This window comes from Humulus lupulus, chromosome 8 (genome assembly GCF_963169125.1).
Source record: "Humulus lupulus chromosome 8, drHumLupu1.1, whole genome shotgun sequence".
Lineage (NCBI taxonomy): Eukaryota > Viridiplantae > Streptophyta > Magnoliopsida > Rosales > Cannabaceae > Humulus > Humulus lupulus.
In genome coordinates, this window is record NC_084800.1 from 59,826,090 (window position 1) to 59,970,268 (window position 144,179).

General features: G+C 36.1%; 7 protein-coding genes, 2 non-coding genes and 2 pseudogenes across 9 annotated transcripts in view; 5 read left to right on the forward strand and 6 right to left on the reverse strand.

The window, feature by feature from the left end:
• Positions 1-537, forward strand: part of LOC133795472 (beta-galactosidase 11-like) — a 2,691-nt gene extending 2,154 nt beyond the window's left edge. The window contains exon 9 of the mRNA XM_062232923.1: positions 298-537. Within this exon, the coding sequence (XP_062088907.1) occupies positions 298-351 (54 nt within the window). The 3' untranslated portion in view covers positions 352-537. The remainder of the gene's footprint in view (positions 1-297) is intronic.
• A 29,729-nt stretch (positions 538-30,266) lies between these two features.
• Positions 30,267-31,385, reverse strand: LOC133795473 (uncharacterized). Its single transcript, XM_062232924.1, has 2 exons — positions 30,840-31,385; positions 30,267-30,710 (listed from the first exon to the last, which is right to left on the reverse strand). Exons 1-2 carry the CDS (start codon positions 31,383-31,385, stop codon positions 30,267-30,269), a joined length of 990 nt encoding a protein of 329 aa, XP_062088908.1.
• A 1,374-nt stretch (positions 31,386-32,759) lies between these two features.
• On the forward strand, positions 32,760-38,092 carry LOC133797427 (L-gulonolactone oxidase 2-like). Its single transcript, XM_062235321.1, has 4 exons — positions 32,760-33,537; positions 36,399-36,657; positions 36,760-36,861; positions 36,992-38,092. The coding sequence occupies exons 1-4, from the start codon at positions 32,845-32,847 to the stop codon at positions 37,789-37,791; spliced, it is 1,854 nt and encodes a 617-aa protein (XP_062091305.1). The 5' UTR covers positions 32,760-32,844; the 3' UTR covers positions 37,792-38,092.
• Positions 38,093-49,825: 11,733 nt separating this feature from the next.
• Positions 49,826-51,251, forward strand: LOC133795474 (probable galacturonosyltransferase 6; annotated as a pseudogene).
• A 2,837-nt stretch (positions 51,252-54,088) lies between these two features.
• Positions 54,089-54,193, forward strand: LOC133799175 (small nucleolar RNA Z266). The gene has a single exon (XR_009876370.1). It is a non-coding gene; the product is annotated as a small nucleolar RNA Z266 (small nucleolar RNA).
• Positions 54,194-54,372: 179 nt separating this feature from the next.
• Positions 54,373-54,469, forward strand: LOC133799176 (small nucleolar RNA Z266; annotated as a pseudogene).
• Positions 54,470-67,425: 12,956 nt separating this feature from the next.
• On the reverse strand, positions 67,426-74,537 carry LOC133795475 (uncharacterized). The gene is made up of 3 exons (XM_062232925.1): positions 74,101-74,537; positions 72,618-74,046; positions 67,426-67,833 (listed from the first exon to the last, which is right to left on the reverse strand). The coding sequence occupies exons 1-3, from the start codon at positions 74,535-74,537 to the stop codon at positions 67,426-67,428; spliced, it is 2,274 nt and encodes a 757-aa protein (XP_062088909.1).
• A 6,920-nt stretch (positions 74,538-81,457) lies between these two features.
• LOC133795478 (uncharacterized) lies at positions 81,458-81,820 on the reverse strand. The gene has a single exon (XM_062232926.1). The coding sequence runs from the start codon at positions 81,818-81,820 to the stop codon at positions 81,458-81,460; it is 363 nt and encodes a 120-aa protein (XP_062088910.1).
• Positions 81,821-91,062: 9,242 nt separating this feature from the next.
• Positions 91,063-91,169, reverse strand: LOC133798864 (small nucleolar RNA R71). The gene has a single exon (XR_009876081.1). It is a non-coding gene; the product is annotated as a small nucleolar RNA R71 (small nucleolar RNA).
• A 603-nt stretch (positions 91,170-91,772) lies between these two features.
• On the reverse strand, positions 91,773-96,269 carry LOC133793827 (L-gulonolactone oxidase 2-like). The gene is made up of 4 exons (XM_062231089.1): positions 95,575-96,269; positions 93,207-93,465; positions 93,005-93,106; positions 91,773-92,876 (listed from the first exon to the last, which is right to left on the reverse strand). Exons 1-4 carry the CDS (start codon positions 96,244-96,246, stop codon positions 92,098-92,100), a joined length of 1,812 nt encoding a protein of 603 aa, XP_062087073.1. The 5' UTR covers positions 96,247-96,269; the 3' UTR covers positions 91,773-92,097.
• A 39,537-nt stretch (positions 96,270-135,806) lies between these two features.
• Positions 135,807-137,036, reverse strand: LOC133795479 (protein FAR1-RELATED SEQUENCE 5-like). Its single transcript, XM_062232928.1, has one exon. The coding sequence runs from the start codon at positions 137,034-137,036 to the stop codon at positions 135,807-135,809; it is 1,230 nt and encodes a 409-aa protein (XP_062088912.1).
• Between the last annotated feature and the right edge of the window lie 7,143 nt (positions 137,037-144,179).

Sequence of the window (144,179 nt, forward strand, 5' to 3'; positions counted from 1 at the left end):
AGCTCCTTCCCACTTGAACAATAACATCATAATAAATAATAAGTCTGCATTAAAGTTTTAACGAAATTAGAGATTAAGAGGTGGATTATGATTAAAAGGGTCTCTTAAAAGATGCTTAATTAGATGCTTAATTTAGTCATAACTATTTGATTTGAATGCAATTTGCGTAGCTTAATTATGCATTTCAACTTTGATTTGATTGTTAAAAGCCAAATGATGATGATGATGTGTGTCTACTTATTTATAAGTTTGAATTATAATATATTTATAATTAAATAACTTTTTTATAATGTGCAGGTCTATATTGAGACGCATTTCTTTGGCGTAATACTAGACAACATTGACGGTTGAAGTTTTTAGAATAAAAAATATATTTCACTAACATTGTATACATTTCTTGTTTAATATTTGGTGATAATATAATTTGATTGTTGTATAAACTGTCATGTAATATGATTTTGTAAGCCGGGTAGACTAAATACTGAAATGATATTTTTGAGTAATTAATAAATTATTTTGTTGTATTTTCTTTTGAAATTTTAGAAATCTAACATATATAATACATTTTGGACACTCAAAGGGATATATATTTTTAAATCAAAATGAAAATTGTAGCTGCATTATTAAAAAAAAAAATTACTTTTAAGGGCATACAAAGCGAGTCCTAAAAAATTACTTAAAGCACTTAATTAGATTTTTTAGGACTCGCAATGCGAGTCCTAAAAACTTAATTAAAGGTACTCAACCAGATTTTTTAGGACTCGCAACGCGAGTCCTAAAAATATTCTTTTAGGACTCGCAATGCGAGTCCTAAAAACTTAATTAAAGGCACTCAACCAGATTTTTTAGGACTCGCACCAGATTTTTTAGGACTCGCATTGCGAGTCCTAAAAATGTTCTTTTAGGACTCGCAATGCGAGTCCTAAAAACTTAATTAAAGGCACTTAACCAGATTTTTTAGGACTCGCACCAGATTTTTTAGGACTCGCTTCTTTTAGGACTCGCAATGCGAGTCCTAAAAACTTAAATAAAGGCACTTAACCAGATTTTTTAGGACTCGCATTGCAAGTCCTAAAAAACCTTAGTTTTTAAGGCTCTCAAATAGAGGACTCGCGATCCGCGAGTCCTAAAAAAATTTTTAGGACTCGCAATGCTAGTCCTAAAAATCCTTTTTTGTAGTAGTGTAGAGGGTGACATCTTGTAGTATTAGACATCTTAAGATATCAAATATCACCACTTGTTACACTAAATCATATATCATTTATAAAATAAAACTTAATTATTCACAAGTGTGTGCCTTTGTGTTATGGAATTGCTGCCACGTTTTTTCTTTTTCTTTTTCTTTTTGATTAATTCTCCCTCTCTTACTTTTTATTTCACCATGGGATCCCATTGTGTCTTTTTATCGTTGTCTCTTTTCTGTCGATTTTGTACACTTTCTTCCAAAATTCTTATGTGTATCTAAGGTATTTTTCTATATTCAAGTTTAAAAAATATTTGCTAAAAACGTTATTTTTAACCATAGAATAACATGTTTTGTTCACGTAAGAAGACACAATAATTAAAAATAAAAAATAATGCAAAGATGTTTCCATGATTTGAAATTCAGGGTTGATGATGAAATTCACTCCATATTTTTCTTATTACAAATAAGCAATAATATTGTAACTCGTGCGTATATGCAAGATATTTGGTGATTCATTAGGAAAACTAAAAATTCTTTTGGCTGTGCCTTCAATATTTGAGGTAGCTTGTTAAAAGGTGAAAAAAGAAATTTTTTGTTTAGGGATAATATGTTTGGTGGGACACTACAAATAAAGGTAACCTTTAGTGACAATTTTTTTAGTCACAATATATATTTTGTATGACTAAATGTCACTTTTAGTAACAACAAAAAATTACTTGTGACTAAAAAGTCATACTTAATCACAAGTTGTCACTAATGTAGTTTTAGTCACAACCTATTATTTTTAGTGATAAAGTTTGTTGTAACTAAAAATACATTTAGTGACAACAAATTGTGATTTTTGTGACTAATACTTTTAGCCATGGAATTTTTAGTGATGACATATGTATAATAATTTTTCCTTAGTCACAAATTTTTTGTTTTTAGTCACAAAATTTGTTGTGACTAAAACTAAGATTTTTTGTAGTGGGACCTGGTACTTACACTTTTGACCATTACGATACTCGATAATGATGGGAGATAAAAAAAAAAATATATATATATATATTTATATATATATATATATTTGCCGTCCTAGTAATTTCCATTTTTTTAATTGGCTAGCAGTTTCCATTTACTCTCGTTTTTGTGGAGGTAAACTATAGAGGAAAAGATATATCAAATTCAATTAATCTCATCACATAAAGTGTATCACTTAAAAGATTTCCATTTGTCGCAGTAGTACTATTTTTGTCCCCTTTTATCTATAATATATATTCTCCATAATTAGTCTAAGATTATTTATTTCACAATTAAAAAATGTGTGTGATTACTAATTCTAAATTGAATGTCTCAATAACACACTTTGTTAGTACGACTCCCCATTTTTATAAGAATATAGTGGGTGAAAAGTTCATAATTTGATCTAAAGTTATAGTTAAATATTAATAACACTCGTAGGATTCTAATTCAAAACTAATTAATTTGATATGGATACTCTTATACTTCCTTTCAAGATATATGGTGATTATTTTTTAGTAGGAACTAATTTTGAATTGGATCTCTAGTGGTTTTTTTAGATTTATTATTGTTTTTGACCGAATAATCATTTAAGCTATCAGGATTTGATACCACATTAAGATATATGTGATTACCTCAAAACTAATTGACAATAAATGAAATAGTTCATAGCAACTCTCAATTTCAATATATTCTAATTGAAAATGTGATCAGAATTAACAAAATAATAAAATTATCGTTAGTTAAAACGTATATCAAATATAAAAATTGAAAATACAATTTCTAGGTTTGGAAGTAATAAGACTTTGACCAGAGTATTTTAATTTTTAACTAATTTGTTTTTTACTAAATTTTAATTTAACTATAAATTTTGCAACGAAAATAAATATTCTTGTATTTTAAAAGAAGTCAAGTCATGGTAGATTTATTACTAGATTGTCTAATCTAGAAACCAAAAAAAAAACGTGTTAATAAAGATTTTTGTTGTCATCCCTACAAATATTTAATTAATATTTAACACAAGTTCATAAAATATATTGCAGTTTTAAGGCTACAAAAATAGAATTTTAATCCAATCAAATACTTATTCTACTATATAATATGAGCAGTACTATACAAATATATGTACACACGCCTAATAAAAACAAAAAAATCCAATCACGTACACCAACCGCAGGCGCAGCCTCTTCATATAAATCCTATCTCATGCTTAAGTTGACCAAGAGTGACCTTAATAAAACTCTAAATCTTATCGACTCTTATGAATCTTATTCAATTAAACTGACTTTTATTATTTTTACTCTTATTGTTTTCGTGTGTTATTTTTCTTCCTCTCTCTTTCAATTCATGGTTTCGCTGGATACGTATGAAAGCTGAATATTTTTTTTATTTTCAGTCTCACATGGGTGCGTAGAGCTTCGATTGAGTCATATACAGATCATTGGTATATAAAATATGCTAAAAAAAATTAAATATTTCTAAACTCTTGTTTGTAATATATAATAAAATGCAGTTGAGGTCGCGAACTTAGTGATGGGATTCGTATTCCTTAAATTGTAGGGTCATGAAAACTGTGTTTACCATTAATTAAACTACAAAATTTAGAATTATTATCAACTACAGATCATTATGAATAATGCTCCTAATTATAATTAATATAAATGCTAGTGGTAATATATAATGGAGTGGAAACTCTGCTATCTGTAGGCAGAGTAGAGAGTCATAAGACCAACATGGAGGGCCATTTTCTCTTTATGATTAATTTATATATATATATATGGAAGACTTCTCAATGGTTACTACCCATAGATGAGTACTAACAATTACGATGATGTGGTAACATAGTGACTTGGTATAACAAGTCACCAACAAGTAAATATTTTTTTTCTATATTAATTTCGAATTTAGTTATTTTTTTGCCATAATTAATGGTGTTTTCAACCAATGAGAAACACTAGCTATATTTTGAAATTGACATACATTTAAAAAATGAAAAAAATTTACAATATTATATTTTCATAATAAATACACATTTTTCATCAGGTAATCATTCCAAAAATTTGAAAAAATCAAAATTTATTTTTAGAAATATTAATTAACAACTATAAATATGGACCATTCATCTTAATTCAATGGTTAATATTAAAGTAACCATCCATGAGTAGTAACCATTAAGAGTGCACCCATATATATATATTATGTTGATTAGAATCTAATGTATTAAGAAAATATCAAGATTTAATTTTGAAAAATTTATACAATAATTCTTTTTCTATGTGATTTTAGACCTAATTTTGTTGAGAAATTTAATCATACATGAAATTACTTTTTTAAGATTAACAAGTAAATTTAACAAACAATTTAATTAATGCGGAATAGTTAAACAATTGTTTGAATAGACAGATATTCTGATGTATCAGGACAAATTGCTGATGGATCAGAATATACGAACAAAAAGTAAATAAACTAAAAGTAACGTGATACAAGAATTTTTACGTGGTTCGGAAAACCTAGTCCACGGGGCCACGCCCAGAGATAAAATCAATTAGTAAACTCTCAAGAATACAATAAGCAATTGACTTATACAATATCTTTGTTTGTTTGATGAGTGTTCGCTTCCTCCCGAAGTGAGTCTTATGGAAATCTTCTCCCGAAGATTGTGTGTCACGTTCACAAGCTTTATGATATGTTTAAGAATAAATAATACAAAGCAAAACAAACAAACAAAGAGATAGTTGAACAAAGACTACTATTTATATAAAAGATATCTTAAAAGCATGAAACATTAGAAGGGAGAAGAGATGAAGTTGGCTGCTGCTTAGGTCTGATATTTATAGAATTTAGAAATACATTAGCCAGCCAATCTCATTAATGGTCTAAATCGAGAAGTTACTCAAAATAACTTCTCATTTTATTAACTGCGGGATTTTTCCAGATATGACAGACAAACATTTTGTAGCATCAGGAAATGGACGAACCTGGTCTTAAAACCCAGTCAGATTCATTTTCAAAAGTTCCTTCCTTGGGCACAATGCTTCATTAAGTTTCATCTTTTTAAACCAAATAAAATCAAGAAAAATATGCAGAGAATAATTCTATAATACACATACTACAAGGTTGTCATAAATAAGTAAGAAAACTTGACTATATTTTAAATGCACTTAATAAAGAATTTATTCTTACCAAAAAGAGACATAATTCACTTACTTACCCAATATATATTTCAAAAATACCAATTAAATAATAAAATATATTTATTAAAAATGTTAGTCAAAATAGGATTTTACAATCTTCCCCTTTGGAAACTTTTTAGAAAAAATATATTTTATCTATAAGAGTTCAAAAACTTGTAGTAAACACTTTGTTAGAAAGAAAGAATTAAGTTCCTAAGAACTCCTCTTGCAGGCAAACATACTAACAAAGATAAAAAATGTCAACTTTTTGGAAAAAGTTTAATAAGACATATCACACAACTCCCCCTGAAAATAGGGTCCAGAGTTGTACACAAAACAATTAAAAATACCACTACTCCCCATTTTTGTCTATCAAGGAGCCAAAATAACGAAAAACAAAAACAAAAGACAAGAGACCTTATTCTTTGGACACAAAAAGGTTTAACATGATAGAAAATTAAGCAAGAAATGAAACTAAAAACCCTTGGATATGTCAGACAACTGAACAATGATTGCCTATTGGGTGGCCTCTATGGTTCCAATGCGATTATTAACCAGTACAAGATCAGTTTTGACAGCGAGAATGTTTGATGTCTTAGGAATAACACCAGATGGAGCAAAGGAACTGGAAGCACCGACATAGGGCTGGGGAGAATCGACGATCTCTGTTCGAGCCATTGATTCCTGCACACTGGAAGCACAAGAAAGAAAAACAACAAAGAAGAACCAAGAAGAAATAACCAAAAAAAAAATTATAGAAAGAAAAATCGCTGGTTCATTTAATATATAAACACACTTTTTATATATAAGAGATTTAAAAAAAATCATAAATAATATTTTAGTTTAATTATTCATTTAATATGTTTATGTCATTCTTTTATATATAATATTATTTATTTATTTAAAATTTATATCACAATGATACAAATTTAATAAAGAAATTAATAAATTTTATAAATAAAACTAAACAAACGTGCATTGCATGTTGCTTATATCTAATATATATATATATATATATATATAATATGATAACCTTTTTAAACCTAAATGATATTTTTTTTAAATAAAATTTAAGATTATGTATTATATATTATTATTATAATGATAGTTTATAATATTTAAATTTATATTACTATAAGTATTAAATATCTAGTCTTGCATTAAATATTATTATAATAATAATATTTTATAACATTTAAATGTATATTAATATAATTATTAAATGTCTAGTTTTGTACTATATATTATTATAATAATGATATTTTATAATATTTGAATTTATGTTAATAAATATTTATTTTTAGTAAGTTTTAAATGTATATTCCATTAAATATTTAGAATATTATGTTAAATTTAACAAAACAAACCGTTAAAACCAAGAATTTCCATTATTTTCACACTTTTTAATTAGAAGAGATATATTTTTGAGTAATTAGCGGCAAAAACTCATCATCTTTACATTCTTATACACTTAACCCACAATACTTTTTTTTTTGCCAGTGAAACCTCCCAATCTATTGTTCCGTTAGCAAATCTAAGGTGTCGTCCATTCTATTCTGTTAACTGTCACAGTGGACAATCTACGTGTACACAATGGTACATGTGGCACGTTTCTATTGGTCCACGATATTTATTTGTTTATTTATTTAAATATTATAAAAAATATTTAAAAATAATGACAAAACTAAAAATGATTTAAAATTATAAAATTAAAAGCTATTTTTAATTTTGTTTTCTTTCTTTTTTTTCTAGCTTTTTTCTTTTTCTTCTTCTGTCAAGATTTCTCTCTGACCAAGAATACATACCCATGCCAAAAAATAAAATCATAATTTTTAACCCAATTTGGACTTGATGACGTGGCATCTAAGAAAGAGACATGTGGCATTACACTACATTAAATGCAGAGAGTTGGTCGTGAAGGAGTAGTTGTTTAAGAGGGTTACATAAAAATATAAAAGCTTATTTAGCAAAGTTCAAGTAACTTGCTCGGTACTGGATCAGGCTAGTACCATCCCATGAAGTTGCTTGGAGTGCAAGACTTGCTCGATGAGCAGGTCACTTTTACCCGAAGATCTGAATGTCATGAGATACCAACAAATATCTCAAGATATTTATGTAACTGATATTTAAATTGTATTATTTTCATGTTATTTAAATTTGTAATTGAATTTACTGATCCAACACCTACACGTGTAGGGCCTAGATTTGTTTGTAAGGGCACATAGCCCACTGAGATTCTCTATAAATAGGGAGTTCATTCAATCATTAACCCTAAGTGAAAATTACGCTAGAGATTTCTTTTGTGCGCACTTTACATACAAAACCCTTTGAATTGTATTATAATCTTAACTTAAAAAACTCAGATGAACCTTGTTTCTTCTTGATCTTGAGTTTGACTCCTATTTGATTAATAAAAGTCCAAGTGGACGTAGGTTATTACCAACACTTGGGGCCAAACCACTATAAAATTATTTGTGTCGTTTACGTGATTTCAGTTTGTTTAATTCTTATTTCATCATATAAATTGACTTAGTGTCGTTGACCAAAATGTAGGTCAACATTTTGGTGCTTTCATTGAGAGTTGAAATCCAAGATCCTATTTTACTAGATCCATCTGAAGCAATGGCTATCACTACTGGCCCTCAATTCTGACAACCAAGGAATGAGAGACCTACTAGCCAGAATTGAGACCAGCCACCTCACTATGTTGGACACAACTGTGGTCATTATTGTAGAAGAAAAAGAAGAAGAAATGACCAAGTGGCCAATAGTAGTTATCAAACAACTTATAGATATGGTTATGATGATGATGATGATGATGATGATGATGATGATGATGAAGGAAATATTCGATGATACCAACCCCGTGATCATCAACATGATGAAAATCCAAGAGGACAGCTTGTTCCGCCAAGGCCACCTAGGCCTCAAGATATCCCATCTAGGGAGAATGTACAACCTGCAGGAACGTTCGTCCCGCCAAGGTAGCAAGAGCCAGCGAACTATCCTGCGAGACCACCTCCTGGTCCTCCTCGAGTAAACACTCAAAACGCTAGGGGGTGACCAAGAGGGGGAAGTGTCTTTAATAGGCTGGGAAATAAAGAGCCTGCTCTCCGCGATGTACTCAGTCAACTTACAGAAGGCAACGCGTCCAATGTTGTTGGATTCGTTGCCCCGGTAATCCCGCATGCACTACAAGCATGGGTTGCTGCAATCCCAGTTGCAGCACCAGCTGCTGTGCCACTAGTTTCTCGTGTAATCCAGGCACACTTGGATGGTCTTACTCAAATGGTATGAGACCTGCTAGCCCCATAGCTCACTGACATCGACCTGGAAAGAAGGAAAAGATATATTTTCTCTGAACGAATCAATGCTCTGATAGTACCCCCAAGTTCAAGATGCCAACTTGGAAGATGTATATTAGAAGGGAAGATCCTACCTTACATGTTAACAATTTTGAGATAGAAAAGGACCTCCAAGGGGTTAGAGACAACGTCCGTTGTAGGATCTTTTCAGCTACTCTAGCAGATTCTGCTCAACAATGGTTCTTCAAACTGGAGCCAGGAACCATTACATCCTAGGGTAAATTTGTGAGGCTCTTTTACTCACAACTCTCTGCTACTCGTATCCCACTTGTTGAACTCAACGACCTTGTCGACATTAAGCAAGGGCAATGAGCCTCTGAAGGACTATGTACAGAGGTTCATGCAAGATGTTGCTTGATCGAAAACAGTCAGCGATGATGGAAAACTGATGGCCATCATGGCTGGAATCCAAGTAAAGGGTCCCTTATGGACTGACCTAAGGAGAAACATTGTCTACTCAACAGGGGAGTTCTTAGATAGAGCGGGCGAGTTTATCAAACTAGAGAAGGCCATTAGAAGATAAGTGTAACGTCCCAATTTCCCTAATAAGACTTAGTGCCTTAATTAAGGGGCCAAGAGGGCAATAATTGATTCAATTGTGTTATTATGTGATGATATGCATGATTATATGAATTATGCGAGTTATATTATAATATGATTATATTGGCATGTTTAGGTGTATTGAGCATGCATGCATGCAGGCCTGTTTCTTATTAGAATGACATTTTTGTAATTTTGGCCCGTTGAGGGCATATTTTTATAGATATGTGTGCATATTGATTGAGACCACATTATTATGTGGATATATTTGAGTTATTCAACACGAGGTGAACCTAGGGAGCACGCTAGCGATTTAGTCATAACGGGGTCAAATACCTTACTCGGGATGAGCCTAGGGGTATTCTAGTAATTTAGTACATTAATGGGATTTATCGGTTAATGGAAAATTATTTAGAGATTATTCGAGGACATTAGAGGTAACGGGAATTATGAGGTGTTAATTATGATTGGCGAGAAAAGTGGAAAAAGATGGATTTGCCCTTAGGGGCATTTGATGAGTAAGGATTTAGCAAAGGGTGGCTTGGTCTTTTACCAAGCATGAGTGACTTAGTCACTTGGAACTTCTTAGAACAAAGGAAAACACCTCACACACACACACACACACTCTCTCTCTCTCTCTCTCTCAGTTCTCACTTTCTCTCTAAGCAAGATTGGGATTTTGAGATTTTGGAGTAGAATTCTTGAGCTTATGGCTTGGAAGCTTGGAGTTGGTGCTAGGAATTTGTTAACCAGTAGCTTAGGGTCATTCTTATCAGTTGAGTTAATGTCTTTCACCTTTTAAATTATGAGTTTTTGACGTTTTAGAGTGGGCTTGAGTTCTATAACTCAAGGGTTGAATTATGGGTTGATGATTGAATTTTGATGTGTTTTTAAGATTGTTTACTGTTTGTCTAAGATGTTGAGTCCAATTATGGGGTTAGTTTGGGTTCATTATTGTTTTGGGGCAGATTTTGGGAGACGTACCATTTCTGAAAATCGTAGTTTTTCTCAGTTTGCAAGGTCACGCTGTGGCCCTCGTGAAGGGAGCATGGGAGTGCCTCAAACCGCCTTGGCACCGCGACACTATGCAGGTTGCGCCACAGCACGTGTCTAGTGAAATTGAGAGCTGGGCTCTCTAACTTGTGGAGAACTGCGACGCTTAGTGAGAGGCGTCGCGACTCAAATGGGGAATATTGGCCAAGTTAGGTTTCGGGTGGCGGGAACCCGAACCTATGGGCTCGGGAAGGATTCTACTACCCAATTTAGTAGAATTCGAGGTCCCGGAGACTAGGACTCGGTCCGGAAGTCTTTATTTATTCGATATTGATGGATATCTTTTATTATGGTTGTGACTAGGGTACCACTAGGGCTCAAGACAGGATCGTGCTCGGGGGTCATTGTTAATTTACTTGTGCTTGGACCAGAGGTAAGAAAACTGCACCCAATACATGAAATATGTGATTAGGGCTTGGCTCGGTTGTTAAGTATAGATTAATTAGGGCTCGAACCCCAGTGAATGAGCATGATTATGATTGTGCTTGGGATTGCTTGATTAAGCATTCTTGAATACTCTGTATTTGAATAACAGTTAAATTATGTATGCTTGTTTGCATTATCTGATTGAAAAGCATTGACTTATAAGTCAAGGACGGCAGTAGCACGCTGAGCGCTGGTCAAAAGCATTGACTTATAAGTCAAGGGTGGCAATAGCCGCTGAGCACTGGTAGATATGGTTAGGGTTAATTAGGAGAGTGATATACACTTGTCCGACCCAATGGTCGTTGGAAAATTAAAGTGTCAGTACGTTGGGCCAGCTCTAAGGCTGGTTATACAGAGGATAGGGTAGTGGGCCTTGGGTGACTCTATAGTCCCATATCCTAGGGCAATGGACCCCTATATGACTTATTAGTCATTTATTTAGGGCAACGGCCCCGAGGTGACTCTATGGTCACGTATCTAGGGCGACGGGCTCCGGTGTGACACTGTAGTCACTTATCTGAATAGAATGCATGCATGAGTAGGGTTATTATTTCTAGGCATGCTTATTATGATTCTACGATATGTTATTAACTGCTTATGAGTATGTTTAAGTTTTCTTGTTAGGTCTTGGCTCAAGGGTACTATGTGATGCAGGTAAGGGTAAAGGAAAGCTGGACCAACCATGAGTTGGAGAGCTTCGGTGGTGACGTGTACATATGCGGCTGCTCGACCACCATGGTCGGGGGTTTCTCAGAGGAACTAGGGTCAAACCCTATTTTTCCGCTTAGGTCAGATGGTTGTAACTTTTGAACTATAATTAGCCTTTTATACGTTATTTTGGGATCTCGTGTACGAACGTAAACATTTTAATGAAATGGTTATTCCTTTTGACCAAAAATGTTAACCCTAAACTGTTAATCACATTTAGTTACACGATTATGGCCAAAAGACTCGTTTAGAGAGTCTAACACTATTTAAAACCATAGTGTAACGGTCTTGCCTATCAAGGGCTTTACAAGCATATCAAGCCAATCAGGCAGGCACAAGTACTGCTGCTCTAGTCAAGAATAATGGAGCTCCAAACTAGAACTGGAACCGGACAACCAATGGTAATGGTAATGGAAACAAAAATAACCAAAGAGGTGGAAAATGAAATAACAACTCAAACAGCTGCAATAACAACGATAGTAAAAGGGCCAAAACCAATTATAAGCCACGAGAATACAATCCTTGTTTTACCATCTACTCTACGCTCTCGGGGCCATGAGCAGAAGTTTTTCAAGCTACATAAGCTGAGGTACCTTATAGGAAGCCTAATCCCATAAGGAAAGATATAAGAAAGAGAGACGTGAACAAGTTCTGTCGTTTCCATAACAACTACAGACATGCCACCAACGAGTGTAACCAGCTTAAGGACGAAATCAAATTTCTCATCCACCAAAACCATCAGGCCATGAGAAGATATGTTCAACATCCTATTGATCAAAACCAATTTCTTGCTCCCAATATGGATGCACCAGCTCAACCATTACAGCCACCTTGAGTATTTGGTCGACTAGACATGATATGCGAAGGACCACACCTAGTAGGCGAAAGTAGAAAATCCTTAAAACGCTATGCTCAGAAACATCGCCACGAACCAGTAAATGAAGTGCTGGTAGTCGAGGAGCGTACTCCCAAAACCTCTCGCTATGAATAAAAGCTAATAACATTCACTGAGGATGACACTGCACACGTTAGATTCACACATAATGATCCTTTGGTAATTGAGGCCTAGATTGCTAACATGATTGTAACACGGACGATGATAGATCATGGTTCCTCAGTAAACATCATTTTCAAAACAACTCTTGAAAGGATGAAGTTAAATGTTCAGGACCTAGAACCTTGCACGCAAACTTTGTATGGTTTTACTGGAGAAGGGATGATTCCAGCACAAACAATCAAGTTAGCAGTAACAGTGGGAACTGCACCTGTGAACATCATAGTTGAACCTTCAAATTGTATTCTTTTCTCAACTTAAGAAATTCAATTGAACCTTGTTTCTTCTTAATCTTGAGTTTGAGACCTCTTTGATTAATAAAAGTGCAAGTGCACGTAAGTTATTACCAACCCTTGGGGCCGAACCACTATAAAATTATTTGCATCGTTTACGTGTTTTCAATTTTTTTTTAATTCTTATTCCATCGTATAAATTGACTCAGTGTCTTTGACCAAAACACTGGTCAACAATAACCATGCTTAGAGAGAGAGGGTCAGATCTTGGTAAGGTGCAAGTGGAATGACGTCGGCACTAGAATGGCTGGGTGCGTGACTAACACAGAGGGGCTGGGTTCATGACTGACAGCGAGTGGCTAATTGCAACTGGGATGGGTCTCTGGCGAGGGACTGGGTTTGTTGACTGATCTACAGAAAAAAGAAGAAAAAAAAAAGAAGAAAGGAAGAAGTCAAAGCAAAAAAAAAAAAGAATAAGAAGAAGAGAGTATCGGGGAGAGAGTGGAGAGAGAAAGCAAAAAAAAAAGGAGAAGTGTTGGGCCCAAAATATTCGGCCCAAAGTCCTTTCCTCATTTACCGAACATTAAAAACAGATCATTTTGATCTGCAAAAGCTCCAAAGGCAGAAGCCACGGGTTAGAGGCCCAAGCCGCCTTTGACCTCTGAACGCATAATTTAAAATCAGCGTGTTTTGGAGGGAAATTCGGTTATCTTTTCTCCACCAATCTAGGGTTTACTTGAACTAATTAACCACTTTACATATTTTGTCCTATAAATACGAGATTCATAGAAAAAACAAAATTATCAAACTTTTTACTGACTTAAGCATCAGAGTGTCTTTCTTGCAGGTAACCCCGACGAGTCAAAGGCAAACTTCATCACCAGAATAGTGACAAAGCATCATCCACCGTTGGAATATACTTCCAGATATAGAAAGACAAATTATTGATTCCCAATTGGCGCCGTCTGTGGGAACTGACAAACATTTCAGCCTTAGCCACATTGTCGAATCAAGAAATCAAGAACCTTCTTTTCTGCAACTAAGATCCTCTCTAACCTTGGAGCCATGCCGCCAAAAGGCAACAGAGTGTCGGGTCCAGTCGCACAGGTCGTCCCTCTAGCGAACGTGAGCGACCAGATCGATAGGATGTGTCGCGTGCTGGAAGCTAGCCAGCAGAGATCCGACGAAGCAATCAAAACGTTGACCGAAGCTCAGGCTAGGCTCGAAGCTGAGATCGTTGAGCTGCGCAGATCTAATGACGCCACACGCAGCACCCAGGCCAACAGCAATCTCAACTCTCGTAGACTCGACGTTCCAATCAACCTCATCAATTCCCCTAAAAAAACACGAACCTCGGTAGCGAAGGATCCAAGGGTGTCCCACCGCCCTCCCCAACCCATCCTCGTCTTGGGGCCGAAGAGCGACAAGCCCTGCTCTGTGACACACATGTGCGGACAGAAACAGAGCCCATCCGGTCAGCTCAGCCACCCGCCAAAGTTAGGCCCCAACGAATCACACAACGAGCCACGCATGACTCACCCTCTGAGGACCGTGCTCCCTCGATCTGGTTCTTAGACAGTTGGAAAGAAGAGATGATGAAAGAAATGATGCAGAAGTTCTCAGACGGGCAATCCATTTACACAACCGAGCATATGGATCTAGTGTCAAGAACCACTGAGAAGTCTCCTTTCTCAGAGTGGATTCAGAATGAGCCTAAGCCCAGAGACTTCGCCATCCCTTCCCTACCTGCGTTTAACGGAAAGGGAGATCCGTTAAACCACCTGTTCTAATTTCAACAGAAAATGGCGCTAGAGGCTAACAACGAAGCCATTCAATGCAAGGTCTTCTCAACAACCTTCTCCGGGCCAGCTTTGTTGTGGTCTCGACAGTTAAAGCCTGGATCCGTCAATAGTTTTAATGACCTCCGACGAAATTTTCTACAACAATATAGCGCGAACCGTGAGGCACCAAGAACAATGGCTGACCTCTATCGGATAGAGCAAGGGAAAAATGAACATCTGAAAGCATATTTACAGCGTTTCATTGACCTTGTGCATCAAATCCATGACGTCGACCCGATTACCACAACCAATCTCTTCGTCAAAAGCTTTCAGGTGGGATCTCTCTTACATGAAAATCTCACCATGACACCACCTTATGAAATGACAGAGGTTCAGACCCGAGCCGAGGGCATCTTCAGGGTCTTGGAATTTCGAGAGCGTGCATAGAAGAAATCTGCACTTATCTCCGCTCCACCTGCAAATAACCCTCCGCCACCTGCTAGAGATGACGAAAGGAAGCGGAATTGGACAGATCACGCAAAGGAAGGGAAGAGGCCAAGACAGGACCAACAGCACCACGATACCCTTCCTTCGAATACACTGTCCCGCAAGAAGTCATTTACGAAGAAAATAAAGAAAGACCTATCTGGCGTGAGCCGTATAAGATCACCACTCCTCCCGACAGGAGGTATAAAAATAGATACTACCTCTTCCATAAAGATCACGATCATACGATTGCTGAATGCCATAACCTGAACAATCAGATCCTAGCCCTCATGAGGAGTGGGAGGCTTACCCAATACATTAAGGAGACAGGCAGACCCGGCACCTCGCGGCATAATCCTGCTTCTGCCCCAGTACCGCAAGCTTCAAACCCCGTGCGCACAGCCTCTGCAAGCCCACAAGAGTCACTTAAGCAAGTCCCCATGATACATAGGATCGTAGAGCTCACTGAAAACCAAGAACATGCCACCAAAGTCCATAAGAGGATGGAAGAGCGGGTGATGCGATACGGATCGTTAGGCCACACGGTCAATCTTGTCACTTCAGAAGACAGAAGTTATCTAGCCTCTGCAATCGCCTTTACCAATGATGACTTGCAAGGAGTGCACCTACCCCATGAGGATCCTCTCGTCATTTCGCTACAGGTTGACCATTGCCAATTGGGTAGAGTTCTAGTCGACGGGGGCAGTGGGGTTGACATCCTCTTCTGGGAAGCCTTCCAGAAGATGGGGCTAGAGGAGAATCAGATCCGACCCTCTATGTAATGCCCCGAATTCTCCGATGTATTTAACGGTGTGATAGTAGGCCGGGAGGGCCATACTTGCTTAATTATGTTATTAATTGATAAGATGCATGTATATGTGGATTATATTATGATATGATGTGAAATGCATGCATGTGAGTCCATATTTCTAATTACAAGGGTGTGATGGTAATTTGGCCCGTTGAGGGTAAATTATTTATTTGTACGCATGTTGATGATATATTTTGAGACCACATTATGATGTGGGTTTGTTCGAGCCATTCGGCATGAGACGATCATGGAATGTAAATTAGCGGTCTGGTCATAACAGGTTTGAGTTCGAGGCTCGGGGTGAGTCTCGGGGTGTTTTAATGATTAGAACGTTGCTGGGAGTAAAAAGGGTAACAGGATATGAATTATTGGTGTTTGGGAATTTTGAGAATAGCGGGAATTTGGGAGCGTTAATTATGATTAACGAAATAGGTGAAAGATGACGATTTTACCCTTGGGGAGACTTTAGAAGCTCTAAATGACCTAGGGGCATTAAGGTCATTTTGCTTGGGTTATATATGTTTTAAGTAGCTGTAGAAGGTTATAGAACAAAAACAGAGCAGCTTCTTCTCCTTCCCGTACATCATTTCCTCCCTATTTTCTTTTGAGGTTTTTGGTCCCAAATTGAAGTAGCAAGCTAGGAAATCAAAGCTTGTAGGTTGTGGATTTAGTTCTTCTTCTAAAGAGGATTCAAAACCAGTTGGAGGTAAGGAATTGTCCATAAATTTCAGATGTTACTCTGTTTTCTTATAATTTTTAGCTCTAGATTTTGATGTGGAAAGTTGGAATCAAGGGGAGTTCTTGTGTATGTTTGATTGGGTTTTGGTGAGGAGGTGATGTAGGTGAGGTTTAGGGGTTGAATTGGATGTTTTGGTAAGGTTTGGGATTGGTTTGGGAGGTTGGTTTCAAGAGGAATCGCAAGGAAGGAAATTCAGTGCAGCTGCTGGTCTGAAGCTGGCGCCCCAGCGCCAGTCCTAGCGCCCCAGTGCTATTCAGGGCAGAGAGCAGCCCTCTCTGTTTCTGGGGCAGCGCCTCAGCGCTGGTGGGTAGCGCCTAGGCGCTAGGTCAGTTTCAGGGAAAGTTATTTTTTAAGGCTCGGGATGATTTCTAAGGTTCGGGGGTTAGTTCCTTTGCCTCTTTTGAGTAGTTTGAGAGTCTCGAGAGTGGGGGATTGGTCCCGAGAATGTGGTTTAGATTGTGAACCATTCATTGATGTACTTTATTAATGGTTTTTAATAGGTTATGATTAGGTAACCGCTAAGGAATCTAAAGGTTGATCGTTCTCAGGGGTCGTTCTTTTATTCATTCTAGCTTGAACCAGAGGTAAGAAAACTGCACCCCAAGTGTGACATGCATGGATATTCATGAGGCATGTTGGTTGTGTAAATGTGGACATGGATTGAATATAAAATGCTTAGCATATTTTGCTCACTTGTGCATGGTACTGACTCATTAGTCAGATTTGGCAAAGGTGCTAGTATCAACTGTGAAGCTGTGACTTATTAGTCAGGTTCGGCAGTGGTACTGGGCACTGGTCACATTGCGCTGACTCATTAGTCAGGACGGCCTTAGCGTGTATCACGCAAGCCAACAGAGATTAGATCTAATCGACGACTAGCATTGAATGACTCAAAGAGCATTAGTGCTAGACCGACCTCGAGGGTCGATGAATGAAATAAGCGCTTGAAGGCTAGTGGCTTACCTAGCAGCCACTCTTCCATTTGAATTAGTGACTTGCTTGTCAGTCACTCAGTATGGTTTATTAGAACCTCATGTGATGTTCACTCATTCCTTTGAAAGCTTTATGTGCAGTGTGATTATAATGATAATCATTTGATAATGTTTATGTATAGTGTTATGTTTTCTTGCTGGGCTTTGGCTCATGGGTGCTATGTGGTGCAGGTAAAGGAAAAGAAAAGCTCACCTAGCCTTGAGTGGAGAGCTTAGGTGGTGATGTGTACATATGCGGCCGCTTGACCACCATGGCCAAAGAGTTCTCAGAGGAACTAGGGGGTTTACCCTTTTTTTGCCGCTTAGGTCGGCGGGATTGTAAATTTAAAACAGTAATGACCATTTTGTACCGAGAACTACTTGTAAATGTTTTGATTAGCTCTGCAGAGTAGTTTGTAATAAAAATATCCACTTCCTTTTTATTGGTTTTATACCTTAACCTATTAATTACACTTAGAGCACGTTTTTGACCAAAGGACTCGGGTAGCGAGTCAAATTTCGGGTCCACCGTTCACCGTAACTGTTCTGGGGTAACCAGGGCGTTACACTCTACTACCCCCATCTTGGGATTTAACAGCTAGAGAGTATACCCGAAAGGCATCATGCGATTAAACGTGGTGGCCGCGGAGCGAACCCTGCCAGTAGATTTCATCATTATAGATTCGATCACAAGCTACAACGCCATCATGGGGAGAAATTGGACCCACAGGATGCAAGGGGTCGTTTCGACTCTGCTTCAAGTGATGCGATGCCTCTCGACCAACGGGAGCTACACCATCAACATCAAGGGATGCCAGAAGTAGGCCAAAAAGTGTTTCCTTACCTTGAAAGAAATAAACAATTCTGGCACTTCCTCCCATAACAACAGTCCTGACAAATAGCAATTACAGCACTACCTACCAGCATGCCTCAAAGGAATCGATCTAGGAGAAGACCAAGAAAAATCCCAAGTCACGCTCGATGACCTAGAGAAAATATGTCTCGACGACACTGACCCATCTAAAATAGTGCTGGTAAGTACCAAGCTCTCTCAAAATGAAAAACAGACCCTAGTCCAATTTCTCAAAACCAGAATGGGAACTTTCGCCTGGTCTCCACACGACATACCCGGAATAGACTCCTCTATCATGAGTCACAGCCTTAATATATCAAACAGCTTCCCACCTGTCAAGTAGAAGCAGAGGAGGTTCGCCCCCGAAGTAAACCAGGTCATCCAAGAGGAGGTGCAACAGCTTCTGAGCACAGGGCCAATCGAGGAATGCCTATATCCCAGTTGGCTTGCCAACCCTGTCGTGGTCCCGAAGAAGAACGGAAAAAAGCGAGTATGCATAGATTACACCAACCTAAATAAAGCATGTCCAAAGGATAGCTATCCTCTACCAAAAATTGATCAGATGATAGACGCCACAACAGGGTATGAAAGAATGAGCTCCTCAACGCCTACTCTGGATACAATCAGATCCCAATGAAGTCAGAAGATCGGATTCACACAACTTTCATAACCGAAGGTGGATTATATTGCTACAAAGTTATGCCCAAGAATGCAGGCGTAACATACCAAAGGCTGATGCACAAATTGTTTTCCTCATTGCTTGGAAGAAACATGGAGGTCTATATTGACGAGACGGTCATCAAGTCTAAACAAAGCTCTTCACACATAAGTGATTTGACCGAGTGCTTCGACATTCTTGACAATTACAAAATGAAACTGAACCCCTCTAAATGCGCCTTTGGGGTATCCTCTGGACAATTCTTAGGGTACGTGGTCAGTCAGAGGAGGATCGATGCCAACCCAACACAGATTGCGTCCCTCTCAGAAGTCAAAGAACCCAGAACCATCTGAGACATACAGGCTCTGACGAGCAAAGTCGTAGCATTAAGCCGGTTCATATCGCGCATGTCCGACCGTTGCCAGCCCTTCTTGCAATGCATAAAGAAATCCGCCAACACCACCTGGGGAGCAGAACAAAGTAGAGCATTGGAAGATTTGAAAGCTTATTTGAGTTCCCCTCCTATATTGAGCTCCCCCATCGCCAACGAAGATCTATTCTTGTATCTGTCTGTCTCACACTTTGCTGTGAGTTCCGTTCTCTTCCGGGAAGAGGCTAGCCGTCAGACGCCAGTGTTTTATTGCAGCAAGATGCTTTTGGATGCTGAAAATCGCTATAGTATGATGAAAAAACTGGCACTCGCACTCATCACAACAAAGAAGAAGCTACGACAATATTTTTAAAGTCACACCATCATTGTATATACGGACTATCCACTGAAACAAGTATTGAGTAAACCCGATCTCTCTGGAAGGTTATCTAAATGGGAAATTGAGCTAGGGACATATGATATACAATTCTCGCCATGAAAAGAAAAAAAAAAGACAAGTACTTGCTGACTTCCTGGTCGAAATTCAATCCTTCACCCCAGACACCCTGCCTGAATTGTTAGAATCGGAAGATGAATGGGTGTGGACGATGCATACGGATGGGGCATCCAATTCACAAGGAGCCGGTATTGGCGTCGTGCTAAAGGCTCCCTCAGGCCTCAAAATTGAGGAAGACATTCATTTAGAACAGTCCATGACGAATAATGAAGCGGAATATGAGGCTCTGATCTATGGTTTAGAACTAGCACGAGTAATGGGCATTAAATGTCTGAATGTCAGAGGAGATTTACAGCTTATGATAGAACAAGTGGCTAGGAATTTTGATACCGAAGCACCCCATCTGGCTAGCCTACTACAGAAGGCAACTGACTTGCGATCACATTTTCAATAGTTCGAATTCGTCCAAGTACTGAGGGAACGAAATCAGAAGGCTGACACCCTTGCCAAATTAGCCTCTGCAGGAGACTGTACACGCCAATCCTCCATATCTATAAGTCGATCAATCAAAGCTATGGAAGTCTGCTCAACCTCATCAGAACCTGAGTGCTGGATGGACCCAATCATTCGATACTTGTCCACCTCTGAACTCCCCCTTCATCCAAAAGACGCAAAGCTTCTGCACCTTTGAGCACAACGTTATTCCATAATCCATGGAACGATATACCACAAGTCCTTCAAAGGCCCCTACCTATGGTGTTTGCGTCCATCAGAAGCTAAAAACTACTGGAAGAGATACACGAGGGGGCATGCGGGAATCACACAGGGGGTTGGAGTCTGGCACACAAGGCACTTACAGCGGGGTATTACTGGGCGTACATGGTGACAGAAGCACGTGACTATGCCAAAATATGTGACAAGTGCCAACGATTTGCACCCACTATCCATCAACCTGCTCAAACTTTACACTCAATCGTTGCACCTTGGCATTTCGCAAAATGGGGTATGGACGTGGTAGGTGAACTACCTAAGGCTGCCAGAGGAAGACGGTATGCTCTGGTAGCCACTGATTACTTCACTAAGTGGGTTGTGGCAGAAGCATATGTCACGATCAGCAAAACAGACACTATGACCTTCATATGGAAGCACATCATCTGTCAATTTGGGATACCATGGGAGATAGTCATTGACAATGGAATCTCGTTCCAAAATGCCAAAGTACAAGAATTATGTGACACATACAAGATCAAGTTGAGTTTTGCCTCTGTCACTTACCCATAAGGCAATGGTCAAGCAGAAGCTTCCAATAAAGTCATTTTTGCCAACATTAAGAAGAACCTGGAAGATAAAAAAGGAGCATGGGCAGAGGAACTACCGAAGGTGTTATGGGCATATAGGACAACAAAAAGGTCCTCTACGGGTGAATCTCCCTATGCCATGGTATATGGAACAGAAGCTATCATCCCGACAGAAGTGGGCCTGCCTACACTTCGAACAGAGATCGCCTCTGATCAAACCACAAACAACATTCAACTAATGCACAACCTAGACCTTCTAGAAGAAGTACGTATGCTAGCACAATTACGACGAGAAAATTATCAAAAGGCTGCAAAACGCTACTACAACAAAAGAGTCCACTCGCGCACATTTCAGAAAGGTGATTGGGTTTTGCGCAAGGTCACCGGCAACAAAAAGAAGCTAGAACCAAATTGGGAAGGGCCTTTTGAAATCTTAGAAGTATTAGGAAGAGGGTCTTACACCCTTAAGAATGTATGTAGTGGGAATATCGTACCCCGTACTTGGAATTCAATGTCTTTGAAACAATAGTATTGTTAATAGTTGTACTATACGATTCAAAAGTAATACAACAACTTTCCCTTTTTTCACATTATTTTAAATTTATCTTGTACATTCAATTTTTTGACATTACTTTCCATAAGGATTCCTCACTATGACATCACACTATGCAAGACATGTGATAACTGGCACTTTACTCGAAAGGTGCTACCAAATATATCCCCACCTACCCTTATTAAAAACAACATTATTCACGTGCACTTAAAACTACCTACCACTCTGATTATAAATAAGTAACTATCTGAGTGCTTGAAGTGATCAGTTTCCCATAACAATACACCATAATCCTTTGGTCTCAATATAGAAATCCCCCACGCCTAGAACAAAAAATAATGCATGGTGAGACGCAGCGTCTCGCCCCACAGGCTGGCACAAGGCAGAACCTCAATGGATCGAGGCAGCAAGGCCAATACACACAATTTGCGTACACAATCTTGCTACCTCTGCCATTCCAATCGATATTGTGCAGCATTCTAATCTGACTTGACTAAGCTTACAGGGAGCTAAGGCCAGCCATTTCGCAATCTAATCTTCCCTGACTATGCCGATTTGGGCACCCAACCATGGTGCACTACCTACCCTGACCTCTTACTCGAATAAGAGGAGCTCCCCCTGCAATTTACTCTGCCCTGACTACCATAGCAGAATCATTAGCTGCCACACTTTGGATCCATCACCAGTATACATTAACTGGTTTAGCAATCTAAGGCTGGGAGGAAATTTTCCCGTAGTCACACCCATATCCTACACAACGGGTGCCTCTGTCAGAATACATGACTACCCTAGTAAGCCTTCACACATACTACACGGTATGGGTGCATTGGAAAGACATCTACCTCATGGCCTTAACCTCTTTGTCTCTGCCCCTACGTCCAAACTCAGCATTTTGTTCCTTGCATCCAACCTGAACCACATTAACCCCTCTAGCAAATGGTGGAGCATCAACCATGCTCTTTCATACATCCTAAAGGCCGAACCCACTCCGATCAGACATCAACACGACTCTCCAAGCGTAAGAAAGTTTACCACTTAACAATAACGACGGCTTCGCAAAAGTACGAAACTCTTAGCACTACAACCTAATTCGACAGATGTTAAGCACGGGCACGCATACTTACTCAATTCTATTTGAATTGGATCCACAGTTTGGATAAATAAGATTAGAGACTCAATTCTTTTTTAATACATAAAAATGATGAAAGATTTGTAGTTCACACAATCAGAAGGCCACGTAAAATAAAAAATAACAATATTAGTCTCTTGTTCCATAATTGATCAGAAGTTGTTATTTATAAATTATGTTACATTAATGACAATATTAGTCTCTTGTTCCATAATTGATTTGTCTGCTATATACAAATATTCTTTTGGCCATGTTTAGTCCTATTCAATACGACGCATGTACTCTGCCATCGCACTCTCTAGCTTCAGATGGCCTAACCCATAGCGTTCACTCGATATGTAGTACGGAATGCCGCTTCTGATTGCTTCTGATTAGTTCCTCCATCGCCCACGTTGAGTAAAGCCACTGTGGGTTATCGAAGATTTGCCTCAAAAAAGGCACCTTCATCCACTCACGATGCTCACCTGCAACAACAATATCGTCAGCCCCAACCGATCACTATAACACTAAAGCGAATCACTTACACAACACTTCACTGGGCATTCTCTCCCACCATCTGTAAGGTTTTTCACTGTATCTCACACGCAATGGCCTAAAGGGTCTATGAAGCTTCTGATCCGAATAAACCATCTGACTCTCACCTGTCGTAATGCCTTTAATTAAGTACCCAACGGAGAATAACACATCCAATAACACACCAGACAACCAACATGAAACAAAACTCAACTTGTATTGATAATTTGTGCTATTACATATACAATTGTCTACATAATAACGGCCAGAAAGACCAAAGAATGAATATAATGGAATCAATACAAAACAAAACATAAAAAAAAAATACTAAGAAAAAGAGAGAGTTTGTCATTCATTCTACGGCACCTCTTTCATCATCTGGCATGGCTTCTGCAAATGGAACGGGTTTTGTCGCCTTCTGATCAGAAGCCTCAACGACATCACCTTCTTCTGCAGCTTTCCCATTGGCATTATAAATTGACCCCAGCGCGTCGCCTCTCAACTTCAGCTTCTCCAGATGATGCACCGGATAGGAGATCTGCATTATACTCTCCTATTTTCACATCGACGCTTTTACAATACATCTCGAGTTTTGCCCATTTCTCCTCCGGGGTCTGCTTCTTATTGCGCAGCGCCAAATCAAGGTACTTCGCAGTATCTACCTCAGCCATCCTCACAAATTTACGTTCAGTGATCTCACGATCTCGGATGCGTTGTCTCGTGGCTTCGATCGCCGCCTCTTCTTCCCTCTGCAAGAGTAAAGACATTATGTAATCAACACAAGTGTCGTATAGACCCACTATCTTCCCAATACATTAATAACTACAGACATAACACATACCTCAGCCATCTCCCCCAACTGCTTCTTGGCTTTGGTGACCGACTCTTCTTTTTCCTTCAGCTTCTTCCCTAACTGAAGTTCCATCTCCAGCTTCTGCTTCTTGGCATCTGCTATGCTCAACTCCAGCTCCTCTGATTTTTGTTGCAGTTCTTTCTTTTCTTTCTCTAAAATCTCTTTATCTGTCTGCAACGACACTATATCCTCATCAAGGTTGTTTATCATGCTGTCGAGCTTCTCCATGCGGGCTTCATGCTGCGTGCAGACTTGGCTTCTCTCCATCCACTTATCGGTCATTGCCACCAGATCAGCTTTCAATTTATCTCGCTCTACCTCGAGTCCGACAGTGCCTACTAGCTTCTCCTCTGTGGTGGCCACCTTCTTTTTCGCCTCTTCTAGCTCTGTTTCTAACCTCTTGATGGCTTCCACAAGCACATCTCAATTCACTTCGGCCATCATCCTCCCCGCCCGCTCCTCTTCCAACTTCACCGCCTGCTCCGCCAGTTTAGAGCTATTCTGTACAGCCGCCACATACTCTCGCCTTGCAGCAGAAGCACATACATAACTCTGTGACACATCAATTACACACATCAAAAATCACATTACGCACATATCACAAGATACTCGCTCTATCCTGTAATAATAAAAGGTCCCAGCTTTTAACAAACTTACCATCCAAATGTGGTCCGATACTTGTTGCAGCAAGTCACCTTGCCCACTCAACGATCCAACGACTTCCATAGGAAGATGGGGTCTGCTTATGTGTAGCATCTCCTCCACCACCTCCGTAGATGCAGAAGGACCACATTCCGACAAGACCCCCACTCTGTCATTTGCTTCTCCCCCTGCTAATGTAGCAGCAGAAGCAATGTGGGCAGCTGGCTTCCCACCTTCTGCTAACGTTGACACCATAACACTATTAGATGTCAGTGCAATTGTTCCTCCAGGAAAAAATGTCTTGGAAGGACATACAAGTAAACTATCGTCTTCACCTAAGTCGCTTGGAAGGTACACCGGCGTCTGCACAGCAGAAGACGTTAGCTGCTCCAGGAAAGCACTGGGAGACTCAAAAGTACTTGTACCCTTCGGAGATACGATGACAACCTATCCTGGATGGGACTCAGAAGCTACAAGTGGTGATGCAGATACAGCAACATTAAGAGTGCACACCCGCTACTTCGGCAACCCCCGATTCTTGACATACAGGGAGAGCCTCAGAAGTAACGGTCGTGCTTGAATCAACCGGCTGGGGAGGAGTGTTCACAGACTTAAAACCCCCTCCGAAGGCGTCCTCTAGAAGCCGGTTCTTGCGAGAAGCAGAAGAAGGGCGTCTCCCTTCTAAGCCATGCTTACGACCGGCATCAGAACCCCCAGCCAAAGCAGAAGCAGAGGGTAACGCCTCTGACGACTTCATACAAACGCCAGGAGACTTTGTCTCGACTGGTAGGCCACCTTGTAGACCATCTCCAGTCGTCGCTTCTAATGATTTAGCTGGAGTAGGAGATACAACTGCAGCATGAGCCGCTCCTTCTGAACCTGCCTTCAAGGAAAGCCCAATTACATGCGAGGTAGAAGACGCTCCAGGTAAAGATCCCGCGGGGGCAGACCCTAGAGGCTTCTTGCACAACGTTAGAGCCTGGCCTTCTAGTAACTTCCCAGAGTAAGCTTGGGGATTGCAAGGGGAGATCCCTGAGCAGCAGAAACAGAACCCTTTGGGATCCGAGGCTTGGAAGAAATACACTTCCCATCATCCGAGTCTTCACCAGAGGATTCCTCGCGCTCCTTTCTTTTCCCTAAGGCGTCTGTAGGCAGAGGCACCTGTTGAAGAGGCTGAATTTGGAGAGCACCAGAAGGCGTGGAGGATCGCCCTTGAATACAGGAAGATCTGCGTGACAGAGCTGACTTATCAGGGGATGATTCTGCAGCAGAAGCGGGACCAGAGCCCTCTTTCTTTTTAATTTCTGGGACCCCTTGGCATTTGGCACATTCGGCGTAGGTCTCAGAACATGCTCTTTCACACTCGGTCTTTGACAGTGACAAAGTTGAAGAAGCAGGAGGAGACTTCTTCAAAAAAGTCCCCAGCTGCTTCGCACATGTCGCTGTAATTTTTCCGAGGGTCATGTCACATTTCTGCGATCTGACCTGCATGGCACCAGGATCGACTCGATCCATAAAGCAAAGCCAAGTCATAATTTGCATACAGTAGGGGTTCAACACGCCCCTAATACTAATGGCATTCTCCTTAGACTCGTGCAGAAGCCTCTTCTCTGTCAACATGCTCTACTGTTCGGGACTCATGTTAACGTGAGGCCAAGAAAAATCTAATACAAAAGAGTAAAACAATAATACGCAGAGTCAGATTAAGAGGCGATCATCCAGCTATGGTTAACTCACATTAAAAGCAATAAGGAACAAAATGAAAATGTAATTCGCCTTTTATGAACACCCTGGCCAAGGGAAAAATTTCTTGAGGCAGAAATTCAGGGTACCATGATCCTCCAACAGCAAAAAAGTATTTATCCCAATTTCGATGGGAGCTGTCAAAATCAGTAAAAATTGTCCAATCCTTTTTGGGAGAAAGATAGAAGGTTTTCCAGGGTTTTTCCTCTATCGCCTTGTTTTTCGACTTGGTAAAGCATGCATAAATGTCATCTGACTGAATGTCGACATTCCTGAGACTCCCTATCATCTGAGCATCGACTATGGATTGAATAGCATTTGGAAGAAATTAAGAAATGTGAGCTCCGGAGTTCGAAATTATTTGTACCAGCAGAACAGGAAGAGGGAAATGAAGCCATTCGATGTGCCTCAGACTCATAATAATTTCGGAAGGCTTGACTACATCCTTGAATCGCCATTCCCGGAGTTCAGCATCCGAAAGCATCCGCACCGTGACATTGTCAGGAATATCGAACGATTTGCGTATGCGTTCGTACGCATTCTTGTATCCTTCACGATCCAAAGGTTCGGGAGATGAGCGTGAAGACATGATCGAGAAGGTTGGGATGATCGTTGTAAGATTTAAGAAATGGATATCTTTAGGGGTTTTTTTTTTTCCTCAGAGCTTCTTTCTGAAAGGTTTATAATAAATTTTGAAATTTTGAATGAGAATTATTTTGAGATAGAACTATTTAAATGAGACGCAAAATTCTGAGTCAAGTGTTTCACTCGGTAATTGTGTTTGCATTAAATTTTAAGCGTAGCTTATCAGGAGATCAAATGATCGTGTACCTACGAATCGCCTCGATCTGTGGAGAATGACGGCTTTAGGCGAATTTTTTTGGCATTTAAGAGTTGGCCCAAGATTCGAGTTGATTAGCATGCCTCGTCCGTTTGAAGCTTGGGCCAGGGGGCATTTGTTGGGCCCAAAATATTCGGCCCAAAGTCCTTTCCTCATTTACCGAACATTCAAAATGGATCGTTTTGATTTGTAGAAGCTGCGAAGGCAGAAGCCACGGGTCAGAGGCCCAGGCCGCCTCTGACCTCTGAACGCATAATTTAAAATCAGCGTGTTTTGGAGGGAAATTCGGTTATCTTTTCTCCTCTAATCCAGGGTTTGCTTGAACTAACTAACCACTTTACATATTTTGTCCTATAAATACGATATTCATAGAAAAAACAAAGGTATCGAACTTTTTACTGACTTAAGCATCGGAGTGTCTTTATTGCAGGTAACCCCAACGAGTCAAACACAAACTTCATCACCGGAATAGTGACAAAGCATCATCCACCATTGGAATATACTTCTAGATATAGAAAGACAAATTGTTGCTTCAACAAGAAGAGAGTATCGGGGAGAGAGAGGACAGAGAAAGCAAAATAAGAAGAAGAAGAAGAAGAAGGAAGAGGAGGATAAGAGAGTATCGGGGAGAGAGAGGAAAGAAGAAGAAGAAGAAGAGAGAATCAGGGAGAGAGAGGAGAGAGAGTGAAATTTGACTTTTTTTTTTTTGGTAAATAAGATCATTGTATTGCTCAAAACCAACTCATGTACAAACTCCAATTCATGTACAAACTACCATGTATGTTATATGTCTATATATTCCCAATCTACAATTCCCCAATATATCTCCCCACTAAATCTATCTTTTATACATCAGTACCCTTGTATTTCTCATTATCTACTTTGACAAATTTCCTGAAACCAATCTTTATCTAAGGACATTGTTTTGCTTGAAATTAAAGGGTATATCCTCAATCTTATATCCCTTTGTATTGCTTGGACTGTATGAGCTATGGACCAAACCTTTTGTGACCACAGAATGTCATTTCTCACTCTCCAAATATGATAGATCAAAGAAGCAATAACTGCTATCAAAGTGCTTTTCCGAAATCTGCTCCATCTCCTAGTTTTCCCAATCCATTGCAGCAGGCATCCATATTCCTCTATTTTAACTTTCCAACCCAGCCATTCTTTCACCTGAACTAGGCATTGTCTACTATATTTGCATTGAAAAAATAGGTGATGAACATCTTCACTATAATCTCCACAGAGTAAGCATGATGGATCAATGGATGAATCATACTTTTGAATGAACATTCTGGTGCGCAGTCTCTGCATCATAGCTAACCAGAAGACAAATCTGTGTTTTGGTACAGAAAACCTCTCCCAAACATACTTTGCCCAATGTACTTTGAGAGGAGAATCGAACAACAAATCATGACTTACTTTGATACTGAACTTCAGTTCTGCAAAAGATGCCTTATCAATTTTAGCTTTAAACATATCCTTAACAGCCACCATTTTCCTCCAATACCAGCTGCTAGCCAAGGGAGCTTTGTAATCCCACCAATCCATTTGCTTCAAATAGATGTTATGTATCCATTTAACCCATAGGTTATCTTTTTTTGAAGCAATTGCCCATATGTATTTCCCTATAGCTGCAATATTCAAATCCACAACTCCCTTAAACCCTAGCCCTCCACCTGTTTTAGCATTGCATATATTATGCCAAGCCACAAGTCCAGGCCCTGCATTGTCACTCATTCCTCTCCAAAGGAATGCTCTACAAATGGCATCAATGTCCTTCAATACTTTCTTCGACAATATCAGAATTTGGGCCCAATAAGAATGTATAGACATGAGAACTGAATTAATTAGAGTTACTCTGCCCATATAAGATAGATTTCGTGAACTCCATTGCCTAATTCGATGAACCATTTTCTCTAAAATAAGGCCACATTCCACTGATGAAATTCTCTTAGAGCATATTGGAATACCAAGATATTTGAATGGTATCTGGCTCCTAGCAAATCCTGAAGCTACTATGATTCGATTAACCTCTGACTCTGCCATACCACTACTGTATAATGCAGATTTGCTTTGATTTGGAACTAGGCCAGAAGTCCCCGAAAATAGTTTGAGCCCTCTTAGCATCCATAGAATCGAAACAAAATCTCCATGGCAAAACAATAATAGGTCATCCGCAAAGCATAAATGGTTCAATCTCAAAGATTTGCACTTAGCATGATATTTATAATCTGAGATAGATCCTACTTTAATCATGATGCGGGAGAGGTACTCCATACCTAATACAAACAGTAATGGAGACATTGGATCTCCTTGCCTTATTCCTCTTTTTGCTGCAAAAAAACCACATAAAGAACCATTGATCATTAAGGAAAATTTGGGTGTTCAAATACATATCATGATAAGGTTGATAAGCTTCTTTGGAAACTTGAAAGCAACAAGCATTTCCTCTATGAAATCCCACTCTATTGTATCATATGCCTTTTGCAGATCAACGTTAAGCAAACAACTTGGCTTACTGACTTTCCTTCCATAGTGTTGCACAAGGTCTTGACAGATCATGATGTTGTGGCCTATGTACCTCCCATGAACAAATCCTCCTTGGTTTTCTGCAATCAAATCTGGTAATACCCTTCTCAACCTTACACATATCATTTTCGAGGAAATTTTATACAGCACATTACAACAGGAAATTGGTCTGAAATCACTCACTTTGGCAGGGCATTTGGTTTTTGGAATGAGGGTAATGGTTGTAGCATTAATTTCTTTAAGTAATTTCCCTGTGGTTAGGAAATCTAGAACAACTGCACACACCTCTGGACCTACTAATTCCCAGTTATCTTGATAAAAAAAAAACTACAATATCCATCAGGACCAGGAGCCTTTAGACCTGAAATGGAGAATAATGCCTCTTTAACTTCCTGTGCAGTAAACGGAATAGACAGCAACCTAGAGTGTTCCTCAGAAATTCCAGGACCTAAATCAACAATGGCCTGTGAAACCTTCCTTCTACTTGGCATTTTAGTTCCCAATAAATTCTTATAATAATCTAGAAAAGCTCTCTGTACCCCATCTGCTGTATCCACCCAGTTGCCTTGCTCAGATTGTATAGAGTAGATGCGATTTTGAAGCCTTCTAACTTTCAACGAAGCATGGAAAATAGCAGTGTTTTCATCCCCATTCATCACCCAAGTAGCTTTGGCTTTCTGTGCTAAGAATAGCATATATGCTATGTTTAACCGAGTATACTCTTCCCTAGCCAATGTCTCCTATTGAATTAAAGACTCATTGAGAGGATCTTGATGCAGGCTTTGTTGTATTTCTAGCATGTGGAGCTTAGCATGTACTTCAGCCTTGTGAATATCATGGTAACCTTCTCTATTTATATCTTTGAATACCTGTTTAAGTCTTTTTAACTTCAGGACAACTTTATACATTTCAGTACCCGAAACTGGTTGTTTCCAGAGGTTGCACAGCTTAATTGCATATGAAGGAGCCTCCTTCCACATTCTAAAATACCTGAATGGTTGTTTCCCAATTTCCACATCCAGATAGAATGAAATAAGAATGGGACTATGATCAAAGATACCTTCAGGGAGAAAAACATCTTCAAAATTTGTGTATTGATCAGTCCATTTGATGTTAACCATAGCCCTATCAATTTTAGAGTATACACGATCCTCAGGCCTTTGTTTGTTTGTCCATGTATAAAAACACCCAGAAAACTTCAAATCTTCCATTTGACAGTGAATCATGCAATCTCTGAGGCTCAATGAAGGTTTTAGAGTAGTCTTCTTTCCAGTTCTCTCATTCTGATAGTCCCCCAAGATAATCCAAGCCTCATTTATCTTCATAGCTAATGCCTGAATATCCAACCACAATTGCTCCCTCAATTTTACATCATTAAATCCATATACAAAGGTAATGAAAAAACTTCCTGTCATGTGAGTGGCTCGAGCAGAACAGTGAAATTTGACTTTTCTTTTTTAATTTTTTAAGTTTTTAGTTATTTTTTTAATTAAAAATAATTAATAAAGTATGATGTTGACTTTTTTAGTTTTTAGTTTAAATTTTTTAATAAAGTATGATGTAGACGAATAAGAGATCACCACATGTGTTCACAATAGTAGATAACGGAAAAAATAAACGGAGACCGAACAGTAGACTGCTGGAGGTTTCGCCGGTGAAAAAAAATAGAGGCTAACTATAAAAAATGTTAAGATAATGAGGTTTTGTTGTCAATTATTTTTTTTTTTGGTTAAACTATGTAAGTATATATAAAATCATATATGTATCATTTTGAGGCACAAATTAGGGTATATATTTATAGAAGTGTCAATTGTCGAATATATTTCGTCGGCCGTATTTTTAACCTTGCCTGATCTCCAATATAAATGTTGATGTCATCAGTCCAAATTTAAAATGAAAAGTGATTCAATATTATATTTGGTATAATATTTTACATATGTTTTAATGCATAAATATTATATTAATATTATTTGGAATTAAAATTATAAAAGTAAATTCTATTCAATAAATATTATTACAATTAACTAAAAAAAACTAAAATGAATTTGATTGGCCAAATTTGATGAGCATTATTCTTTATTAAAGGTGAAAATTGTTTGTGTCAAATTTGACACATTTTTATTATACTATATTTTGTGTAAAATTTAGTACAATTTTGAGCATATACTAAATTTAATTAACATAACTTATAGCATTGTAATAGAATATTTTTTTCCTACTATATTAAAATATAGCATTGTCACATGGAGATGCTCTTACGAAAATAAATAAAGAGGAAAAATTAATGGCATTCACGTTTTAATGTAAAAATATATATTTATAACCCTTAGACCTAAATATTATATTTTGACACCCTCCCAATAAATAACAAGAAGTTGTTGATTAACTAGTTAGAGATACTAAGACTCTATTTTCTTAGTATTATCTTTTAATTTTTATCTGTCTTTAGATAATGAGCTTACTTTAATTAGAAGAAATTATATTTGATGAGATCAATGTAACAATACTTTTATGTATGAAATTGTTGTTTGTAAAAAAAAAATGTAAGTGTTATTTTTAAAAAACAAGTGTTGCTTTGATAGTGTCAGAGCCACTGTGCGCGTGTTTTTTTTATTCCCAATGACATTAATTTTTCATAAATGAAGCAAACAATCATTATAATTAATCAACTTTTCAAATAGTTAGAAAGAATTTTGTAATAACCGAGGACGACTTAGTCTGTCGATTACGTACATGCACATAGTGAAACATATTTGTACTATTTTATTTATTTCAAAGACCAGGTCATATAAGCACAGCTCCAACTATTAGTATAAATAAGTAATATAGGTACCAATCGATATCTACACCAATCAAACAAGCCATTGCAAAACCATGTCTTTATTCAGCTCTACAATGTCTTCGTTAGGGAAACAAATACTTAGATTAAACTGTCTATTCTTAGTGCTCACGGTAGCTTACTGCACCCCTCCAGAAGAACCCATTACGTGTACCAAAGGCAACTCAAACTGCACCATCACCAACTCCTATGGAATCTTTCCTGACCGCAGTATCTGCCGAGCAGGCGGCGCCGCCTACCCTGCGACGGAGGCAGAGCTCATTGCAGCCGTTGCTGACGCAACCAGAAAAGGATTGAAAATGAAGGCGACCACCCAGTTCTCTCACAGCATTCCCAAGTTGGTTTGTCCCGGCGGAGAAGATGGGCTTCTCATAAGCACCGAGCGCCTGAACAAGGTGCTGAAAATCGACGCTGCAACGATGACGATGACGGTTCAAAGTGGAGTGACGCTTAGGGATCTCATTAGTGAGGCTGCAGAGGCCAAACTGGCCTTGCCTTACACGCCCTACTGGTGGGGTTTGACCGTTGGAGGCATGTTGGGCACCGGCGCACATGGCAGCACACTGTGGGGCAAGGGAAGCTCGGTTCATGACTATGTTATTGGGCTTACAATCGTCAGTCCCGGCACGGACGTTGATGGATTTGTCAAAGTCCGGAGGCTCAAGGAAGGTGATGAAGAACTCAACGCAGCCAAGGTCTCACTTGGAGTTCTTGGGGTTATCTCACAGGTAATTTGCTTTCTATTATTTTTTTAACCAAATAATAACGAGAATATATTTAAGTCTATAAAACAAAAGCTAATTTCTGGATATGTTTTATATCGTTGTGTTTAATAAACATAAATATAATAAGTTTTAGAAAAATTCTTGGTTTTAGCTGTTTTTTTTTATTTTTTAATGTTAAATTTAACAAAATATTCCTATATTTAACAGAATATTCTTATATTTAACAATAGTTTGTAAATATCACTTAAATTTAAATAAAATTAAAAAAATTTAAAATTAAAATAGGATATTTGTTAGATATTTTACAATGATAATTATTTAAAAATAATAAATAATTAAACAAATTAAAATATGATATTTTCGAGATATTTTAGAATGATAATTATTTAAAAATAATAAATAATTATACAAATTAAAATATGATATTTTTTTAGATATTTTACAATGATAATTATTTAAAAATAATAAAATCATACGTTTTATAACTTAAATAAAATTTAATTAAACTTAAACTCGCTTATTAGAATAATATTATATTAAACATATAATATAATCTTATGTCAATTAGCAACAAATTATTTTTTAAAAAAAAATAGCAAGAAACTTAAATTTAAAATCTACGTATCATATTTAATATTACATTAAACTATAATATATAATCTCTTGTTGTCACTCTCAAATTAAAAAATTAGAACAAACATAAATTCGAAAAAAAATTATTAACACAAAATACTTATTTGAATTTTATATGATATTAATATAAATTTAATAAAAATAATTAATAAATTTCATAAATAAACGAGCATACATGTATATAGTTGTATATAAACCGAATGACTTTTATACAATCAATATAGGGATTACTTAATTGTCTAATAAATTAAAAATACGGAACTGTCGACAAATGGTTTTAGAAATTGTTTTACTATTTTACCATGATTCTTATTGTATATTTGCTTTCTTTAATCTATTCCAAACTTCTTTTTTAATTCTAAATTTGTGTATATTGAATATTTATTTCAGCCTATTCCACTGTTATATAATTAATATTATATTTAACATTAAAACAATCAAAAGATTCTTAAAACTTCGCTTTTTGAACGATTTCTTAAATATAGGTGGTTGCTATTTTATATTCTATTTTCTAATATTATCTATTTCTCGGTATAAAATTTCATTAGTAAACAAATTTTACAAAATTATTCCCACCTTTATATATTTATAATTCATTTTATTTCCTAAAAAACATGATTTAAAAATAATTAAATCTTACATTAGTGGAATCAAAATTATTAGTACAATAACAATCTCTCCCATATTCACACTTTGTACTTCTTATATATTTTATAGTATTAAAATATATAACTTTGATTTATTAAGATTAATTATATTTTAGCATATGCGCCAGAACTTAAGTTTGGTGCTTAGTTATTTGACAGTTTTCCTCTATTTTGTTTTTTTGTTTGTTTTTTTTTAATTGTTTTTATATCAATTTGGAATTCGTTCAACTAATAAGATAAAAGCTTATACGAGAAACTATTGATCATTTGAATAATAATTTACAAATGTAATTGATAGATTTTAGGTGGGAATTAAGGAATATTACAAATTATCGAAACTTGCATTTCAAGTTAATTAAATTATCTCAAAGTACGACAAATTGCAGACTTGGATCCAACCAAATGCAAGATGAAACAAAAAAATATATATACAAAGTGACATAATGATGATTGAAACATTTTTCTTTTTAAATAAATAAAGAAATTTCAAATAATTGACAAAATTTTCAAAACCGTTTTCTTGTTCATATGTTTTTGTTTATAGGATTGGGTAAATTATTCAACCGATTCGGTGGAAAAAAAAAACAATTGTGACAAAACAATAAGATGCGTGTGAGTAATCCTTTTTTTTTTTTTTTTTTAAATGAAGACAATTAGAATTATTTGTTAAGATCAGTACAAAAAGTCCAAAAAGAAGAAAAATGAACTCTGAAATTTTTTTTTTTTGTCCAAGCAGACTTTTTAGACCTTTGTAGAAAAATTAAAGGGGAAACATATATACAAGATATAAAAGAAAAGAATAAATATTACATTAACATCTTACCATTAATATCTCTCAAGTCTCATCCGAATAGTTAATAATACTATGTAGATACATAATTAATTAGGAATATTTAATAAGTTAGTTTAACTAAAATTTTTAAAGAAAATTTTCACGTACTCTTCAAATAAACTCAACCAAAATGGTTCTAAAATTATTAAAATTTATCATAATGTTGTTTGAAATCTTTCGTTAAATTAATGAGGGGTGCAATTAACTATATAAAACCTTAAAAACAAGATATACACATATATATTAAGTGACCTTTTTTTATTGTTATTATTTGCTTGAACAACAGTTCAATATAATAAGTGATCTTAAAATGTTATTTAATGAAACTTTATCAAATAGTTTAACTTTATATTAGATTAAAAAAAATGCTAAAAATACAAAATTTAAAAAAAAATTATAAAAATACGGAGGGACATAATCATAAATACGCACAGAGCTTTTTTTTTTGTCAACAAAGTTTACAAATTTGTAACTATATAACTAAAGTTTATAAGTTTGTAATTATATGTTACAATTTTGTAAACAATATTTACATCATAAATAAATAGAAAATTGTAACATCACTATTACTGTGTAAAAGTGTTATCCTTATTTTTGTACTTCTAGATAAAAAAAAGAATAATAAGAAAATACTAAATCCATAAAAAAAAAATAAGTGGGAAAAGAAAACCTCATTCTACTTTGACCGTACGTATGATAAAACAATTGTTAACAATTTTATCCAATTATAAACTGATTATATTTTGTTATAGGTGACGTTTAAACTAGAGCCTCTGTTCAAAAGATCCATTACTTACGTGACCAAGGACGACTCCAATTTGGGAGATGAAGTGATAAGTTTTGGTAGGAAGCACGAGTTTGCGGATATAACATGGTATCCGAGTCAGGAAAAAGCAGTTTACAGGCTCGATAACCGAGTTTCTAACAACAGTATTTCTGCCAAAGGTTTATACGATTTCATTCCATTCCGTTCTTCCCCATCTGTAGTTCTTGCACTTGACCGAGTCACAGGTAATTATTAATAATGAATAGTTAGTGATCATACGATTAAAACAAACGCATGTCGTTTTTCATTTATTAATTAATTGATCGATCATATGCATTATGTAACAGAGGAGAATCAAGAATCATTACATGATGCTGATGGGAAATGCATTAGTGCGAAGCTTGTCACTGCATTTCTTACCTCAACTGCTTATGGTTTAACAAACAATGGTGAGTGGGAAGTGATATTATTACTTAATTGTAATGTTTGAGAATATATATATATATATATGATCTCAATGAAATTATTAGTGGTAACAATTTTTTTGTGATTAATTAATAATTATTCAAAAATATATAGGTATTCTCTTTACTGGATACCCAGTGATTGGATCTCAACATAAAGTCCAATCATCAGGATCATGTTTAGATAGTCCTCAAGATGCAAGTATCACAGCCTGTGCATGGGACCCCAACATTAAGGGTGAGTTCTTCCACCAAACCACATTTAGTGTAGCCTTGTCCTCGGCCAACAGCTTCATTAAAGATGTTCAAAGCCTTGTCAAGTTAAAACCGAAGGCCTTGTGTGGCGTAGAACGCTACAATGGAATTCTCATGCGTTATGTCACTGCCTCGAGTGCTTATTTGGGTAAGGAAGGGGATGCGATAGACTTTGATATCACTTACTACCGAAGTAAAGATCCAATGACTCCCAGACTTTACGAAGACATATTGGAAGAGATTGAGCAATTGGCTATGTTTAAGTATGGAGCCTTGCCCCATTGGGGGAAGAATAGGAACGTGGCTTTTGAAGGAGTTTTAAACAAGTATAAGAATGGTCAAAAGTTTTTGAAGGTTAAAAATGCTTATGACCCTTTAGGGTTATTCTCGAGTGAGTGGACTGACCAAGTTTTGGGACTTAAGGATGGGATAAGTATAGTGAAGGAGGGTTGTGCATTGGAAGGGTTGTGTACGTGTACAGAGGATGCTCATTGTGCCCCTAGCGAAGATTATTATTGTCGACCAGGAAAAGTTTATAGCGATGCAAGGGTTTGCACTCGTTTGAAATCCAAGGATGATAATTTATTGAAAAAGATCGTAGACGCAGTCACTGACAAAATTCATGATGAGCTTACTGAAGAAATTCATGATGAGCTTTGATCTTGTTTGGAGCTCTCTTCATCTGCTTTAGAGTTCCATTCATTAAGTAAACCAAAATTATCGTTAAAAACAGAAAACAATCATTTCTACATGCATCTGAAATGATTTTCATTATATTGCCCGTTACTTTTCTGTATTTATTAATTATCTCTTTCGTGATTTTTTATTGTTATTGTTTTTATGGTCTGGGATCTCCCACCAAATAATTCTATTAAGTTTTATTTTTTTGTTTCTGTCATTGTAAATGTAATTTAATTGTGGGTTACTTATAAATTTGAAACTTTCACAGTGATTTAAGTGATTTTTATATTCATTTTCTTCTCTTGTTTTCTGTTATTTCTCACAAGGAAAAAAAAACTGGCTAAGGGTTATTATTAGTATCCAGCACCACAAAAAAGTAATATATTTGTGTAATTTAATATTAAATTTTATTTATTTAAATTTAATAAATATGATGAGTATGCTAATTAATGTAACCTCCTCTAAACACAAAATATGCAAGTAGTTTTGACTTTTGAGTATGTATTGGATAAAAATGTGAGTGTGTCGGAAGGGGGTTCAATCCCCAATGCATATGTAAAATAAAAAATAATTATTAAAACTCATTAATTAGTCACACATGATATTTTGCGAGTCATAGTCGCCTTCTAGTTATATATTGAAAACTGGTCATAGAAAAATTTTGGGAACCAAAATTATATTTAGTCACAAATTAATATTATTTTCTATGATTAAAATTTAGTCAATATAATTAATTTGAAGGGCCAATAAATTGGTAAACGAGCAAACAGTTTTTCTTTTTTCAACCACTAAAAACCATCAACTTCAATGACTAAAATTAATTAGTCACCGAACAATAATATTTTGTTGATTAAATAATTAATTGGTTCGTGCCAACGAATGCTATATCCTTCTATATCTGGAGGTTCCTATCAACGAATGTTAATCTTCCAGTCCTTCTTTGATGGTGGTGGTCGTTTTGACAATTGTAGCTTCGTTGGGGGTTCCTGCAAGAAAGACATTATAATGCCTAAGTTATATTTTTTTTTATCCCTTTATTTGAATAAGAATCCATTATTTATAGAACATAAATGGTAAGGTGGTTAGTTGGTTAAACTGAACCCCTGATTGGTGGGGGAAATTATATTTCCCCCCAAGATGAGATGGTTTCAATCAAATACGCAGAGGTCAGAGGCGCAGACCGCCTCTGACCCGTAGCTTATGTCTTCGGAGCCTCTGTAGATAAAAACGATCCGTTTTGATCATACTAAAAATGAGGAAATGTCTTTGGACCGAATATCTTGGGCCCAACAGATGTCCCCCGGCCCAAGCTTCAAACGGATGAGGCACGCTTATTCACTCGAACCTTGGGCCGACTCTTCAATGCCAAGGATTTCACCTAAAGTCGTCATTCCTCGTAAATCGAGGCGGTCCGCAGGTACACGATCACATAAACCCTTGACACTTCCCACTTAGAATTCAATGCAAGCACGATTACCGAGTGAAGCACTCGATTAAGGCATTTCATTTCCCATTTTATTGGTTCAGTTCAAATAATCTTTATTTCAAACTTCCCAAGCTTTATTCTAGCCTTTCAGAGAAGAACTCGGAGAGAAGAAACCCTAAGATTGATCATCATTCTATTCACACAGCAAACCTCCCAATTCTTCTAATCATGTCTTCACGTTCATCTCCCGAACCTATGGATTGTGAAAGATACAAAGCTGCGTACGAACGCATATGCAAGTTGTTTGACATTCCAGATAATGTCACGGTTCGGATGCTCTCGGATGCTGAACTATGGGAATGGCAATTCAAGGATGTGGTCAAGCCCAACGATATTGTTATGAACCTAAGACACATTGAGTGGCTTCGTTTCCCTCTCCCTGCTTTATTGGTGCAAATAATTTCAAACTCCAGAGCTCACATTTCTCAATTTCTTCCGAACGCTATCCAATCCATAGTTGGTGCTCAGATGATAGGAACTCTTAGGAATGTCGACATTCAATCGGACGATATCTACGCATGCTTTACTAAGTCGACTAACAAATCAATAGAAGGTAAACCCTGGAAGACTTTCTATCTTTCCCCCAAAAAGGACCGAACAATCTTCACTGATTTTGACAGCTCCCACAGAAATTGGGATAAATACTTCTTCACAATTGGAGGAGCGTGGTATCTTGAATTTCTGCCTTAGGAAAATTTTCCCTTGGCCAGGGTGTTCATAAAAGGTGAGTCATGTCTTTATTTTGTTCTTTCTTGCCTTTCGTGGGAGTATACTATGTCTGGATGATTGTCCGCCAATCTAACCCTATGCGTCATTGTTTTATTTTATGTACCAGATTTCGCATGGCCTTAGATCAGTATGAGTCCCGAGCGACAGAGCCTGCTGGTAGAGAAGGGGCTCCTTCACGAGTCCAAGGAAAACGCTATTAGCATCAGAGGTGTGATGAACCCCTACTGCATACAAATCATGACCGGCTCTGCTTCATGGACCAAACCGATCTTGGCGCCATGCGAGTCAGGTCACAAAAGGGCGACATGTCCTTAGGAAAAATCACGGCTACATGTGCGAGGCAGTTGGGAGTATTTTTGAAGAAATCTCCCCCTGCTTCTTCAACTCTGTTGAAGACTGAGTACGAAAGGGCGTGCTCTGAGACCTTTGTTGCGTGTGCCAAGCGCCAAGGGATCCCTGAAAATTAGAAGAGAGATGGCTCTGGTTTAACCCCTGCTGCAGAATCGTCTCCTGATAAATCTGCTTTGGCATGCAGGTCTTCTCATATACACGAACGATCCTCTATGCCTTCTGACGCTCTGCAGAACCAACCTCTCCAACAGGTGCCTCTGCCAAAGGATGCCCTGGGGAAGAGAAAGTCACGAGAGGAGTCTTCTGATGAAGACTCGGACGATGGGAAATGCATTTCGTCCAAGCTTCAGATCCCGAGGGGGTCTGCTTCTGCCGCTAGAGGCTCTCCTCTAACAATCCCTAGGCTTACTCCAGGGAAGTTACCAACTGGGCAAGCTCTGTCGTTGTGCAAGAAGCCTCGGGGGTCTGCCCCCGTTGGCTCTTTACCTACATCATCCTCTTCTTCACCTGCACTTAGATCCTCCTTGGAGGCAGGTTCACAAGGCGTTGCGCATGTTGCGGCACTGTCTCCTACATCGGCCAAACCGTCAGAGGCGGCGACTGTAACTAGTGTGCAAGGCGATTTGCCAGTTGAGGCGAGATCCCCTAGCGCTTGTGCAAGATCATTAGAGGCAATACCCTCTGCCTCTGCCTTGGTTGGGGGCTCTGATGTTGGTCACAGGCAAGGTCAGAGGGGAGACGCCCTTCTTCTTCCTCCCGTAAGAACCGTCTTTTGGAGGATGGTTTCAGGGGTGGTTTTGAATCTATGAACAGTCCTTCTCAGCTAGTTGACGCAGGCCAAGTCATTACTCCTGAGACTCTCTCCGTATGTTAAAAATCGGGGACTACCGAGGTCGCATGTGATCATATTCACTACAAGAAAAATCAGTTTTAGAGACGACATTATTAGGGGCGACAAATTGTGAGTCGCCCCTAATATTTTGAAAAAGTATTAGGGGCGATAGGCCCCAATATCAGGGGCAACATGTCGCCCCTGATAATCAGATTTTTTGGGAATTTTGGGTGGTATGCGAAAATAAGTGAAAACTATTAGGGGCGACACGTCGCCTCTAATATTGAACATGTCTCCCCTGATATTGGGTATTAGGGGCGACATGCGCCAATATCAGGGGCGACATGTCGCCCCTGATAATTACATATTTGGGAAAATTTCGACGGTATGTGAAAATAATTACAAACTATTAGGGGCGACATGTCGCCCCTAATATTGGGTACTAGGGGCGACTGACCCTAATACCAGGGGTGACATGTCGCCCCTGATAATCAGATATTGGGGGGAAATTTTGGCGGCATGTGAAATAATTAAAAATTATTAGGAGCGACGTGTCGCCCCTAATATTGGGGCCCGTCGCCCCTAATACTTTTATATACTAAAACTCTCTCTTCTCCCTCTCAGTCCCCTCTCTTCTCCCATTTCACTCTCTTTCTTCTCCCTCTCTCTCCCATTTCCCTCCCTTTCTTCTCCCTCTCATCCTCTCTCTCAAATCTTTTTTTTTTCTCTCCCTCTCTCTCTATCCCCATTTCACTCTTCTTCTCCATCTCCCTCACCATTTCTTCTTCTTCATCTCCCTCACCATTTCTTCTTCTCCTCCACCGACGACCACGCCACCCGCCGCCGCGACGACCCTGCGCCTCCACCACCACGCCACCACGCGTCCACCACGCCGCCGCCGATCTAGGGCCACCACCACCACCACGTGACACCGATCAGAGGTAAGTATATATATACGTATATATTTAGTTTATATATACATATATATTTTAGTTTATATATAGTTTTTATTATTTATATATATGTATAATACAATATGATTAGATATATATTAGTTTTTTTCTTATTTGTATATTTTTAATAACTATTATATATATATATATATTTGTGTTGGTGTGTAGAAATTGAAGGAGAAAAATAGAACATTGAAGGAGAATAGGAAAATTGCATCAAGGTATGTTTTTTATTTGATTATGTTATTTTAATTAGTTTAATTAAGTTGATTAAAAATATATTTATATTTGAAATGTTTGAAATATTAGAATTATTAATGTTAATATGTGTTTAGGTTTAAGTAATATTAGTGTTATTAATATTTATTTAGAAAAAAATAAATTGTGAATGTTTATTAATATGTGTTTAGAAAAATGTATTGTGAATGTGTGTAGAAAATAATATGTGTTTACTGTTTTTAATATATTTGTAGAAAAATACATTGTGAATATGTGTAGAAAAATGTATAATATATTGTCAATGTTCTGAGAATTTTCTGAATGTCAATTGCAGGCTTTTAAATTTTTGGGATAGCTTAAAATATAGTTGTTATGCTGCTGAAATTTTGGTAGAGTTACGGGAATTAAATAATACAAAAAACTTTGAATAATTTGAATTAACAAAAAAATATAATTTAATTTAATATTACCATGTTTAATATTTTTAAAATAAATTAAATTTTTTTTATAAGTAATGTAATTTAGTATTAAAAAATTTAATAATTTTAAAAATTAGATAAATAATTTAATTGAATATTAACAAATTTAATAATTACAAAATAAATTATGTCTTTTAATAAATAATTTTAAGAAATTAAAAAAATTATAATTTCATTTAATATTAACAAATTTATTAATTTAAAAATAAATTAAAATTTAGATAAATAATTTAAAAATAAAACAAAAATTTATATAAATAATATTAACAAATTTAATTATTTAAAAATAAATTAAATTTCTAGATAAATAATTTTAAAATAAATTTGATAGTTAAAAAAATAACTAATTATGAAATAATTACCTATAATTAATTTTAATTATATTGAATTAAAATAGAAATTAATAATAAAATAAGACCTTGTAAAACATCATATATATGATATGATAGTTATTATCACATATTGATAATTGTTATTATTTCTAATAACAAAAAGTCATAGACATGCATCTAGTGGATGCCTTGGGGATAGTAATCCGAATCAATGTATTCATCTAATATTCTCATTTTTTCAAAATGTTTCTTCAAACATTTTGAAAAAATGAGGAGTAGTAGATGTCTGCTTACTATCTCCGAGGGATCCTCTACGTCGGGATAGGGTAAGGGAATAATAAATAATTAAATAATAAATAAACAAATTTAATAATTTATACGCAAATTAAAAAATTAGAGGAATAATTTAAAAATAAATCATTAATTAATTGAGATGAAAAAATAAGTTTGATAATTAAAAAAAAACTAATCAATTAATTTTTTTATGGTATCATAAGATTTTATAAGACATCATAAAACAACTAGTGTTAAAAAATATTTCATTTTTTGTTGCTTTTCTTTGGTGATCAAATTTTATCACCAAAGATAGGATAGAAATTTTATATATTATCACCTAGTGATAATGTTTTCTTAATTATTTTTAATCACGAATAGCCTTAGACCTGTTCGGAGAGGCTGAGTCAGTAAGAACTCTTAAATATGCTTCTCCGAATTATCCAGGACGCTATGTGACCGCATGGATAGTTTGTTAGTTATTTACAAGTTCGAAATTTATTGCGCGCTCCGTAAAGAATAGGGCAAAATCGAAAGAAATAGAAGTATTCTACAACGCATGATACAAAATCAATGGCAGCCATCCGTTACGAAAAAGTATGTGAAAGTTAAAATATTATCAAAATTATGTTCTTTTAAATTATATGTTCTCTAACATTTGGGTTATATTTTTTAGGCGAACCCGGACCTTATTGAGTCATGGAAGGAATATCACATATGGTACCTGTAGGAAAAACTCATTGCAGGATCTTTATTTATTTTCATGCAATTTACATATTATCAAACAAACATGCAAATTCCTAGAACATGCTCCTATGAAATTGATACAAATACAAAGTAAAGTAAAAACTTACATTACGCAGCGGAACTGGAACAACTCCATCCTTCAATCTCTCTAACCCTTGATTCCTTTCTGTAGTAGAGTATTATCAAGAGATTGAACAAGATCAGCAACACAGTCTTCCTCACCAAGCCTTTGATCAACCTAGAACTAGTGTGGGCTGGTTCTCAACACATGAGAGAGAGATCTAGAAAAGAAGAAGATATTGTGGCTAAGAAAGGATTAGAGTGTCTAGGTTTTCACTTACCCAAATCAACTGAGACTGACTTGCGTCTCAAAACCCTAGATATCATATTCCTTATATAGGCAACTTAATGGGATTTATTTAAATTTAAATTAATTAAAAATAATAAACAAAAATAAAAGCCTTGGGCTGCCATAAATGGACTTGGGCCCAATCTCTTTGTTTTGAATTTAAATCCCAACTGGGCCTAAATTCAAAACCTTTTATTTATTTATTTTTAATTAATTAATTAAATCCTTATTCAAATTAACTAATTATAATTTGAAACTTGATTTAATATTATTTATTTATATTGATACCAATTTATCAATATTAATAAATTTACCCAAAGATTCTCTTTTATTATCTAAATCTCATATCTCTGTAAATTTTCCAAAATTGACCTAGTCAACTTTTAAAAATCCTAATTGATAATTAAATCAATTAATTGAGACATTCTAGATGATTTACTCAAAGGTGATGCGGGGACCATGGATCCATGAAATCAAGCTCCAACAAGTTACCGTGAATTTATTTACGAATAATTTCACTACCTTATTAATTCCCCGTGACTCCACTATAGACTCGGAATTGAACTCTTAAATTCATAGAACGTATTTTCAAAATCATAAATACGTTATCCATTGTTATAACCATTACAATCAGTCAATCCTCTATCGATGACTTACTAACGAGCTGGGTGCAAATTACCGTTTTACCCCTCATCAGTATTTTATCCTTAACTCCCACTAAGTTCCTTATAAATGATATTTCCGTGAACTTAATCACAGAAATGAGATCTCAATCATTTAACCTTTTGAACAAAGCAATTAAGGAAATCATCTTTTCACTTCTCATACAGAAGTTATAGATTTCGTATCTATGTATAATACTCCCACTCAATTACACTAATAAATCTCCAAGATGTAAGTATGGGCTAGACCGTAGGGTAAGCTGGTAACGAACAAGTCAAAAGATTTAAATAATATAATTAGTAGAATATTATCACTCAGAATTAAGATCGACTTAATATATGGTCAACGTTGTGACATTGATTAGATTTGATAACAACGATACTTATTTATCAATCAATAATCAATATCGGTCCTAGTCTGATGTAACTAAATACATCCGATCTTATCTACTTGGTCGATGCCTTGGACAAGACATCACACCCTGAATGTGTAAGTAGATCATATCGTAGATTGCCTAATCAGTGAAAATCCAATGCACTGATCTAATCTTAGGACTCGTTCTTTTGAACATATAATTACAACTATAATCCATTGTGACCTAGTCACTATAATTGTAACTATCCATATGTTCAGGATTTTATAAATGCTTGTATTATTTCAATAATCATGTAATAAAACAAGCAAGCAACACAGTTGTCAAATTAAATGATTTTTACTACTTTTATTGAAAATATGAAATCGTGCTACATGTCCGACATGGTTTTATAAGGGCATAAAACCCAACAGTACCTCCATACATGTACGGAGCAACACCTTGTCCGTGGCTGATTCCATTGTCATCGCAACAATCGTATCCCTACATGTATGGAGCTGGATCGTCCACATCACCTCCCCAATATCCTTGGCCGATGCCGCCACCGCAGCAACTACAACAACCACAACCGCAACAAGAAGACAATAGGGAGGACGAGGCAGCTGATTTAAAAACTAGGTTTATTTTATTATTAATTATTGTTAAATTATATCAACAATATGAGTATTTGTTATCTTAATGTATTAAGAATATGGATAATTTTTATCTTAATAAACTAATTTGAATATTTAATATAATATTTTTATTTTTAATATATTTATTTTCAATTATTTAAATTTTAATTAATAATTTAGATTAATAATTAATTAAAATTTTATTTAATTATTTAATTTTATTATTTTTTATAAATAAAATAGTTTTAGGGGCGACAGTGTCGCCCCTAATAATCAAGTATTAGGGGATACTATTGGAATATCAGGGGCGACACATCGACAAAAGCTTTGGAAAATAGTCAAATATCAGGGGCGACATTCCAACTTTTAGGGGCGACATGTCGCCCCTGATATTTGAATATTAGGGGCGACTATTGGTATATCAGGGGCGACATATCAACAAAAATGATGGAAAATATTCAAACTTTTGGGGCGACATTCCAACTTAGTCGCCCCTGATATTTGAATATTAGGGGCGACCCATTGAGTCGTCCCTAATGTACCCCATTAGGCGCATTTTATCAAGGGCGACACATCAGGGGTGACATGTCGCCCCTAATACATATCAGGGGCGACTTTTAGGGTTATTAGGGGCGACATGCGTTGCCCCTAAAACCCATTTTTGTTGTAGTGATTTTAAGTGTTGACATTCATGTAACATCAACTGTGGCTTCTAATTCTCATTTAGGAGAGGTCATCATCGTATCCCCGAAGGGTACAAGTAATTTTGAGTCTCCCAGTGCTTTTCTGGAGCAACTAATGTCCTCTGCAATGTAGACGCCAGTGTATCTGTCAAGTGACTTGGGCGAAGACGTTTGAGATGGGTTACTTGTACACCCTTCCATGCCATATCTTCTTGCAGTGGGAACAACCACATTGACATCTGATAGTATTATGGTGTCAACGCTAGTAGGAGGTGGGGAACCGGTTGCCCCTGTTGCTTCTGTTGCTGCACTAGCAGGAAGAGAAGCAAGCGAGAGAGCGGGAGACATGCCCGAATATGTACCTTCTGCGTCAACAGAGGTGATGGAGGAGATGTTCCGCATAAGTAGACCTCATCTTCCAGCGGAAGCTATCGGGTCATTGAGTGGGCAAGGTGACTTGCTGCAATATATGGATGGTAAGTTCGCTGAAAAACGAGCATGGTTTTCAAATATGTACTAGAGTGAGTATCGTGTGGTGTGTGTCTTATTTGATGGGTGATAAGTGTAGTTAATGTTTTGCAGAGCTCGTATGTGCTTCTGCTGCTAGAAGGGAGTATGCAGCGGCTGTTCAGAACATCACGAAGGTGGCGGAGCAGGCGGTCATGCTGGAAGAAGAGCAGGCAGGGAGAAGAATGGCCGAAGCAAACCAAAATGTGCTTGTGGAGGCCATCAAGAAGTTAGAAACGCAACTAGCAGAGGCAAGAGAAGGTTGTAGCCATAGAGGAGAAGCTAGTAAGTTCTATTGGACTTGAGGTGGAACGTAACAAAATGATAGCGGATCTATTGGCGATGACCAATAAATGGATGGAGAAGATCCAATTCTGTGTACAGCACGAAGCCCGAATGGAGAAACTTGACAGCATGATAAATGATTTGCAGGAAGATGTAGTATCTTTGCAAACAGATAAAGAGATTTTGGAGAAAGAAAAGAAAGAGCTACATCAGAAATTGGAGGTGCTAGAAATGGGCGTCGCAGATGTGCGGAAGCAGAAGCTGGAGGTGGAACTCTAGTTAGAAAAGAAGTTGAAGGAGAAAGAGGAGGTTGTCATGAAAACCGAGAGACAATTAAGGGAAATGGCTGAGGTATGCGTTTTTTCTGTATTCATTGGTATAATGGCAATATGGTTGAGTAATATGTTGCATGTTTTGATGAAGAGATGGATTTATTTTGCAGGAGGCAAAAGAGGCGGTAGTGGAAGCCACGAGGCAGCGCATTCGAGATTGTGAGATTACTGAACGGAAGTTCGTGAGGATTGCCGAGGTGGACACTGCAAAATACCTGGATCTGGCACTCCGTAATAAGAAGCAGGCCCCAGAGGAGAAATGGGCTAAATTGGAGATGTACTGCAAAAGCATCGACGTGAAAGTGGGAGAATATAATGTCGATAAATATTTGAATGAGCTCGGGGATCTGCAAATCATCTACCCAGCACATCATCTTGAAAACCTGAAGCTTAAAGTCGACGCTTTGGGCTCAGTTTACAATGCCAGTGGGGAACTGGTGGAAGAAGGTGATGTGGTAGAGACTTCTGAACAGATTGTGATAAAGCCTGCTCTAGTTGCAGAGGCCAGACCAGCTGGCGAAAGAGGTGCCATAGAATGATCGACACATTTTTTTGGTGCTTGTATATGCATTCTTTATCTTCTTTGTTTGTTAATTCTTGGACGATTGTAGATGTAATTGTTCAAATTATCAATACAACTTGTAGAAATTCGTTCACGTTAGTTATCCAGTTGCTAGTGGATGTGTTCTTCTCTGTACTATATTAATTTAAGATATTGCAGCAGGTGAGAGTCAGTTGACGTATTCTGATAAGAGGCTTCATAGACCCTTTAGGCCATTGCACTACACCAAAAAAAGGCATAGGATAACACTAAAATCTAACAGAATTAAAAAAATATTATGCTTGGTAAAAAAATCCACCATAAAAGCGAGTGACTCAAAATTTTAGACGCCAACATTAATTTGTCACGTTTCTCTCCCAGTTTCTCTTTTATCTATTTAAAACTTTTTATATTAAAAAATATTAATAAAGTAAAAATCCCTAAATCTCTTTTTCTTCCTATACGTGCCTCTCTCCTCTCAGCCGCCCCCTTCACCTTTCTCTCAAATCATCTCTTCTCAAGCTCCATGCCTCCCCTATCTTCCTCTCTCACTTCCATGGGAGACCACGACTACACTCATGGCGGCGTGCGGTGGCTCACAACGATGATGTGCGGTGGTTTCCATGGAAGCCGAAGAAGATTGACAGATGGAAATAGCTCGGTGGTTAGTGCTCTGCCCACTGTTCTTGAGAATCCAAGCCCACCCAAATCATCCATCAATGAGGTACGAGATGATTTTTTTTTTTAGAAAAAAAAATTGGGTTTTTATTCAATTTGGATGATGGTTTCTAGGAAATTTCTGAAATGGGTTTGATGGATTTCAACAGTTGATTGAATCATTAATATTAGTGGTTTCTCTAACCACTCCCATTCGAACAGCGCTAACTAAGTAGAGGAGACGAGCCAGAGTTCAGAGCAACGTCTCCTAATGTGACCCACTCACTCTCTCTCTTCCGATCTCCTCTCTCCCAAGTTATCCGGTAAGCCATGAATTTTGGATAATTATACATATATATGTGTGTGTGAAGAGAATGTGTTGACTACTTTGAGCAATTCCATTTTCTACTTTTGCTCAAAATGTTTACCGTATTGCGATGATTCAATTTTTGTCAGATCATAGCTAAGATCTCTGCTACTACTACTATGGTTGTTCCTGTGGAAGAAGCCATTGCGGCGCTATCTACATTCTCACTTGAGGTATTTCCTGTGAACACACTTTTTTTCATTTCTATTCTTGCGGAAAATGATTAATTTTTTTTTTATATATGTATGTATGTACGGGACATAATTTTCTGCCAATCTTTTTCCATGATTATCACTCCTCCATTGGTTGGTGCCAGAGAAGAAAAATATATTCATTTTACCATTTGAGCATCTAGGTTACAGTATTGCTTATCGGTATAAAATGACATTGCTTGCAAGGGCAATTTAACTCTCATTTGCGTAAAATAATTGAAGAAAGGACCAAAGAGATGAGAGATTTGCTACATAATAAGGAAGCTCACCATAATCGCAATGTGCACACTCAGTTAAAGAAAGTTACGGATGAGAAGATAAAAGAGATGAAAGATCAACTAATAAGAGCTAAAGCATACTTAAATTTTGCACCGCCAGGTAGTAATTTCCATTTAGTAAAGGAGTTGAGACTACGAATTAAAGAGGTGGAACGAGCACTTGGTGAGCGTACAAAGGATTCAGAGTTGTCCAGGAGGTATATAATTTTGTTTTATTTTTTAATTGTTTTCTATAATAGTGAGTTCCAGAGATTCATTTCCATCTAAAACCCGTGATATTGCCGTGCTTTGCAGAAAATGAGACACATGGAAACTTCATTGACTAAAGCCAGTGCGGTGTACCCTGATTGCTCTGCCATGGCTTCTAAGTTCTGTGCTATGGCTCACACAACCGAAGAGCAAGTTCGATCGCAAAAGAAGCAAGCAGAATATCTTGTCCATATTGCTGCACGAACTACCTCGAAAGGGCTCTATTGTCTTGCTATGCGCCTTACTGCCGAATGCTTTGCTTTGGATCCAGAAGAGAGGCAGCTTCCCAAGCAACAGAGGCTAAAATTTTTGCATGATTAGAACCTTCATCATTATGTTGTCTTCTCTGATAATATTATGGCATGTGCAGTGGTTGTTAGCTCCACTATTTCTGCAGCGGCGGTAATTTGAATTCCTACTATTCTTCTATGTTTCCTTTCCCAATAATGCATATTTTAAGCAATGGTAAAAAAATGTTGCGGCGGCTTCTTGGCTTTTATTTCATTCTACACTTGTAACTATTGATTCTGGATTCCATGATATTGTTGGTATGAAATAGATATATCAGACCTTGATCGTTGTTTCTTGTCATAAAATTGTGTAGGAACCAAAGATAATTGTTTTCCATGTGGTGACTGATTCACTCAATTTCCCTGAAATCTCAATGTGGTTCATATTGAGCCCTCCAGGCAAAGCCACAATCTAAATCCAGAGCATAGACAATTTTGGGTGGTTGTTCACCAAGTATAATAATTCAATATTGAAGTAAGAGTCCAGTGATTCCAGATTTACTTTTCAACTTAACCACCTTCGTTTTTATCTGCGCGAGATCTTCCCTGCACTGAATAAGGTAGTACTATTTGACCATGTTGTGGTGGTGCTAAGAGACCTAGCTAGGTTGTGGCATCTTGACATGTAGGGACAATGATGATTCATAGCAGAAAAAATTTACAGCCTATTTTTCTTGCCTTAGGAACTTCACTTGTTCACTTTATTCTTTTTATTATAATGATTCTTCATGTTACTTTGTATTTTATATCTTTATTTATTAGATACTGTTTGCTAAAAGGTCTCACTATCAATCAATACCTCATTTCCACCACAAAACAGATATTAAGACTTCCATTCTTACTCATTCTATGGCTCTATTTCCTAATATGCTGCTTGTGTCTCTCAACACCAATATTTCTCATCCAGGGATTGTAGAAAAAATGCCTCTAAGAATTTCATTCACTGTATATATATATGTACATATATGTTCATGTTTATGTGTGCTTGTAATTTCTAATTTTATTAGGTTTCTGCTTGTGTAGCACCTCATTACACTGAAACTTTGCTTGATGGGACTAAGTTCAATTCCAGCCATTATAGAGGATTCCTTTCAAGTTTAAGTTTGGCCAAGGTATTAATTATCAACTAGTGTTTGTGGTATTGTATTTTTTTTTCTTCTTTTAACTTATAAGTATAAAATTGTATTATGTAAACTACTTTATATAATACCGAAAAAGTATTATTATAAAGTATACTATACTTTATAAAGATAGGTTAAACATTCAAGTATTCCATGACAATCTGATTCGTTTTGTTTATGAATGTCCTAAAATTTTGCCTAAAATATAGCTGCGTATTTGAATATTTGTTGAAAGGGATAATGCTGCTTATTTGATACAATGAAAGACCACATTCTGAATCTCTTTGTAAGCTCTTAACAAGCTTTTCTTAAGCTATTTTTGCAGCTGATGTTACTGATTAAGGTTCACTAATTGATTATCATATCTTGTATCAAGAAATACTGCAATAAACTTGAATTCTACCATTATGTAGTTATGTGTAATAAGGATTTAAGTTTGATTTCTCTAGTTTGTTAAGTTTTACCATTAGTTATGTGTAATATGGTTCAAATGGGCAGGTTTAATTGTTGTATATCTTTTGCTCTTTTCAATCAACTTACTATCAAATTATGCTCTGTGTTTATAGAGTGATAGTAGAAAGACTATATTTTTTTGTTACTTTTAAAAGTTGTTATATTAATGAATAATTGTTAACTTATTATACTCTGCATATGTCTTTATTTATAGAGTGATAGTAGAAAGACTATCATTTTTTTTTACTTTCGTTCATATATTTTTTCTTTGTTTTAAATAAGACTACATGCTAACATTTTCTTGTGCAATAGTGACAGCTTATATGGTCTTCACCATTATCACAAAAATTAAGTTGCCTATTTTATATGGTCTCTTTTGCTATTTTTGTGCCCTCTTGAGAAAATTAGTTCTTGCTTAATTAATTGCTTTTACAGTATACCATAACACAAAAAGTGACCCAATATATATAATTAAAGGATGTTAACGTGATGCCAATTTATTGTACTTAAATTCTGGATATAATTTTTATGTAATAATAAAGAAGAAGAAAAAACACACTCACACACACACATCACCAGTTTGTGAAGCTTTTCTTAAGATTTTTGGTCTTATTGTGAGAATAATATATATTTTTGTACGTAATTTTTTTTTTATACATATATAGAAGAGCTCAACAAATTTGATACACCAGTTTGTTCAGCTTCTCTTACATCTAGATTCTAATTAGTGTAGAGCTCAACAAACGTGGCAGTGGCGATGGTGTATTGGAGAATGGCGTGGTCGATTTGACGAGTCAGGTACACCTGATGGAGAAGGAAGATGCGGAGAAGTCCGAGAGAGAGAAGAAGGAGTTCGAGGAGAGGGAGAAGGCTTGGCTCAAGGCCAAGGAGATGAAAAGGAAGAAGATGGAAGGAGAAAAATAGGAACAACGAAAGAAGGCATTGGACGAAGAGTCTCGGAAACAGCAGGTACTTTCTTCTTTTCTTTACTTTCTTGGAGTATTTTGGTTTTAACGGCTGTTTAGTTGCTAGAAAAGAATGAAAAACTAACCAAATTAATATAATTTTGTGTTTTCAATGTTTACAATTCTGTGTTTTCACTGTTTCTCTTACTCTCTGATTGTTCACTGTTTCACTGTTTACAATTTTGGAGATGTGTTATTAAATATTAGACTGGAAAGAAAAGTCAACAAGCACAAGTATTGTTAAAAAATTGAAGAAAAAAAAGATGTTGCTTAAATACCAACATGTTCTTGAGATAATGATATAATAGCTTGAAACATTATGGAGTAGATGGTTATTTGAACTATAAGTTATTGTCATTTTTTAATGCCTTTGGATTTTTTTTTAATGTTTGTAGTAATATCCTAATTAAAAAAAATACCTTTATGCATAAATCATGCTTCCTATATTTGAATTGTTATGAATATACTATGTAAAAAATTATTGAAGACTAATCAAAAGATTGTATCAAGTTTTTTGGTCATTGAAAGTAGCTATATATATATTTACTGCAAGTCAGGTTTTAATTGTTTTTGCTTCAGCCACTAATGATGTATGTACTTAGCATTCTTAGTATTTTTTAATATTGTGTGAAGAGTTCTTCTCCTTAGTATTTTGTGATTGTGTATTACTGTTGATTGTGTCATAATATATATATATATATTTATATGTGGTTTATGCTTTCTTGGTTGCTAATAATTAAATGATTATTTTTTGTATGTCGCAGTAATACACTAGCTTATTTTCTAGTGTGTACTTTCTAAGTTTTGGCTAATGGGATTTTAGGTCTTTATAGTTGCTCTGGTGGAAAGCCTTTTATTTTGAAATGCTAACATTTTCCTACCTATATTTTAGATTTTTTTTCAAGTGATTTATTAATTTCGATTTGCTGTGTTTGGAATTGGCAAGAATGATGATTCAATTAGATGTGTGAAAAGGAGAACAAAAACTCCTTTCATGAACTCAAAACATTTGAGGCATATGAATTGTCTGACTTGTTTACAACAACACCTATATTAAGTTTCTGGTCTTAGTTGGTCACAAACACTTCCCTGGCATAGCATGTATGTGTTTGTTTGTTTGTTTTTTTTTTTTTTTGAATTCTTTCCATTTTATTTAAGTTACTTCTGGAGCCCTTGTTACTCTGGTCCAGTTTTGTATTGGTTTTGGTAATTTTGTAATGGATTGGGCAAGAATGACGAATCAATTAGATGCGTGAAAGGAGAACTCTTTATTGAACTCAACTTTGAGGCATTTGAATTGTCTGACACATGCCTGTCACAACCATCCTCACCATATAAATGTCTATACATTAGAGCTATAGGGAGTATCTCAAGCATCTTTAGCATAATCTTGAGATCAAGTTGTTATATCAACTTGGATAGAAATGGTCTTACTCTTAATTAATATTAAGCCAAAATATTGAAGAAAAAAAATGTAACAAATTTTATTGACTTAATGGATAATTTGTTTATACTTCTAGTTTAATTATTTCATTTTGAAAACTCTAGCTAGCAATTTAGTCTGCCAATTTATTTATCCTTAATGGAGTACTGATTTTTTTAATGTATCAGTCATTTTTTCTCTTTAAAAGTTGTGTACCACATTGTGTCATTTTTTATAATGATATAGATTAATAGTTCATATGATCTTGACTAATTATCTTATCTTACAACATTATTATTACAGGGGTTGACAAAGATTCCAGGTTTACGTTTAGGTAAAGCCAAGATCAGCTTATTTAAGATCTGGAGATGTTGCTTGAGGCACATTTTATGCAGCTGGATGGAACACGAAACAAGATATTGTCTGTGAGTGCTATTTCTAATCCTAGGAATTTAAACATGATATTTCTGCCAAGTTTTATTTAAAGTACATGGAAGTGTAACAGTAAGTTTCATGTAAGCTGTAATTCTGCAAGCATTTAGCATTTTGTGCTTTATTTTACATGAAATTTTGATTCTTTGTCTACTTCTGGGATGACATGACTATGAGAATTTTAAATCTGTGGGAAGTACAAGTTGGAGCTAACTAAACCCTTAGGTGAATCAACAAATTCAAGGTTTTGATTCTCATTTTAGTTGTTCTGTAACTTTTTTCTGAACTCAAGGGGTTGTCAAATTTAAATTTATTTTTGTTTCTTCTCTTTTGGACTAAGTGGAAGATTTGCATTCACCATATAAGTCTCTGCCCCCATGGTTTTAAAGAAAGCCAGCAATTTCAAATGGCATGTTGTCAAGTTCTGTTAACAATTTTGTAGAAATTTGCTGTATGGATGATAACTGAGTTTTGATTCTCATTTTAGCTGCTTGGCTCGTAAGTTAACTTTGTTACCATCTCTTATTGTGTTTATTTAATCTGTAAAATTCATCAATACCCACTTTAATTCATAAATCTCTCTAGCAGAAAGTATCTATATACCATTGCATATTTCTCTAGGGCTGGATGGAAGATAAGATATTAGACTTAAATGTGCTTAGGATCCGTGTTTTAAGAAAACCTTCGCAAAGCAAGTGATTTTTTTGTATTGGACCCTTTCTTCATTTGACTGGTGTTGCTATTTCTTTGTCCTGTTTTGATTTCTGATGCACTTGTCACCTATGCGATATCACCACACTTGCACAGAAGAATTGGACTCCACTCGTGGGATCCACCTGTTTCATTGTCCCTCTTTGTTTTTATTTATTTTTGGAATGATTTATTGGTATTTAGTTGAGTTTGATTGATGCCTTATGTACAATCATTGATAGGAAATGTGCCTGTTTGCTATTGTTTTCAAAATTGTGTACCTATTATGGCTCAGTCTACCTATTATGTACTCTCATACTTATTTCTGGTAAAAGAATAGTTGCGGACATTGTTTTTGATTGGAAATTAACAAGTAGCAATGCTTTTAAGTATTTTCCAATATCTTTGAGGGGATTGGCCAATGTTAATTTTTATGTTACCTTCTTACTCTATATCATATCAAGTGTATGGTTGCGTAGTACTTGTTTTTTCTAATACTAAGAGTCTAAGACCTCTACTTTTTGTCTTCAGTACACTCTTGCAATAGATATTTGGAGCATAGGATGTATTTGCTGAAATGCTTACAGGAAAACCACTGTTTGATTGGGAAAATGTGATACACCAATTGGATCTCATGACTGATTTTCTTGGCACACCATCCTCCCCAGCCGAATCCACTGGAAGGGTTCGTTTTTATTCTTTCTATCCATGCTAGTCACTCATTCGTAGCAAAGATAATCAAGATTCATGAGATACAATATTTAAGTAGCTTTTCCCTGAATTCTCTTGCTGTAAACACTATATTCATCATGCTTAAATACTTGATTTTTAGCTTTTGCGTTTCCTTTTATGGCTTGTTTCTTATATTTAATATTCTCAAATTTTGTGCTTGAGTTGGGCTAGTGGCCCAAGATAATTTGGGCCAAGTGTCCACCATAAATTTGGACCAACAATTTGTTTTAGTTTTCACAAGGCCTTGATTGTAGATATATATATATATATATATGAGCCTCTCAAGCCTTCTCGAAATTATCATTTTTATTAGTATTTGTAGTTTTGCCACTAAAACAATATTTGATCTGTTTATGTTCAATTTTTAGTAAAATTAATAAATAAATATAAAATTTTAACTGGAATTGGTTACATTGGAGCCCTAGAAGCTCTCAAGATATTTATTATATTCTTAGTTTTGTAAATTGTTACAAGCTCCATTGATAAGATCTAGATAATATATTGTGTGCTTGTGCTTGATTATTTGTATTTCTGAACACTGCCGACCTAGTGCTTTTCACACTCAAATTTTTCTATAAATGTTTACATTATTAAGTCTTCCAGAGTATCCAATGGAGTTCTATTCCAAGATAAGAACTCATATGGTTCTTTCCTATCATTATCTTCTAGTACTTTTATACTAACATATGCTCTCCCGTGTCAGGTTGGATTTGTTGATGTGTTTGTAATGAGGCATAGAGGCCAGGTTGGAGGGGACAGAAGTCAGTTATAGCATATAGTGAATGTAATTGCTCTAAATATGGTAGGTCCTTACTTTTGGATGAGAAAATTTTAAATCTCTGTTTACTGTCAAAACTTGAAAGCTGAGAGCCTGTTCTGCCATATTGAATCTTCTCCATTGATCTGACCTGCATCTGAATGGTTCATTTAACATAATTTGTCTATATATTATTTATTTCTCACTTTTTCTCCAGCTTGCTTAATGACCATAAGAATATACTTCACAGGTTATTGGCCGAGGGAGCTTTTAGAGTTTCATTTGGGGTCTGAGACTGTAATGCCTGTACAGTACAAAGTCACCATTAGTAAGTATAGCACATACTTTAATCTTAGCACTAGACCTTATATATATATATAATTTAGTTAAATCAGTTAGTTTAGTTAAGTTATTGAGAGTAATTTTGAGTTTAGTATTGGACCTTATATGCCTAAATTAGTTGAAACAGATAGTTTATTTAAGTATAGAACTATATCTTACTTTTCTTGATTCTTCTTTGTGGCATGTATATATTGGTGCCACTTGTATTCTGTATTCATTCAATTCAATACAATTTCATTTTCTTTCATAATATTGTATCAGAGAATTAAACTATTCTAGCTTCAGGACTGTGGAACTTATTCGCCTCTTATCATCCCTATCTGAAGGAACTTGGCCAGTAGAATATGTGTAAGTTTCTTTATTTCTTTGCATTGGGTTGAGGATTCTACAGTAATTTCTGTACGTTTGTAAACACTACACTGTACTATATCAGCGTAATTGACTGCAAATATGTATCACTGTTTTGTAATTACTTGTTAGTGCCCAAATAACTTAAGGTCTAGAGTTTAGTACCTGTTTGAACTCCATATTCTATTACACCTCTCCTTTAAATGAGATATGAGATTCGATGGATCTACCCTAGAAATAATAGTATCATTCTAAATGCTTTTGTAACTCAAATCTCCCAAACTTTTAACAGGTTGTCTCAGTAATTAAGCACCTGAACCAGAGATGTCTTTAGGGTGAAATTGAGGCCCCTTTAACCTGAAAATGTTAGTGTTTGTTTACTGTAATATGTATCTATTCATTGTGTGATAGCAGTATTTTGAATTTTGAAGTATGTTCACCTGGTATTGCTTGCTTAGGTCTTATATTGTATACAGTTTTATTATTTGATTCATATTATTTAATTTTTTGAAGCATATACCTTACCTTTTATCTGCTATTGCAGGAGAAAAATGTCTCTTTCTCCATCAATTGGAGGAGAAAAGTATACTTAATTTTGAAGGCTTTGTGTTGGGCAGCTGTAGAATATTTTGTGCTGAAGGTAATAACTTTTCAATATGTTGAATATTTAAGACTACTTGAATACTTAAAGAACATTTTGTTGTTGATGACAGTGTTGAATGTTTAAACTAATTTGTGGATTGTTAATACAATGTTGAATGTTTTTACTTTTTGTTATTTGAAAATCAAGTTCATTTGATGATGCTAGTATATATTAGAAAGCTAATTTTAATTATATATAAAAAATTAAAATATAATAGAATAAATTAGTGTTATATAAATAAATATATAATGAGAATTTAAACTTATCTAAATATTAAAATAATATGAAAATTGTGTTATAATATCTATTACAATAACACTTTTTATGTAAAGAATTTTGTTATGCAAACTTCATTAAATAACACAAATAATGTGTTATACTAAAGTGTAGTATAACACAAAAAATGTGTTATACTAAAGTGTAGTATAACACAAATTTATAAGTATTGAAATGTGTTATATAATCGATTATAAATAATATAATGAAACACTTATCTATTTATTAAAATAACACAGATTGTGTGTTATCGTTGACATTATAATAACACATCTGTATAACAATGATAAAGTGTTATGTAAAGTACCCTGACCTACGATAACATAGTCGGTCTTAACACATCAGAAAGTGTTAAGGTATGTTTTGATAACACATTTTTGGTGTTATTAAAAGCATTTTTTCTTGTAGTGTTGCGTGCGAGATACAGTAAGAGCCTGTACAAATGGTGGGAGAGTGTTATCCGAAAAATTAGCATTGATGACGTGGCAAGTGATCCCTGGACACGTGGCTGACGCCTGGAAACGTTCTGCTAGAGTATCGACCAGAAGACGCATTAGAATCAGTAAGCAGCCTAGTCTTACCTGCGACCAGTCTGGTCGATAGTTCCGCATACAAAGCAACATTTATGGGAATATCTTTGTAAATCCCGAATTTATCTCACACAATCTCCTGAGTATCCGACGATTCAGGAAAGAATATCTGTAACAATCCTTTGTAATCCCCCTTGAGCCTATAAATAGCAAGAGATAGCTCAAGGAATGGACTTTTGGCTTTGGAATTATTTGAGACTATAGTAATTCTCCTAGTAATATTGTATTGTTCTTAGAGGTGGGTGAAACTCATTGAACCCTTGTTCTTTGATCACTCCTTTGATTCTATATCAATAATAGTCTAAGTGGACGTAGGTTATTACCAGATCCTGGGGCCGAACCACTATAAAATATCGTGTTGTTATTCATTTTTGTCATTGCGTTCTTCTCATCATATTCATTCATATCAAGCATATTCTGACTCCGTGTCAGTTGGCCGAATCTTGGGTCAACATTCGGGTGCTTTCATTGAGAGCTTGACATATCATTGCTGAAGGAACCGATGGCGAAAGCTACAAAGAAAACTGGTCAGGCAGCCACCGCCGCACTGTCAAACCCGCCACCTCCTCCTCCTCCTGCAAGCATGGCGGAAGATGAGCCACATCTGGACTTTGAGGAGGAAGAGATGGATGATGCAACGCTGAAGAGTTCCTTGGGCGCGTTGCAAGAGGAGCTGGCTAATCTGAGAGCCAGCCAGGAGACTGCTGCTGGAGTTGTGGCACGGCAGAATGAAGCCATGGTAGCCCTTGAGGCGGCCTTGCAGCTGGCAAGGAATCGGCCCGCACCTCCTTCGCAACCTGACCAACCTGGCAATGGGCCACCCCAGAGGGGTCCTAATCCAAGCCCACCAATCCAGCCTTCAAGTCCGCAAAGGCCCGAGAAGCCTCAAGCGCCCCATGACGACGCCCCGCTGGACCCTGAGGCGCAGCCACCATCCCAGGCTGGTCGCGACGATCCCCCACAACAAAGGCAGAATAGGGCCGAGCATCAGCCTCGTAGTCCTAGACGCCGTAGGGGTGATGAGCCAAACCTACCGAACAGAGGTCAGTATCCCCCTGGTAACAGGAGGGACTCAGAGTTAGGCTCTGCGGCCCGAGGTCCCCCACGGCACGATGGTGCACGGGGACACCACGACCAGCGCAGGCCACCCTCTAACACTTGGAACGTTTCAGCCAGGAATGGAAATCGAGGGAACAGTCGATCCCACCACAGCCAGTCGAGGTTCAGAGATGGCCATGGATATAATGAGGCTGACTCAGGTAAAGGGGACGCTGGCCGAAGGAATGAAGAAAGAGGTAAAGGCAAGAGCCAGGTACCTCAAGATGACCAACCCAATAGATGGGATGCCGGGGGGCAGCCCAAACAAAATAATGTCTTCAACCGGCTCGGGGGTAGCGAGCAGCGGAGAAGAGACGAGGATTTGCGTGACGTACTTAACGATCACCGCGAGCGACATGGTGAGAACGTCCCCTTAGCAACAGAGGCCACAGCGATTCTTGCCGCTGTACAGGCCCAGATAGACGCTCTCAACCAGGCAGTGCAACAGCTGGTCGGGGGAAGGACATCTTACATCGACCACGATAGGAGGAAAGGCACTCCTTTCGTATAGAGGATAGCTAATGCCGAAACCCCAAGCAAGTTCAAAATGCCTACACTCCCAAACTTTGACGGGTATGGAGACCCAGTCTCTCATGTCAACAAGTTTGAAATTCAAATGGACATTCAGAAAGTGTCTGAAGACGCTCGGTGCAGGATCTTCCCTGCAACACTTTTTGAAGCTGCGCAGGAATGGTTTTTTAAGTTCCCTCCCGCGAGCATAGTTTCCTGGGAAATGTTCGTAAGGGAGTTTTACGGACAATTCTATGCAGGTCGTGTGCATCCAACCGAAGCAAACCAGCTTGTTGAAATTTGCCAGCAGGATGGGGAGTCAGTAAAGGATTACATCCAGCGCTTTATGTGAGCAGCGGCTGGGGCAAAAATGGTGGGGGATGAAGGCAAAATTATGGCCATTACCGCAGGGGTTAAACGTTGTTCTCCCCTCTGGAAAAGTCTCCGAAAGGAAGGAGTAAGAACTACCCAGGAATTTTTAGACCGAGCTGATCGCTACATCAAGCTCGAAGAAGCCATTGCTGATGATGGAAAGCCCTCAAGCAAGGGTAAGAAGGTTGCCGAACCTGCCAAAGCCACCAATGGTTCCAAACCTAATGGCAACGGCAAAGGCAACGGGAACGGAAATGGCAATGGCAAGAATGGTGGAAAATGGCCGTATAACGAGCCTTCCACCTCCGATAACAAACGGGCCAAGGGTAATCATTATGAACCACGGTTCACTAACTACACTGCCCTCGTTGAGTCTCGAGGGGAGGTTTATCAGGCCACAAGCTCTAGTGTGCCTTACAAAAAACCTGGCCCCATTCGGAAGGACATTTCGAAGAGAGACACTACCAAGTTCTGTCGTTATCATAACTACTACGGACATGAAACCAATGAATGCAACCAGTTAAAAGACGAAATCGAGTTCCTTATTAGACAAGGGCACTTGAGAAGATACGTACGGGCCTCGGGAAATTCCCAATGAGAAGCTCCGGGTGGCAACGAGCAAGCGTCCACGTGCCAACGCGTGCCACCCTTACAGCCTGCCCCCGTGGCTGGAACATTCTTAACCATCTGTGGAGGCCCGCACCTCGCGGGAAATAGCGGAAAGGCCAAAGAACGATATGCTCGGACTCTACACCACGACCAGGACATCGAGATGATGACTGTGGAGGACCGTGCACCAAAGAAGGCTCGGTCAGAAGAGGGTGAAATAACCTTCTCTGATGTAGATGCCCAACACGTCAGGTTCCCACATTCCGATCCGCTGGTCGTGGACATCCAGATGGCCAATATGATGGTAAAGAGGGTACTGGTCGATACAGGAAGTTCAGTGAATATCCTGTATAAATCTACACTCGAACACATGAAATTGTCCGTTAAGGACTTGGAGCCCTGCAACCAAACGATATACGACTTCTCTGGAGAAGGACTCGCTCCCGCCGGATTGATCAAACTCCCAGTAACGACGGGTACAGCGCCTGTGACAAGGACATTACTCACCACCTTTGTAGTGGTCGATTGTCCCTCGGCGTACAATGTCGTTATTGGAAGGCCCATAATGGTTGATCTACGGGCCGTCATCTCTATGTGGCACTTGGCCATGAAGTTCCCAACAGACGCGGGGGTAGGACGCGTGTTGGGAAACCAGAGGGAAGCCAGGGAGTGCTACAACGCCTCAATCACAAAGGCGAAGAGTGGGACGTCGAAGAGCACTACCTTAGATAGGTTGCAGATGGCAGTTGATACACAAGCCCAATTCGGTGATGAAGACACCAAATAGGGTGTTTCCCAAAGTGATGATAGAGATTTAGATCCTCGCTTTGGGGATTTTGAAGAAAATGTTGGACCCGTCGAGGACCTGGAGGAGGTCCAACTCAACGAAAAAGACCCGACCAGAGTCGTGAAGGTTGGGAGAAACCTAGAGCTTAATACGAAGAACGCACTGGTGGAATTTTTGCGAAAGAACCAGGAGGTTTTCGCCTGGTCCCACAAAGACATGACTGGGATAGATTCTGCAGTAATCAGCCATGTCCTGAATATAGACAAGACCTTTCCACCTGTGCAACAAAAGAGAAGGCTGCTCGATAAAGATAGATCAAGAGCCTTAAAGAGAAGAAGTCGAAAGACTAAAGGAGAATGGGTTCATCAGGGTGGCATTTTATCCATCGTGGGTCTCCAATCCAGTGCTGGTTCCTAAGCCTAACGGCAAATGGCGGACCTGCGTAGATTTTACAGACCTCAATAAAGCCTGCCCAAAGGACTGCTTCCCACTCCCGAGGATCGACCAGCTGGTCGATGCGACTGCAGGGCACGAGATCCTCTCATTCATGGATGCATATTCAGGCTACAACCAGATTAGCATGCATCCCCCTGACGAAGATCACACCAGCTTTCGGACCGATACGGGCTTGTACTGTTACAAAGTAATGCCCTTCAGACTGAAAAACGCAGGTGCGACTTACCAACGGCTAGTCAACCACATGTTTAAGGAGCAAATCGGTGTAAACATGGAAGTATATGTGGATGACATGTTGGTAAAGTCTAAGAAAGCAGAAGGGCATGTGAGGGATTTACAAGAGTGCTTTAGTGTGTTAAACAAGTACCAAATGAAGTTCAATCCCCTCAAATGTTCCTTTGGAGTTGGATTAGGGAAGTTTTTAGGGTTTATTGTAAATTCAAGTGGAATCGAGGCCAACCCCGACAAGATAAAAGCCCTGATCGACATGAAGTCACCGGAAATGATCAAAGATGTACAAATTTTAACCGGAAGGATCGCAGCCCTAAGTAGATTCATTTCAAAATCCACAGACAAGTGTGTCCCTTTTCTCAATCTACTTAGGGGAAATAAGAAATTTGAATGGACGGGAGACTGCGAGCAAGCATTCCAGGCCTTGAAAGCCCATATGGCACAGCCTCCCATCTTATCAAAGCCAATTGAAGGAGAAACTTTGTTTATTTATCTGGCGATTACTGAAGCTGCTGCTAGCGCGGTATTAGTGCGAGAGGAGGAAGGCGTACAAAAAGCAGTCTACTATGTCAGCAAGAGACTGATTGGGGCAGAATTAAGATATCCACCAATCGAGAGGTTAGCATATTGCTTGATCCTGGCCTCTAAGAAGTTACGCCCCTACTTTCAACCCCATCCTATTACAGTTCTAACTGACCAGCCCCTTCGGCAAGTCCTCCAGAAACCGGAAGCGGCTGGGCGATTATTGAAATGGGCAGTCGAACTAGGACAGTTCGATATAACCTATTCACCGCGAGCAACAGTCAAGGGACAAGTCTTGGCCGACCTTATTGCGGAGTTCATCGAACTACCAGACAGCGAGCAGTGCGAACAGCCTGAAGCGCCCGAGCCTCAGGGCAAAGCTCCTTCTTGGAAGCTATTCACAGATGGTTCATCCAACGAATCCCACGCTGGAGCGGGAGTGATATTGATAACGCCGGAAGGGCATCGATTTCACTGCGCCATCAGGTTCGACTTCACTGCATCAAATAATGAAGTGGAGTACGAAGCACTCCTCGCTGGATTGAGAATGGCGAAGGATATGAGCATAAAGACGCTTGATATCTATAGTGATTCACAACTGGTGGTGAATCAGATCCTAGGAGAATATCAAGCGCGAGGCTTGAGGATGGTGGCCTACTTAAATAAAACAAAAGATCTGCTAGCCTAGTTCACGAAGTACACCCTCCAACAAATCCCGCGAGATCAAAATTCAAACGCAGATGCCTTAGCCAAACTCGCGAGTGCAAAGGATGCCGACACTTTGAACATTGTGCCAGTAGAAAGACTAAGTATGCCGAGCATACAAGCAACAGAATCCATTATGGAGATTCGAATGGAGGGTACGTGGATGGCGCCTTTCTTGGAGTATCTGACAAATGGTACGCTGCCAACAGATAGGAACAAAGCCAGAACTCTACAAAGGCGAGCTGCTAGATACATACTGGTCGACGGTGTTATGTACCGAAGAGGATATTCCTTGCCATTACTCAGATGCGTTACACCAGAAAAGGCTAAGGAACTCATGAAAGAGGTGCATGAAGGCTTCTGTGGGGATCACGCTGGGGGGCAGAGTTTGGCAAAAAAGATTCTAAGGCAAGGTTACTTCTGGCCAACTATGAACGAGGATTCGATGGAGTTTGTATGAAGGTGCGATAAATGTCAAAGGTTCTCCAAGATTCCACGAGTGGCTCCAAACGAATTGAAACAGATGCAAAGTCCGTGGCCTTTTGCAGTTTGGGGGATAGATTTGATTGGATCCCTACCTACAGGGAAAGGCGGAGTAAAGTATGCAGTCATGGCGGTCGATTACTTCACCAAATGGGCCGAAGCTGAACCGCTCGCTACCATCACGACCAAGAAAGTCCTTGACTTCGTTATCAAGAACATCGTCTGTCGATATGGTCTGCCCAGAAAGATAGTTTCAGACAATGGGACCCAATTTGACAGCGACTTATTCACCGATTTCTGCGAAAGACATGGAGTCATTAAAAGCTTTTCTTCAGTTGCCCACCCCCAGGCGAATGAGCAGGTCGAAGCCATGAATAAAACTCTTAAGGACACCTTGAAGAAAAGACTTGAGGAAGCTAAGGGAGCGTGGCCAGAGCAATTGCCTGAAGTCCTCTAGTCGTATAGAACGTCTCACCGAACTGCGACAGGACATACCCCATTTTCCTTAGCCTATGGATATGAGGCGATGTTGCTTGTCGAGTTAGATCCCCCCTCACAACGACGTCTAACATACGACCAGGATCAGAACAGCCAACTGCTGATGGAATCCCTCGCTCAACTGACGAAATACGAGAGAAGGCCCAACTCTGAGTTGCTGCATACCAACAAAAAGTCGCCCGGTACTTTAAATCCAAAGTTAAAGAAAGAAAATTCAACGTCGGAGGCTTGGTGCTACGACGAGTTTTCTTAAATACCCGCGACCCTAATGTTGGAGTGCTCGGACCTAATTGGGAAGGATCTTACCATGTTGAAGAAGTCCTTCATCCGGGCACCTACAAACTTGCACGCTTAAACGGAGATCTCGTTCCACGCTATTGGAATGGAGAACACCTGCGCAAGTATTATCAGTAAACAGTCCTTTTTAAAGGACTGGCTTGTATTAATTTTTCTTTTTACAAGTTTAGCAAAGAGGGTTAGCCACAATATATGGCTAATCGCTCGTATATGTAAGATTCTACTTCAGAATCACTCGTAAAGACATGTTTAGTCCATTTTTAATACGAGATTATAAGGGACTGTGCGCAGCCAGTCATTCTTGCCAACTTTTGTGAATTTATATTTGCAAGTATTTGTTCATTACGTGTGTTGTTTTGCTGTATTACAAGTATTATTTTTGCACGCGAGCAGGAATGTTCGAACAGGTCATGGTCAAGGCAAGTGACCAAGGACCTAAAGCTCCTCGATCACTTGGGGGGCATATAAGGCACATCGATAGCAAAGCATACCATGAGGTATGTAAACACATGAACAAAATGAGTGAAAGCATGCTAAGGTACTTAAAGTATTTTTCAAAATTTATATTTTGTTAAATCATGCCAAAGTACTATGCTAAGTTCGGTCATACGAACAAATGTTATAATAAATGAAAATATTATAGCATCGTGCAATCTTTTACACTGCAAGCATCACTGCTTGGATGTAATTGTTCAAGTAAAATAAAAAAGATTTACTGCCCGTGCAGCAAAGTTTAAAACGAAAATATTGTCTTTACATCATGACTCGTGGGTCGTGTAATCAAAAGGAAAGAAAAAATAAATGAAAAAGTTCAAGAGGCATTTGGAGCCGGAGGGTCCTTGGTAGCATTCTGGGTGACAGCATCCTCAGCAGCACTTTCTTCTTCATCACCAGCCAGGCTTGGGGAGGCAGGAATCCTTGCTCTAGCCTCCTCCTCAGCCAATTGGGCAGCGCAGCGAGCCAGCTCAGCAGCCCTGATCTCCTCTGAAAGATAACTGAAGTCGGCTCCCTGATTGTGTTTCCAGAAGTTATAGAAACATCGGAGCGTCGTCTTCTTGTACCTTTCCATATTTTTGGAGTTGTCAAGCTCCAACTGCTTTACTTTTCCCTCGAGAGTGGCGATGGCCTCGTCCTTGGGTTTGAGCACCTCTTCCAATCTTCTGATTTCGCGAAGGTGGGTGCGGCTGGCATCCTGATAATCCCGCCTCGACTTTATTGTGGATTCCTTCACAGCTTCAGCCTCCGACAACTTTGTAACAGCAGCATCCCTCTGTTGGACCATCGCCTCCAACTCCTTGGCGTGCCGGGCCTCTGCGGCCGAAAGCTCCTCGGCTGCCTTCACTTGGTATCCCTCAATGGCCTTTGCCTTAGCCTGCTCGATGGAAGCCTGGGCACGGGTACGAGCAGTAGTAGTAGACAGCAAGGCCTGTGAATAAAGAAAAAAGTTAAAGCCTATTGCGAAGAATAAAGGACTAAGGCTTGAGAAACAAGGAAGTACTTACGCTAGAAATTTCATTCAGGGTCCTGTTTAGGATCAGGTCGACCGTCATACTTTCTGCCATGACCATTGCATCCTTGACACGGTCGTTTTTCCCGATGTGCGCAATGCGGTCCTTTGCTGCTCGAACGGTACGACTCGAGAGTTTAGCCCCAAGGGTCTTCTCCCGCCTATCTTGCTCCCTGCTGGGCGCAGCCGGAGGAGGGATCTTTGGGGTGGGAGGAGTCTCTTTCTCGACTGGGGCCAGAGGATGAATAGAAGTTTTCCCAGCTGGCACATCCCTGGGAGGGTCCTTTGTTCGACCTTTCTTGGCCGGTCTCTGGCTTGTTTCGCCAGTCTGCCTCCGCGACGACTTCCTTCGGAGCTGAGGAACTTCTTCTTCCTCCTCAGCATTGTATATATCAAAGACGTTGGGAGTAGCCATATCTGCACACAAGAAAAAGCATGCATAAGAATAAAGATAAAGGCAGATGAAAATTCGTTATGCAACAGAAAAGAAGGTCACAAAGTGAATACCCGAGCTACAACTACTGGTCGCTATACTATTGACTCTATTAGTCATACACTCACTATCTGGCATGAAGAAGTCTGGCCCTAATTTTGGAGTATATGTAAAGTTGCCCTCCCCGTCAAACAAATGACAGGGAATTGGAAAACTATTCAAAAGCAAAATAGTTTTACCGTTCTCATCAGAAGACTCCCCCAAGTCCACAACTGGCTCTTTGGCCTTTTGTTTCCCCTTGCCTTGGGGAGCAGAAGGCCTTTCTGCAGAAGGATTGCCCGTGGGCTCCCAGATAGTAACCCCCGTTGGCCTCCTCCGAGGAGGGGACGCAGGAGGTTGCTGCTCGGGAACCCCCTCGGCAGTGGCATCGTCTACCACGGACCCTCTTGTTTCATGGCGAGGAGCCAGGAGGCCGGACAGCCTCAAGTTTTCATCGGTCACCAGGGACTTGACGCTTTTTTCTGCGTCTGTCATCCTGGCCAGTCTGTTTGACCTCGACACCATGTCTGGTGTTGGAGTCGGACATAACCATGGGCCTGAAAGACAAAGTGTAATTTGAGGAAAATGAAAGGAAACTCTTTGATTAAAAGTATCGACCAGTCAAAGACAAGCAATTACCTCCTCGGGCGAAGGCCAGGTTGTTGCTGGTTATGTCCAGTGTAAGGAAGTACTTCTTACTGTACTGCCCCACATTTGATATATGCGTGGTGTCACTCAGGAATGTCCGGTTGGTCTCCTGGTGGCAGAAGTGAAAGAAACCCGTTCCATATTGTTGCGGGTTGGATTTAAGGTCAAAAAGATAGTTGACCTCATGAGGGGTAGGTTCTGGCCATTTCTTGAGTTTGTACAGGATATAGAGTGCGGCCAGCATTCTATATCCGTTTGGAGTAATTTGGAAGGGAGCAACACCGAAATAATTGGCCACCCCCTCATAAAAAGGATGAAGAGGGAGGTAAGCTCCCGCCTCTAAGTGATACCGAGACCAGGCACTGAATATGCCCCCAGGGAGGTTAGCCCTTTGGTCTGCGGCAGGGATCATAATGGAAACCCCTGTAAGAGGGTATTTCCTGAAGTAATTAGCAACCATCCGCATGGTCATTGAGCTGGTCGGAGCGATATACCTCTCGACATCAGGCAGATTCTGATGGCGAGGGCGGGTCCTAGTTTGGATATTAGGGTTAGGGATAGGATTTTCTTGACCACTGGTCGAGGGAGCCCTAGCCTGCGGATCAGGCTGGGCAGGAGGTTTGGACTGTTTTCAGACTCAGGTCTTTTCTTGCCTACTGATTTTGAACGGGCCATTTGAGGAGAAGGACGGGGTCTAGTAGAGGATCGTGAGAAGGGAATCTCGTGAACTCGGTCGGCTGGTTGTTCTTCACCCTCGAGCAGCTGGGCGAGAAGGTCGTCGTCAATGGGCCGCTCACCTCCCCACAAATTTGGCATCAATGTCTGCAAACAGAAGAATGGGGAGGTGAGGATAGAGAATTTTTAAAAGCTTTTTAGAATAACGCTGGACGAGTATAAAAATCCAAGCTTTTATACAACAGCACTCTAACAAAAAGCTAAAGTGTTCCATATGAACAGTTTGAAAGACGGATTAAAGGGTGAAAGTAAAAAGATTTTCAAGAAAGCTCTTTCAACTCCCCTTAGGGCGGGAAAAACCTGTTTTCCAACTAGCCTAAAGGTCGAATTTTACTTCGATCTTACGTCCTAATAGTATGATCCTGACTAATCAAACTGACTCGTAACCTTTTTTGCCTACGAAACATTCTACTCACAAGCATCTCAAACCAGAAGTAGATGAACTTAAACAGTCAACATACAGAAGCATGCACCACGGATACTTAAAGCATAAGAATTCAAAAAATTACCAAGAAATTGATCGTGGAGATGGAAAAGGGGCCTTCAGAGATCAAGGAACTCTCGGTCTGAGTCCTTGGAAGTACAGAAGAAACGGTCTCTTGGGACGATTAAAGCTCTGGTTTTTAGGGTTTCTTGTGAAGACAATGGCGTGCGTAAAAAGAAGAGGAAAAATTTCGAAGGTATTATATAAGTTTGTCTGTGGCATTAAAAAGGTGTAATCATCAGTTTCCCTTTTTCAAAGTATGGGGAAGCGGAATGGCCGTCGAAATATTTCTGGGGAACCGAAAAGATGTGATTAGACAGAAGTAGGTTACTGTTTCCAAGAACGCACGAAGGGTTCTGACACGCAAGGCGGGGTTACCGAAGAGTCGTTCGCTCAAAAGTTTATTTATTGCTCGTGATAAATAAACTTGGGGGGCAAATGTTATCCAAAAAATTAGCATTGATGACGTGGCAAGTGATCCTTGGACACGTGGCTGACGCCTGGAAACGTTCTGCTAGAGTATCGACCAGAAGACGCATTAGAAGCAGTAAGCAGCCTAGTCTTACCTGCGACTAGTCTGGTCGATAGTTCCGCATACAAAGCAACATTTATGGGAAGATCTTTGTAAATCCCGAATTTATCTTACACAATCTCATGAGTATCCGACGATTCAGGAAAGAATATCTGTAACAATCCTTTGTAATCCCCCTTGAGCCTATAAATAGCAAGAGATAGCTCAAGGAAGGGACTTTTGGCTTTGAAATTATTTGAGACTATAGTAATTCTCCTAGTAATATTGTATTGTTCTTCAGAGGTGGGTGAAACTCATTGAACCCTTGTTCTTTGATCACTCCTTTGATTCTATATCAATAATAGTCTAAGTGGACGTAGGTTATTACCAGATCCTGGGGCCGAACCACTATAAAATATCGTGTTGTTATTCATTTTTGTCATTGTGTTCTTCTCATCATATTCATTCATATCAAGCATATTCTGACTCCGTGTCAGTTGGCCAAATCTTGGGTCAACAGAGAGAATGCCCAGTTAAGTGTTGTGTGAGCGATTTAGCTTAGTGTTGAGGTGATTGGTTTGTGCTGATGATATTTCTATTGCAGGTGAACATTGTGAGTGGGTAAACGTTCCGTTTTTTAGGCAGATCTTTGATAAGCCACAGTGGTTATACTCAACGTGGGCGTTGGATAAGTTAGTAAGAAGTGGAATTCCGTATTACATATCGTGTGAGCGTTATGGATTAGGCCATCCGAAGCTAGAGAGTGCGATCGCAGAGTATACGCGTCGTATTGAATGGGATTAGATACTCCCAAGATGTATGTTTCGTAAATTATGTTAGGTGCCTCCCAAAGGGGTATATAGTAAATAAAATATTTTGTACATAACTAGGAATCATTATGAATACAACATAGTTTGTAAATATCAGCTTCTAATTAATCGCTTTTATTGACTATCTGTGGGCTTCTAACTATATGATCTACAAAGTTTACATTGTTTTCGTGCGTTTACGGTTAAGAGAGTCGAGTGTGTAGGTAGTCCCCTGCTTAACATCTGTTTGACCGGATCACATTGACGAGAGTTTCGTACTTTGTAAAGCATACTTTGTTGTTTTGCGTTGAACCTGCTTGCGTTGAGAGAGTCGTGTTGGTATCTTATTAGAACTAAATTGACCCTTGGGTGCATGAAAAAACAAGGTTGATGCTTTACCATTTGCCAGAGGGGGCGATGAGGTTCAGCTCAGCTGCAGAACGCAGCATGCGAGGCAGGGCGTCGAGGCAGAGCTGAGAAAGGTAGAACCCTGGATCAGACATCTTTCCAGTGCACCCATACAGAGGTGTATGTGGCAAGGCTTGCTTGGGTAGTCTTTCGATCCAACAGAGGCATCCGTTGTCAGGACGCGGGTGCGACTGCGGGAAAAGTTCCTCCCAGCCTTGGATTGCTAAACCAGTTAGTGCACACTGGGGGTGAACCTGAGGTGGGTGTTTGTTGGTTTTGTTGCGGTAGTCAGGGCAGATTAAACTGCACGGCGGAGCCCCTCGTAACAACGTAAGAGGGCAGGCTAGTTGGTGAAGTGTACCCTGGATGGACAGCCAAATCTGCATAGTCAGGCCAAATTAGACTGCGAAATGGCTGGCCTTAGCTCCTCATTAGCTTAGTCAAGTTAGATTAGAATGCCTATAGGTGAAACCTAAAATTTTGTGGGAAGGATAGCGAGTTTAATGGCAACACGCCTGTGTATGTACCTTGCGTGTGTGAAGTGAGCTTTTGCATCTTACCATGCACTACCTTTCGTATGCTAATAAACATTCTTTTTGTTATAAGGGACCCTTAAGTTTAGAAAATGGCTACATTGGGATTTAAGATTCTTGTTGTGTCTTGGCTGAATGTTTAAACGGATGAAAAAATGATAACAAAAAATGTCCTGTTGGTCACTATTTATAGCAGGAGTGGTAGGTGGTTTTAAGTGCATGTGAATAATGTTGTTTCTCATATGGGTAGGTAAGGATATATTAAAATATGTGCTTGGTAGTATCTCTCAGTGCGGAGTGAGTAAACTGATAGTTTCCACATGTGTGTCCTCTTTATGTTATGATAGTAAGGATTCCGTATGCAAAATTGTGTCAACAAAAGCTGAGTATGTAAAATATACTAAAATAATGTAAAAAGGAAAGTTGTTGTATTACTTTTGAACTATATAGTAAAACTATTAACAATAATATTGTTTCAAAGACATTGAATTCCAAGTACGAGGGACAATTTTCCCACTACGTACATTTTTAAGAGTATAAGACCCTCACCCTAGTACTTCTATGATTTCAAAGGGTCCTTCCCAGTTTGGCTCTAGCTTCTTTGGGTTTCCAGTGACTTTACGCAAAACCCAGTCTCCCTTCTTAAATGTGTGTGAGTGCACTCTTTTATTGTAGTAGCGTTCTGCAGCCTTTTGGTAATTTTTGTGTCTTATTTGTGCTATTGTTCGCAACTCTTCCAGGAGGTCGAGGTTGTGTGTCAACTGTATGTTGTTTGTGGTCAGATCAGAAGCTAGCTCTGTTCGAAGCGTAGGTAGGCCCACCTTTGTTGGGATGATAGCCTCTGTTCCATACACCATGGCATAGGGAGATTCGCCCGTAGAGGACCTTTTTGTTGTCCTGTATGCCCATAACACCTTTGGTGACTCTTCTACCCACGCGCCTTTTTTATCTTCCAAGTTTTTCTTGATGTTGGCAAAAATGACCTTGTTGGAAGCTTCTGCTTGACCGTTGCCTTGTGGGTAGGTAACAGAAGCAAAACTCAATTTTATCTTGTATGTGTCGCACAGCTCCTGTACTATGGCGTTTTGGAACGGGGTTCCATTGTCAATGACTATCTCCCATGGTATTCCAAATTGACAGATGATGTGTTTCCACACGAAGCTCGCGGTGTCTGTTTTGCTGACTGTGACGTATGCCTCTGCTACGACCCATTTAGTGAAGTAATCGGTGGCTAGCAAAGCGTACCATTTTCCTCCAGCAGCTCTGGGCAGTTCCCCTACCACGTCCATCCCCCACTTTGCAAAAGGCCAAGGTGTAATGATGGAGTGTAAAGCTTGAGCGGGCTTATGGATGGTGGGTGCAAATCGCTGGCACTTGTCACACTTTCTTGCGTAGTCACGTGCTTCTGTCATCATGTATCCTGCTGTGAGTGCTTTGTGTGCCAAACTTCGGCCCCTAGTGTGGTTTCTGCATGCTCCTTCATGGATCTCCTCTAATAGTTTTTTAGCTTCTGATGGACACAAACATCGAAGATATGGGCCATTAAAGGACTTGCGGTACAACTTTCCATGGATGATGGAGTAGCGTTGAGCTCGAAGACGCAGAAGCTTGCCGTCTTTTGCATGGGTTTGTAGCTCAGATTTAGACAAATAACGAATGATTGGATCCATCCAACACTTAGGTTCTAATGAGGTTGAGAAAATTTCCAAAGCTTTTGGTGATTGGCTTGTGTATATGGTGGAGTGCCGTGAACGCTCCCCTACAAAGGCTAATTTGGTGAGGGCTTTGGCCTTCTGATTTTGGTCCCTCGGTACTCGTACGAGTTCAAACTGATGGAATTGTGACTGTAATTCATTTACCTTTTGCAATAGGCTAGTCAGGTGGGGTGCCTTGGTGTCGAAATTACCGACCACTTGTTCTATCATGAGCTTTGAATCCCCTCTGACCTTCAATCGTCTAATTCCCATGTCTCGTGCCAGTTCTAAGCTGTAAATCAGAGCCTCATACTCAGCCTCATTATTCGTGGAAATTTTTTTTTACCTGATGGCTTCCTCAATTTTTAGCCCAGAGGGTGCTTCCAATACGATGCCAATCCCAGCTCCTTGAGAATTGGAGGCTCCGTCCGTATGCATTGGCCATACCCAGTCAGTTTCTGATTCCAGCAGTTCAGGTAATGTATCTGGGGTAAAAGATTGTATCTCGACTTGGAAGTCTGCAAGTACTTGGCCCTTTTTTGCTTTTCGTGGCGAGAAACGTATATCATACGTCCCGAGTTCAATTGCCCACTTGGATAATCTACCGGAGAGATCGGGTTTGTTCAACACTTGCTTCAGTGGGTAGTCCGTATATACAATGATGGCATGGCTTTCAAAATACTGTCGTAGCTTCTTCTTTGCTGTAATGAGTGTGAGTGCCAATTTTTCCATCATGCTGTAGCGGGTTTCAGTGTCTAGTAGCATCATACTGCAGTAGAACATTGGCTTCTGTCAGCTCGCGTCTTCTCGAAAGAACACAGAACTCACAACAAAGTGTGAGACAGACAGGTACAGGAACAGGTCTTCGTTGGGGATGGGAGAACTCAGTATAGGAGGAGAGCTCAGATAGGCTTTCAGCTCTTCGAGCGCTTTATTTTGTTCTGTCCCCCAGGTGGTGTTGTGTAATGACCCAACTATTTCTAAGACCTTGGACCATTAGATCTACCACTATTATTTTGGGAAAGATACATAAGAAATAATATAACTAACTTTATTAAATCTTGAAATATTGTATCAAATACATAATAATAGAAAATATGGCATGGGTACCCATTGTTTAAAACATAAAACATAATTTTAAACTAAAGAAAATTGTTTACAAAATTAAATGCGGAAAAAACATGATTTAAAAGACTAAAAAAAATACTATAGAGTGAGATTATAGAGTGATAAATACTTGGGTTGGGGTTATAAGCTTTGCCATTCTAAGCTTAGAATGACAAAGCTTATAACCCCAACCCAAGTGTTTTGTAATGACCCAACTACTCTAGACTTTTGGACCATTAACGAAACTACACATACTAATCCTTAATAAAACTTACATTGTGAAAATACCATAACTTTATTAGGAACTTGTAAAATAAGAGTTACTTACATAAAATATCAAGTAAGATATGGGATCCCATTGTTTAAAAAAACAAAACATAATTTAAAATAAAAAGGAGTTACATAGCAAGTGCGGAAAAATACATGTAAAACCATAAAAAACAATACTACATCCTCAAAAATCGAACTCTCGACTCCTTGCATCCATTCATCACCGATACACAATCCCCAAGCATCCACGAACCTTACCACCACTATAGCTATTTTCCTGCACATATAAACAAAAAGGAATGAGCCTAATGCCCAGCAAGGAAAATCTACCACATAGTTCATATACATAAGTTTCGTAAGAAACATAAAAACATAACATAACATACATTACACTTATATCATACACATACTATAATGGCCATTATTACTTGGGGTCCCATAGACTAAACAAGTTATATGCCCATTAGATTAGTGGGGTCCTACTAGCTAAGCAGGTCATATGCCCATAATCTATTTGGGGCTTGTTAGTCATATGGGTCATATGCCCAAGCCTACAAACATACATATCATAACACTTATCATAACATAAGAAACATAAGATAACATATAAAACATATAACATATGAATTTCTATCCTATTTTCCTTACCAAAATACCGGGATAAGAGGACAGAGGTGGGACTTTGGAACACTCCTAAGAACCATTTGAAAAAGAGTGAGTATAGAGAAGAAGAGAATTGAAAGGAATGGAAGGACTAAACCATTGAGAAAATACTTACCAAAAACCTTTTTGCTCAAGAACTTAGATTTCCTAACCAAAATAAAGATTAAGGTTAGAGGCTGAGTAGAAGACTATGAGAACTTAAAATAAAATAATACCAATGAACTAAGGTGTAGAAATACCTTGAAGACTTGTAGACCAATCTAAACCTTAATCTGAAATACTATGAAACCTTACTTCCCCAAGTGTTTGATAAGCTTATGACGATCAAGCTTATGATTTCCCCACCCAAGTGTTTACACTCTCACACTCACCTAGCAACTTGCAGCCTTCTGATCTTAGAGTAAAAGGTGAATAATGGTTGGGTACTAGGTCCTATTTATAGAGTTTAGGAATTAAAGGATCTTGATTTAACTTGAATAAAAATAATGGCTTTTTAGGTGAAAATAATTTGAATAATCGTTCAGCAGAGGCTGAAGACTCGTTCAAAAAGTTGCTGGACTTATCAAGAGGTTGAATGGCTGAATGGAAAACGATTTCAAAACTTTTCAAATTATGCTGAGAGGGGCGATATATCGCCCCCTGTAGGCGATATATCGCCTGGGCCAGTATGCCCGAGGCAGTCGTGCATCGTTTCATGTTTTCCGTATCTACGTGCTGCGATATATCGCCCCCTATAGTTGCGATATATCGGCATTCGCTGATTATTTAAACACGAAATTACACATGTTTAGCTTAATTCGAATTGAGTAAACAGCCTTGACTAAGCCCTCAAACGCATTCAAAGCTGCTGACTGACCTTAGAGCATTCAAACTTTACCCTTATTAAATTTAATCCTCAAAATACTTAATCCTTAATCACCAATACATAACATGTGCTTAAAATCCTATTGGTTCTTATCTAAACCTTATAGTATAATAAATATTATCCTTAATATCAGTCATATTAATCAAACCTTAGGTTAAAATTAATATTCTTAAACTATAGGTTAAACTTAGAAAATCTACAAGTTCTACTATGAGTATCCAAATAAATCCCGGTCTGAACCAAAAATCCACAGTCATAAAGATAATACTATAAATACTATAATACTACTATCTAACTAGCTAAGTAAAGTTCTTGGACTCTACATTTTTATAACCCCAACCCAAGTGTTTATCACTCTATAGTCTCACTCTATAGTATTTTTTTTTAGTCTTTTAAATCTTGTTTTTTCCGCATTTAGTTTTGTAAACAATTTTCTTTAGTTTAAAATTATGTTTTATGTTTTAAACAATGGGTACCCATGCCATATTTTCTATTATTATGTATTTGATACAATATTTCAAGATTTAATAAAGTTAGTTATATTATTTCTTATGTATCTTTCCCAAAATAGTAGTGCTAGATTTAATGGTCTAAGGTCTTAGAAATAGTTGGGTCATTACACACGTATCCTAGGAACTGTCCAGAGGACACCCCAAAGGCACACTTAGTTAGATTTAGTTTCATTTTATAAGTGTCGAGGATGTCGAAGCATTCGGTTAAATCGTCCACATGTGAAGAACTTTGTCGAAATTTGATGACCATGTCATTGATATATACTTCCATGTTTCTCCCAAGCAATGAGGAAAACAGTTTGTGCATCAGCCTCTGATATGTTGCTCCTGCATTCTTTAGTCCGAAGGGCATAACTTTGTAACAGTACAAGCTGCATTCTGTTATGAAAGCTGTATGGATCCGATCTTCTGCCTTCATTGGGATCTTATTGTATCCTGAGTAGGCATCGAGGAAGCTCATTCTTTCAAAACCTGTCATGGTGTCTATCATCTGATCAATCTTCGGGAGAGGGTAGCTATCCTTAGGACATGCTTTGTTAAGGTTGGTGTAGTTTCACACTCTCTTTTTCCCGTTTTTCTTTGGGACCACTACAGGGTTGGCTAGCCAACTAGGATACAGGCATTCTTCGATTGCTCCTATGCTCAGAAGCCGTTGTACCTCTTCTTGGATGGCCTGGTTGATTTCAGGAGCAAACCTCCTCTGCCTCTGCTTGACGGGTGGGAAGCTGTTCGATATGTTGAGGCTGTGATTCATGACGGAGGGGTCTATTCCTGGTATATCATGTGGAGACTAGGCGAAGGTTCCAATTCTGGTTTTGAGGAATTGGATTAGGGTCTGCTTTTCTTTTTCAGGAAGTTTGGTACTTACCAGCACTATTTTGGATGGGTTAATTGGTTAAACAAATATGTTTAACTTATTAATAATCTTCTAATTAGATCTAATTCCAATTACAACCTATCAATTACATTTTGGGTTGAGATGTTATGAGCCTATCATGAGATGTTATTTTGGGTTTCACAAAAATGTCACCCAAACCAACTTGATATTCGTTATTGAGGTTTCAGAATCGTTAGTCAATTACACCATAATGCTACAAATTAGTAAATTTAATAATTTAATTGCTATGAAATATTTTTCAAGGATGACAAGTAATTCAGGAGGTATTCATGTTAAAATTCTTAATTTTATATTAAATTTAAAAATTAATCCAAATAAAGTGTATCTTCTGTGGTGTTATAGACACTTACACACTAATATAAATATGGAGCCCAAATAAGAATTTAATTATACAACCTATTTTTATTAATATGTGGTAACAATGATATCAACCAAAGATGGGTTACATTTTTAGTTGATTTGATTTGAAAAATAGGTTTTGATTTTTGGTCCTAAAGAATTTGAAACATAAACTTTGGAAGACATACGTTATTCCACGTGACATAATAGAACATTTTGTCTTTTGGGGTTGGTTGATTTCAGGTTTCAAATGGAACAAAAATTAGAGAATGGGCAATGAAAACCTTGTCTGTGACTCTGTCTGTACGAAGGGCAAGTTATCTTCTACTTCTGTTTACCCTCAGCATGTGCAAATGCAAAGATACTCATACGTTAGTGTACTCTAAAATATAACTAAAAAATTTATGATTACAATAGAAAGTATATAAAAACAATAATAATAAAATTGGTATACAAGTTTTTATTATACTATTTTCTATAAAAGTATATATTTTGTCACCCAACAACACAGAATTGTCACTCATATATTAATAATGAATCTGAAAGGTCAGAGAAAGAGAAACCACGTTTTGAAGTGCACTAACATGAAAGAAGATGGGAAAGTTTACAAAAATAAGTAAGATTAAAAAAAATATACTAAAAATACAGAAATATGGAAAATATTACAAAGTTTTTATTTTTTAATTTTAAAAAAAAAATTGCAAATTTGTAACCATATATTACAATTTTATATGCAATATTTACAGACTAAATAAAAAATTGTAACAAGCAGTAATATAGCTTACAACTATTATCCATATTTTTATAATTTTTGTAAAATTTCATATTTTTAAAATTTATAGTGCTGTGTCTAATTTTTCCAAGAAGACAAATTATGTCCACTAGACAATTTTTATTTCATTTGTAGTTTTAGCAAACCTTTTGCTTACAAGAAGATTTGGTCATCCTTAATACACAACAATACTACAATTTATAATGTTGGATTTCCAAATAAACTTGGCTCTAGGAATAGGTAAGACAGGCTTGTGCCTAGGGTCTCCGAGTTAAAAATCAAGTTTAGTGTTTTTTAAAATACCAATATTTTCTATACAAAAAAGGTTCCCAAATTTGAAAAATATCATTTTTATATATTAATTTATAAAAATATAACATTTTGCATCGACCCCTGTATGTTACAGGGTCGGCCTTGTTTCCAACCTAATTTCCCTAAACTAATGAAGTAACTTCTTGTTATGTTGTAATTACATCTATGTAAATTAAAATAAAAAGCAACAAATAAATAAATATTGTATATTTTTGTTTCTTAATAGAGTTGACCAATCCTTTAACCATCCCTCCAAAATTAATGGGATCTTTTCCATTGTTAATTAAGCTTTTTGTTCAACTAACTTCACATAACATCCTTGTTTGATCTTTCAAGTACGAGCTTGTCGCACATGCTTCCCCACCTGTTTGGAACAAAAAAAATATTATAGCCTACTAATGGGTCTTGTATGACGTGTTAAATTTAATTATTTATTTTAATCACTTATACGAACTACTTCAGTATATTGGTAAATAAATATCAAACTCATTATGATTCTAATTATCATTCAAAATAAGAAATAAACATAAATTAACTAGAGGATTTGGTTTTAAATATTAATAACATAAAAAAATAACAACTAAAAGAGTAACGATTCAAGAACTAAGGAAACTGCGATTTTAAAGAAATAGTCAAGAGTTACTTTACACTTCGACAATCAATCTATCAACAAAGATAAATAATATTCTCTTATTCACAATTAAACTATTAACCTTGCAGATAACACACTTAAGCAGTCAATTAACATAGTTTCTATATTATAATTAATTAAATTTAAGCGCTCTGTTGACCCTCGATTTGGCCAACGACACGGAGTCAAATATATGACAAAAGATAAAACGACAATTAAGAATGTAATCTAATGGAAAAGAAGAAAACACCAAGGACTTATAGTGGTTCGGCCCCAAAGAATGGTAATGACCTACGTCCACTTAGTGCTCTTATTTATAATGAATCTCAAAGCCGTGATCAAAGAACTAGGGTTCTTGAGTTTCACAAACCTTGAGGGAATTACAATAAGATGATGACTAATCACACTATAGCTCTCTTTCTCTCAATACTCAGGAGAAAGATTCAGAGATAAAAAAAAAAAAAAAAGTCCCTTCCTTGAGCTATTTCATGCATATTTATAGGCTCAAGGAGGGTTACATGGGCCAATGGGCCTTAACTTTACTTACTAATCGCGTATCAAGGTAATGAAGAGGAAATATTCAATGCAATTATTATAGGATTACAATCTTAGAAGGAAATAAATCAAATTATAAGACCAGCTTGGTCATATCTAATAGTTAAGCCCGACGAAGCGATGTGCCTCTGGTCAATAGTCGAACAGCACTTCTGCCGCGTGTGAGAAATCCTTGCCACGTCATTAGCAGTCGTTTTTCGAGTAAACACGCTCTTAACTAATCCTTTTTACCAAGCAATAAACTCATTAAGCATGCGATCTATTTAACCTAGAAAAAATATTACACTCTATGGAAACATGTTATTCTAGGCAATAAATTCATTAAGCATGCAATTCATTTAACATAGTTCTATTTTTCATCACAATCAAGATACCCGTCACAATACCCTATTTGCAATTTATCAATCTACTTAGAATCTTAAACTATTAGGTGAATAACAATCCTAAGATGATAGTAGAATAATGCAAAATCCTATTTAGCGACCGACTAAGATTTTACAAGATCCATGACATTCAAGTAGAAAAATAGAAGCAAATTAATATAAGGGAATAGAAAGAATAAGATTTATCAATGCATTCAAGATCTCATGTCTAGGTTTTTGAAATAAATCTCAACTACAAAGAAAACTATTCCATAATCACATTCATATTCATAAACTATTCCATAAGCATCATCTATACAGATTTCCTCTAGATCATCAAGGGTGGTCTGTGGCTTTTCGCGATCTTCCTCTAGATCTATGCCTTTTGAGACATGCTGGTAAGTCACGCTATGATTGCTATTTGTTGGGATTGTCTTCAGGAGGGGAGGTGCCAGAATCATTTTTTTCTTTCAGGGTAAGGAAGCATTTCTTGGCTTGCTTCTGGCATCCTTTTATGTCGATGGTATACCGTCCATTGGGTGAGTGGCACCGCACAACTTGATGCAAAGTTGAGACCACTCCCTGCATTCGGTGGATCCAATTTCTTCCCATGATGGCATTGTAGCTTGTGATGGAGTCCACGATGAGGAAGTCCACATGAAAGGTGCGTTCTGCGGCTACCACGGTTAATCGAACAACGCCCTTCGGGTATACCCTCTGGCTGTTAAATCCCAAAATTGGTGCAGCAGAGGTCCTGATCTGATTTTCTTCGAGTCCCATCTTCTGGAAGGCTTCCCAGAAAAGAATGTCAACCCCACTGGTCCCATCGACTAAAACTCTTCCCAGTTGGCAATGGTCGACCTGTGGGAACAAATTGCCATCGCTCCGGAGGATCAAGAGAAGACAACATTCACCTGGCCATATGGTACCTTTGCTTTTCGAAGGATGCCTTTTGGTCTTTGTAATGCACTAGCCACTTTTCAAAGGTGCATGATGGCTATTTTCTCCGACATGGTAGAAAAAAGTATCAAATTTTTTATGGATGACTTCTCGGTGTTTGGGTCTGATTTTGATGAATGCTTGGATCACCTAGAAGCAGTTCTTAAACGTTGTGAAGAATTGAATTTGGTACTTAATTGGGAGAAGTGCCACTTTATGGTGAGAGAAGGGATTGTCTTGGGACACAAAATTTCTAGTAAAGGCATTGAAGTGGATCGGGCCAAGATTTCTACTATAGAGAATTTGCCACACCTCCAATTTCAGTTAAAGGAGTGAGGAGTTTCTTGGGCCATGCGGGGTTTTATCGGAGATTTATCAAAGATTTTTCCAAGGTCTCGAAGCCGTTGTCCACCTTGCTAATGAATGGGGTCCTATTTGATTTTAATGAAGAATGTTTGACTGCTTTCAAGACTCTCAAGGAGAAGCTCATTTCAACGCCTATAGTGTGTGCACCTAATTGGGACCTTCCATTTGAGCTTATGTGCGATGCTAGTGATTATGCGGTTGGAGCAGTTCTTGGGCAGCGAGTGGACAAGGTATTTCGAACCATATACTATGCTAGTCAAACTTTAAATGATCCTCAACTTAATTATGTAACAACAGAAAAAGAACTTCTAGCTATAGTTTATGCTTTCGATAAGTTCCGTCCGTATTTAATTGGCAATAAGGTGATTGTGTACACGGACCACTCCACTATTAAATATTTAATGACAAAGAAAGATGCTAAGCCCCGTCTCATTCGGTGGGTTTTATTACTCCAAGAATTCAATATGGAAATCCGAGATAAAAAGGGTACCGAGAATCTTGTGGCAGATCATTTGTCTAGGCTGGAAGTTGAGGAAGATCAAATTACCAAGAAAGTGCAAATCAAAGATTATTTTCCAGATGAGAAATTGTTTGGGGTGAGTGACAATACCAAAGTGTTGCGATAATTTTATTACACGCAAGTGCACGTATCATACAAGTAGTAACTCACACAGGTGAGGTCGAACCCAAGGGAATTGTAGCTAAGTACTAACCAAATTGGATTTATATTTCTATTTGGCAACAATAAAATTTGGTTTTAAAATAATAATGCAGAAAACAAAGCAAGCAAAACAACAATTAAAAATGGATTTAACAATGGATGTGAAATTAGGAATATGATTTCAATTGCTTTGATTACCCAATTTTTAATAGTAGTCAGCTATTCTTCTTCCTCCTAAGTGATGACAGATTATAAAATCACCTAAACTCTTTTCAGATCATAAAGGTACTAAATTGCATGTCAACTACTGCATCTCTGAGATAGTACAACAAACAATTCGCATTAAGCAATAATCTAAAAGTCACACAAACTATGCAAATACTTTCGTTTCACATCAAAACCTATGTTTATTCATTTAGAGCATTCCTAATATTCACTTTTCAGATTTCATATTAGGATCATGAATCATGCTTAAGGTGATCAATCTCAAACATGTATTGAGCACAAAAATGAACAAATCACATAAACAAGGAAGAAGGAACAATCAAATAGCATTAATCCATGGAATAATCTCAGTCAATATCCATCAAATCCCTAAATAGGAGTTTAGCTCATAATCTCAATATTCATATCCATAATCAAACTAAACATAAACAATAACATAGAAAATTAAAGAAAAAGAGAATGAAACTAGATGGGGAATTGTCACAGATCGCCCACGCTTGCTCCAAACTTCTTCTTCTTCTTTTCTTCACTTCCCTTTGTCTCTAGCCACTAATTCACGTTTTTCTCTACTCCAAATCGCATCAAAACTCGTTACCCTAAATTAGCCCCTGTGAATGGACCAAAATTCCCTTCATTTAAAAACTGCCGAATTTCAATTTCCAGCAACCTAGCGCGGTCGCGCTCTATAGTAGCGAGGTCGCTCTACTCTCTCAGAAAAGGCATTTTTGACAGCTTTATGAATTTTTGTGCTTTTTGGCATCTTTTTCATTCTAAATCATCCCAATCCTTCAAAACCTGAAAATAAACAAAAACAACACAAACACAAGCGTACAATAGAACAAAACAACCCTAAACCTCTAAAATACTTCCTAAGTAGACACACTAAAACATGTCTAAACTCGCTCCATGGTATGTAGATTATGTGAATTTCCTAGTGGCAAAGGTTGTGCCTCCTGAGATGTCCAGAGCATAGTTAAATTTTTTTTACTCTGAAATCAAACATTATTATTGGGAGGAGCCCATCCTCTATAAACATTGTGTTGACCAAATAATTCGTCATTGTGTACCGGAAGACGAAATGATCTCGATTCTCACCCACTGTTACACTCTTCATTGTGGGGGTCATTTTGGTGCTACCAAGTTAGCAGCAAAGGTATTGCAATGTGGTTTCTTTTGGCCTACTTTATTTAAAGATGCAAATACTTTTGTTAAGTCTTGTGATAGATGTCAACGCACCAGTAACATATTACAAAGAGATGAGATGCCGCTAAATGTTATTCTTGAAGTTGAGTTGTTTGATGTGTGGGGGATTGATTTCATGGGTCCCTTTCCATCCTCCTATAATAACAAGTATATACTACTCGATGTGGACTATGTGTCTAAATGGGTGGAAGCAGCGGCAACTTCTACGAATGATGGTAAAGTAGTTCTAAATTTTCTGCACAAGAATATTTTTAATCGGTTTGGAACTCCTCAAGCTATCTTAAGCGATGAAGGGAGTCATTTTTGTAATAAATGGTTTGATGCTTTGCTTGCTCGGTATGGAGTACAACATAGAAATTCTTTGCCTTATCATCCACAGTCTAATGGGCAAGTGGAAATTTCTAATAGGGAGGTCAAGAGCATTCTTGAAAAACACAGTTAATAGCTCAAGGAAGGATTGGTCTAAAAAGCTTGATGATGCTTTATGGGCTTATAGAAAGACATTTAAGACTCCCATTGGCATGTCTCCTTATCGGTTGGTTTTTGGTAAGGCTTGCCATTTACCGGTGGAATTAGAACATCGAGCATACTGGGCAATGCGAAGGTTGAATATGGATTGGAATGCAGCTGGGAGAAATAGGCTAATGCAATTGAATGAACTTGATGAGTTTTGGAATGAAGCCTATGAGAATGCTAAGATTTACAAGGAACGCACTAAGAGATGGCATGATAAGAACTTGTCTCGAAAAGAATTTCAACCCGGTCAGCAGGTATTATTGTTCAATTCACGGTTGAAACTTTTTCCAGGAAAATTGAAATCAAGATGGTCGGGTCCGTACACAGTAGTAACAGTGTTTCCTTATGGGTCGTTGGAGTTAAAAAATTGAAATAATGAAACATTCAAGGTGAACGATCAACGAGTGAAACCATATTTGGGTGGTCCTATTGATCAAGCCAAGTCCATTATTTTGTTGAAGCCTCTCCGAAGAGGAGTTCAGCGTCCGGCTAAATGACGTTAACGACAGCGCCATTGGGAGGCATCCCAAGTTCTTTAAGTTTTTAAGCGATTTTAGTTTAGATAATTTTTATTTTATTTATTAGTTTTTGGTTTGTTTTATTTTATTATTTTATTGTAAACATTATGAATTTGTCATCGTGAAATACGTGAAGAAAAAAAAGAAGAAGAATAAAAATTGATGAAAGTGTGGTTTATAGAGCAATCCTGCGACCGCAGGAAGAGCGTGTTGCGGCCGCAAGACCAGAGATCAGGGAAAAATGGGCGCAATTTCGCTACCGCAGGAACCACTTTATGCGGCTGCAGGATCCCGTATGTTAAAATATATATATAATAATATATATATATATTAGCATCAGATTTTATCTCTCTTCATTTTCATTTTCTCATTCTCCTATTCTTTTCATCCCCAAATCTCCTTCTCTCCTTCTTTCATTCTTTCAAAAAAATTTCAAGAGGCCATATCACTCCAAGATTTTGTAAGTATAACTCTCTTCTACTCATTTTCAACTCTCTCTCCATTATCACCTACCATTGTAAGTCTCCTTCCTCTTTCTCCTTTTAATTTCTACATTGTGTTCTTAAGAAATTTTTCATGCTAATCTCTTGAATTCGAAATTTGTGTGTAGTGTTTGATAAATATATGTTATTTCTGGATTTTGAAGATATTATTGAAATAATTGTATTGCATGTTGGTGGATTTGCATTTGTATTGAGATTTCTTGATTTTGCAATTGAGAAATTTTGACCTAATTTTGGGTCAGAATTTTTCTTTGTGATTTTGTGAAATTGAATTGACATTGGTGAAATTGAGAACTATAGTTGCTTATTTTTACGTTCAATTTCATTGGGTCTTCAATTTATTTGGAGAATTTTGCCATTGTCTTATTATAAGGTGTAAATTTGGGGCTTTTGCAATTTGACGGAATTGATCATTGTTCTTGTGCTTGTTTTAATTGGGGAATCTTATAAATAGAACATTGTTATCACTTTTGCAATTTGTGCCCTTGAGTAAATTGTTGGTGGAGTGTACATTTTTTAGTAGTTTTTGTTCTTGTGTCATAATGTCCACAAGTAGAAAACGGACTAAAACTGGAAAAGCGAAAAAACACCAACCACCTCCCCCACCCATAGAGAATGAGGACGACCTAAATTTTGAGGATGTGCCTAGGTTTGTCAACCCAACAGCCAATTCTAGGTACATTCAAGATGAGGAGCATAGCCTTATTAGAGAGAGAAGGTTTGCTACCAATTGGAAAGATGAGTTTATTGTCCCTGAAAAGTATACATCAGTGATTAGAGCCCATAAGTGGGAGGTTTTCTGTGCTCCTCCAATTACTACTATTATCCCTGTAGTTAGAGAATTTTATGCTAATGCTTTTCACCATGATTATACCTGGGAATTAACTGTTAGGGGCAAAACTGTGAAATTTCACAGAAGTGATATCAATAAACTTTTCAAATTGCCTACCTTAGAAAATGATGAATATAGGGACTTACAGGACCAACTTTGTGAGGAGAGTACTTGGGACACTATCTTGCAAGCTTTAACCTCGCCAGGCACTGAATGGACCTTCAATGGCACTCATCGAGTGGGGTTTCCCTTCAATTTGTTGACGAGGGAGAAAAGAGTGTGGTTGTATTTTATTTGTTCAAATCTGACACCCATCGAAGGCTTTACCATTGTCACCCCTAGTAAAGCGGTATTGCTGTATGCTGTCTTACACAAGAAATCTATAGATGTTGGCAATATTATTGCTGCTAATTTGAATGAGTGTTGTGTCACTTGTTATGTGGGGCTTTATTTTCCTAGCCTCATCACTAGTTTGTGTTTGCAAGTAGGGGTCCCCATTAATGACTTAGAGGAGAAATTGCCCCCTCTAGATTTTGATTTGGTCAAGATTAACAAGGTGAAAACTATTTCAGCTGTTCCTAGTGCAGGTACCTCAAGTCAGTCTGCTCGTCCACCGCCAAGAACTCAGAATGTAAATCAAAGGCTGGACACTTTGGTGTCACAGTTCCAGCAGCACCACTTGTGGAGTGTCAATGTGGCGCATAACCAATATCCCTACAACCAAGCTTTCGCCACTCATTTTGGAATTGACACAAGTGGATTTCCACCATATCCACAACCACCCAATTTTGCGTATCCTCCACCTGAGGGGGATGATGAGGCAGGTCCTTCATCGTGAGTCGAGTCAGGTGAATTTCCTTTCCTTAGCTTTTATTTAAACATTGGGGACAATGTTTTTGGTAAGTTTGGGAAAGGGGAATTTTCTTTTAGTTATTTGTGTTAAGTTAGTTGAGTCAAGTGGCTGTTTCGTTTGATGTTTTGTGTTTTGTTAAATTGTGTTTTGTGTTAGGGTATCTAGAGAGTCTGTTCAATCAAGATAACAATGATTAGTCGATGAGAATACGTGAATGACTTGTAATATAATTCGAGAAAAATATATTTGATTGTAAAAAAAAAAAAAAAAATCTGTATGCTTGGTTTGACCACTTCTTTGGATTACTTTAATTCATTGTAAAAATGAATATTTAATCATGATTGGTAAATTTTTATATTTAAATATATTTACACTTGTTGAATTTTGAATGTGGAAAGAATGTATGAATAATTCTAGAACTTGCTTGCTTACTATTTGAGGCGAATTCATAGACAATGCTTGTTTAGGAAAATGATTTAGGCGATTTTTTTTGGAACGTTTGAGCCTTTCAAGCCATCCTTGATTAATTTATCCTTAGTTACCCTTTTTCGAGCCTAAAAGTTTAACTTTTTATTGTTAACCACTTATGTTGAGCCTAATTGAACACTTCATTATAAATTTTTCATTCCCTTGATCTATACCATAAGCATATATAAACATATAAATGGGGATTGATTGGTAATGGGTGTTATTGTTTGAGTTAGTTGTGACAATAGAAAAATTAAAGGAAAGATTGAGAGGAAAATTCAGAAAAAAAAAAGAAAAAAAAAGATTGAAAATAAAATACACTTCTTATGTTTGTTCATATTGAAAAACATAAGTTTGGGGAAGTGTAGTTGAAAAAAAAAAAGAAGATACAATTAGTGTGAATTCTTCTCAATCTTGGAAAATAAAGGGAAATTTAGGGTTGTTTGGATTACAATGTGGATATCAGGTTTGGGTTGATTGGATTATGTGCTTATGGTATATATGAGCCTAAATGACTATCTTATCTACCGTTACCTAAGCCTCTTAATACAAGCTTTAAAAGACCTTTTGATTCTTGAACAGGCATTGATTTATATTAGTGGAGAATAATAAGTTAGCAAGCATATGGAAATTTGGGATTTGATGGATTGATGGTGAGAGTTCAGCATGTGTAAATTATTTTAAATATGGTTTATTTACTATTCATGATTGAGTAGACAAAAATGATCAATGGGTTAAGGTAAGTTGAAGAAGTGGTTGGATTGAAAATCTGGATTACTTGTCAGTTATTTTTCGAAAATTATATATGCTTGTCATTCATTAATTTTGAGGCTTTAAAAAAAATTGTGGTTATCTTGATTCATTTGTTTAGTGTTTGTATCTGTTTGTTTAGTTTTTCTTAAGTTTTATTTTCTTTGCTCGAGGGTGAGCAACGGTTAAGTTTGGGGAAGTTTGATAAATGAGTTTTAGACTCATTTATCTGTGTGTATTTTAGGAAAAATATCAGGTGTTTGTTTTGTTTTGTTCTATTTTACATTTGTTTTTGTATGTTTTCAGGAGTCGAAGGACTTAGGTAACTTAGGTGTGGAAACATGGTGGAAAAATCGACAAAATTAATGACAAAAATTGGTGGAAAAAGTGTTTCGGAGCACTTCCTGCGACCGCAGGAAGTGTGTCTTGCGGCCGCAACTTCAGAGAGTTTCTGCATTTCTAGAGCATTCCTACGACCGCAGGAATGGCATCCTGCGACCACAACTTCAGAGAGTTTCTGCATTTCTAGAGCATTCCTACGACCGCAGGAATGGCATCCTGCGACCGCAGGATATGTCTACAAAAGAGAAAAACACAGATTTTAATTAAGGGTGTTTTAGTCATTTCATGTTTAACAAAACACTAATTAGGTTTAAATGACGATAAATGAGAGGGAAGGAGGCACTTTTTGATATTTGGACTGGGAGAGAAGGCTAAGGGTGCTTTGGATGAAGATTGGATTGATAATCTAGAGCTCTTTTCTTTTCTTTTTCTTTTAGTTTATGTTAATTTCATGTTTATGGATTTCTTAATGATAAACATGAACTAAATTCTATTTAGGGTTTTTAATTGAATCTCTTGAATCTTTATTATGAATTAATGCAAGTTTTTAATTTATTCTTCATTTAAGATCTATTCAATTTGTGTTAATTATGTATGTGATTGATTGTGCACCTTTTACATGCTATTTATGAATTCAAATCAAAATTTGAAAAGTGAGATTTGGATATGCTAAAATTGAATAGACATAGATTTCAATTTAGAATGAGAGTACCAAATTGGTCTATGTTATTTAGGGCTGAGTTCATTGCTTCCTATTGTTTAGATTTCTCATAGAAATATAGAGAATTTGCATTAGGTCGAGTTTTATATTTCTTAATCTGAATATTTAATACTTTTGCATGTCTTTCATCTTAATGAGAAGAATTATCTCTGTGATTGCATTAATGAATAATAACGTGGATAGTAGAGGAGATTAGAATCCCTAATTTCGTATCTATATTTTAATCAAGTTTGCTGCAAGATTATTGTTCTTTGTTGTTTTTCAATTAATTCTGTTATTTATTTATTTTAGATTTAAAAATTCCAATTTTTGATTACCAAATAGAAAATAAAATAAACTATTCGTACTTGATATCAGTCTCCGTGGGAACGATATCGGTCTTACCGAAATAAACTACAAAAGCGATTACGTATACTTATGTAGCCTTAATTTCCGCAACAAGTTTTTGGCGCCGTTGGCAGGGACTGAAAAATTATCAATATTAAAATAGTTAATTTTATTTCTAATTTGGCTTCTTTTACATAATTTCTGATTTGTTTGGTTGCGGTTGTTCATTATCTCAGGTATTTTCCTTATATGCGCAGTAGAAGGGGAGTTGACAGTCCAATTCCACTTAATCTTGAGATCGAGAAAGAGTGCAAGCGAAACAGAAAAAACAAGAGGGCTGAAAGTTCCACTGTTGTTACAGCAGATATTAATAACAACAGTGTGGAAAACATGAGCGGGGGAGCACCACAAAATTATAATCCTGTCCGTCAAAGAGCTCTACGAGACTATGTACTCCCTACTGTCACAGGGGTACACTCATGCATCCGTCCTCCAGCAGTAGAGGCAAATAATTTTGAGATCAAGCCTGCTATATTGCAGACGGTCCAAACTGGTGTTCAATTTAGTGGCCTCCCCACTGAAGACCCCAATATGCACATAGCCAATTTCCGGGAGTTGTGTGCTACTTTCAAGATGAATGGGGTGAGTGATGATGCCATTAGATTGCGTTTGTTCCCATTCTCACTACGGGAGCGAGCGAAAAGTTGGCTGAATTCACTTGAGGCCAATACTATCACCACTTGGGATGCTCTAGCTTAGAAGTTTTTAGCAAAGTTCTTTCCACTTGCTAAGGCTGCTAAACTGAGAGGGGAGATCAATAACTTCTCTCAATTTGAGGGAGAATCCTTGTATGATGCTTGGGAGAGGTTCAAGGACTTAATCAGAAAATGTCCCCACTACGGTATTGAGAAGTGGATGTTGGTCCACAACTTTTACAATGGTTTGTGCGATACCACTCGCACAATCATTGATGCAGCAGTGGGAGGAGCGTTTATGAGCAAAAGTGCTAATGAAGCTTATGAACTCTTAGAGGAAATGGCCACTAATAATTACCAATGGCCAAGTGAACGAGTAGGCAGTAATAACAAGGTTGCAGGGGTTCACGAATTAGATGCAATCACAACCTTAACTGCTCAAGTTATGTCTCTAACTAAGCAATTGCAACAAAATACCATGTCTGCTCAGGTTGTGCAAGCCCAAGTAATGTGTGAATTGTGTGAGGGGTCTCATCCTTTTGACCAATGCCAAGCTATTTTAGATCCTAACAATGTCCCATTAGATCAAGCTCAAGTTAAGGCAGTGGGTAGTTTTCAGAGGCCCTACTGCCTGAACTTGAGCTTGATCTAAATAGAAAATAAAATAAACTATTCTTACTTGATAATCAGTCTTCGTGGGAACGATATCAGTCTTACCGAAATAAAATACAAAAACGAGTACGTATACTTGCGTAGCCTTAATTTTTGCAATAGTGGGAGATCCACACCATAGGAAAAGTACAAACAGTAGCATATATCATGAAAGTGATAATACAACAGAAAGTTTACTGCCAATAAGATCAAGCACCATATATACCATCCAAATGTAAATATGGTGATTTTCTGTTTTGACAATAATCTTATTTTATTAAACTATTATTGGTGCCCAACACTACAAGTAGGTGACATACCGTTATTGGTGCAATCCAATATCAGCTCCCACTTATTTGAATTTAATAAAGATTATGGGGTATTGCTAACCATGATGCGATACCTCATGTGGTGTTGGGCAACCAAATAGCAACACTCTTTATTAGGGACTAGAGCGAGCACATGATCAGATACTCCAACAACATGATCAAGCTAGTTGCACCGAAAGTTTCTCGTCAACATCTTCGGTGGCAATCTCTTTCAATAAATTACCATTCGAATTCAAACGAGTACAAACTCTTGCATCGCTATAAACTTTTCCTGGTCGACAATAATAATCTTCGCTAGGGGCACAATGAGCATCCTCTGTACACCTACACAACCCTTCCAATGCACAACCCTCCTTCACTATACTTATCCCATCCTTAAGTCCCAAAACTTGGTCAGTCCACTCACTCGAGAATAACCCTAATGGGTCATAAGCATTTTTAACCTTCAAAAACTTTTGACCATTCTTATACTTGTTTAAAACTCCTTCAAAAGCTACGTTCCTATTCTTCCCCCAATGGGGCAAGGCTCCATACTTAAACATAGCCAATTGCTCAATCTCTTCAAATATGTCTTCGTAAAGTCTGGGAGTCAATGGATCTTTACTTCGGTAGTAAGTGATTTCAAAGTCTATTGCATCCCCTTCCTTACCCAAATAAGCACTTGAGGCAGTGACATAACGCATGAGAATTCCATTGTAGCGTTCTACACCACACAAGGCCTTTGGTTTTAACTTGACAAGGCTTTGAACATCTTTAATGAAGCTGTTGGCCGAGGACAAGGCTACACTAAATGTGGTTTGGTGGAAGAACTCACCCTTAATGTTGGGGTGCCATGCACAGGCTGTGATACTTGCATCTGTAGGACTATCTAAACATGATCCTGATGATTGGACTTTATGTTGAGATCCAATCACTGGGTATCCAGTAAAGAGAATACCTATATATTTTTGAATAATTATTAATTAATCACAAAAAATTGTTACCACTAATTTCATTGAGATCATATATATATATATATATTCTCAATAATATTACAATTAAGTATTAATATCACTTCTCACTCACCATTGTTTGTTAAACCATAAGCAGTTGAGGTAAGAAATGCAGTGACAAGCTTCGCACTAATGCATTTCCCATCAGCATCATGTGATGATTCTTGATTTTCCTCTGTTACATAGCGCATATATGATCAATGAATTAATTAGTAAATGAAAAACGACATGCGTTTTAATCGTATGATCACTAACTATCCATTATCAATTATTACCTGTGACTCTGGCAAGTGCAAGTTCTACAGAGGGGGAAGAACGGAATGGAATGAAATCGTATAAACCTTTGGCAGAAATACTGTTGTTAGAAACTCGGTTATCGAGTCTGTAAACTGCTTTTTCCTGGCTCGGATACCATGTTATATCCGCAAACTCGTGCTTCCTACCAAAACTTATCACTTCATCTCCCAAATTGGAGTCGTCCTTGGTCAAAAAAGTAATTGATCTTTCGAACAGAGGCTCTAATTTAAACGTCACCTATAACAAAATATAATTAGTTTATAATTAGATAAAAAATTTAACTATTGTTTTATCATACTTACGGTCAAAGTAGAATGGATAACACTTTTTAACAGTAATAGTCATGTTATAATTTTCTATTTAGTATGTAGATGTTGTTTACAAAATTATAACATATGATTAATAAAAAAAAAAAAAAAATTCATACGTATTTACAATTATGTCCCTCCGTATTTTTATAATTTTTTCTAAATTTTATATTTTTAGCATTTTTTTTAATCTCAAGTATTTTTGTGAATTTCCCTAATATAAAGTTAGACTATTTGATAAAGTTGCATTAAATAACATTTTAAGATCACTTATTATATTGAACTGTTGTTCAAGCAAATAATATTATTAAAAAAAGGTCACTTAATATATATGTGTATATCTTGTTTTTAAAGTTTTATAGTTATTGTACCCCTCATTAATTTAACGAAAGATTGATTGAAACAACATTATGATGAATTTTAATAATTTGAGAACCATTTTGGTTGAGTTTATTTGAAGAGTACGTAAACATTTTCTTTAAAAAGTTTAGTTAAGCCAACCAATTAAATATTCCTAATTAATTTTGTATCTACATAGTATTATTAACTATTCGGATGAGACTTGAGAGATATTAATCGTAAGATGTTAAAGAAATATTTATTCTTTTGTCTTTTATCTTGTATATATGTTTCCCTTAAATTTTCCTACAAAGGTCTAAAAAGTCTGCTTTGGACAAAAGAATAAAATTTCAGAGTTCTTTTTTCTTCTTTTTGGACCTTCTGTACTCATAATCTTAACAAATAATTGTAATTGTCTTAAAAAAAATAAATTAAAAAGTATTACTCATCACGCATCTTATTGTTTTGTCACAGTTGTTTTTTTTCACCGAATCGGTTGAATAATTTACCCAATCCTATAAGCAAAACATATCAACAAGAAAAAGGTTTTGAAAATTTTGTCAATTCTTTGAAATTTCTTTATTTATTTTAAAAGAAAAAGGTTTCAATCATCACTATGTCTCTCTTTGTATATTTTTTTGTTTCATGTTGCATTTGGTTGGATCCAAGTCTGCAATTTGTCGTACTTTGAGATAATTTAATTAACTTGAATTGCAAGTTTCGATCATTTGTATATGCCTTAATTCCCACCTAAAATTTATCAATTACATTTGTAATTATTATTTGAATGATCAATAGTTTCTCGTATAAGCTTTTATCTTAGTTGAACAAATTCCAAATTGATACAAAAATTTTTTTTAAAAAAACAAACAAAAAACAAAAATAGAGGAAAACTGTCACAAATAACTAAGCACCAAACTTAAGTTCTGGGGCACCAGACCAACCTTGTATGCTAAAATGTAATTAATCTTAATAAATCAAAGTTATATATATTAATATTAAAAAATATGAAAGAAGTACAAAGTGTGAATATGAGAGAAATTTTTATTGTACTAATAATTTTGATTCAAATAATGTAAGATTTAATTAATTTTAAATCATGTGTTTTATGAAAAAAAAATGAATTATAAATATATAAAGGTGGGAAATAGTTTTTTTAAATTTGTTTACTAATCAAATTTTATACCTAATGAAAATTTAAATGGTATATGAAAACAAATATGCGAGAAATAGATAATATTAGAAAATAGAATATAAAATAGCAACCACCTATATTTAAGAAATCGTTCAGAAAGCGAAGTTTTAAGAATCTTTCCATTGTTTTAATGTTAAAGATAATATTAATTATATAACAGTGGAATAGGTTAAAGGAAGCTGAAATAAATATTTAATAGACACAAATTTAGAATTAAAAAAGAAGTTGGGAATAGATTAGTGAAACAATTTCTAAAACCATTTCTTGACAGTTCCGTGTTTTTAATTTATTAGACAATTAAGTAATCCCTATTATATTGATTGTATAAAAGTCATGGTTCAGTTTATATACAAATACATATATATTTATCTTTGTTAAACACAACATAAATATCTTTTTTCCTCTTCCAGAGTTTAGCTTTTGTTTTATAGACTTAAATATATTCTCGTTATTATTTGGTTAAAAAAATAATAGAAAACAAATTATCTTAAGAAACCAACTTACCTGTGAGATAACCCCAAGAACTCCAAGTGAGACCTTGGCTGCGTTGAGTTCTTCATCACCTTCCTTGAGCCTCCGGACTTTGACAAATCCATCAACGTCTGTGCCGGGACTGACGATTGTAAGCCCAATAACATAGTCATGAACCGAGCTTCCCTTGCCCCACAGTGTGCTGCCGTGTGCGCCGGTGCCCAACATGCCTCCAACGGTCAAACCCCACCAGTAGGGCGTGTAAGGCAAGGCCAGTTTGGCCTCTGCAGCCTCACTAATGAGATCCCTAAGCGTCACTCCACTTTGAACCGTCATCGTCATCGCTGCAGTGTCGATTTTCAGCACCTTGTTCAGGTGCTCGGTGCTGATAAGAAGCCCATCTTCTCCGCCGGGACAAACCAGCTTGGGAATGCTGTGAGAGGACCGGGTGGCCACCTTCATTTTCAATCCGCTTCTGGTTGCGGTAGCAACGATTGCTTTGAGCTCTTCCTCAGTGGTAGGGTAGACGGCGCCACCTGCTCGACAGATACTACGGTCAGGAAAGGTTCCATAAGCGTTGGTGATGGTGCAGTTTGAGTTGCCTGTGGTGCACGTAATGAGGTCATCAGGAGTACAATGAGCTACCAGCAAGAGCAATAAAAATAGACTGTTTAATCTCAGTATTTTTTGCCCTAAGGAAGACATTTTAGAGCTGAATAAAGACGTGGTTTTACGATGTTAAAATTACTTGATTGGTGTAGATGTCGATCAGTACTCAAATCTATTTATAGGAAGTAGTTAGAGCCCGGTGCCTATACGTCATATGATGTGTGAAATAAATAGTACTTGATACTTGATAGGTTTTACTATATATTTCTCCAAACATGTGATGATCATGCATAGTATTTTACCATATATTTCACCAAACACGAATATAATTAGAATATTTCTCCAAACATGTGATGACCATGCATAGTATTTTACTATATATTTCACCAAACACGAATATAATTAGAATATTTTACTATATATTTCACCTAACACGAAGAAAATTAGAACATCTGTGATGATAATGCATAACTTTTTAGGAGCGCTTTTTATTTTCAGCACTTGAAAAAGTTATAACCTAATTTTTATTTTTTGATGACGTACAATATAATTATATCAGGTTTCTTGCCAATTTTTGAAAAATTTCTAATAATTTACGATCCGAAATCAGAGTTCAAATAATCTTTGGCACGTGTGTCTGAATTTTTTTATACGTGTTGCGATAATTCCAACGTACAAGTATACACAATCATAGACAAGTAATAATAGAGTTATGTAGAGTATCGTCCCACAAAGATTGTTTATTAATTGCCAATAATTAGTTTCATAATTCTATTTGGCTACTAAAACTTAGATTCAAGAATATCAAGAACGGAAACAAGAATTGACAAAACTAACAATTAACAATTAACAAAAACAAATAAAAGCAAATTAATTCAATTGATGTAAAGCTAGGGTATTTAATTTCATCATATATCATTACTTCATCAATAGAATTTTCATTATTATTTCTACTATTATGTGACAACGAATTTACTCAATCTATAGTATTCTTATTAGGATGGGTATTTTTCAGTTGCAGTTTCAATTCTTTACACTTTGTATTATGTTTATGCTTGTTTATTTCATACATTTTTTTTTAAATAATATAACTTAATAGTGTATATAAAGTTATTTATGTTCATATATATATATGATTAATTATATGTTACATTATAGAAAAAAATTACAAAATAAAAATAAATATGTACATGATAAACATTGATAATTTCGTGATAGTTCACTTATTAATATTAAAAAAATACAGGTAAGAATTTTTTTAATGAAAATTTGATTTAACTTATAAAACTATTAAATAATTTTTAAAAATGTCCTGAAAATATATTTTTTTTCAGTGTCATGTTTGGTATTGTCAAAAATTAAGTGATCCAATTTTCTTTTTAAAATTGATTCATTATTTTTTATAATTTTTTTATGTATTTTGAAAGAAAAAAGAAATAAAAATAGTATTTAGGGACCTAAATGATACGATTTGAAAAAGTGGGGACCTAACTGATACAAAATTAGCTTTTGGGACCCAAGTATTACAAAGTGTAAAGAATAGGGACTACAGCTGAAAAAAAACTCTCAACCTATATGCGAATTTTCTACATCTCTGTGATAAACTCCAAGCATAGGCAAGCATTAAGAATAGAAATCTTATAAGCTACACAAACCATATAAGTACTCTCATCTTATATTGAAATTTATGTTTATTCAACTATAGCATATTTAATTCTCACATTTCAGGTCTTGAATTCAATTCGTAAGCAATGCAAATAACACTACAAAAAACAAGGTTTTTGCCGGCGCAATTCGGAATGTCTTGAATTCAATTCGTAAGCAATGCAAATAACACTACAAAAAACAAGGTTTTTGCCGGCGCAATTCGGAATTGCGTTGGCAAAAACAACTTTCACCAGCGCATTTAGTGAATTGCGCTGGCAAAAACAAGAACTTTTGCCGGCGCAATTTTGCGCCGGCAAATGTTACTTTTGTCGGCGCAACCCTGAATTGCGCCAACAAAAGTAACATCAGTTTTTCAAAAAAAAAAAACCATAGACTTTTGCCGGCGCATTTCACCTAACGCGCCGGCAAAAGTCAAACATGCATTTTTAATTTGTGCACGTTTTCAACAAAGTAGGTGGCTAGACCTTTGCCGCGCGCGTTTCGTTGCGCAGGCAAAAGTCATAGCGATATTAGACCCGCTGTGAGCCCTTCTTCCCCATTTTAGATTTTTTTTTCTTTCAAAAAAAGCTTCTTCTCTCCTCCGTGTTAATGGAATCCGACCACCCCATGTCATAATCCCACCATGGCTCAGCTCATATAGTGAAGCTCTTCTCTCTCAAGGTTAGTAAATCCAATGAGAAATTTTTTAACATTTTTAGATTTTTTCTCTATATCTCGTTTTGTAATTGTATTTTTTTTTGTTATTCTCTCTCTATAAACAAGTGTTACAGCTCCAATCTCTCGTTAGAACAACTCCAAAGGTTAATTTATGTATATATTTATATCTGTTTATATATATATTTATATCGGTTTATATATATGTATATATCTATTTATATATATATATATATGTATATATCAGTTTATATATATATGTTTATATATATGCATATATATTTATATGTCAGTATATATGTATATTTATATTTATATGTGTGTGTTTTTTTATATATGTATATATGTTTGTTTATGTATATATGTATATATGTTTATATGTATATATGTAAATGTGTGTATATATGTTTATTTAATGTTAATTTTTTTAGAAAATTGATTAATTAATTGTGAACTATTAATATATATGTATGTGTGTGATATTTTGTATTATAATTATATTTTTCTGTTAAAAAAAACAAATAAATCTGTGTAGTTTTAGAAAAATGAGATTAATAATGAAAAAAAAATATGGTTTTAGTATTTATTAAAAAAAACTAATTTGAGTATGTATATTTTTTAATTTTAATGCTTTATATGTATATTAAAAAATATATTAGATTATGTATATTAAAAATATATATATATTATATTTTTTTATATTAAATATTATTTGTTTATAAATATTTACTAAATAAATTGTTTTGATGTTACTGATATAAAAAGATTTGATATATGTTATTAATCTTGGTTTATGTTGTGCATGCTATATGAATATTCTGTATATTGCTCTGGGAATATTCTGTATATTGTGTGTAGTTTGCAAGTTTTATAAAATTTTGGGATAGTTTAAAATATAGCCGTTATGCTGGCCAAATTTCGTTAGTCTTGGGAAAATTAACATTAATTACAAAAATTATAGCCGTTAACATTAATTTTTATTTTAATGCTTTATATTTATTTGTTTATCTTAATAACAACTATTTTTAAGATATTTTTATAATATATGTTTTTTGTATTTATTAATTTTTTTTGTAAAATAAAAAAAACAGACTTGAATATGTATTTTTTTTATTTGAATGCTTTATATGTATTTGTTTATTTTTGCTTGTTAATATTTATTATATTGTATTTTGTGATATATATATATATATATTAGTTAAAGTATGAACTTAAAAAAAATTAAGATTAATAATGTATGTTTATATTTTTAAATTGTTTTATATTAAATGTGATATGTTTGTAAATATGTATTTAATAATTTTTTTGTATTAATAAAAAAATCAGTTTTGGTATATGTTTTTTTGTGGTTAAATATTTGTTAATGTATATATATGTTTTGTATGATCTAGGAATATTCTGGTTATATATGTGTTTAATTTGTAGGTTTTAAAATTTTTGGGATAGTTTAAAATATAGTCGTGATGCTGCCCAAATCCTGTTAGAGTTAGTAAAATTAATAAACGTTTAATAATGAATTAAATAAAAATTTAAGTATAATTAAAAATTCATTAAAAAAATAATTTTTAACTATAATTTAAATAAAATAAAATTACCAATGATAATAATTAATAAATAATTTTAACATTAATATTAGATGTTTTGTAATTGAAAAAGTTAAAAATATAAATGATTAAATAAAATATAATTAAGTAAAATATAAATATAATAAAATTGTTATTAATTAAGTAAATAATCCATACAAATTGAAGAATTTAATAAAAAAATTACAAAATGAAATTAATGTATAATTAAATTAATTTTAAAATAAAAGTAATAAATAAGTAAATGATTTAAAAAATTGTAATAATTAATAATTAACTACATTTTATTTGGTAAATATAAATAAAAGATATTTGCGGCTAAAATACCCAAACTTATAACTTACTAACACTTAAATACCCAAACTGATTTTTTGGTGGCAAAAGTACCAAAATGTGAAATTTACTTCCAATTAGAGATACACAGTGTTAAATGTTAAAGTTGATTGGTCAAATGACACGTGTCACTACATGATTGGTCCACATTGTTATTATTCTTAAAATAACTTTCAATTTATTTTTAAATTTAACAAAAAATAAAATTTACATTTTAAAAAAAAAAATTCAAACTTTTTTTCAATTTAAGATTAAGTATGAAAAATACATTTTTTTTTTAAATTAAATTTTTTATTGTTAATATCCTCAAACTTTTTAATTTATTATTATTATTATTATTATTAAAATCTTCCTATTTATCATTTTGTCTACTTTTTTTCAATTAAAGATTAAGTAATTTTGTTTAAAATCCAAGCAATAATTTAAGATTAAATATTTTTTTTTACTTAATCTTAAATAATTGATTAAAAGCAACAAATTTGATTTTTTTTTTTAAAAATGAGAAAATATTATTTTTTGTTACTTTTAAATTGAAAAACAATAAATTTGATTTTTTTTAAAAAAATGAAAAATATAAAATGATATTTTTTATAATAAGTTATTTAAAATAATAATAATAATAATAATAATGTGTACCAATCTGTTATACCCAGATTTCGAGCCATAGCAAATATGACCTCGAAAGCTGAGTTCGCATTAAATGGTCTCGTGAGGGTTAGGGTATGCTCTACGATTATAAATCGGAGCCTGCAAAGTATGATACAGACCTCGAATGTACTGACCTCGAAATGAACTCGATCTCGAAAGATAGCTCTGAGAGCCCCTCATCTTCAGGAACAACTTCGGAGCAGGGGCCTCGAGCTCGATATGCTATCTCGAAAGCGATGTTAGCTCGGGAAATGTCAGTGGCTCGCACAATGACATGAAACCTTAGATGCTGAAGCCTTGGAGATACGCTATGATCATTTTGAATATCTACAAGTATTGTAGATATAGGATGTAATCCTCATTTATTGATGTAAATCCCCAAGAATCGTGGGATATTGTTTAGTCAGTTGTGCGTTTCCTGATCTTTGGGAAACGTTTCCTTGTATATCTAATTGTTGGCATTTAAGGCCATTTATTTTTATTCACAAAAGAGTAACTACCCAAAATATGTGGGATAATATTCTGCATCCTTCTCTATAAATAGAGAAGTCATGCACCATTGTAAATGACCGAATTTCTGATCCTTGAGAGAAAACTCTGGAGAATTCATACTAAAGAATTGTTCAGAGATAATCTTGAGATTAATAACAGTGACTCGTGGACTAGGCAGATTTAACTGCTGAACCACGTAAAAACCGTGTGTTTGATTCGTTTGCTTGTGTTAGCTATTGTCTTTAATTGTTTACGTGCTCTCTTCTTTTATCTGCTGACGAAAAACGGCGTCAACACAATCATGTGGTGCCACGTGTCATTTAAGTGTTACTAAGTTGTAAGTTTGAGTATTTTAGCCGCAAATATCCCTATAAATAATTATTTTTGCCAGAGACAGGATATTATTATCATTTAGTGATAATTAGGGAGACAAACAAACATGAGATATTTTGACTATCATTTCCCTCATTTTAAGACAATTATTAATATTTTCTTAATTATTTTGCTTAAAGATGGCGAGCGACAGAAGCTGGATGAATGCGAGGAATCGTTGGTCTCTGGAGTATAGAAATGACGTTAAGGAGTTCTTCGATATCGCCAAAAATCAGTTGAACGATCGGGGTTTGGTTCGCTGTCCGTGCAAGAAATGTGGGAATGTTAAGTTCCAGCCTATAAATGCAATTTCGATGCATTTATTCAACAATGGCATCATACAATCCTACAAAGTGTGGCATTAACATGGAGAGGCACTGCCGTCGCTACCAGCTATGGTACAAGATCATGATAAAGATGAGATAGCGGATATCCTGGAGGATGTTTACGCTGAAGATGACGTTCCCGCTGGAAACTATAATGATCCTCCCCAAGATGATCCTCAACATCGCGACAAGAAATGTGGGAATGTTAAGTTCCAGCCTATAAATGCAATTTCGATGCATTTATTCAACAATGGCATCATACAATCCTACAAAGTGTGGCATTACCATGGAGAGGCGCTGCCGTCGCCACCAGCTGTGGTACAAGATCATGATAAAGATGAGATAGCGGATATCCTGGAGGATGTTTCCGCTGAAGATGACGTTCCCGCTGGAAACTATAATGATCCTCCCCAAGATGATCCTCAACATCGCGACAATCGCGACAAGAAATGTGGGAATGTTAAGTTCCAGCCTATAAATGCAATTTCGATGCATTTATTCAACAATGGCATCATACAATCCTACAAAGTGTGGCATTACCATGGAGAGGCGCTGCCGTCGCCACCAGCTGTGGTACAAGATCATGATAAAGATGAGATAGCGGATATCCTGGAGGATGTTTACGCTGAAGATGACGTTCCCGCTGGAAACTATAATGATCCTCCCCAAGATGATCCTCAACATCGCGACAAGTATGAAAATTTATTTAAGGAGATGTCAAGAACTATACCCGGGTTGCCGAAAGTATTCCGTGTTGAACTTCTTGGTGAAGCTGATGCATCTGAAAGTTATTAACAAGTGTAGCAATCATTACTTTGATGGTTTGCTGGAATTGTTAGTCGATGCTATGCCTGACGGAACAATTTTACCTAAGTCTAACTATGAGGCGAAGGCAAAGTTGTGGAGTATTGGATTGGGATATGAGTCCATCGATGCTTACAAGCATGACTGTACACTGTTTTGGAAGGAGAATGCGAATTTGAAATTCTGTCCGGTTTGTGGTGAGTGTCGCTGGCAAGATAATCGTGGGAATGGGAAGAAAGTGGCCCATAAGGTCATGCGGTACTTTCCGTTGACGCTGAGATTGAAAAGGCTGTACAGTTCCAGATATAATACAGAGGATATGAGATGGCACTATTCTAAAAGGCCAAAGGAAGATGGTGTGATGAGGCACCCCGCTGACAGTAAGGCGTGGAAGCACCTTGATGAGTTGTACCCATCTTTCGCAGCCGAACCTCGAAATGTTAGGCTTGGGTTGGCTACAGATGGTTTCAATCCTTTTGGGAACATGAGCAACTCTTACAGCATGAGGCCTGTGATACTTGTCCCATACAACTTGCCGCCGTGGAAGTGCACGAAACCATAGTCATTAATGTTGTCTATTCTAATTCCAGATCCTTCTTCACCTGGAAAAGATATTGATGTCTATATGAGACCTTTGCTTGACGAGTTGAAGGAGTTATGGGTGAATGGTGTCGAGACACGAGATGCATACAATAGTACCTTGTTTGCAGCAATCTTGTGGACCATTAACAACTACCCAACTTATGCTATGATGTCTGGGTGGAGCATAAAAGGGTACAAGGCGTGCCCCACATGCAATGAAGAAACTCCCTCTGTAGGGATTAGAAGTAAAATTGCATACATTGGCCATAGGAGGTTTCTTGATATGGATCATGAATGGAGGAGCAAACGAGCACTATTCGACGGTAACAAGGAACTCAGGCCACCACCGAAAGATTACTCCGGTGATGATGTGTTGAAGCAATTAGAGAATTTGCAGATTAGACATCCTAGGAAACACAAAGAATTTGGTGGTGTGAAACACAAAAGGGCTACGATTGAACTTAATTGGTCGAAGAAGAGCATATTTTTCGAGCTTGATTATTGGAAGGAATTATTGCTGAGGCATAACTTGGACGTAATGCACATTGAGAAGAATGTTTGTGACAGTGTCTTGGGAACTTTGTTGAACTTAGAGGAAAAATCTAAAGACACTGACAAGGCAAGACTTGATCTAGTAGACATGAAAATTAGGGAAAAACTCCACCTCCGCAAAGAGGGAAACAAGTGGAAGAAACCGCACGCCAGTTACACCCTCAGTGTCTCGGAGCGTCGAGTTTTCTGTGAATTTGTGAAGTCAGCTGAATTCCCGGATGGTTTTGCTGCAAACCTTTCAAAGAATGTCAATGTCAATGATGGCAAGATAACTGGGCTGAAATCACATGATTGCCATGTGTTGTTTCAGCAGTTGTTGCCCGCCGCAATTAGGTCGTTTTTGGTTCCTGAAGTTCGGAAGCCAATTATTGAGTTGTGCAGTTTTTTAAAATAACTTTGTTCACGGACTTTGAATGTGAAAGACCTTGAGAAGATGGAGACATACATTATCACCATTTTATGCAAGTTGGAAATGATATTTCCTCCAACATTTTTTGACATTATGGTGCATTTGGTTTTGCATCTTCCGAAAGAGGCCATTCTTGGCGGTCCCGTGCAATTTAGCTGGATGTATCCCATTGAACGTTCGATGGCGGTTTATAAATAGTATGTAAGAAATCGTGCACGTCCGGAAGGTTCAATCGCAGAAGCTTACGTGGTCAACGAGGCCTTAACCTTTTGCTCAATGTACCTCCGGGGGGTTGAGACTCGATTCAATCGACCTGAGAGGAATGACGATCGAGTTGAATCCCAACCAAATCGGGAATATTCTATTTATAAGGTTGTTGGTCTTCCATTTGGTAAGAAATCAAGTATGCTCCTCAATCCGCAGTTAAAGCAAAAGCCTGAGTGGTATATCTTGAACAATTGTGCCGAAATTAAGGAGTACCTTAGGTGTGTTTTCTAGTCTTTTTTCAATAAATTTGTTTGGTTTATATACCGAGTAAAGACAAAAATCATAACATTGTTGTCCGTTTTTAGTGAGCATATGGATGAATTAAGAAGACGAGGGGGCTCGAATCTTAAAGTTCAACAAGAAGCTGATTTTCCTCAGTGGTTCAAAGAAAGAGTATGTATATTAGTCAATTCTTTTCTGAAACCCCACTTAATCAATCCAAAACTAATTTTCAATGTTAATGTTGATAGGTGAACGGTTTGCATGAGTCAACACCTACTAAAGTGATTAATGAATTGTATGCTCTCGCAAACAAATCAAGCAGCACCGTGTTCTCATATCCAGGGATGATAGTGAATGGTGTGAAATTTGTGATTCATGGTCGTGATATGAAGCTTAAAACACAAAATTGCGGTGTAATGGTGCCAAGTGAGGAAGGAGTGAACTACTATGGAGTTCTGGAAGAAGTAATTGAATTGTCCTACTTGATGGGTTACAATGTTGTCCTATTCAAGTGTAGATGGTTCAATACAAGTAGAATTAAAGTGGAATCCAATTTTACGAGCGTATATGTGAAGGAAGAATGTTATATAGATGATCATTTCGTTCTCGCATCTCAAGCGAAGTTGGTGTATTATCTTCGAGATGTGAAAAATGGGGATGATTGGAGGCTCGTTAATGAATACATTCCGAGGAATGTATGAGATTTCTCAAATTCCGATGTTGATGATACTGAGACCACAAATGATATACCAATATTGCAAGAAGTTAATTCTTCTTCATTTCAGTTGTGGGTAGAACTTCCAATTTTTGATAATCTTCAGTATGATCGAGTTGATGTCAATGCCACTGAAGTGTACAACGTCGATGATTTGGTTGGCGAAGGTTCAGATGAATTTGTTGTCGATGATGAAGTTGAATTTGAAGATGACACGTTGGCCAAGTATGAAGACGATGAGGATGACGACAATGTTCTAGTCGATAGTGATAGTGATAGTGGTGTCCGTAATGATGTTGTAGTTAGTGATGATGAGGACAGTGATATGTAATTCGAACAAATATATGTAAATTTTTATTTAATTCAATGAAAACTTTATTTATTATCATTAATTAATGATAGTATCAGATATAGGTACACATGCACCTATTGGATGCCTTGGGGATAGTCAATGTATTCATGTACTGTTACTCATTTTTTCAAGATATTTGATGAAATATCTTGAAAAAATGGGTATTCGAACATGTCTGCTTACTATCTCCAAGGGATCCACTACGTCGGAATAGGGTAGGTTGGGAAAGACAATAAGTAATAAAATGTTAATTTAATAACAATAAACAATAGTGATGCACCTAGTGGATGCCTTGGGGATAATTAATGTATTCATGTACTGGTTCTCATTTTTTCAAGATATTTGATGAAATATCTTGAAGAAATGAGAATTACTACATGACTGCTTACTATCTCCAAGGGATCCACTAGGTCGGAATAGGGTAAGTTGGGAAAGACAATAAGTAATAAAATGTTAATTTTATAACAAAAAATAATAGTGATGCACCTAGTGGATGCCTTGGGGATAGCCAATGTATTCATGCACTGCTTCTCATTTTTTCAAAATGTTTGAGAAACATTTTGAATAAATGAGGAGAACTACATGACTGCTTACTATCTCCAAGGGATCCACTAGGTCGGAACAGGGTAGGTTTGGAAATACAATAAGTAATAAAATGTTAATTTTATATATATATATATATATATATATAAAGTAATAGACATGGACCTAGTGGATGCCTTGGGGATAGCCAATGTATTCATGTACTATTCCTCATTTTTTTCAAGATGTTTGAGAAACATCTTGAAAAAATGTGAAAAAGTACATGACTCCTTACTATCTCCAAGGGATCCACTAGGTTGGAATAGGGTAGGTTGGGAAAGACCATAATGAATAAATGTTAATTTTATAACAAAAAACAACAGACATACATAATTTGAATTAGTTAATTAATGAATATTTTAATGTAGAATGGCCGAACCAAGCAATGACATAGGTGGTGGCTCCAAGAGGGACTGGGGAGCTTATTACGGTGCCAATATCGAGAAGGAGCTGGCCACCAAAAAAGTTAGTCATTTGAAAGTAGAGTTTGATGCACAAACTGGAAAAGCTATTCAAACGTACGGCAAGTGGTTCAACAATTCCATGGCTCGTTATTTGCGTAACACCGTACCCCCAACTACACTAGCTTGGGAACAAGTAAAACCAGCTGATATCCAAGTTATTCGAAATAGGCTATCTGCAAGCATTTTTTAAACCTTTAATAACTCACTATTAAATTTTTTGTCTATCTTCATAATATTTTAACAAATTCCAAATTTAATTGTGATTTTAGGACAAATTCATTTATCCACAAGACAATCCAGTAATCAACGATGCCATGGTAAGACAAATGCAAAAACATCTGACTGATTGGTGCCGCACGATGAAGAAACACTGGGTAGAGGTTGGAGGAGAGGTGGACAATGAGAGAGCATAGTCAAAACCTTTTGGGTCGATTACTTCTTCTGATTGGGCAATTCTATGCGATTTTTGGGCTTCTGATTCTCAGTAGGTATGCTGTAGATTTTACATTAATTTTTAATTATAAAATTACAATCTAGATTAATGAGTACTGTTTTCTGTTTGAAGCGTATATCGAAGAAAAATAAAGAAGCTCGAGCAAAAATGACCATACCAAGAGGACACGGTTCCAAATCCATCGTTGCACATGTTTATGATCACATAAATTATAATAACTTATATCCTTACATTTACGAAAATATTATAAATGTCACAATGTTTAAATAATTTGCTTTTTTAGATGGACCCATCTACTGGCGAGCTCCCGAGCATGATCGACACATTCGAGCACCTCCACAAGAAAAAGGATAAGTGGATTAGTGATGTAGCGGCGACAAAACATGTAAGTTGCATAACCTTAACTAATTTATGATCATTTAACTTTAAAAAAGTTTAGTAAATAATTAATATTAATTGGTTGTTGTCAATTAGTAATTATTTATTAATTATTAATTAAATTTTTAACAATTAAATCTGTATAATCTATGTGCCAATATTTTTATGATTAATGATTGTGGACTAAGATAAAAAAAAATGTAACTAATGTTGTCCCTGTATCAGGGAGCTTGTGGACTAAAGTAAATTTGGTCATGAAAATTCATATCTAAATAAAAAACATGCAAATATAGTTGATGTATATGTTTGGAGACGTAAATTCCCCATTAATGGAATTAACTGCACCTACCGTATATATCAACAACATCTTCATGATTTTGATTTAGATATGGATTTTCATGACCAAATTTACTTTAGTCCACTTGCTCCCTGATACAGGAACAAAATTAATTACATTCTTTTTCAATCACTGGTCTGCAGTCATTAATGATAGGATGTTGGCAGATAGATAATAAAGTTACATTTTATATGTTATATTAAAAATTTATAAGTTAGGTTTTCAAATAATGTTATATTGGAATTCGAGATACGTGTTTTTTATTGTGCAGACTGAGATGACCGAGCGTCGAGCATCGCAGAGTACGACCCCTGTATCATCTGCTATTTCTTGTGTCGGCGATAATGTCGACGGTCAGTTCCCGCTTGATATGGATATTGTCACGGATGTCCTTGGACCCCGCTCGCGTTATAAGAAAGGGTTTGGGGGGTTGCCTAGGTTGAAGGCAACTGGTGCAAAGAGGGCAGCATCTTCGTCAACTTCTCAAATGTCCGGGCAATTGCCACCTGAAGTGGACACCATTTTGCAGCGAAGTGAGGACATTATGCTAGAAAATCTGAACCTAAAAAAGCATAATACTAAACTTGAGAGTCGTCAACGGCGTCAAGATCTCCTGCTCAGTGCTTTGTTGAAGCAGGTTGGTGAAATGGCTCCTGGGTTTTGTAACAACCCAACTATCTATGAAACTTAGATCATTAAACCTACTAAACATAAACACAACTTTGAAAAGAACATACATAAGAAAATTCATAACTTTATTGAAACTTTAAAGAAACAATATTTGTAATACATAAATGAGCTCATTGTTTTAAAATAAAACATAACTTTAAATAAAATTGTTTACAAAGCTACATGCGGAAAAATACATAAAAACATAATTTTAAAGAAACTAAAAAAAACGTTGTCCTTGAATCGACATGCAGCCCATCCACTCCATTCACCTCCATACACACACCAAGCTTCCAAGAATCCTTCCACCTCTGCATTTATTTTCCTGCATCATACTAAAAGAAAAGGACTGAGCCTAATGCCCAGCAAGGAAAAACTACTAACAACATAAACATACACATAAAATCATATCATAACATATGCTATAAACATATCATAACATATACTAAAAACATATCATAACATATACTATATAAGACTATACTAATAATGGTCATTATGACATGTGATAAACCATCTACGTCCCCTGTCTAATATTTAAGGTAGGTTAGACCACATGTAGTGTACGATAACCCATCTATGTCCCCTGTCTAATATTTGAGGTAGGGTAAATCATAACATAACATATAAAAACATAAACTTATCATAACATATTAAACATAACATAACATAAAAGCATAACATATCATACAAACATACAAGATCTAGCCTATTTTCCTTACCAAAATACCGGGATGATGAGAACAAGGTCAGGATTTTGGAACACTCCTGAAAACCATTAATAGAGAGGTGAGTTTTCTAAAAGAAAGAGATGAAGAGGAATGAACTAAACCATCGAGAAGATACTTACGAACAAGAAATCTCAAGTTCGAAGAACTTAGATGCCTAACCAAGAATAGAGAAGATTGGGTTAGGAATTGAGTAGAGAAAAACTATAAGAACTAATGAAACAATAAAGAAAAGGAACTAAGAATAAGAATACCTTTGAAATTGCTATGACCGAACTACACCTCAAAACCGAAATAGACTCTATGAACCTTACTTCTCAAGTGTCTAATAAGCTTAGAATGATAAAGCTTATAACTCCAACCCAAGTGTTTATCACTCTATAGTCTCAGTAGCACCTAGAAGGCTCTGATCAATGCTTGAAGAATGAATGAAAAGGCTTGGTGCTAGGCCCTATTTATAGAGTTCTAGGATTAAAAGTCTTCTAATTATAATCCAAATTTAAATTTAAATTTAAAATAGAATCTTAACATCTAACTTTCTAAATCTTGTAACTCTAAACTAACCTACAGTAAAATCAATATATCTGGAGCTTTAGGACTCCGATTTAGAATATCTTTATACCTTTAGAAATCTAATTAAATTATCTACAACTTTTTAGAGATACTATTTTTCGAAATTCATAACATAACTGGGTCAAAAATAGGTCGAAAGTTACAGTACCCTAAAGTTACGAAAAATCTATTTAATTATCTAAATCACAAATAAATAAAATATCTAAATCACAAATAAATAAAATTGTGACAAATGTCATGCTCCTAACAAATTCTGGTGAAGGCTAAGTCTTATATTTCCCTTATTTTATCATTAAAATAATAATTCCTTAATAATTATACATATGACAAGTGTCATATTCCTATTGGCTCTATCTAAACCTTAGGTTATAATAATCATCATATTAATAACCAGCAATATTAATCAAACCATATGTTATAATTAATATTCTTAAACTATAGGTTAAACTTATAAAATCCATAACTATTACTAGGAGTTTCCAACTAAATCCCAGCTTGAACCAAAATCCACAGTAATAAACAATACTATAACTACTACTAGCTATTACTATTACTACTACTATCTAACTAGCTAAGTAAAGTTCTTGGACTCTACAATTCTCCCCTACTAAAAAGAATTTCGTCCTCGAAATTTACTTACCAAATAATTCCGGATACCGAGCTTGCATGTCCTCCTCCAACTCCCACGTTGCCTCTCGTTCAGAACTATTTCTTCATAGGACCTTGACTATCGGAATACTCTTAGACCGTAATTCTTTCATCCCTCTATCTAGGATGCTAACCGACTGTTCCTCATAACTCAAGTCTTTTGGGAGTGCTATCGTATCATACTTGAGGACGTGAGATGGGTCTGCCACATATCTACGCAGCATTGAGATGTGGAACACATTGTGACTATTTGCTAAAGCTGGCGGTAGGGCTAATCTATATGCAACTACTCCCACTTTGTCCAAAATCTCAAAAGGACCTATAAACCTGGGACTAAGCTTGCCTTTCTTCCCAAACCGCTTCACACCTTTCATAGGGGATATTCTTAAGAAAACTTGATCTCCGACTTTGAATTCCACATCATGTCGCTTGGCATCCGCATAACTTTTCTGACGACTCTGAGCAGCGAGCATACGTTGTCTAATCAGCGCTACTGCATCCTGAGCTTCTCTAATAGCTTCAGGTCCAAGTAGTTGCCTTTCTCCTACCTCATCCCAGTGTAGTGGCGATCGACACCTCCTTCCATAAAGTAGCTCGTAAGGTGCCATCCCGATCGTTGACTGGTAGCTATTGTTGTAGGAGAACTCTATCATTGGAAAATGCTTACTCCATGATCCTTCAAAATCAAGTACATAAGCGCGCAACATGTCTTCTAAAATCTGTATGGTACGCTCGGACTGACCGTCTGTTTAAGGATGAAATGCTGTACTAAGACTTAACTTGGTACCCATAGCTTGCGGTAAGCTTCTCCAAAATCTCGATGTAAACACCGATCCTCTATCGGACACTATTGTCTTGGGGATTCCATGAAGTCTTACTATCTCTTGAACATAAATATCTGCGTATTACTCAGCCGTGTATGAAGTCTTGACAGGTAGAAAATGAGCTGACTTGGTTAATCTATCTATTACTACCCAAGCCGAGTCGTGTTGCTTATTCGTGCGAGGCAAACCCGTCACGAAATCCATTGCTATGTCGTCCCATTTCCATTCTGGTATGCTGAGTGGTTGCAATAAGCCTGTAGGCCGCTGATGTTCTGCTTTCACTTGCTGGCACACTAAACATTTAGACACGTACTCCGCTATATCCTTCTTCATTCCTAGCCACCAATACATTGCCTTGATGTTTTGAGTCATCTTGGTCGACCCTGGGTGAACTGAGTATGGGGTATTGGGCGCTTCTTCTAGAATCTTCACCTTAATCCCTTGATCATTTGGCACGCATACCCGATCCTTATATCTTAATAACCCTTGACTTGATATTGAGAAATCTGTGGCCTTCCCTTCTCTAACTACATCTATATGTGTTACTAACGTGCCATCATGCACTTGCCCATTCTGTATATCTTCCAATAGACTTGACTGAATGGACAAGTTAGTCAGTTTACCAATGACTACTTCTATTCCAGCATTGATCAGCTCCTGCTGTAGCGGCTTTTCTATTCCAGCTAACGCTGCTAGACTTCCATAATTCTTTCTACTTAGCGCATCATCAACTACGTTTGCCTTTCCTGGGTGGTATAAAATTTCGCAGTCATAATCTTTCACTAGCTCTAACCACCTGCGCTGCCTCATGTTGAGCTCCTTCTGAGTGAAGAAATACTTTAAGCTTTTGTGGTCTGTATAGATCTCACACCGTTCTCCATAAAGATAGTGGCGCCAGATTTTTAACGCAAAGACCACCGCTGCCAACTCCATATTGTGAGTTGGATAGCGTTGCTCGTACTCCTTCAATTGTCTTGAGGCGTAGGCTATCACCTTGTCATTCTGCATCAGCACACAACCTAACCCTTGCTTCGACGCATCGCAATAGATTACAAACTTGTCATTGGGTGTCGGTACACAAAGTACTGGTGCTGAGCATAGCTTATCTTTAAGAAACTGGAAACTTTCTTCACACTTATCATTCCAATTAAACCTCTGCTGCTTCCGAGTCAGGTTGGTGAGTGGAGTGGCTGTCTTGGAAAAACCTTCTACAAACCTCCAACAATAGCCTGCTAATCCCAGCCTCTACTTCTGACGCATTCTTTGGTCTTGGCCAATCCTTCACAGCCTCTACTTTAGATGGATCTACAGCAATCCCATCCTTGGATACTATGTGGCCAAGAAATGCTACTTGTGAAAGCCAAAATTTGCACTTCTTGAACTTGGCGTAAAGCTGATGCTCCTTTAGTCGTAACAAGATTAACCTTAAATGTTTCTCATGCTTGACTTCGTTCTTTGAGTACACCAAGATATCATCAATGAATACTACAACAAACTTATCCAAGTAGTCCTTAAAGACCCTATTCATTTAATCCATGAATGCGGCTGGAGCGTTGGTAAGACCGAAAGACATGACTAAAAACTTGTAATGCCCATAACGAATTCTAAAGGCTGTCTTAGAAATGTCTTCTTCCCGTACCTTGAGCTGATGATACCCGGACCGTAAGTCAATCTTTGAAAACACGATCGCACCTCAAAGTTGATCAAACAAGTCATCAATCCAGGGTAGCAGGTACTTATTCTTAATCGTCACCTTATTCAGCTCGCGGTAATCTATGCACATCCGCATACTGCTGTCCTTTTTCTTCACAAACAAAACTGGTGCTCCCCATGGTGAATGGCTCGGTCTGATGAAACCCAAGTCTAGAAATTCTTGTAGCTGCGTCTTTAACTCCTTGAGTTCAGTAGGTGCCATCCGGTATGGTGCCTTGGAGATAGGCTCGGTGCCCGGTACTAGCTCGATTGTGAAGTCAATTTCCCGCGTCGGCGGCAATCCTGGCAAGTCGTCAGGAAATACCTCTAGAAATTCCCTTACAATACGTACATCTCCGACCTTTAGTGGTGTTTCCTTTACCACATCCGTAACACTAGCTAAGAATGCTTGAAATCCTTTTTCTATCATCGTCTGAGCTTTAAGTGACGAAATAAGCGGTGTGCGTAAACCTGAAACCTTTCCCATAAAACATAGCCTCTGGCCGTCAGGAGTTTCGAACATTACTTGCTTACGTTTGTAGTCGATGGTTGCGCCATGCCTTGCTAGCCAGTCCATTCCCAGTATCACGTCGAAGTCTTTAATCTCCAGTTCTATCAGGTCTCCTTCTAGTTCTACATCCTCTATCTTGATTGGTACGCCTCGTACTACCCGTGATGATAGGACTACTTCACCTGAAGGTAATTCTGTTACAAACCTAGTTCTAAATTTTTCATAAGGTTTGTCTAATTTCTCTATCATTCCTAACGAGATATACGAATGAGTGGCTCCCGAATCAAATAATACATAACACTTATTATGGAGAATAGAAACCTGACCTGTAACTACTTTATTGCTAGCGTCAGCTTCTCCTTGGGCGAGGGCAAAAAATCTGGCAGGAACCATCTTATCATCCTTTTCCCCCTCTAACTTGAGCTGAGGACAGTCCTTTCGGTCCCCTTCCTGACCACAGTTGTAGCATCCCTTGGTGTTTGCGCGGCACTCACCAGGATGTTTCTTTTGGCACTTAGCACATTGCGGGTACTCTACATAACCCGGCCTATTTCCTCCATTGTTCGTTCGTGCCCTCTTATCGTTGTCAGACTGCTTGTTGTCAGAATGCCTTCTTTTCTGACCGTTATTGTTGTTGGACTACTGGTTGTTGTTGTTGTGGTTGTTGTTCCGGACATTCTGGGGTTGACCCTGCTGTTTAGGCTCAGGCTTACTAGCCTCCTCTTTACTAACGTTTGCCTGAAGCCTTTCCACTTCTATTACCGTTTCTATAACATCGACATAAGTAGTATTCCCCGGGTTTGCTAGCTTAACCCCTAGCTCGATCTTTGGTCGAAGTCCTCTAATGAACTTGTTCACCCTTAGAAAATCAGTTGGAACCATCTCAGATGCAAACTTAGCTAATCGGTCGAACTGTCGAGCATACTCTGCTACCGTCAAATTGCCTTGCCTTAGACTAGCAAATTCCTCGACCCTTGAAGCAATGACAACTGAATTGTAGTACTTTTTGTGGAATAGCTCCACAAATCTGGTCCAAGTCATAGTGGCGACATCGTGAGTCTACTGTACTAGGTCCCACCATATTCTTGCATCCTTCTTGAGTAGAGACGAAACGCAAGATATGCGGTCCGCGTTGCCGAGGTTCATGTGCATAAGGATCGGCTCCACATTTCTGAGCCACTCTTCCGTCTCGAAGGGGTCAGTTGTCCCTTCAAAATTTGGAGCGTGCTGCTTACGAAACTGCTCATAGATAGGCTCCACATGTTGAGTTGGGTATGGTGCGTAGTTCGCCATTGGCCATCCCTCATATGGACCAACTTGATGGGGTGCTGGGGCCATTTGTTGTGGCTGTGGTTGCAGCGGAGGCGGAGGTTGAGGCTGAGCCTGCTGTCGCTGTTGTTGCAGTAATTCCTCAACTTGTAGTCGTAGTCTGGCAACTTCTGCAGTGTTGTCAACCGGTAGCGGTGGCAGCGGCGGCGCATTCCAGTTGGCATTTGGACGCCTTCCCTTTCTGCGAACTGGAGAGGCTTCATTCATCTCAGGGGTGACGTTGGGGACATTGCCATTGGTGCGAGCAGATTTTTGGAGCGACATTTTCAGCAGAGTTCTAACAGTTGAGAAAAACATGTTTGAACTTACCTTAATAGGCTCTAAAGGAAAAACTTAATCTAAGCAAACATAACTCGGACCTATTAATTATGACTTCTTATGAAAAGAATTATATAAGCCTTCTTTATAATTAGGGTGTGTTTCTAAACTTAGAAAAATAAGCCATCTTTATTATTTTCTAAGTGTGTTTCTAATTATCCTATATGATTTAATTCTCAGGCCCGAAACTCATCGTTGTTCCAAAGTTAACCATACTGAGGGAGGGCTGGGATCAATAAAATCGTTCCCACTACTATGGCCCCCTATCTCTCAATATGTTAAAACAGATACTAGTAAACGATAAGAACTAAGGCCAAATTCCATAAAGAGTGATGTAGAATGGAGAGGTTTGGTTAAACAAAATTATATCAAAGAACATATGATACATTCATAACTAGTTGATTTAATGTTTATATATGTAACTAGTTTATATAAAATTAGTTGCCACTAATATGTTTTTGTACTGTCATTTTTTATGATGGTACTCCATCAACAAGTGGAGGATGGTCCAATTTTCTTCATCTTTCAAAGCTTGCTTTTGATTGGAAGAGGTATATTCTGTTTAATATTATACATGTGTATGTTAGAGGAGTTTGAATATCTTAAATATTCATCCATAGTGAAGTAGGTTCTGAGAATTCTGTGCGCTGCGGTGATAACGGAAGATTAAGAACTTGCATGTCTTAGTGAAGTAGGTTCTGAGAATTTTGTATGCTGGGGTGATATATGGATGAAAACCTGTGTGTTGTTTGATTTGTTTGACATGTTGGTGTTGAATGTGACAGATGGCTAGGCTAGTAAATTAGGGGATATGTTGTCTAATTTTATATAGATGGTGACATGTTGGCTTTTCTCTTTTTCTTCTATTTTCAGTGCAAGATGTGTATTTTACTATGTTTTAATTTTCATGTAATATGTTTTTTTTTTGTAACCTATTTTTTTGTTAAATTTTCATGTAGTATATTTCTGTTAATTAATGTTGTGTTTTGCTCAGTTAGATTATGCTGTGTGATTATATCATTATAGCAATTTGTTTTAAACAAAAGCAGGGGAGAGCATTATATTGAGTTTTATAATTCTTTTCATTTGCCATGTATAAGTTTGGTCTTTATCTTGTAAGATATTTTATTTTTTAGGAGTACATCGAATAAGTGTGGTAACTTAATATAATAAAAGTATGTGTGGACCTCTCTTGTTTTTTTTATTTCTAGTTGTCAACATTTTAAGAACTTTTATTTCTAGTGGAGAAGCTTTTTATTAATTTTTTAGTTTTTTGTTCTCTTTTGCTTTGGTGATCATTATTCTTTAAGTTCTTACCACTGTTCTCTGATTAATTTTTGGATGACAATTATTTATTTATGAAGCTAGGTAGTTGACAGGATGGAACATTTGGTTTTGGAGCAAGAAAAGCAATATCCATCTGGAGTAAGATGCAACTTTCAAATGCACATGTATGTTTGCTTTGCTATGTAGCTTGGTAAATGTGTGTGTTGCATTTCTATAGATTATCTCTTGTATAATAATCTTTATTCTTCTATAAATGCTTAGTATAATCGTCTCCTCGCTTTTGTTTAGGATTCTTTCTCTGAAATCTGTCTTGTTTTGTCGCTTGATATAGAAAATAGCTTAGTGTGGCAAAAGCTAGAATTTGTCTTTGGTAAGGACTTTCAACACTAGTTTTTATGAAATTGCAGTATTTTTTTTTCTAGAGATGTGACACTCAAAGGTCTTTGGGATTTAATGTTGGTTTGAAATTATTTCTTCATAGCATGTGGATTGTCTATAAATTAATTAGTATGTGTGAGTAACTAAATATCTCTCCAAACTCCAATACTAAATCTAGACATTATGCAGATTGACATCTATTTTTAACGTTTTGCACTTAAATTTCTTTTATATTGGATATATGCAATTGATCTTTTGATTAGTACATTATATCTTAAGTTTAAAACAATCATTTTTCAGTCTTAATTCAAATGAATTTGTATTTCTCTTAATAATTTATATCTAGTTGCATGAGGATTAAAATTCAATCATTAAAAAAAGTTGAAATTTGTAAACAAATACAAGCGTGGCTAGCTCTCTTGAAACATATTTCTTATCCCAAATTTCCTTGATCTTTTGGACGAGCTTATTTTCTAAAGGTATATTTTTTTATAAATACAATATTCTAATATTAATTATCAGCTTGCAATGGATTGATTGTTTCTAAGCAAACTTTTGAAAAGTTTGATGAACCAAAGAATTAAAGAAATTTTTTATAATGTGCAGGTCTATATCACTACAAGAAAAAATGCTTTTAATAACACCGAAAATGTGTTATCAAAACATACCATAACACTTTCTGATGTGTTAAGACCGACTATGTTATCGTAGGTCAGAGTACTTTACATAACACTTTATCATTGTTATACAGATGTGTTATTATACTGTCAACGATAACACATTTTCTGTGTTATTTTAATATATAGATAAGTGTTTAATTATGTTATTTATAGTCGATTATTTAACACATTTCAATACTTATAAATTTGTGTTATACTACACTTTAGTACAACACTTTTTTTATGTTATACTACACTTTAGTATAACACATTTTTTCTATTATACTACACTTTAGTATAACGCATTATTTGTGTTATCTAATGAAGTTTGCATAACACAATTCTTTGCATAAAAAGTGTTATTGAAATAGATATTATAACACAATTTTCGTATTATTTTAATATTTAGATAAGTTTAAATTCTCATTATATATTCATTTATATAACACTAATTTATTCTATTATATTTTATTTTTTATTTATATAATTAAAATTATCTTTCTAATATATACTAGAATCATCAAATGAACTTGATTTTCAAATAACAATAAGTAAAAACATTCAACATTATATTAACAATCCACAAATTAGTTTAAAACATTCAACACTATCATCAACAACAAAATGTTCTTTAAGTATTCAAGTTTTCTTAAATATTCAACATATTGAAAAATTACTACTTTCAGCACAAAATATTCTAAAGCTGCCCAACACAAAGCCTTCAAAATTAAGTATCATTTTATATTTCGCTTGTCACATCTGCAAAATAAACAAAGAAATATTTTATTGTTATTATCTAGCATCACAAATTACTTCAAGAAAAATGCTATGGAAATTATTTCCAAGAGAGGACACCACATACAAAATAATGAATTCACAACTACACCAAAGCAAACAAAGAAACCAAACACTAAATTATAAGACATTGGTAACAGTAACTCACTGCTACTGACCTTTATTCGTCTCTGCTCATATTTTGCTACTGTTTGAGTTTGCGAGTTGGTGTGCTACTGACTCCCCTGACTTATCGCTCATCAGTCTACTCATAACCAATTTGCAAGATAACAGTCACAACAGTCACATTTAAGGATTAATGGGTGGCTTACGATTCAAGTTTTTTCACATCATAGAGTCTAACAGAACCATCAACAAAACTAGCAGCGAATTGACTGCCATGAACTTGAGAGGCAAACTACAAAGAGAACATGGCGAAGAAAAATAAACAAGTGAAACAATTTCAAGTACATACTAACACAAAATATATAAAAATATAAAACTAAGAACTCCCATTTAGCAAATCCAGTAATCCTGACATTCCAGCCAATCAGCGAAAAGTCACACAACCACAAAAGACCAAAATAAAGACATACCAAAGAAACCACAAATGTAACTCAAAATATAAAGGGCAACACATTAAAAACAGAAAGCAACCTGTTATAAATTTTAGAGCTCATTTGGACAATTGGAAATATATCAAATTACTTTTGAATAAAGAAACAAAAAACCACTCCCACCCAAAGCTAAGTGAATACCAACATATCAACAAAAAAAAACTTGGCAAACCTCATCCCAACTAGCACAGTTCCAGGAGCTGCAAAAATAGCTCATATATATAATAAAAGATAAGAGTTCAGGTTCGGTGTGATATTGATTGAAATAAGAAGCAGCTCCAACTTTTCTTACAGGTAATGTCTAGAAAATATGTATCAAGCAACCCATTGACTCGATGTACTTGAGAATAAAATATAAGAATAGGCTTGATACCAAATCCACCCAACACCAAATGCTATTGCAATAGTTAACCTTCATCTAAATAAATTGTGCATAAAAAATTCTCTTAAATTTGTTTTTTATTTTTTTAAAAAATTTATTAGCATAAATACACACCAAGTTTTTGTTGTTTGACAATCTAATACCTAAAAAAGAAAATTGCAATAAAATTCTTGAGTTTAATAAAGTGTAGCAATTTAAGACCTTATGTGGTATTTATATTCAAAACCCATACCTCAGCTAAAGGAAGTATTATTTATATTTAGATATATATACAAAATTAGATGAACTGCAAAAAAAAAAAATAATAATAACACAAGGGAATGTCCTTCATAAACTATCAACTCAATACCCTTTCTACAGATTTTAAGTTTAAAATAATAAGCATGTAACAAAATTAATGCAATCATTATAGCTGCACACAAGAACACAACAAAAGTATAACTGACCAATGATGATATGTTGCAGTCTGGTGATGAAAGAACATAATTAAAAAGTTGCTCCTTATCCAGATCCCAAATCATGATGCAAGGAACCTTACCAGAAGCATACTAGCAACAAGACATCAAATAAATTAGTTAAATGCCCATTACTGACTATAAACATTATGAGTGTCAGCCCTAAGATTACATTTCATTAAGAATCAAATTACCAGATATCCAGAATGTGAATACATCACATTGTCCAGGGGTTTTACTGCTGAGTGGTTAACAACCCCATTGCTTGCGCCATCATTCAATATTCCAGAATCAGAAAGTTGGGATGAATCATCAGACAATGGAGAGACATGCATAAATCCAAAAGTAGCAAGAGGGCTGCTAGTGCAGACCCTTCCATCTCGAACAAGAGACGAGTTGTTAGTGCCAACTCTCGATATTGGACCAATCTGAGATGGAACAACACTACTTGGACTTCTTATATGAGCCAAAGAAGGAAGGGAACTCAAAGGAGACCCAGTATGCTTCTAATATGTTGCAGACAGGGCCTGGTGTTGTTGTTTGCAATAGCTTCAGAACATATGGAAATATCCCTACAGACAGGGCCTGCAAAAACAAAAAATGATCAGAAAATAAACTACAGCATCATATTTTACCACCAAATAAATTAGACCCGCTATATAGAAGCCAAAAAGTACCAGATCTACAGCCCAGGGTCCCATATCAAGGAATCTTCCAAGAAGAACCAGCGCTCAAAATCGATGACACTGACTAAGTAAAACCTGAAAGAATAACACAACACACTACAAGAACACTAAATAGCAAACCAGCTGGGTTTATAACCATGTGTTGTGAAAAGTGGTTTTTCTTGTAGTGGACAACACAATAATACTAAATAGAAAACTAGATGGGTCTCAAATCAAGCCATCTATGCATATCATAAAAACTAAAACAAGAACACAAGAAGAAACACCTCAACGAATTATCACAAACACAGAGAAGGGTCCATAGTTTCAGCTGAACATAAATATTACGATTTAGTACAATTGAATAAAAATAATCCATCATTGAAAGATTCCATGAATATGTCAATGGTATTTTTATAAGTTGTCTGTATGTAGAAACATAGAAATTTAAAAGGTAACCCATATATTAACTTTCACACTTGGGTCCTGTCACAATAGATTCTATATTTCTATTCCTCTACTTTTCATAACAACATTATTAATGTATCACATTATCAGCTTGTCTATTCATGTCAATATATTAATGTTTCAATGCATAAGAAATGACACTCAAAACAATTCATCACTTTAGAATCTACAGCTAGAGAAGAGCTAAAGAAAAAGAAGGTATTACTAGCAAGAGTTGACATACAAAAATATTAAAAATACAGAATTACAAAAAAAAAAAAATGAATAAGTGTGAGAAAAGAGCTCCTAACGCTCTGAATGTATAAAAGCATATTATGGATCACAATATAGAATTTTAACTATAAAACATAACCATGCAAACTAATGAAAAGAAATCTGAACTCACGTTTCAAACTAAACTTGCACTATTTAAAGGAAAAGTATGATCACCTTCACAAGGATTTCAATGAGGTCCACTCTTTATCGTGTGCTTAGTTTGGAGTTTGGCCAAACTCTACATGGAGTGCATTCAAGATCGGACAAGGTTTGAGCACATCTAGAATCAATCTCATTATAACTGCAAATTGCCCAAAAAAAAGCATTAAACCACAAGCAAAGAAAAATGTAAATTGGTCCATTAGAAGCAAAAACATATATAAACAGAACGAGACATTCTTTTTAATACGGACAAAGTACTTTCTTTTTGTCACCCATATATATGATATATGTATAGAGTATAATATTTCACAAGAAGTTATAGCACCAACAACAAAGAATTAAGAAATGTTGGTAGTTGTTTCAACATAGAAATATGAGAAGAAATCTAATTTTTATACTATCAAACACGTCACTTCCAGCATCAAAATAAAAGAAAAACATAGGAGAAGTTAAGAAAAATGTAACATTTTAGGTTATATTCTACAATATCACATCTGAATTTTCTGATACAACAACATCAACAAAACTCGTCCAATATACTTTCTAAAACAAAAACTGTGAAACTATAAAACTAAAACACTTCACATACGTCAAAGAGAAATAGATAAACAAGAAAATATATATAAATATAACCTATTAATTTTTGGAGTTGATACTACATCATAACCCTGAAAGTAAATTCAACTGTTACTAATCTAGAAAGTGCATACCAGAAAAATGTGATAATAGAACAGTTAATATATTCACAAAATCTATCACCGATAAAACAGAATACCATATTTATTGTGTTCTGAGTTTTGTGCTTAATCAGAAAGTGTGATCTTGAAGTGGTGTGTATGTATGCAACAAAACAAGAAAGAGAGGTTCTCTACTGTTTCAGGTCTGAAAACCCATGTAATCACAATAAGAGAACAAATATGAACAGATCTACCAAGCTAATTTTTTTGCTAACAGATCTACCAATAGATAAAATTCTCTTGCTAATATTACAATTTCATATAAAAGAACAGATCTACCAAGCTATTTTTTTTTTATGGTAAATCACCAAAATGGAAAACAGATAGAAAGCAAAAATATGGTATAAAGGGAAATGAAAAAGGACACCTGAGAGATATTATACTTTCAAAATCTCATCCAAGCAACTTACTTAGAAAAACCATCCAAACAAATAAAATACTTTCAAAATCTCATCCAAGCACTCCCAAAAGAGATTTTTGGTCTCTAGATAGTCTCATGCCAAATAGACCAGTAAAGACTAAAATTAAAAGACACAGATCAACAAATCAAATTCGTTTCTTTGGTGAGGAAGAGAGTAGTGAAAGTAGATATATAAATAGAGAGAAAGAGAGATACCCATGCTTTACACCCTTGCTGAGAGAAACATGTATTTTGGTGATTCAAACTTATAGACAAAATAATGATGGCCACATACTAGTAGTATATACAATAGAAGAAGCCAATACAACATGCCAACTCATATATACATATATTGGAACAATACTTGAAAAAAAAAAGTATTGGATGTAATGACCCAACTACTCTAGACTTTTGGACCATTAACGAAAACTATACATAAACATTAATCCTTAATAAAACTTACAAGTGAAAAGACCATAACTTTATTTAAGAAACTTGTAAAAATAAAAGTTAAACTTACATAAAATTCAAGTTAGGATATGGGATCCCATTGTTTTAAAATCAAAACATGACATTATTAAAAAGAGATTTACATAATAAGATGCGGAAAAATACATGTAAAAGCCCTAAAAATAAAACTACATCCTCGAATCGAAACGCTCGGCTCTTGAATCCATTCCGCCTCAATACACATTCTCTAAGCTTCCAAGAACCTTCCCCACCACTAAGATCTATTTTCCTGCACATATAAACAAAAAGGAATGAGCCTAATGCCCAGCAAGGAAAATCTAACATATAGCCATATACATAAAAATTCATAGTGCAACATAAAAAAAACATACCATAACACATATATCACATACATACTATAATGGCCATTTTTACTTGGGGTCCCATAGACTAAACACGTCATATGCCCATTAGATTAGTGGGGTCCTACTAGCTAAGTAGGTCATATGCCCATAATCTATTTGGGGTCCTACTAGCTAAGCAGGTCATATGCCCATAATCTATTTGGGGCTTGTTAGTCATATGGGTCATATGCCCAAGCCTACAAACATACATATCATAACATATTTCATAACATAAAAACCATAAGATAACATATAAAACATATAGCACATAAATCCTATCCTATTTTCCTTACCAAAATAACCGGGATATGAGAACTGATTTGGGACCTTGGAACACTCCTAAAAACCATTTATAATAGGGTGAGTATATTGAAGAAAAGGGAAATGAAAGGAATGGGAGGACTATACCATTGAGAAAAATACTTACCAAAAACTTATGTGCAGGTTCTTAGATTTCCTAACCAAAATAAAGAATAGGTTAGAAGGCTGAGTAGAAGACTATGAGAACTTTAAAGAAAATAATATCGAAATGGACTAGAGTTTGGGATACCTTGAGTACTTCTATGATCAATCTAAACTTTGAACCGAAATGTGAATAGAACCTTACTTCCCAAGTGTTTGGTAAGCTTATAGTGATCAAGCTTATAATTCCCAACCCAAGTGTTTACACTCTCACAATAACCTAGCAACTTGCAGCCTCTGAACTTAGCTTGATAAATGAATGAAAAATGCTTGGTGCTAGGTCCTATTTATAGAGTTCCAGGAATAAAAATCTTCTTTTTGGCTTTGAATAAAAATAATAAATTTAATTGAAAATATTTGAATATCCTTCAGCCAAAGGCTTAGGAATTGTTCAAATTTTTCAGAGAGATTTAAGGATTCAAAGCTTGATTTTTAAAATAATAAAAACAAATAGAATCCTAACTTCTAACTCCCTAAATCTCGTAACTCTAAACTCCCCTTCAGTAAAATCAACATATCTGGAGTTGTAGAACTCATATTTGGACTTTCTTTATACCGTTAGAAAGCTCATTAAATTATCTACAACTTTTAAGAAATACTATTTTTCGAAATTCCTAATATAACTGGGTCAAAAACAGGTCGGAAGTTACAGTACCCTAAAGTTACGAAAAATCTATTTAATTATCTAAATATCAACCTAATCCACAAATAAATAAAATTGTGATAAATGTCATGCTCCTATCAGATTTTGGTGAAGACTAAGTCTTATATTTCTCTTATTTTATCATTAAAATAATAATTTCTTAATAATCATACATATGATAAGTGTTACTATCTTATTGGGTCTATCTAAACCTTATAATATAATAAATATCACCATCAATATCAGTCATATTAATCAAACCTTAGGTTAAAATTAATATTCTTAAACTATAGGTTAAACTTAGAAAATCTACAAGTGTTACTATGAGTGTCCAATTAAATCCCGGTCTGAACCAAAATCCACAGTTATAAACATACTACAACTAATACTAGCTATTACTACTACTACTACTACTACTACTACTACTACTACTACTACTACTACTACTATCTAACTAGCTAAGTAAATTCTGGGACTCTACATTGGAGTATACTGTGGAATCAGTAATAGAAGAAATTGAAGAAACAACATGAAAGAAGAACTTCGAAAGATCATCAGAAAATCAACAAAAAATGCAATACTTTATGTATATGTCATCGACCAATCAATAGAAATTGAAAATAAAATCACAAAGATCAATCCCAGCTTACTTTTGAGAAAAATTAACCCACTTTGGATAATTCCAATCACCTTTCTTCATTTCAATATCACTTCCTCTTGACTTCTTTGGTCCCTAAGCTTTGCACTTCAGGTAGCGGATATTTCTAGCAAAATTGGTGAAATTGCATCTACAGCACATCAAAAAGGAATCAACCATGAGTTTAGGCAAAAACAAAAGTGAAAAAGGGACCTTAAGAAATAGAAAAATTGAAGAAACTGTGACTGTGGCACATCAAAAGGGCATCCATTCCAAGATTGAATTAAATATATACAAAATCTATAAATAGGATCATACTGTGTGAATTGTAAAACAGGGGTAAAAAAAAAGTTGAAGGAATGTATAAAAGGGGTAGTTTAATTCAGCTACAAATGGAATTAATCAAGGAAACAAAAAGAAATCATGAAACATAAAGAATAAAACTATTTGCAAACAACTAAAACCAAACAATTTTAGAAAGGGGACCAAAGAAATAAATAAGTCTGTTGCATCCCATTGAGTCCCTAATCATAACTATAGCCAATCTCAGTCTAATCATAACTATGATTTATCACTAGCTAGAACTTGTTTCAGGACATACAGTAAGAACTTGCACTCTTAACGGTGGACCAATTCAACATCAAATACTAACATACAACACCAAAGTGAGCCCCAGTTGATTAAAAAAAACAAATCTTTTGTCTAAATCATTATCTTGATTACTCAATCAACTCATTAGTTAGGAACCCAATAGTGATCTAAGACCTCTTTCTGTTTTTAAGGCCCTTGAGTGGGGACATTGGGAAAATACATGGCCACCAGACTATGCCAACAACTACAACCTTGTTACTAATGTACAAACACTTCTGTTACCCCCAAAACACAGGTAAAAATCACATCTTTTTCAGGGAAAATCAAAGAAAAATTTAATAGCTTTAGCTTATAAAAAAAGCTAAAGTAACAGAGTTTTCTGGACATTACAAGTGGGAATCCCCTTGCAAAGAGCCCAAGACCCACAACAGAAACCAGTGGCACGATTATAATAGGACTAAATAAGCCATTTATGAAGAAATTTTTGCTCTTTTTGCTAGACTATACGCAGATGTAGACTAGTAGCAATTTTGCTCTAGTTCGAACCAAGTAAATTCTGGTGTGTTGTTTCCTGTTATTTCGTTATTCTTTGTTTTACTGTTATTTGTTTGATCAATTTTTTTGGTCTTTAAATTTGTATCTTGATTAAAGCTTCTGTTTTGTGGTGTTCTTCCTGATATACTTGGCACAACAAAAACTATCTATTTTTCAAGTTCCTCTACCAGAATTAGATACTATATGACCAAACCAAAACAACACTCAATATTGATAACCTTATACTAACAAGTCTATGCTCCTTTCTGCCTCAATTCAATATATGACATATCATATTTGACATACCACTGTCTTTTTACAGATTGAAACTTATATGTTTGAAGAAAAAATGAAAAAATAAATAAATAAAAAAACCCACTTTCTGTATGTAGTATATGTTAAGTGTTGGTCAAATGCTCAAGGTCAACTTGGCTATTATTGGACATCATAACTGAATTTTGTAAATTCAGTTATGACAGTTGGTGCTTGGGCCTTGGAGGGGATTTCAGTCACTTACATCACATGTATATATATATATAAGGCTCCTATTCTATCATTTAATCCAGTTTAGTTTTTACATACATTGTAATATTGAGAGTGAGTTTTAGAGAGCCTAGAGATATCTTGTACTACTGTTATGAGAGAAGCTTGGAGCTAGACTTCATTGTTCAACAGATTGAAACTTAGAATCAATAAAGAGATTGTCAAGCCCTTGGGGCTGGTTTTGGCCGTGGAGTAGAGTGGTTTCTAGCCAACATAATAAAAGAAATAGTATTAAGGAACAGAATGAAACATCTCTAAATAATAAAAAAAAAGATAAGTAAAAACTGCAAGCAATATTCATTTAGTTAGTATATTAGGATTAATATGTACTCTCTGAAAATTATGTTTGTCTATAAGATGGATGCATGTATTTATGTGTTTATTCAACTAAGCCTCAATCAATGAAACTTAAACGAGTACTCTACCTGGACAAACCCATATAGGCCAGGAATGGACATAGCATTTTTACCAAGTACTTTTAATCCAAAGTCAACATGTGGCTGCAAAAAACATTAGAGACAATAATGAAAGAAGGAAATACATATTTTTTTTAAGACAAGACCTAAAAGAGTGCCACAAATATAAATAAGTAAACAAATAAATAAGAGTGCCATCAAATTATAGAACTCAAAACTGATTCTGTATATCCAACCTCTCCTCGAATGATTAGTTGTAGTGAGAAATAACTAGACTCATAATAGAAAGAGGCCATATGAATCACAATACTGATATGAAAATTTACCAAGAAGATTTTTATACTTCAAGAATTCAACAACTGAGCCCCAAAATTCAGTCTAATGTATTACCAGAGACAGCTTAATAAAAATTTATATATTTATATATATTAAATCAAAACAGATATACATGCTTAATAACTTCAATTTAGCATCAAGATGACATGATTTTATGACAAATATAAATCAGAGACGTAAATATGACATGATTTTATAAATTCGATCAAGCACAGAACCATCTACACTGACAGTAACCATTTCCTGCCCAATGACAATTACATGAAGTTTTGAATAAGATGTACATTACCGAAAATAAGATTGCACAAGGGTTCAACAACTATAAACCTCAGGTTGTGGACATTCAGCTCTACTTCTGTGCACCGTAGTCAGAATGTCTCGAGAATACCCATTTTCCTGGTACAAATGGAAAAAGAAAAAGCGTCAAAGCACTAAAAATCTTACAGAAAGATTAAATTATCTGGGACAAGCCTATGGCTACTAAAACTGTTAGTTAGTTTTCACTTAATTTGATCGGGTAAAATGGCATCCTTGTTAAATCAAAAACAAAATTCAGAGCTTTAGTCCCTTTGATAGATTTGTAACAGGAATAGTCCATGCATTATAGACTAATTGTTCCCTTTTTAAAAGTTTACCAAATTGGACTAGTATGCATTTTTTTTGTAATAAAACAGATGGAAAACTAACCGTACAACTTTCAAAATTCTGGTACGTATAAAGCAACTTAAGATACACAAAAATAGAACTTCAAAACATATTCTTAATAACTATATTCTGACATGAGATTAATCATCAGAGCAGAAGAGTAAACACGAACTAAGTCTCTATGATCAAGAAAGGACTCGAGTAAGAAAAAGCACTATCAATAAGGGCATACACTTGGCAGCTGATATAAATAATTGTGATAAGTTCACATATCTGATGATAAGTGTGCTAAATAAGTATAGGCCAACATAATCATTCAAAAGTGTGCTAAAGTAGTTGCTGAATTGGAGACCCTTTATGTATATACTGACATAGTTAAAAAATCAAGCAAAGTTAACATTTCAAGATGTCGTTTAACTCACAAATGGAAAGAGAGCTTCTACAAATATACCACTACACACTTAAACAGAGTGGAGAAGAGAAGACGTGTACCTCAATTGAAAGAAGAAAAAGAGCAAAGAAATGGTTATATGTGCGAATCTATAAAAATGGTGATAATCTATATAACCAGGACCTAAAGTACAAATATAGTCACTCCAGTCTAAAAACTCACACTTCACGGCTGCATTCAACACCTCAAATATCAACCCTAATTGACCAACACCCAATCGTGCAAGGAAGACCCAAATTGAACAAGAGAGATGCTCCTGTTTTTATTCTTTATTTCACATGTATACACACATTATAATAAATCATATTAAAAACAATTAAACATAAGCGTATACAATGCACAGCAAATTAATAAGGAAATTTACACACATATATATAACACATACATGTATATAGATCAAGCATAATATTTGAAATAACAAACAGAATATCTTAAAAGAATATACCTTCTTATTTAGTTTCTAGAGATCTTTCTCCTTTTTTTTAAAGTTTAAATAAAGCCCTAAATCAACTTTTTCCAACCATAATTGTAATGAAGTGAGACCGAAAAAAAAAACACAAATTAAGAGCACAGCAGAGAGATTGGAGCATAAAAATACCCCATAAATACAAAAATGGATATTAAAAAAAAAAAGCTTATAGTAACTGAGAGAGGGACAAAAACCGGAGATACCCTGAGTGAGAGAAAGAGAAAGGTAACCAAGAAAAAGATTACACATACCTGAGGATTCCGTGTGAAAGAGAAAGAGGCAGTGAGAGAAAGAGAGAAGCGGTGAGAAATAGGTAACGTTGAGTGAGAGGAGGAGAGGGTTTGGGGATTTGGCTAGATAAATAAAGAGACTGTGGATCATACAACACGAATGGATCAATTATAATTTACACATACAACACGAATGGATCAATTATAATTTACACACTACTTAGTAACCTAAATGTTAAAGAGTTCATCTTGGTTACTTCAATTGGTAAATTTCTCAGATTTTCTAGATCAAGTATCATAAATGTAGCTCAATTTTGGAAACAAAACTAACATAAACGCTAAAATCAACAACTGAGCTGAGCAAAAGTACCATGAACTCACCTCAATGCACGAAGTCTCATCCAAGCCTCCAATCGATGATGACCCTCCCAAGAATTCAGCATCCGCTGCTCAAATCCAACGTGAATGGTCCGGAGTCCCGACTTGGCGAGGATCGAATTGGTCTCATTGCTAGCTCCAGCAGCCTTCACCCCGATCCAAACGACTTCGTACGACACCAGCATTAGCGAGTGCATCAGACCGGTCATGTGAAGGGCCTGGAATGTCCTCACATAAGTGGGAGTCACCACAATGATGGTTCTAGGGTTCTTGACTTCAAATTGATGCCTCTGCTCCCTCTGAACCGTGTCAATAATCTAGTGTGCCTTCATGACCTTAGTCGGATTCGGATGCGGCCAAGGTCTGATTCGGATCTCGTGGCGGCCAACCACCACACGGCTAGTAGAACTACCAGTGAGGACAGTCCTATTCATCGGGAATTCATCACCGGAAGGATTCGAACGACGGAGCAAGACAAAGGGACCACCACCACCGAGCTCAGAAGCAGACCGAAACGGCACAGGATAAAGATTATTAGTAGAGGACTAGAATTTTGGGATTTTGGTGAGAGGTAGGGAGAACTGGGAGTTTGAGGCTGTGGGGAAATTTCTGGGAAATTTGGAGAATTTCCTCTCGGAAAGTTTGGAAATTTTTTTAGAGAATCTCGGAGGTTCGGGAAAATTTGGGGTTTGGGTAGGGAGATTTTGGTTTAGATAGATGTGAGGGAGGCAGAGAGTTAAGAGAGAGAATGAGATATGTTGATTTAGAAAATGAGAATAGCAAGTGAAATAATACAATATTTGGCACAATTATTTCATTTGTCGCCAAATGTAATTGTGCGCCATTTTTTTTATGTCCTGCCAAATTTTATGGGTTTAGGATAACACTTTTTTTTAAAAGAGTTATACTTAAATGTTGTGGAAAGGGTTATTTGGTGTAGTGTATTAAGATGCATTGTATTAAGATGCATTTCTTTGGCGCAATACTAGACAACATTGGTAGTTGAAGTTTTTAGAATCAAAAATATATTTCACTAAGTTTGTATACATTTTTTGTTTAATATTTGGTGATGATAGAATTTGACTGTAGTATAAACTATCATGTAATATGATTTTGTAAGCCGAGTAGATTAAATATTGAAATTATATTTTTGAGTAATTAATAAAAAAATATTTTCTTGTATTTTCTTTTGAAAATTTTAGAAATCTAACATATATAATACATTTTGGACTCTTAAAGGGATATATTTTTTTTAAATCAAAATTAAAATTGTAGCTGCATTTTTTTTTTAAATTACTTTTAAGGGCATGCAAAGCAAGTCCTAAAATCTTAATTTAAAGGCACTCAACGGGATCTTGCGAGTCCTAAAAAATTACTTAAAGCACTCAACTTGATTTTTTAGGACTCGCGCTTACTTAAAGGCACTCAATGAGAGTTTTTAGGACTCGCATATTCTTTTAGGGCTCTCAACACGAGTCTTAAAAAACCTTAGTTTTTAAGGCTCTCAAATAGAGGACTCGCAATGCTAGTCCTAAAAAGTCTTTTTTGTAGTAGTGCATCCATTAAACTAAAATAAAACAAAATGAACAAAAAAACTCTAAAGCAATTCAATCCTCCCCACTGAGCTTTCAGCCGTCCTCTCCAAGTCTAGTGCTTTGAAATCTAGGTTCTTCTGATGAAAATCACATTAAAATACAAAACCTTACATTTTCCCCAAGTGAAATTACCAAAATACCCTTCATTTAAAATCTGCAGAATTCCTCGCTTTCCGGACACCCAGCACGATCGCGCTACCCCATTAAGACTCCAGTTTTCGAATGATTTTTGCCTTTTTGTCGATTTTTCACCTCTTTTCATTCCAAAGCATCTCAAGTCCTTCAAAACATAAAAACAAACCAAAACAAGCGTAAAATAGAACAAAATAAACCTAATTAACTAAAATACTACCTAAAAAACACATTAGAACGAGGCTAAAACTCGTTTATCAATACGTATGGAAAATAGACTATTTTAACTCTAATTTTGGCACGGTAAATTAATTAGAATTTCCCAAAAAATTGGTGGGATGTTTGGTATAACTATAATGTATGTCATCATAAAAAAAATTGGGTTATAATTTCTTCAAGTGCCAAGAATAGAAAACATCCCACCAATAAGGTCAAAACTAATGCCCTTACCTAAGAAGCTCCATGTGTATATATATATATGGCCTTGGATTATATTATGTTCACGGAACGGTTCAGTCAGAAAATAGTCAAAGGGGGCCCCATTTTGTACTACTATTGGACTGACATTGTAACACTATTTCTGATAAAAAGTGTAGAGTCCAAGAACTTTACTTAGCTAATTATTTAGTAGTATTATAGTATGTATAGTATTATCTTTGAAACTGTGGATTTTTGGTTCAGACCGGGAATTATTTGGACACTCATAGTAGTACTTATAGATTTTCTAAGTTTAACCTATAGTTTAAGAATATTAATGTTAACCTAAGGTTTGATTATATGACTGATATTAAGGATAATATTTATTATACTATAAGGTTTAGATAAGGACCAATAGGATTTTAAGCACATGTTATGAATGGGTGATTAAGGATTAAGTATTTTGAGGATTTAATTTAATAAGGGTAAAAGTTTGAATGCTATAAGGTCAGTCAGTAGCTTTGAATACGTTGAGGGCTTAGTCAAGGCTGTTTACTCCATTCAAACTTAGCTAAAAATGTGTAATTTCATGTTTAATTAATCAGCGTGTGCCGATATATCGCAGCACGTAGATACGGAAAACACGAGACGATGCACGACTGCCTCGGGCATACTGGCCCAGGCGATATATCGCCTACAGGGGGCGATATATTGCCTCCTTCAGTATGTTTTGAAAGTTTTTGAATTCTTTTTCCATTCAGCCATTCAACCTCTTGATAAGTCCAGCATCTTTTTGAACGAGTCTTTAGCCTCTGCTGAACGATTATTCAAATTATTTTCACCTAAAAAGCTATTATTTTTATTCAAGTAAAATCAAGATCTTTTCATTCCTAAACTCTATAAATAGGACCTAGTACCCAGCCATTATTCATCTTTTGCTCTAAGTTCAGAGGCTGCAAGTGCTAAGTGAGTGTGAGAGTGTAAACACCTGGTTTGGGGAAAATCATAAGCTTGATCCTCATAAGCTTATCAAACACTTTGGGAAGTAAGGTTCTATAGTATTTCGGTTTGTGGTGTAGATTGGTCTTACAAGTCTTTAAGGTAACCCAAAACTCTAGTTCATTGGTTTTATGTTATTTTCTTTCTCATAGCCTTCTACTCAGTCTTCTAACCTCATTCTTATTTTGGTTAGGAAATCTAAGTTCTTGAGCACATAAGTTTCGGTAAGTATGTTTCTCAATGGTTTAGTCTTCCCATTCCTTTTCATCTCTTTTTCTTCATTAGACTCATTCTTTTTCATAATGGTTATTAGGAGTGTTCCAAAGTCCCAACACTGTCCACATATCCCGGTAACTTTGGTAAGGAAAATAGGATAGAAATGCATATGTTATATGCCTTATATGTTATCTTATGTTTCTTATGTTATGATAAGTGTTATGATATGTATGTTTGTAGGCTTGGGCATATGACCCATATGACTAACAAGACCCCAAATAGATTATGGGCGTATGACCTACTTAGCTAGTAGGACCCCACTAATCTCATGGGCATATGACTTGTTTAGTCTATGGGACCCCAAGTAATAATGGCCATTATAGTATGTGTATGTATTAGTGTTATGTTATGTCTTTATGTTTATTATGAAATTTATGTACATGATGTATGTGATAGATTTTCCTTACTGGGCATTAGGCTCATTCCTTTTTGTTTAAATGTGCAGGAAAATAGCTATTAGTGGCGGTAAGGTTCGTGGATGCTTGGAGATTGTGTATCGATGATTAATGGAGTCAAGGAGTCGAGAGTTCGATTTCGAGGATGTAGTCATTTGTTTATGGTCTTTATATGTATTTTCCGCACTTACTATGTAATCCCTTTATTTTATAAATCATGTTATGTTTTGTTTTTCAAACAATGGGATCCCATATCCTTCTTGGTATTTGTGTAAGTAACTCTTATTTCTATAAGTTTTCTAATAAAATTATGGTATTTTCGCAAATGTAAGTTTTAGTAAGAATTTTTATGTATAGTTTCGTTAATGGTCCAAGAGTCTAGAATAGTTGGGTCATTACAAAAAGTGAGGCTAAATAGTGTAGTTTGTCCCATCGCATAGTTAATACAACTATGCAAGCCACCGGATATAACCGGTTTTATAATATTTAATGTGAATAGTTACACGTTGTGGGTGGTTTTCTAGTAATTGTACATCTTGAACTTTTGGTCTTTTGGTAATTTGTAGCTTCATAACATATTTGTTGTTTTTTTACATTGATTGTACATTTAGTACATTGTTCTTACTATTTTGCACATTGTTTATGATTTCGCAACACATACTGTTTAACACAGGTAGATGGACCAGTTCGAGTCCATGAGCACGGCCCAAACAAAAAGGGTCTATTACAGTCAAATAAACTTGAAAATCGAGATTTTTTTTTATTAGGCCCAAAGTTATGAATGGGGCACCTAAGATAAATTTTTGTAATGAAGATGTGTTATTTAATATATCTTCCCCTTTTGTTATGTTACCAGCAGACAAAGTAGTGATCAATTAATATATCTGAAGATGTAGTATTGAATATTGTAGTCAAAAGTTAGTAAAACAACGAGGACTGCTAAAATCAAAACTAATTAACACTTTTTTTTGTCCTAATTAACGATAAAGATAACAATATTATTAGTTTACTTAATAGAATAATATTGGTAAATTTGTAATAGTAATAAACAAGTTTGGTGAGTTGCATTAAGAATGAATTTTTTTTTGTTCTTTTATCCTAATTGATTACCTAATTCATATTAATATTATGCTTTAAACATGGTCTGAATGATTTTATGCCTATTTGGTGAGAAGCATATATACTTTAAGCAATCAATTAAAAAAGCTAACAAAGTTACTTACTATTAAAATCTCGTAAGTATAGATAGTAGGCTCAAATCTACATGATATGATTAAGTAAGTGTAATTATTTCATATTTTGTAATCCTTCATTTTAATTGTGAATATGACTATTTTTACTAATTTACTCTTTAATGTACAATTAATGAAATTTCAATAATAGTGATACGCATGGTATATAATGAAGAGAAAGAGAAGAAGACGATTACAGTCAATTTGTTATCTAACTTTATCAATTATAGTGAAGCGTCACTAAAAAAGGAACGTATATTTAAGATTGGTCATTTGATTATCATTAATCTACCTTTCTAAAACATTACAAATATGATTGAACTGCCATAATCAATAATTTTTTACCATTGAAACAAATCTACTATTTAGCTATAATTTGAATTCACTTACATTAATGCAATTGTTATACTAATTTAGCCACCTAAACCATTACAAAACACTTTAATTGTTAAGTAGGACAGAAAGCCTACGAAAATAGACACTTAGTCAATTTGCACTATCATTCTGTCATAAAGTTCGATGGTCATCTAGATTCGTTGAATTTAACCGAATGCTAAGCTCTCTTACGTGGTGAGGGTTGTTGACTGTGAGGAAGTGGTAGACCGACCAGCTGAGGGCATGTTCTTCGATTGTGGTCTGCAGAATAACAGTTCGAACACTTCCTTTTAGTTTTAACGGCTCCATCCGACATACTTATCAAAACATTGTCCCTATTGTTTCTTGCATAGGTGGATCCTTTAGTTCTACAAGGTGTTGGGTCCTTGGTAATGTTTTCATTTTCTTGATAGGTTTGATTCGTCCCGAGTCGTTGTTACCCGTGTTTGATTCCAATGGAACTGCATCCTTCAACATTGCAGTTAGTGTCGCCACTTCTTGTTTCGCTTTGGTGTAAGATTTCTCAGACTTGGAAGTGTAATAGCTCAGCAAGTTTGTATCCAAAGCGAGGGATGCCTGCCTAGCCATTTCAAATAACTGTTGCTTTTCTGTGGAGTGTTGCTTTAGTTCGAGGGGGATGTTTGCTTTTGCATTCTTACTCCACCGTTTCAGCAGGAGAGATTGTGGTACTATCTTCATATGACTGTATTTTATTACAACAAAAATATGTCTACACGGATAGCCGTTTGTCTCAAAAATAAAGCAGTGACAGGTGAATGTCTCCTCTTGTGGGTGGTAATGAACTTTGTACACTCTATCCTCGTGTTGGAACTTTGACAAACTGTAGAAGAATGATGCATCGTTGTCTTCACAATTGTTGACAAAGTACGCATGTTCCGCTTTGATTTGATCAACCACTTTATAGTACATATTTCTAGTGTATAATTTGGCACACTGCTGATGGTACGTCTTAAGAGCATTTTTGGGACCTGGTATTGGTGGACTACTGTGTCGACTATTGTAATCATCTTCTCTCTCGATGTGCCTCAACTTTGTCATAGCAACGTCAACCGAGGTAACAAATTCACGGAGACTATAACTTGCATGTAGGAATTTTTTAATACTTGAATTCATGGACTCACATCTTTGGTTGGTCCGCATTCCGGCGACAAATTTCCCTCTTAGGTATGTCTCTGCCCATGAACGACGACTGTGATAAGTGTTGGTGCACCATTGGCTAGAATGGAGGTCAAAATTGTTTATTAATTCCCCCCATTTTCGCATGAATTCCTCTATTGTGTAATAGTTGTACATGACATCTTGAAATCCTTGTAAGAATCGGGGATCTTTTGAAATTTTTAAAGCGTTGGTACACAGGTGCCACGCACACAACCAATGAGTTGCATTTGGGAAGTACTTCAAGACAACATTTTTGATAGCTCCATCTCCATCTGTCACCACAACTTTTGGTGTTACATGATTGTGGCATTCAATAAATTTGTCAAGCAACCAAAAGTAAGTTTGCTCATCCTCGGAGTTAAGCAGTGCCATTCCAAATATGCAGGTCTTGAAATGATGATTGATGCCCAAAATAATTGTCAGGGGTTTATTATATTTGTTTGTCATATATGTTGTGTCAAATCCAATAACCTAACCGAATGCGACGAAATCCCATCGAGAATATCCGTCTGCCCAGAATAGGCTCCCCAATCTATTGTCCATATCACATTGATATTGAATGAAGAAATTTGGATCCCTCTTTGACAAGCAAGCCAAATATCCCAAAGCACTATCTGAATCTGTACATCTTTTCTCTTTTCTTTTGACATGGGCGACCTTGTTGTAAACGTCTCATAGCAGGCAAGGCATCCTTTCGTACCCACCAGACAGCATTGCCAAGTGGGAGATGAGGTGTGAAGTTCTTATCCCAACTTAGTTCATTGACCTCACTTGAGAAACTAGGGATTCTGACACGGAACGGTTTGATCTCAGATGTAGTGCACCAAAAATTTGTTTTAGATTATTTAAATTTTGTGTTTTATTTTATTTAAATGTTAAGTGTGATGAATTGTTTTATTTAAATGTTGTTTATTTTATTTAGTTGTTGTTTGTTTTATTTGATTGTTTATTATTTTATTTAATTGTTAGAATTGTTTGGCATAATCTTTTGAATTTAAATTTGTTAATTGTTTGTTTGGTTAATTAATTTAATAAGTGAATAATTGTGTAACATGTTTATTTTACTATTAGTGTTACATTTTAAATAAGTGTGACAATTGAGGTAATTATGCGAGTTATGGTTGAATGCACTAAGGTGCATGGTAGATAGTGATGCACCCTAGTGTTTTAGTGTGTGCTAGTATATGGTAATAGGGTGCACATGTGTGGATTTTCTACACATTTTATAATTGCCATTTATTGATATTTTTGGGTAGTTTTATTTTAATAAGTAGGAAAATAAATAAATAAAATTCAAAAGGGGCAAGTGGTGGACGTGTAGTGTGTGGTGTGTAGTGGGAAAGGGATTGTTTTTTTTAAAGGCAATAAAATAAAAAAATTGGAAGACACTAGCTATTTTGGGATAGGAATGTGATCACCCTTTATTCTTTTATATCTATTATCATAAAAGAAAATAATAAGAAATTAAGAGAAAATAAAATGGAAAAAGGAAACTTACCATTTTATGTTGGTGAGGCTTTATTGAGAGAGTTGAATAAAGGGGAAAGGAGAGGAAGAGGAGGGCATTCTTGTGTGGTTGCCGAGACCTAGAGAGAGAGAGTGTGGCGTGTAGAGAGAGAGAGGGAGAAGAAGAAAGAAAGGAAGAAAGAAGAAGAAGGAGAAGGGGAACCAAGTCTAGAGTATGTTTTTCTTGTATTTTTGTTTGTCCAATCTCTTTTTCTTGATTATATGATTTTGACTTTGTTTATTTGTTGTGTGTGATTGGATTTCTTTCTCCTCCTCATGGTGGTTTTAAAAAAAAAACCCTAGGCTTGAACAAGGGGTGGTGAAGTTTGCATGTTGATCATATTGTATTCTTGATTTTACAATCAAGAGAGGTATCAAATCTATAACCCTAATGATATGATGTTCATGGATTGATGGAGTGTTTTCTTATAATTTTATGCATGGGTTTATGTTGTTGGGTTTGATTTTTATGGCTGTGTAATGAGAGTATGTGTAGTGATGATGAATGTTTAAAATACATGAAAGAATAGGTTATTTTTTATTGTATGTGTTTCGGCCTAAAGGGGTATTCAAAAGTATGATTGTATTTTTTATTATGTTTTATGTCAATGAAAATTTTAGAAACATGATAGGTTGTGGTAAGATCTTGTATGAAGTTATGATGATTGTGATTTTTGGAATAATTGCATGATAATAATGTACTGAGAATATATGTAACACAAGATCAATGGTGGTTGTTGTTCATGACTTGTGAATAAGTTCTAAGGTGAATGATGAATTATTGTATACTCATGATGTGATTAAAATGGATAAAGAGGTTAGAAGCATGCTAGGGTTTGTGTTGAAATATTGTGCATAATTGAGCATGAATTTTGTGATTATAATGAAAGGAATGAATTTTATGATTTAATGTGCTTGCTGATTTTTGTACAAAAATGATGTTGATCATGATGAGATTAATGTTTTGAGTGCTCAAATAAAGTTTGCAAAGGTTTTGATGTTTTAAGAAATTTAATGAGAAGTTTAATTATGCTTTGAAATGGTATTGTGTGTAAATAATCACCTACAGAATTTTATTGAATTTTTAGAAAATATGAGGTTTTAAATTGAATATGGTGATTTTTAAAGGTAAAAATAGTTGCTAGAATTTTTGTGAAAAAATGTGAAGTGTGTTTCACTAAAATAAATTTGATGAGTTTTTGAAACAAAATTATCATCCTAAGTTATGGTAATATTGAAAAATGGTATTTTAAAATGGTATGAATGCATATTTTGATAAGTTATGATTTTCCTTTATTTTGATTGAGAAAAATATTTAGATTTTATTTATTGTGATTTTTTTAAAGAAATTAAATAGTGGCTGAAAGTTTGGTTTAAAAAGTTTAAAAATGATTATTTAATTGTTACATATGGATTTATGTTACATAAAACTAAGTCTTAAATAATTTAAATAAAAATATATTTTTCCCACACTTAAAAATATATTTTTCTCACATCATTTATGTAACACAATTAACCAATGTTAAACATTTTTAAAATAGGTATTTTAATTAATTCCAAGTTTTTGGATAATTCTTTGTAATTTGAGATTAATAAATGAAATTGTCACATATTTTATTTTTAAGCTAAATCAAATTATTTTATAAAATAAAATCATGTTTTGAGAAATTTAATCAACTTATAAATTTTAAGAAAAATAAAGCATGTTATATTTCTATTAATTTTAAAACAATAAAAGTAAGAAATGTAGAATTATCGTTTTCAAAACGTCGCAATTACGTAATGTTCTCACGTATGCATGTTACATGCAACTCCACTTTTACGTCCAAAATTATGTTTATTATTCAACTATGTGGTTTTTATAAAAATATCATGCATGTAAAATAGGTAAAATGAGCATTATTCTTTTATGGCTTTATGTGTAGTTAAGAATAATTGCATGTTATGTGTAATCGTTATTATGTGTGCATGGCCCATGCACACATGAGTTGTATGGAATGGAAAAATAGTAATTTTATTAACCTAAGAAATGTTGTTTTGATTTTGATATAGGCTCGTTGAAAGGTTGTGAAATTTCTTAGCTTGGACCTGAGGTAAGGAAATTAGATAGATTCTATGATTTTATGCTATGAATGGTAAGACTGTTGTATGAATGAATTGTTATGAATTATGAATGTCATAATGTGATGATATGTTGAATATGATATGTTTATGGATGTTAGATACATCCAACGAGTTACTATAGATAAAGACGTAACTCCTAGGGCGAACGCACCGAGGTTATTCAAGGACCAGAGACTCTTGTATACCTCATAGGGTGACATGGACAACCAGCGAGCCATGCTCATCATGTATGATGTATGAATATGATTAGGGTGACATGGACAACTAGCGGGCCATGCTCATCATGTATGCTGTGTGAATGTGATATGATGATATGTTACGATTACGTTATGATATGCCATGATGTTTAGATGAACGTAAGTGTTTGTATTTGTTGTATCTTTACTTGCTTATTGTTTGTACTTCCTTACTAGGCTTTTAGCTCACCCCCTTACTTTCCTTCCAGGTAGCAAATAGGATTTCTTTATGGCACGCATGGTGACTGAGGAGTTCTATCATCGTGGGGTGTATGGCGTGGGGTAATCCTATGGACGGAAAAACGATCATCTTAGAACGCCATTTAAATTATGTTTTGTTTTAAGAGACTTTCCTAATTATCAGTGGGACTCAGTTATTTAATTTTTGTTTCTTTTGAACTTTGCATAAAAATTTATGTTTTCTTTTAAAACTAATGGAACCAACTTGCATGGTTTTAAGCAAGTCCCCACTGAGACTTTGATAATGAGTGTTATTCTTTTATAAACTATGTTATGCGAATGTTTTATAAGTATTAGTTTAGGGCGTTCTTTACATCAGAAATTGCAACTCATCTAATGCTGCCTTGTCATGGTTGTGCAGAGGTTGGAATTCCTTGCAAATCCACGGACCCTCATCGCCCATCATTACGACTCGAAAACTAGCTTGGCAACCAGTCCTAGTAATAGATGTTTTTCGTTTGCTCCCACCGACCTTGTCAATTTCCATGTGTTTTCGGAAACCTTCTTTTGAACATACCCATTTTCTCATGGTGATGTTCCCATTTTTTTCCGTACATCTGCTTTGCGGACGCTGAAGCCTGCCCACAAAGAGTATGTGTAATAAAAGTCCTCCCACTCTTCAAGGGACTCCAAGACCTTTCCTTGGACATCCTCCGTCTCAATATCATTTGCGAGTTTCTCAATCCCCAAAGATTGTAGTATATTTTCCCAATTTGATGTTTCTTGCAAACTTCCTACCTTGTCCATATTTAAGTTAAATCTGGGAAAGAAAAACCAAGTTTTAGGAAATATATTATGAATAGAGTTATTGTATGTTTTTCATAGCCCATTATACATAAAATTTGACCTGTAAACTCAGTCGATATTGGTGAAAAGCTTGATATTGCAAAGGTGTGTAAAAACATGGCACAAATGTGAAATTGGATTTTCAAAATAGAAGAAAATTCCTATTATTATAATTTTTCCTTATTTGGTTCCCATAGAAAATGGGAGACATACCCAAATTAAAGGAAATGTGAACGTAAATAATAAAGGCCAATGCATTTTCAAGTGTAAGATTTATTTGGGCCTTCCATTGATATTGAGGAGATTAAACAATAGGCCCAGTAATATGAGCTAGTCAATATATTGGAAGAATTTCTAATGACGAGGGAATGTGGGCATTAATAAACTTAACACAAGTTTCCTTTGAAAATAAAAAAGAATTTAAATTAATATTAAAACGATTTTTTTAACTAAATTAAAATTTGACATCTAAACTAAGTGATTGTTTATGACAACCTTGAAAGTTACATATGCGCATGTGTACAAACTTTGAGTCATGAAATTGCTGTTTAAAAATATGGTCAGTTTCTATTACTTTAATTATAGCCCCTATTTGGTTCCCACATAAAATATGAGACATACTCTAATTAAAATAGTGTCAACATAAATTTAGTTTGATTGAGGAGAATAAAATAAAGATTATGCTCACCTTGTTCAAGGAGATTCGTGCACTGAAACTTTTGAAGGTGAACTTGGCATATCCTTCAAATTTTGTTATATTCTATTCAATTGTGACCACAAAATGTGTTGTTGGTTAAATTTTAAAGTTGGGTGATACAGGTTTTTATCCAAGCAAGTTATTAGGTATACATATTTATTGGGACATTTAATGTTGAATAAAGTGTACACCTTTTTTAACGAGGCCCACTTCATGTTTTGGGCCACCTGAAATATATGTTTTTAATAAAAATATTTTATTAAACAATTGACCCTTATTTTGCCATGTATGTTTATCCTCTAATTTTGGTTGTTACTTGATTTAATTTGTAAACTTTGTGTTGTGGACTAGTGGTTTCTTGTGACTTACAATAGTTAAAACAATAAATCCATTCAACATATTTGATAATGTAAAATAGTTAACATTTACTAAAATCTAGAAACTAACCACATCACCACAAAGTTTGTCATAATGACATTTTCGTACAAGTACACACAATCATTTAATATCCATACTACATGGTATTGAAACACTAAATAACCTAAGAGACCAAGTAAGGTTATCCGAGTTAAGACTCCAACAAATACAAATTAAAAATACTTAACATAGTGAAAATGGGTTGATGTGGGCTTCATTGTCTGGTAATAGTTGTCGGATCAATCAACATTGTCCAAGTTCAAACACGTGGCCATACTCAATTGATTATTCATATTCTCGACCACCGTTTCAATACATTTCATGTGCTCATTTGCAAGATTGCTTGTCTTGTGTTAATTTGTAGATCAAATCTGAAAAATCAAGCAGGAGGTCTCTTGCTTCCTTAGAAAGTCTGTAGGCTTTATTCCTCAGCCTCCTTTCTTCATACAAATTATCCTTAAGAGTAGTGCAATTAGAAAAATTAACACACTTAACAGAAACACGTTTGGATTTAGTCGAGATTGATGAAGCCTTCATCCTTGACGATCCCGGGCTCCTGCAATGCATCGGGCATGCACTGTTTGGAGTACCACATTCTCCGGACGACATAATTAATTTCAGGGGGAAAAGTTGTCTTCTTGGTGGTTTATGCATAAATCTCTAACCAATAAATGCACTATACCAACCATCCATTATATAGGTGTTCATTTCGTGTGGTATGATTTTTATTAGTCACCAAGTATTATTCACATACTATTTGACCCATACTTTCAATAGTAAAATGTGTCTGTCATGCCACATTAAATTAAGTGGATCCTGAAAATGTAAGGCCATGGCATAGGAAGTACTGTTCACAAACTATTCTGCCAATAGTTTCAATAGTAAATTAGGTGGCATGACAGTCCATTCGACATTGAATTCTGTGGACCCACCAAATATAAGAACCACCAAACTAAGTATAGTGTAAAAGATTTTGTCCTCATTCATTGACATGAATGAGATTTTGTCCATTGTAAATTAGGTGGCATGACAGTCCATTGGACATTGAATTCTGTGGACCCACCAAATATAAGAACCACCAAACTGAGTATAGTGTAAAAGATTTTGTCCTCATTCATTGACATGACAATCTGAATTAACATTTTATTTTTAGATACATTCATAACAAGTTTTAATAAAAATAATTATTTTCTATTGTGGTCCTTATTATTCACTACTAATAATTAAAAATTATTTTATAACGGCTAAAATTTTGATATATTCTAATTTATAAAAAATAATTTTTAGTCACATTTTCAATCAATTAAACGATATATTTATTGCCAAAGAGTTATTAAATATTTATGCTTAATTATATATTCAATAACTAATTATTTTTTTCCTATGATGGTATTATGGTTGAAATTAACAATTATATAAATGTTTAACTATAATTTAGAAGTTTATGCAATCTTATTTGTAACCTGTTGCAAGGATCAATGAGAAGGAAGGAGGTGTTGCCCCTTGAAT

What these genes read in the sequence shown, in the direction of transcription:
- LOC133795473 (XM_062232924.1), bottom strand. Translation starts at nt 31,385, where the DNA reads ATGACAGGAAGTTTTTTCATTACCTTTGTATATGGATTTAATGATGTA. An exon ending in AGTTAAAAAGACTTAAACAG is followed by an intron (nt 30,711 to 30,839) that starts GTATTCAAAGAT and finishes TTAATTCAATAG; the next exon opens with GAGACATTGGCTAGGGAAGA.
- LOC133797427 (XM_062235321.1), top strand. Translation starts at nt 32,845, where the DNA reads ATGTCTTTATTCAGCTCTACAATGTCTTCGTTAGGGAAACAAATACTT. An exon ending in TTCTTGGGGTTATCTCACAG is followed by an intron (nt 33,538 to 36,398) that starts GTAATTTGCTTT and finishes ATTTTGTTATAG; the next exon opens with GTGACGTTTAAACTAGAGCC. An exon ending in TGCACTTGACCGAGTCACAG is followed by an intron (nt 36,658 to 36,759) that starts GTAATTATTAAT and finishes ATTATGTAACAG; the next exon opens with AGGAGAATCAAGAATCATTA.
- LOC133795475 (XM_062232925.1), bottom strand. Translation starts at nt 74,537, where the DNA reads ATGTTCTACTGCAGTATGATGCTACTAGACACTGAAACCCGCTACAGC. An exon ending in AAAATTGAGGAAGCCATCAG is followed by an intron (nt 74,047 to 74,100) that starts GTAAAAAAAAAT and finishes TCTGATTTACAG; the next exon opens with CTTAGAACTGGCACGAGACA. An exon ending in GACCCTTTGAAATCATAGAA is followed by an intron (nt 67,834 to 72,617) that starts GTACTAGGGTGA and finishes AATGCTGAGGAG; the next exon opens with GAAGAAGAAGTTCCTCAGCT.
- LOC133795478 (XM_062232926.1), bottom strand. Translation starts at nt 81,820, where the DNA reads ATGGGACTCGAAGAAAATCAGATCAGGACCTCTGCTGCACCAATTTTG.
- LOC133793827 (XM_062231089.1), bottom strand. Translation starts at nt 96,246, where the DNA reads ATGTCTTCCTTAGGGCAAAAAATACTGAGATTAAACAGTCTATTTTTA. An exon ending in TTCTTGGGGTTATCTCACAG is followed by an intron (nt 93,466 to 95,574) that starts GTAAGTTGGTTT and finishes ATTTTGTTATAG; the next exon opens with GTGACGTTTAAATTAGAGCC. An exon ending in TTATGGTTTAACAAACAATG is followed by an intron (nt 92,877 to 93,004) that starts GTGAGTGAGAAG and finishes AAAAATATATAG; the next exon opens with GTATTCTCTTTACTGGATAC.
- LOC133795479 (XM_062232928.1), bottom strand. Translation starts at nt 137,036, where the DNA reads ATGGCACTGCTTAACTCCGAGGATGAGCAAACTTACTTTTGGTTGCTT.